This window comes from Antechinus flavipes, chromosome 5 (assembly GCF_016432865.1).
Source record: "Antechinus flavipes isolate AdamAnt ecotype Samford, QLD, Australia chromosome 5, AdamAnt_v2, whole genome shotgun sequence".
NCBI classification, from domain to species: domain Eukaryota; kingdom Metazoa; phylum Chordata; class Mammalia; order Dasyuromorphia; family Dasyuridae; genus Antechinus; species Antechinus flavipes.
This window is the reverse complement of record NC_067402.1, coordinates 280,743,029-280,870,107: the sequence shown is the minus strand read 5'-3', so window position 1 is coordinate 280,870,107 and position 127,079 is coordinate 280,743,029. Positions and strand designations below refer to the sequence as shown.

The window sequence follows — 127,079 nt, the reverse complement described above, 5'->3', positions numbered from 1 at the left end:
TTTAAATAAGGAGGGAATTTTGGAGAGAATTTAGAACTCAAAAAAAAAAAAAAGTTAATTGTTTTTACACATAATTGGAAAAAAATTGAAATAAAAAATACTTATATATTTAAATAAAAATATAATGTAACATGTTAATGAAATCATAGGCCCTATCCTTAGCCCTCCTAACCACTCAAGATCTTTTCATGGTTACGGTTTTTTTCCTCTCCTCTTCTTTTACTATATTCATGATTAGTTTTATAATGTGAAATTTCTATTTGATGTTCTAGGTTTGGGGAAAAAAACCTATACATTTTGAAATCCTCAGAGGAAAGAGGGAATAAAGGGAAAGGGACAAGATTTATCAAATACCTACTATGTGTCAGGTAGTGTGCTAAATAAACATTTCACAAATACTCTTATTTGATCTTATTTGCTATGTAAATATATAAGACCAAGAATACTTACCCAGTAAGAAAGTCAATATGACCAAACACTTCTCAGAGAATTGTCAAACTATTAACAGACATTTTAAAGACTTCTCTAAATCCTTAATAATAAGAAGATTGAAATAAAAACTTTGAGATTTCACTTCATATTTTAGCAAACAGGCCAAGATGACAAAAAATGGAAATAGTCAATATTGATTGGAAAGACCGTGGAAAGACAGACACACTGATACATAATTGGTGGAGTTGTGAATTGTTCCAACTATTCTGGAATGCAATTTGTAACTGTGCTTAGGATCCTACTTCTTAGGAGGTAAAGAACAAAGAGGTCCCACCTACAGCAGATTTCTTTGTGGTAGCAAAGAATTAGAAATAAACCAGTTACCCATCAACTAAGGACAGTTAAACAGATTGTGGTATATAAATGCCACAGAAAAAAATGATGGTGCATAAGAAACAACCAAAATGAGGAATTCAAAGAAATATAGGAGGAATTGTATTAGCTAATGTAGAGCAAAGCAAATGGAATCAGGAGAACAATGGCTAACAATATTGTAATTAAAAACAACATTTCGGGAAAGTTGAACTAGATAATCTTCATTTATTCTGGATATATCCTGTCTGAAAACATAGACGTGTTGTCTCCCACATTAGACTGCGAGCTCTTTGAGAGGAGGGACTATCTTTTGCCTTTCTTTGTATCCCCATGCTTAGCATTGTGCCTGGCACATGACAAGTACTTAATCAATGCTTGTGGCAGTTTGGTTACGCAGTGATGCAGTGCCAGGAGCAGAAGCAAGAAGATTCATCTTTTTGAGTTCAAATTCTGTTTTAAATACTTCCTAGCTATGTGACTCTGACTTAACCCTGTTTGCCTCGGGGCTGGAGGAGAAAATGGCAAACCACTCTAGTATCTTTGCCAAAAAAACTCCAAATGGGGTCAGACACGACTGAAAACTGACAATGTTTGTTGACTTGACTTGACTTGACAAGAAAGGGCCAGTTGGGAGTGGGCAGTATACTGGGAAATGAATGAGTTGTGAAAACAAAAAGAAAAGTTGACAATAAAACTTTAAAAAATTTTTAAATTGTATTACAATCCTTGATGGGTGCTGCTGATAGATTTTCCTAATTACTATGCAGCATAACAATCATGTATATTTAGATGTGTTGAATATATCTTGTTGAACAAGATTTTGCAAGGGTTAATGGTGAAAAACCCTTGCATATGTTTTGAAAATAAAAAGCTTCAATAAAAAATAACTTTAGAAAATATTTATAGTTGAAAAAAATCATTTAAGTGCTCTGGAAACTTACATTTGAAAATTAAATAGTAGTCAAGAAGTCCAGGGAACATTCCCTTGGCTACCTATGAGTTATAAGGTTGGAAAGGTCCTCTGTGACCATCTCTCCTACTTAGAAAACAAAGCCATCTTCAGTTTGCCCAAAAGTGTTCATCCAGCCTTTGATAACAGACCTCCAGGAAAGGGGAGCCCTTTGTCTCCCAAGAAAAACCATTTAATTTAACTGTTAGGGTGCTCATGCTACTATTAAGCCTAAATTTGTCTCTTTGAAACAAGTGGTCCTAGTTCTGTTCTCAAGGGTCTAATCTTTCTCCCACAGGATGGCTATTCAAAGATTTGAAAATAGCAACTTTGTCTGTGATGAATATTCTCTTACCAGGTTAAACATTCCAGTTTCTTTTACTGCTCCTTGTTGGCAAGGAACTCATGGCCCTTGCCCACTCTGGTCGCCATATTGTAGATATTCTCCACATATGGTTGAATGACCATTTCTTGGGTTTCCGACACAACACATAAGGGCTACTCACTCTCTAGTTCTAGAAGCCATTCCTTTCTCAATTCATCCTAAGACTGCATTTACTTTATAGTCATCTCATGCTCCTGACACGTACTGAACCTTCAGGCCTTAAAGGATTTAATTTCTCTAATTGACTTTCCCCTTGAAAAATAGGAATAAGAGTAGCTATTTTATAATTCTGTTGTAAAGCTCAAATAAGGTATTTTATAGAAAGCATCTTTCAAATGATTCCTTTGCAAAAATGCTGGATAAATCTCAGCTACTGATAATCATCTTTCTAGCCTTTTGCCTGAGAAAAATGGGGTCCAGACATTCAAGGATGACATGATCACCAGTTTTGGAGAAATTCAATTGGAATCTTTTTGTAGGAACCATTTATAGGGAAATTTTGACAAAAAGAATGATGTCATGCCCTTAGACCTGGATTTCTTTTACAAATGTATGTATATTTACATATGTAATAAATGTTTATTGCCCACTACTTTCCTGGGACATACATTATGAAACATAGCTTTTCAGGCAATTCCAATGTGTTTTTTTTTTGTTTTTGTTTTTATTTCTTTTTGCTTAATGATTTTTATTTGTATTTATAAGAGAAGGTTTCTATGGGGAGAGGGTAGATGTTGGTGGGTGATGATAAAAATGCAAAAAAAAAAAGAATATCAATAAAACAAAAAAATTCAGAGAAGCTTAGAAAACACAGACAAGTTGGGCAGTTTGGTTTTCAGTGATGTTAAATTTAATACAGATTTTAAAAAACATATAATACAAGTTCACAAATATATATACAATCCTTTCTTTGCTTTGCATTTTTAAGCTGATATGACTTTACATTGCATTGAAAAAATATATATAGTCAAGAATGAGGGGAGTGTTATTTACTCTTGGTCAGGTCAGATGACATCTGAACTTTGGCACCAAGTTTAGGACACTTCATTTTAAGATGGATCTTGAAATCTGGAGACAATCTGGAATTCATCCCAAGTCAGAGGATCCAGGTGGTAAGATAGATGACTTGGAATATTGTCATGTGTGCACTGATTTAATAATGTGGGAATGTTTAATAGTTAACATTTATGTCATGCTTTAAGATTTGCAAAGTATTTTTCATATTTTATCTTATTTTATATTTAACTTCTATTCTCATGTACCCAAGCTGCTGGACACTGTTGGAGGATAGGCATTTATATAGTACCTACTATGTGCTGGACATTGTGCTAAGTGCATTATAAATAATATCTCATTTGATCTTTACAACAACCCTGAAATATAGATGCTGGTATCCCCATTTTACAGTTGAGAAAAAGAAAGCAAATAGGATTAAATGACTTGCCCAGGGTCACACAGCTAGTAAGTGTCTGAAACTGGATTTAAACTCAAGGCATCCTGAGTCCAGGCCCAACTTTCTATCTACCGAACCATTGTCACATTATTGTATTGACTGGGTCCATTACAAATTCATGTTAATTTCAACCTAAGACAATGTCAATTACAGCTATTAAACTACCAAATTTTTATTTTTCCTTTCCTTCTTCTTTATCCTACCCCCTTTTAGTGATCATTCCATCCCTCCCTTACCTTCATCGAGATCTCAATGCCTCTCTCACTTCACTCAACATATATCCTTGTCTCTTACTATATATGGAGAATATAGAAGCCATATTCTCTCTCCCCCATTCTAAGTTTTCAAACTCCTCTGTATTTTCATCTCTCCTCTTATTTTATTCCTGTCTTTGAAGGAGAGGAAAAAACCAATCTGCATTTTCAATCCCATCACTTATAGTTCAGCTTCTTAAATTGTGATTCATGACCCCATATGAAGACTCGTAACTGAATGTGGGGGTCACAGAATTATAATTTATTATCAGTAAATAGTTGATTTGTATATCTATTTTATATTTTATATTCCTATATACCCAGGATCTCAGGCAAAAGGGATTGTGAAAAGTTTAAAACTCGACAGGAGCTTTCTCACCCAATACTCCCTCTCAGTTTTAGTCTCTTTCTTTCTACTGGCTCTCTCTAAGGGAGCTATCAACACAATCAGTTATATTTATGTCATCCTTTAAAAACTTTCTTTGACTCTGCCATCCCCTCCAGCTATTGTCCTATGAAGGATATAGGAATTAATTGCTGCCAAGTTCCAAGAACAACTGCCCAAACTCACACCTACTTGCTGCTAAATCCCTTGAAATCTGGCTTCCTGATCCACTCTTCTACTGGCCCAGTTCCTGATATGGCTACTGTTGATTTCTTTTCAGTAGATCTTTCTTTCTCGGTTGTTGCTCTTCCCAATTTGTGCAGTTTGGTATACTTTTGGTGACGCCGTAGCTCAGATTATTTCTAAAACACACTTCAATCACAGAGAATGATTATTTGGGTCTCGATCCTATTTGAGGAGTAGAATGGGTCCACATTTCTTCAGGGAAAGGCCCTTAGAGAGAAAGAGAGACTTCAGGAAGAATACAACCCGAGATGTGTTATTTCCTCCACCATATCCCTATTCCCAATTTATCATGCCAGAGACTTATATTTTCTTGAGTAAAATCAGCAATACTCTAACAGTTGAGTTGAGATCTCTCACTTCCCATAGGAGAACATTCACCATGTGTTGTCAACATAGTCTAATCTGTATAATAACTTCTCTGATTTCAGTTTTCCCATCAGTGTGGATAAATGGGTAGCATTTGTGGGGAGGGAGTCAGGCCTTTGGATATACAACTTGGTGCATTCCTTCCCCATTAAGAACTAATGGTCAGGAGAGGAGCTTGAATCTAAAACTCATTTTTCTTAGGACTATATTTGATGGGCAGGGGTAGATAAGAGTTCTAGCCCAGTGACCCTCTTTGAGGATACCAGAGTAGCTAGCTTTGTGGCCACAGTCTCCTACTCCCCTCAAAAATGAAAGTTTCCCTTGAAGAAGAGTGGGCAGAGGTGTATTTGAGTCAAATCTAGAAAAATACACGTGCAACACACATACACATAGCCCATGCTTTTGATGATCTTAGCTCCTCAAAGTTAACACCTGACTTTCCTCGATCCTGGTCAGACCCTCTCTGCAAGACTGGATTCAGTTTGGAGCAACACGTTCGGGAGATATTGATAATGGCGCTGTCCTGAGGAGAGGAATGAGTGTGGTAAAGAGCCTGAAGATCACACCCCGTGAAGCTCATTTGGGAAGACAAGTGGAGATAAGGCACATGGAAGGGTGCCTCCATTTGTGCTAGTTGGCCCAAGAAGGCAGGACTAGGAGTCATGAGTGGAAGATGTGAAGAGGCAAACTTGGGTCCGTCCAAAGAGACCCTTCCTCACAAACAGAGCTGTCCAAAAGTGTATGAGGCTGCCTTGGAAGGAGGAGGCGAAGTGCCACTTCTGGGGTCTTCTGGCAGGAGCCGAATGACTGGCCAGAGATCTTCCATCTCTGAAGGCCTGAAAGGCTGCTCTCTGTTCTGGCTCTCCTTCCACCCATCAGATTGCACCTTCTCAGTTTCCTCAATGAGGTCATTCTCATCTCCGGCTCCCTTAGCAGGGGTCTTCTCGTTGATTTATCCTTAGGCCTCTTATTTCTCTCTCCCTTATCTCTCTTCATGTATATGCATTGATATATAAATAAATATACACATATACACTGTCTTTCTTAGATATTGCATCAGTTCTCAGGGTGTGAAAGTATCTTCAGAACAGGAGCTGCTCCCACCTGTGTTCCTCCAGGCCCTAGTACTGTGGGCCTGTACTTAGCAGCCACACTGTTAATGCAGGTTGAGGTTTTTGAGTGGGCTCCAGACTCCCAGCAGAGAGTCCCACTCTCCCATGCTCCAAAAGTCCTACACTGTCAGTGCTGGCTGGGATCTCTTCCAGGATGTCCCAGAGGCATCTCCACTTAAAACACGTTCAAGCGAAGCATCACCTTCCCCTCCAAAGCGCCTCCTGTTCTCCCAGTCACTGAGATCTTGGAGCCCTTATCAGCCTTGCTCTTCCACCCCTCTCATCCTCGCATCCAATCAGCTGCCAAGTCCTTCCACAGGATCCCACGCTAATCAAGGCCGCTATTCCTCCTGGGAAGGAGTTTCTTTCCCTTCCCAATCCCTCCATGCTCCACACTGCGGTCAGAGTCCGCTTGCTGTTGGCTGTGGCCACGGCCAGGCCCTGCCTCCCAACCTCACTGGTTCTCTCTCTCGACGGGCCCTCAAAGCCCCCCACGCGCCTCCTGCCCTCCCCAACGCTGCGCCCGGGATCCTTCAGGATCTAGCTCCTGCGCCCCTTCTTCCTGCAGAAAACCCTCTGTGGATCGAGGTGCGAATCCTCGCTCTGCCCGCGTCGCCGTCCACGCCAACTTCACCATCCTCGCCGGTGTTCCCCTGTGAGTTCCGCTCCTGGTTAGGGGTCTTGCCTTAGATTAGCTTGTACACACTCAGCTGTGCCCACGCTGTCAGCCCGTCCCCAGCTCCCAGAGAGCCCGGGCGGCCTCCCTGTTACAGGGATACAGCAGAGAAATGGGGTGGGTGTCACAGAACCCATTTTACAGGTGTAGAATAGCAGCCTATCAGACTCAAGGTCTGGCACTGTATCTTCCAAACCAACCTATATTTTAATAAGATATATAATAATAATTATATCACCTCATATTATAAGATTTTAAGAGAGTACCTTCTGCTTTGGCCACTTTTAGTCTCCAGAACCATTAACTACTGAGGCCGAGAGCTGAAAGGGCTTCCATAAGGTCACACAGGTAATAAGTTGAAGAGATAAGTTCACATTCAAAGCCACATCCTCCAACTCCAAAGGTACCATTCTACATTCTAACATCCTCCGCTCTAAGCTCCCTCCCGCCCCGACATCCCCTGTTCTAAGCTCCCTCCCAGCTCTGATATCCCCTGTTCTAAGCTCCCTCCCAGCTCTGACATCCCCTGTTCTAAGCTCCCTCCCGGCTCTGACATCCCCTGTTCTAAGCTCCCTCCCGGCCCTGACATCCCCTGTTCTAAGCTCCCATCCAGCTCTGACATCCCCTGTTCTAAGCTCCCTCCCAGCTCTGACATCCCCTGTTCTAAGCTCCCTCCCAGCTCTGACATCCCCTGTTCTAAGCTCCCATCCAGCTCTGACATCCCCTGTTCTAAGCTCCCTCCCAGCTCTGACATCCCCTGTTCTAAGCTCCCTCCCGGCTCTGACACCCCCTGTTCTAAGCTCCCTCCCGGCTCTGACATCCCCTGTTCTAGGCTCCCTCCCGGCCGTGACATCCCCTGTTCTAAGCTCCCTCCCGGCTCTGACATCCCCTGTTCTAAGCTCCCTCCCGGCCGTGACATCCCCTGTTCTAAGCTCCCTCCCGGCCGTGACATCCCCTGTTCTAAGCTCCCTCCCGGCCGTGACATCCCCTGTTCCAAGCTCCCTCCCGGCCCTGACATCCCCTGTTCTAGGCTCCCTCCCGGCCGTGACATCCCCTGTTCTAAGCTCCCTCCCGGCCCCGACATCGCCTGTTCTAAGCTCCCTCCCGGCCCCGACATCCCCTGTTCTAGGCTCCCTCCCGGCCCCGACATCCCCTGTTCTAAGCTCCCTCCCGGCCCCGACATCGCCTGTTCTAAACTCCCTCCCGGCCCCGACATCCCCTGTTCTAGGCTCCCTCCCGGCCGTGACATCCCCTGTTCTAAGCTCCCTCCCGGCCCCGACATCGCCTGTTCTAAGCTCCCTCCCGGCCCCGACATCCCCTGTTCTAGGCTCCCTCCCGGCCGTGACATCCCCTGTTCTAGGCTCCCTCCCGGCCGTGACATCCCCTGTTCTAAGCTCCCTCCCGGCCCTGACATCCCCTGTTCTAGGCTCCCTCCCGGCCCCGACATCCCCTGTTCTAGGCTCCCTCCCGGCCGTGACATCCCCTGTTCTAAGCTCCCTCCCGGCCCCGACATCCCCTGTTCTAGGCTCCCTCCCGGCCGTGACATCCCCTGTTCTAGGCTCCCTCCCGGCCGTGACATCCCCTGTTCTAGGCTCCCTCCCGGCCCCGACATCCCCTGTTCTAGGCTCCCTCCCGGCCGTGACATCCCCTGTTCTAAGCCCCCTCCCGGCCCCGACATCCCCCGTTCTAAGCTCCCTCCCGGCCCCGACATCCCCTGTTCTAAGCTCCCTCCCGGCCCCGACATCCCCTGTTCTAAGCTCCCTCCCGGCCCTGACATCCCCTGTTCTAAGCTCCCTCCCGGCCCTGACATCCTCTGTTCCAAGTTCTGCCCAGCTTTGCCTTTCCCAGTCCTAGGTTCTAAGGTCCCTCGTGGCGGGAACACCACAAACGTGGTTTGACGCGCACTAGGACATACACTGCGCATGCGGGGAGGGCCCCCCCATCCCCGGTTTGAAGTGACTTATACAAGAGGGAGAATGCAGCACTTCTGTGGGACCAACCATCTCAAGTTCCTGACCCTTACACCCGCCTCCGTTGCCCTAGCAACCGCAGTTCGATCACTCGGTGCTCGATTTCTCCACGCTGTCTATTCTTGCCCCGGGGTCCCTTGCTGCGCGTCGCTCCCCCAGCCCTTCGGTGCGCATGCGCAGGAATGAGTTGGGGAGGGCGGTAGACAGTAGAAGACCGTTTGGGGGTGGGGAGGGAAACTGTGGGAGGGGGTAAGGAGGAAGTCTGAGAGAAGCAGAGACGGAGGAAGCGGTGATAGAAAGGCGCTTTAGCGGGTGCGGCCTAGGGGAGGGTGAGGGAGGGGGCCTTGGGGTTAGGAGGTGTCGGGCTCGCGGGGGGAGGGGAGGTGCCTGCTCGCCATGGGTTGGGGGAGGGGCGGCACCCAGTGCGCGTGTGCCCACAGACCGGGAGCGGGTTCGGGGAGGGGGCGGGGTTTTCACCAGCGGTCCGCTGCCCGAGGAACAAAGCGGAACTGGCGCTCGCACGCCTCCCCGGCCGTTCGTCTGCGCGTGCGTGGCGGGTGTGTCGGGCGCGGGGAGGACCCGCAGAGTATTGGCTCTATGGGCAGCCTCGTTGCGCATGTGCTCCCGCGGCCCCTCCCCACGACAGATGCCCGAGAAGGCACTAGCAAAGTTAGCTTTAAAAAAAAGAGGTGTGTCCAGGGGAGGGGCAAAGGTCAGTGGGGGCGTGCCTGGCGCCACTCAACCTCACTGTCTTGTCTCGCGCGCAGGATTCTGTCCCAGGCTTCCCCGCGGAGGTCTGGGATGAGCTGCCGGGCTCCACCGCAGGACTGAACGGTCCCGCCTGTGGGGGCTGGAGGGCCGGAGGCCCCAGAGAGCCACGCCGAGGGACCCGGGGCCCTGACCCTTCCCCCCGCCCGCGGCGCTGACACCTGGCGCAGAATCCATGCATCCCAGGTGAGCCGTGGCCCCGCCCCCAAGGGCCCCTCCCCCAGGCCCCGAGGATGCTGAGGTCGGGCGCGGGCGGCCCCTCGAGCCTTTGTTTGCGCCGCAGGTGGGGGCGTCCCCGGAGAGCCGCCGGCCTCGGGCTCCCCCTCCCCTCGCAGCCCCTCTGGGAGCTGGTGAGAGCTCGAACACAGCTGGCGGGGGAGGGGCACAGCGGGCTGGGGTCCGGCCTAGCGTCTGCCCCCGGCCCAGACCCTGCCGCGGGGAGCTGACAGTTTTAACCCTTTCCTCCGAAAGCCACAGAATTTCCTCCCCAGATCTTGTCCCCATGGCCCAACCCTTCCTAGGACACTTTTCCAACTACATTTAGGTGTCGGTGCTTCCATCTTGCTTGTACGCATATGGCAGGATCCGTGGGCTCAGGCAGGACTGGCGGCACAGAAAGCCCGGGGTGGACACTGCCCTAGGCTTTCGGCGCCGTGGCAGGGAATGGGTGCAGGTGGCAGGTGAGTGGGGCCTGTGCTGGGCCAGGGAAGCGGCTCGGGAGAGCTCCAGACCGCGCAGAAGAGACGCGCTTGACCTTGGGTTCCTTGCAGACTTCGTTAAATATGGTCCAGTTCCTCGGTAACGTGCTGGGCTTGTCATCTCCGCTTTAGCCGCGAGAGTCCTGGGCTTGGGGCTAGGCAGAGCCGGGGTCAAGTTCTGTCATTTACTGTTGGGGACTGGACAAGCCAGTGCCGCTCTGTGCGCCTCAGTCTCCCTGTCTGCGGTAATCTGTGACACCCTAAAGGTTTGCATTGGGAAAGATGCTTGTGGACTAAACTTCCTGCTTAGTTGATCTTAGCTCCCGGCGAGGGAACTCCCTTTGCCAAAGTAGATCAGCCCCTGCCGTACAGCGCCAAAGCTGCGTAGTCAGGGAAGGGTCAGAGGAGGTACTAGTCTTCCATTCTGAGGCTGTGCAACAAAATAACAGCGTTTCTATAGTACCTATTTTGTGTCAGGCACTGAGTCCTATGCTAAGCTCTAGGGTGATTATCAAAATGACTAGCACATGGTCTCTGGTCTCATAGAGCCTGTAAACTGGTAATGGGCCTATACTACAACATGACGAAAAATAATATAAAATGGAATTCTAATGGAGTCCTATTTGAGGTCCTTAGGATAGAAGAACATTTCTGAGCAGGAGGAGATGGTGTTTGAACTGGGTCTGGAAGGATAAGTGAGATGTCAGAAGGCAGAGGTGAGAAGAAGAAGGGTACAACAAGAGCTGGAACTAAATAGTGGGAAGGGGATAGGGAAAATGTGGGACAGATAGAGGGAGTATTCACTTTTCCTGAAGTAAATGCTACATAGTAGGTAATGATTAGTGTGATATGAGAGAAAACTAGAAAGATATTGGCCACTCCAGATAGGAGAGTCCCTTGAACAGCAGGTTAAGTAGGGAGTGTGGGTTTAATTGGAGAATTAAACTTTGATCATTTCCATAGGACTTTAGGTCAGCCTCCCAAAAAGATTAAAGGAAAAGGACCTTTAGGTACAAAAATGTTTATAGCAATTCTTTTAGTGATAAAAGAATTGGAAATTGAGAGGACGTCCACCAATTGAGGTGGACCCCTGAAGGTTGTTGTGGACTAAGATCAGTGTACAAGGAACATTCATCTTGCCTGGAGGCTGGTTTAAAGAAAGTGAGACTAGATCTTTAGGTGAGGAGCAGGTGACTTAGAGCCTGTGACAATGATCTGGGAATAGAAGTAGAAGGAGGAATGTCATTCTATTGTGGACATAGATAGCCAGGTGCCTGACAGGATGGGGCAGATAATAAGATAATAGGAAATGTAGATCTCTGGAAGTCCTGGAATTTGTTGGGGATAAGATTGCCCTGATTTTTTGCCCACTTTATTGCCTAGTACAGGGGCATTTTTAAAATTTTTATTTACAAATTTTTAAAAAAATATTTTTTCCTCACTTATATGTAAATAACAATTTTTAATTTTTTTTAACATTCTGAGTTCCAAATTCTCTCCCTCCCTTCTCTTCTTGAGAAGGCAAGCAATTTGATATACACATCTAATCATGCAAAATGTTTTCATATTAGCTATATTGCAAAAAAGAACACAGACCAAACACTCCACCCTCCAAGAATAATGAAGAAATTTAAAGACAAAAAGTATGTTTCAAAATGCATTCATACTCCAGTTCTTTCTCTGGAGATGGATAAGATTTTTCATCACAAGTCCTATGTAATTTTCTCGAATCATTGTATTGCAGAAAATAGCTAAGTCATTCATAGTTGATCATCATACATTATTATTGTTACTGTGTACATTATTCTCCTGGTTGTACTCACTTTACTTTTCATCAATTTGTATAAGTTTTTACAGGTTTTCCTGAGAGCATCCTGCTCTTCATTTCTTATAACACAATATTTCTCCATCACAACCATATACAGTAATTTGTTGATACATTCCTCAATTGGTGGACATCCTCTCAATTTCCAATTCTTTTATCACTAAAAGAACTGCTATAAACATTTTTGTACCTAAAGGTCCTTTTCCTTTGATCTTTTTGGGAGGCCAACCTAAAGTCCTATGGAAATGATCAAAGTTTAAGCACCTAAAGTCACATATTTATGTCTGGACAAAGTTTATGACTTGGGAATGTCATGAAGTTAACTGAGCTTTGAATATTTAAATGGCCCACTTACCACAATAGATTATACCATCCCTTTCTTTGGCTAACTTAGGTACTGTGAGCTGTGTTAGGGGGGAAAGTTCATATGAGAGAGGTTTTGTTGAGATTAATTTCTAGAACTCAATCCCCTTTGGGACTCCCTTTCGCTCTTGGGCACCAAGTTTTGTGTGAACTTAGATAAAGAGTCAGGATCCCACGGCTTGGAGAATTCCTTGTGCTAGCAACGCTCTCTTGGGATCTGCTTCCTGGTCTCTGGTGCGGATGCTGATAAGGGATGGGCTAGAGGTTGGGTTCTGATCTGAACTGGTGAGTGAATGATGGTGCCTTTTTCTTGTGATTTCATCCATAGCTGCCCCACCGTTAATGCCAGTGGCCATGGAATGGATGGGCTAGATTGTCCGCAGTGCCTGAGGTCTCTCCAAAGAAATGTTTGAAACGTTCTTATGTTAGAGAAAAGTATCCAGTGCTTTTGTTTTTAGTTAAGTTACGGTTCTGAGGACAGACTAGTGCCTGACATTAAAGATCAGAAAGTGCCTCAAGGTGCCTCTGACAGGCAGGTAGGACAGGTGCTGCTGTCACTCTGCCCATTTTACAGATGAAAAAGAGGGTGAGTGCCTCTCCCATGGTGGTCCAGAGATGGAAGCCCAGGCTCGGGGTTCAGCACCCTCCCCTGCTTAAGCCAGGTCTCAGAGCTGGTCCTCGGACAGGGGCTATTCACTTGTCAGCCACATCGAGGCTCCCGATTTCCTGTGTCATGCGGTTTTGTTCTTATTGGGAAAAGCAGGGGTACAGGCCTTGGGGCAGGATTAAAAACGAGGCGGCTTGGTAGTTTGGTTGCTTATTTTTGTTTTAAGCCTAACTGTAGAATTGGATGTTGGGCAGAGCGCAGAGGCCGTTTTCAGAGATGAGCCGTGGATGACTTTTCCCCTTGTCCGGTGGGCGTCCGAGTGCATTGGAGCCGTGGGCTGCTGCAGCGTACCCTGGACTTCAGTGCTTCAGCTGCCAACCTGCTGTGTTCTTTTCTAGGATGAATGAGATGAACCTGAGTCCCGTGGGGATGGAGCAGCTCGCTTCATCCTCCGTGAGCAACTCCTTGCCCGTCTCAGGAAGCCACCTCGGCCTGGCCGCCTCACCTACTCACAATGCCATCCCTGCCCCAGGTGAGTGACGAAGCCCTGCCGGGGCCGCGGGGCGTCTGTGCTAACATGGGGCTGTTCTCCTTCAGCTTCCTTGAGTGAGAAGGGGTGTGGGTGGCAAACCCAGCAGCGTGCTGTGCCCTGATAGCCCGGGGATCGTGGGAACGCTTCCGCGAAGTGGGGGAGGGATCCCCCTGCCTAGGACAAGGGCATCCTCAGGAGGGAGCTCCCTTCCCGCCCTTCCCCGAGAGCCTGTTCCTGATGCAGCTTTGTGGGGAGAGCCGCTTCCGCTTCTTCCTCCTGCCCAGCCCTTCTGCCTCTTTTGTAATTCCAGACTCTGACTTTCCAATTTCTTTGGAACATGTTGGATCTGGGTGAAGATCTGGTGACAGAGAGAAACCAATTTTTAAAAATCGGCCTACTTAGATAATGAGTTTATGGTCCTAAGTTGTCCCACTTCTTAGATTTTGTTGCTTAAAATCTCTTACACACGTTATAGTGATTGTAGGGTCTTCAATTTAGAAAGTACCCATGCAGAGAGTGGCCCCACGTAGGGGGAAGTGCCTTGCTTGAAGTCTCACTGGAAGTGAGTGGCTGAGCTGGGGTCCCATGACTGCATTCTTTTTCGCATGTGTTCTGGAACATGGGAACTCTAAGGAACGTTTGAGGACGTCTGTGCAATCTGAGCTTCCTCCTTCCCCTGGCCTCTGTCCATTCGGACGTCGGCTCTGGCCATTTTCACTTCTACAGCAATTTGTGCCTCCGTCCCTTTGCACCCCAACCATCCCCTGCCCTGCTCTCACCCAGATCAGTCACTCCCTTCCGCCAGCTACCAAAGCACAGCTGAGCTTGCTTTACAAACCTTACTCTCTTTGGGCTTCCCAACAGGCCTGGGAAGCAGGTGTGACTGGTTCCTTTTTAGAAACGGCCTCAGGGAGCTTCTGTGACAGGGCTGAAGTCACCTCCCTAAGGCCTCACTCTGGATTTGAACTTGGGTTTTCCTTATTCTCCATGCAGCTGCCTTGGATCTTCCCAAAGGCCACGTCTGACCATGCTCCCCCAACTCCAATGGCTTCAAGAGCTCCTTTGGCCACTAGAATAAATGCAGACCCGCCAGCCTGGCATTTAAGGCCCTGCAGAGCTGGGCTGTGTCTCCCTTTCCCAGATGCAGTTCCAGAAACTTGGCATTCCCTTCCCCCCTTTGTTCCCCTCCCCCCCCCCCCATGCCTTTGAAGGGCTCTTCCCAGGCTTGCCCTTTCAGCTCAGACAACCCCGGTCCTCCCAGCGCCCAGGCCACCTCCTCCACGATGCCTTTCCTGCCTCCCAAGTGCTTCTTGCTCTCCAGCTTCTCTGCTGCGGGCCATGTCGCTAAGAGGTGTAAATCCGGGGGCGGGGGCAAGGATTTTGTCCTTTCCTGTTTCCCCAGGCCCTGGCACAGCCCCTGGCACATGGTAGGGCCGTAATGTTGGCTAATTCACTTTGGGGCAGAGCACTCGGCCAGGCTGCCCACTCTGGGATGTCTGGGACAGGAAGAAGAGATGGGCAGTGCCCTGGAGGGGTCTCTGCTATCTGCCCACGGCACCCTGCGGAGCCCCCTCCAGAAGAGCTCCTGTGTGCCCGGCCTTGGATAAACCCTTCTCTCTCCTGAAAACTTTGATCTCAGCCAAACTCCTCCAGAATTAGGGGAGCTCAGTCCATGTCGGGCAGAGCAGCAGAACTTAGGAGGGGGCTGGCTGCCAGCTGAGCTGCCGGGGTGGGGGGTGCTCTGCTCCTGAAGCCCACATTGGGCAGAGCCACAGAAACAAGGAGGGGCCACAAGCTACACTATGTCTACACTCTCTCAGAGGTCCCGGGTTCAAATCCTCTTCTTTTCACCTGTGAGATGATGGGCAAGTCACATCCTCTCCTAGGCTTTAGCTTCTCCTTGTTGTGAAATGAGGGGCTTGGGATTACATGGTCTTCTAGGCCTTAAATATATCAAGTTTCAATTTAAGATTTTTAATCACGTTGTATGGCTTTTCACCATTTATTCACGTCTGAATCATCTCTGAATAAGCAGTTTATTGGGCCTTAAAATCGTCAGGATCATTTTGACTCTTAACTGGTTATTGTATAACCATTATTAAAATCTAGGAAAGTGAAGTTGTGGAGTTGGGGTCTGGGCCTGTATCTCTCACTGTAGCACTGGTTGTGGGATCCACTCTAGAGACAAAAGACTAGGCATTTTTCCTTTCCTTTCTTTTCTTTTTAATAATGGCTTTTATATACATGTAAACATAATTTTCAACATTCATGCTTGCAAAATCTTGTGTTCCAAATTTTTCTACTTCCCTTCTCCCTACCCCCACTCCCCTAGATGGCAGATAATCCAATATATGTTAAACATATGCAGTTCGGAACATATTTCCACAATTACCACACTGTACAAGAAGAATCAGATCAAAAGAAAAAAATAGCAAGCAAAAAACAAAAAGTGAAAATGCTGTGTTGTGATCCACATTCAGACCTCAGAGTCCCCTCTCTGGGTGCAGATGGCTCTCCACCACAAGATCATCGGACTGGCTTGAATCACCTCATTGTTGAAAAGAGCCTTGTCTGTCAGAATTGATCATGGTATAGTCTTGCTGTTGCCATGTACTGTGATCTCCTGGTTCTGCTCATTTTACTCAGCATCAGTTCCTGTGAATCTCTCCAGGTCCCTCTGAAATCATCCTGCTGATCGTTTCTTACAGAACAATGATACTCATAACATTCATCGTCATAACTCATTCAGCCATTCCCCATGTGATGAGCATCCACTTCGTTTCCAATTAAAACCAGCCATTTTTCAAAGAAAAACTCTGGGTGGGATAGTTATTGTTTAGTAGTGTCTGAAGGAGCCTCCCTTCTAGGTGATGGGGAGCTGACCTCCGAGCCAGGACAGCCGGGGTCCCAGCCCCTCCTGAGGTCACGGGCAGGTTCCCTGACCCTGCCAAGTCATGTCAGTCCCTGCTACCTGAGAGGACTCTCTGGGCCTCTAAAAGTCTGCTTTAGGACAGGGTCTTCCTGACATCGCCACCATTTCTCTTGTCCTCCACACCCAACTCTACCTTATTTGAAGAAAAATGGTTGTGCCAAAGCATCAGATACAAACACCTGGTCTGGTCACGTATGCAGGGTTCTGTCCCAGGAGTCCCCACCTCTCTCTTACACAGGAGCTTTTGTTATTTCTTCTCCAGGTAACTGCGACTTTTCTGGGTGGAAAGAAGTTTCTGAGGTTTCCACCAGTGTTTTCCAAGAAGCTATTTGGAAGTTTTAACGTAAAAGGAACTTCTCTGTTTTTCCAGGACTGCCCGTTGCAATCCCCAACCTTGGTCCCTCCTTAAGCTCTCTGCCTTCTGCCTTGTCTCTGATGCTCCCGATGGGCATTGGCGATCGGGGGGTGATGTGTGGGATACCGGAGAGGAACTACCCTCTCCCTCCCCCGCCGTACCCGCACCTGGAGAGCAGCTACTTCAGGCACATCCTACCTGGTGAGTCCTCCGGCCTCTTCAGAAAGGCCGCCTTGTGCGTAGCTGACCCCCTCTGACGCTCCTTTTGTTCAGGGCGGCCATCCACGACCCTGCTTTTAAATGTCCGTCACTCTATTTCAGTCTGATGGGTTTCCTTTGTGATGCTCTGAATCTTATTTTTTTCACTGACAAATGAGAAGGGGGTGGCCTACAGGCTCCCCACACTGACCGTCCGAGGGTCCAGGACGTCCCGGTGCCAAAGAGCCCCCGCTTTCAGGCAGAGCGCCTGTACCTTCAGGTGCCCAGGTGCCGGCCTGCGTGTTCCTGACCACAGTTGGGGGGGGGCAGCCCCTTGGTGGGTGGTCCCAAGCCCCTCTCCTCCCTGCCCGCCCCCTGCCAGCCTAGGGCCGCCTGTATAAGTCGGGAATGTGTTTTGCCCAGCCCACTGAGGGGCAGGGGGTGTTTCCAGGGAGACTGAAGGAGGCCCGGCCACTTGTGAGCTTGGAAATGTCCTTCTCTGGACGGTCTGTCCTTGTTTCAGGTGCTCAGCCAACAAGCGCTCGGTCTGTGGGGGTCCCTCTGCCGGACACCGGTCCGCCCCTGAGCGTCTCTCCCTTGGGGGCAACCCCTTGGGTCGCAGGCCCGTGCAGGATTGTCAGGACACCCGGCCGGGCCAGTCCCTTGTCCTCCTCCTCCTTAATTCTCACCTCCAGCAAAGGGTCCCCAGGAACAGGCTCGTGCTTACATTTGTGTGGATGCGACAAAACAAGCGTGTTTGTGTTAAAGTGGAAAGCAGCCTTGAGGACAGTGCGGCTTTTTGCTAGCTCAGAGTCTTGGTGAGTCCGGCGTGTGCCCCGCGCGCCTGCTGCGCCCAGACCCTCATTTCCTCTCTCTCCTCCCACAGGCATCTTGTCTTACTTGGCCGACAGGCCCCCTCCTCAGTACATCCACCCGAACTCCATCAGCGTGGACAACAACCCCGCGCTGGCCGTCCCCAACAACCCCTCGGCCTTAGATCCCTACCAGCCCGGCGGCAGCGTCGGCCTGGAGCCGGGCATCGTGCCCATGGATGCGCGCGCGGTCGGTGCCCACGGGGCGCAGGGTCTCCATCCTGGGGACGGCCACGAGGTGGCCCTGGACACCGCCATCAGCATGGAGAGCGTCTCCAGGGTGACCAGCCCCATCTCCACAGACGGCATGGCGGCCGAGGAGCTGACCATGGAGGGGGTGGCCGGGGAGCACTCCCAGATGCCCAACGGCTCCAGGAGCCACGAACCTTTGTCCGTGGACTCGGTGGGGAACAATTTGGCGGCGGAGGCCGTGGGGCACGGGGGCGTCATCCCTCTGCACGGGAACGGCCTGGAGCTCCCCGTGGTCATGGAGACGGACCACATCGCCGGCCGCGTCGGGGGGATGCCCGAGGGCGCCCTCGCCGACTCCATCCACACGGTGGCCATGAGCACCAACTCTGTCAGCGTGGCCCTCTCTACCTCACACAGCCTCGCCTCCCTGGAGTCCGTTTCCCTGCACGAGGTGGGCCTCAGCCTCGAACCCGTGGCCGTGTCCTCCATCAGCCAGGAGGTCGCCATGGGCTCAGGCCACGTCGACGTCGCCTCGGACAACCTCTCCTTCGTGCCGCCGTCCCTGCAGATGGAAGACTCCAACTCCAACAAGGAGAACATGGCCACCTTGTTTACCATCTGTGAGTGGGCCCGGTGGGGGCGGGGGGGAGCGGCGACATCACCCCCGCCATCTTGAGCCAGCAGTTCAGCTTGGGGGATGGGGAACGTGATCTTGAGCTCAGATTGGCTGTTGTGATCAAGTAATGTCCCCCTTTCCCCCCTTTACGTGACTGAAAGATTATTTCAGACGTTTCACTTCTCCTAAGAATGTTTTCCTAAGGTTGTGAATGGCAGTCTGCCCTTTGTGCACATAAGCAAAGACCTTGGACTGTTTGTCATAAATTCCAGCAGCTCATGTCAGGGCCCGTGGTCTTTGTGTGAAGGCACATCACTCTTTGGCAAAAAAAGGAGCGTCAGTCAGTATGTTGAAGTTATTTGTATTTTGACACTTTAGTGAGAAGAAATGTATTCCCCAGGACACTGTTAGTGGAGTCTCTTACACAAGAGGGTAGATTCTCCCTCAGGAGCCTTCAGGGGGGCCAGGGCATCCCCATTCAGTGGCCCTGCCCCCCAGGAGCCAGCCAGGGAAGACCACAGGAATGATTAAGAGAAGGAGAAAGATCCAGGAAAAGCCAGATTGTGATGGCAGAACTGCTGAATCTAGTGGCTTCTTGGCATTGGGGAAAGTGGGTACTGGAACGTGAGAGAGGAGCTTAGCTAGGCCCATGAAAGCATCATGACAGCTCGTGCTTGATGGAGGAGGAGAAAAGAAACTGTCCATTTTTTGACATAAATCCTGGTCTTTTCTGAGTAGGCAGGCTCAGTAACTATATGCCATGAAATAGTTTCAAAATTCTACTTCCAGAATCTTGTTTGAGAAGAGGCTTTAGGCTCCCATGATTTCAGTGCCACGAATCCCCTTCGGACTGTAGACTGCTGGGAGGGACCTCAGAGACTGTCAATACCACGTTGTCTGAGGAGACCCCCCAATTTATAACTAAGACAGGCAGAGGGGCAGGGTCACTCCTCTAGTGAGGGTCTGAAATAGAACTTGAACTTGGAATTACCTGATTCCAAGTCCGCATTAACAATTCTAGGGAGAAACAGCTGAGTTATAATAAATGTAAAGAGGAGAAGCCCAAAAACTCAAAAGCATTCACTTTGAGAAGCCCTGCTGCCATCAGCTAGACCAGGTTCTAGAGTGGGTGGGAGCGACAGGAGGGAGAGAGCCTGGCAGGTGCTCAGCCCCTCAGTTATTATCTCCTTCTTAGAACACTCCTGGGAGGGTCTGATAATCCCCATTTTAACTGGAGTCAGGCAGAGTAAAAATAGCATCTGAAGCTGGATTTGAACTTGGGTCTTCTGACTCCAGGTCCACTGCTCTGTGCAATAAGGTTCTGAGACTGAAATTAGGAAGACCCAAGTTCAATTGCTTCCCTTGACACTCAGGCTTTCTGTTCCTAGGCATTGAACTGCCTCAATATTCTCTTCTCTAATATGGGGATTATCTTAGTATCTACCTTTCAGGGGTAATGCTTGTATAACAGCTTTGTATTATTATAAAGAGCTGTCTTATCATTTACAGTTTGGTCCTGATGAGTGTGAATGAGTCCCCAGGAGTAGTTGCATTACATGAAACCACCTATTTCCTTTGGATTGGAACCAAGAACCATATTTTATAATTATGAGTTCAGGTAGTATGAAGTCAAATACTTGCCACCTCACTAATGGGACCTGGCTATAAGTACTTTGCAAACTGTAAGTCCCATGATGATTAGTATTAGCATCATCTGAACCATTGGGTTGCAGAGTTTTAACTCAAATTCATCATCAAAATCTGGTTCCTTCTTTGTTGATAGTGAAGAAAGGATAAATGTGACCCTGGAGACACTAAGTGAGTCATGCTGGGTTGACCAGGATCATGGGGAACCTCCCAGAGCTACTTCCAGCATACCTTCCAGAGGTAAAGCTTTTTCGGAGGTCCTGGTAGGGCAGTGACGTCAGACCCCCTCCCTGGCCTCAAGGTGTACAGAACTGCCCCACTTCAGGGAACACCGTGCATCCTCAAGTCCAGAGGATGTGTCCATTTGAGGAGAGTGAGCAGGGTCAGGATGAGGAAAGCTGCCGTGCAGGAGAAGCACCCGAGTAGAGGATTGGAGGGAGCAGAGGTTAGAATGTTAGGGAGTCCATCGCACAACGGAGAGAGGAGACTGATAATGGGGGTGATATAATTCAGTTTGACTCAAACATCCATAAATGAAGTAAGTGTAGTCAGGCAGTGGAGAGCCTCGAGTGATGGCATAGAGCAGCTTATATTTAATATGGTACACAGGAGGGAGCCACTGAAGGGACTAGGGGGAGGTTGTTAATGAGTAAAGGATGATCTCAAGTCATATGTTCAATCAGGTAATTTTTGTATTCGGCTCAGATTTTATGAAAGTGTTGCTTAAAGAAAAGCCGGCCGAGTTCCAGGATCCATTCGGGCCTCATTGAAATTGCCTCATCTTCTCATCTCCAGGGTGCACACTCTGTGACCGAGCCTACCCCTCAGATTGCCCTGACCACGGACCGGTGACTTTTGTTCCAGACAGCCCAATCGAGAGCCGAGCCAGGCTGTCTCTGCCAAAGCAGCTGGTCCTCCGCCAGTCTCTCCTGGTGCCAGATGTGGGTAAGAGCCATATAACCTGCCTGCTCCTGCCCCTGCCCTGCTGCTAGTTGTAAGGACAGGTGCCGCAGGGAGATCACAGCTGGCCAGGAGTAATATTTATGGGATTTAGGGATGGTGGCAGGAGCTGTTAAGTGTAACTCAGATTTAAGTCATTGAGAGAAAACTCCCTTTCTCAGAACCATCTCATAAGTTGGTAGAAGACAGCCCTGGTCCGGCTGGGTCTTCTTGATTCCCCACAGACAGGTCAGGGGCAAGTTTATCCTTCAGGCTTAGCCTTCTTGATGGCAACATGGAAATAACATCAGGAATATCCTTGCTCACAAGGAGTGTTTTGTCAGTCAGAAGAGTGTTTGGGCAGTGACTGGAGTGTCACAGAAGAAGAGAATGGCTGGCTGGAATACATTTCCCCAAGTTTCACTTAAACTAGGGAGTACAACAAGTAGATTTGTCCCCTTCTCAGGTTCTCCCCAAACCTGCTAAACTTTCTGGAAAACCACAGATAAACCTAAATTATCCACCCAAGGTGTTGGAAGTTTCCTTTGATTTTATGATAATTTGGAGCAGAAGAAGCACTTATAGCATGACATCCTTAGATTCTTTTCTGAATGTTAGCTCCAGAACAGCAGGTTTTGAAGAATAGACAAGCTTCCCGACTGCCAGAATAGAAGCCAAGGATGAATCCGATCCCTTACCCTACATCATCTCCATATCACATCTTCACTATTTGTCAAGAGGGGCTAACAGTTAGGCCTAGGCACCTGGCAGGTGTGGGGGAGGAGGCTCCAAAGTTCCCTGCCGATGGGACTCGGTACACGTGCCCTGCTCTTCTTTCCCTGAACCTCCGGAACTGGCTTCAGTCCCTTTGATTGTTGGATTCTTCTGCCGCTAGGTGTGTGGACTGGAGAAACCATTCCTGTTCGGACTTGCTTTGGGCCCCTGATTGGCCAGCAGAGTCACTCTATGGAAGTAGCAGATTGGACAGACAAGGCAGCTAATCATATCTGGAAGGTTGGTGTTGGTGTGTGTGTGAGTTTTCTATTAGAACTGTGGTTAGAGCACCTGGAGGCAGGGAGGTGCCTTCCCATGTTCAAATCTGGCCTCAATCCTTCCTAACTCTGTGACCCTGGATAGGTGGCTTTACCATGTCTGCCTCAGTGTCCTCATCTGTAAAATGAGCGGAGAAGGACATGGCAAAATCCCCCAGTATCTTTGCCTGGAAAATCCCAAATGGGGTCAGGGAGAGTCAGACAAAACTGAGGACTGAAGAGCCAAACAGCAACAATCCTGCCTTGAAAAGGAAGGGAACTGTGCCTATGAGCATTACATCTGCAGTCAGGCTCAGCTGATTTCTTGTCTAGTGTAACTGAATTGCTTTCTCTCATCCAAGTCCCTCTCCATTTTTTGCCTTGATGAGTAGGGAAAAGGAAAACTACCTGGAAATGAAAGTTATATCATCACAAGAGATAATCCATAAAAGTTAAGATTTATTTTTTTAAAAGGGATTTTTAAAGCCTTGTATTAAAGGTAGAAAGAAAGACAAGTAGCCAAAATGTTTACATTTATACAGTTCTCTTATGTAAAATATTGGATTGCTTCTTGTATTCTCTTTGCTGCTGGAGCCCTGGCTACCAAGTGAATATTTCAGAGTGAAATCCAGGCAAAGAGATTCTGAAAGTAAATGATTTTCGCAGCCCCTCTATGAGGTGTATTTGATTTCAGGATCTGAATGTGATGTTGTGGGAAATAAAAAGATCATATTGATAAATATTATTTCCCACCATGACCTTGTATTGGAGTCAGTGAATATCCTATGTCCGCAGAGCCTGAACCGACTTCTCACAGACGAGTAAGTTTCTGAATCAAACAGGGTCACTTACTTGCCTTTTCTCGTGGCCCTTCTGGCTCTGTTACAAACCCTGCCGTGAGATTCCCCCCATCTCCTGCCTCCTTCCCTGCCTGCTTTTCCACCTCCTGACACTGACACTGTTGCCTGTGAGTCCTAGCTCTAGCGCTAGTACAAGTGGGTAGTAGTAGCCGAGTAATGAAAGCCGAGAAGTCTTTGGGGAGAAGCATCCTTGGACCTCCCTTTCATCACTGTCCCCCGTGGTTCTCTGTAACCTTATGGAAGGGAGAGAGAGTTGACGGGCTTGGCAGAGAATTCCCTGTGTGAAAGGGTCTGCTGATGGATCGGTCACTGGGAACATGTTCACAGGTAGGGCTCCTCTCCCTTGGCTCCCAGTATCAGCCCCAGGAACGCGTGTGTACACATGCAGCTTCTGGGGAGCTGGGCCAGGCTGGAGCTGGGGCTGCGCTCCTCAGGGACGTGGCGAGTCCCCCTCGACTTTGACGCCAGCTGGATGGGGAGGAAAAGCTCAGCCTGCATTTGTCCCTGTACAGTCCCGGGGCAGCCTTGCTTGGAGCTTTATTGTTGCAGCCAAATGTGTTTCACCAGGGAATTCCTCCCAAATATGTTGATTTGTAGACAATAAAATTGGGATCCGAGGCTCTTCCCTCTTCCTAATTCATGATATTATCTGGTTGGAAAATTTGAAAACCCCCAAAGGTCTGATGAGGCAGCCAAGCCAGTGCCCAGGGTTTGCTCCTCCATTCAGACCATGGGCCAGGCGGGTCCTGGTGAAGTGTCAGGCCTTTGTGTGCCCTGGGGAGACCAGCTGGACAGCAGGCACTGGGGTTTTGCATCCTAATATTCTGGCTGTGCTTGAGATGCAGCTGAAGTTACCGGGGGTTCTTGGGCAGCCCTGGTCAGTGATGATCCTTCCTACCCATAACCACTTCTCACTTCCTTTTTTGGTGTTCTGCTGGCAGATATACCACAACGGTGTCCTCGAATTCTGTATCATTACAACAGACGAAAACGAATGTAACTGGATGATGTTTGTGCGCAAAGCCAGGTGAGACATCTTGGGGTGAAGAGCACTGGGGCCGCCGAGGTGCTTCCCTTGGGCAGCCCTGAAGGCTCTTTCCTTGCCACAACACACTGAGGTCTACAGGCTCTCACCCCTATTCCTTAGATGGGGGGGCAGAGAATTTGGGGGGAGGTGACAAGCCCTTGCCTCCTCACTCCAGATGCAGGTTTTTTCTTTCCTTCCACTATTGCGTTTTACTTGAATGGTAGTTTTAGGGGAAATACACAGAAAATTCCAGGTTCACGCATACTTCCAGACAAAAGAGCTATCTTTAAAGTTTTTAAAACTGACCACAAGATGAGTAACAAGTAAAAATAATGCTGAGGCAGTTTTCTCAAGGTCAAGATCCCATTTTATAAATAGTAACACATATATTGTTAGTAAAATGATCCCACTGGCCCCTCAGCCAAAAGCCAGGATGTGAGCCTGGGCATTTAATAGTTAGGCCAATGGGGTCCCATAAGCTGGGTCAGTGGCCTCTCTGGGTGAACCAAGACTCTGAGTGAGGCCCACAGGGGCTTTTAAACCCAAGGGGATCTTTCTTCTGATTGGCCAGAAGAGTCATCATTTGGCCCTCCCCTGGCAAAGGTAAGACCAGCCCAGTTGGGAGTTGGGCCCACTTTCAGGTGGGGATGTTTATGCTCCTCTCTGCCAGTTAAGGACTGGCCATAGTTACCTTGGCTAGAAAATGAGAATCATCCCAAATGGGGAACCCCCCCCCATTTTGTCTTCCTTGTGGATCAAGTCACCCCACCTTTCAACAAGGAGGCAGAAGGACAGAATAGTTCCCTGAGGAAGGGCCCAGTCCATGCCATTGCTCTGTTTGCTGGTAAGCAGAAGCCGGGGTCCCACTTGGGAGGGGCCCAGGCCAAGCTGCTTAAAGATGTGACATTCACTAAAGCAGACATGTAAGCTGAGGTTAGAGCTTTCTAAATTGGCATTGACTCCACTGTCAGTTAATCTTTTTGGACTGGCATTCATCTGTTTCATTTCTGAGCCCAGATTCAAGCTCCATAGACAGAAAAGCTTCAGTGTTATTAGCTATGACTGCCCTGTGAAGAGAGTTAGCAAACTGTGATGTTGATATATTTAGGAAACGCAAATAACAACTGACAATCATAATTGACCTCCTTAAAGTTGCATGTGTAAAAATCTAAACCCAATTTTTAGAACTACTTAATAGACTATGATCAGATGTTGGTATCCCATTAAAATCATTTACATTTAAAATATATAATCATCTGATCTTGTTGCTTTCTCACAAAAAATTTTTTTTAGCTTCAGCTATTCCCTCCAATTGCCCATTCCCCCTTAGGAGGATGAGGTACTGCTAAGGATCTAGTCCTATAACGAGCAAATAGGTAACCAGACTCTTTTTAAGTAGATCCCTTCAGTGCCTAAACTTAGTGGCCACACAAATGAATTTACCTAAGAGATGCTTATTTTACTCCCATTGTAACAGAAGACCTAGGAAGGAAACATATATTTACACTAGACCAAGTAATTAATTCTAGATTGTATCATACTGGATGTCTATAGTAAAACACGTTCAGTTATTAACCATGTTCAAAAGAAAATAGATATCTCACCCACATTGACCATTTTTCTTGAATCCTCTCTATGCATAAGGACACATTTAAGGTAATGCTTGTATAGTTTGCTTGCATTTCAAAGCACGGCCCAAATCCAAGTTCATGCCAAAGACTTAGCTTTATACCTGAATATGGAACCATTAGTAGTCACATGGGAAACCCAAGTACTTCTTTACCTAGTTGTTTAAGTTGTAGAAAGGACAGCTTCAAGTTAAATAACATAGATCTTATGCACCTCCATCTTATCGTAGTAACTTAGATATATTCTAGTATTAGTCCTAGTATTAAAGATTTAATATTGTGTTCTTATCTTCTGTTGTCCTCCTGCCATGATTATTGGCGTTTGTCATAAAGTGAAAAAAGGACATAGCTATAATAAGGGAATCATGCTACCCCTAACTCAGTGTCAGTTCTAAGCAAAAGTCATCGATGCTGTTGCTTGTATTAACAGAATGGAACAGCCAGAGTCACATTTAGCCAGAGAGGGAAATGTTTTGCTCGAAAGGGAGAATATCACAGGGGTGGTAAGTCAGGAGAGTCCTGCCTCAGCCCCTGCCAAAAGTCCATCTCCCAACTCTTCCCTGAGGCAGAAATCCACCTGGAGCAGTTCACACATTCATCACTCCCATTGGATGCTGGTATTATGGGCCATTGGGTAGGTGACATTTCCCAGCAATCCCACCTGGAATCAGACTCAGAATAAGACCAGAATCAATCCTGTTAGACTTAACTTTCAATAGCAAGTTTCATTAATCATAGCTTGGGGCTGGATGTTGTAACTCTCATATTTTTGAGAATAAAGTTTATTTTTCATATATATGTATATATATACATATATATGTACATACTATATATATATATATATATATATATACACACACATACATACATACATATACATGCTGTATATAATACACACATGTAAACATAATGCCTGGAATCTGTTAAGACTAGGTAGATTTAGGATATTATTGAGCTGGGACCCCTAGCTCCCTCCCTTCTCACCACTGGAGTACAGACAAACTGCTGATGTCTCCTTTAACCAGTACACTCCTCCATCTGTATCATGGGTTCAGGACAACCTGATCCTCACAGGATTTCCTCACTTACTCCTTGTTTAGAATAAGCACCCCTTGAAACTGCTGGCTTTTGGCTTCTGTACCTTCTTGCTTGCATAATTAACGATCCTCTAGTTTGTGGTTTTAGCCTTTCTAAACCCTTACCTCCTGCTGTTTGGGGCTGCTTGATTTGGCTGTTGCTACTCCCCTTGCAGCAAAATAAACTCCACTTAAAATTTACCAAGTCTCACTTGCTGTTTGTCTTGGTACAACAATATAACTCCAATTTATAGAATTCCAGGTATAACTCCAATCGGTTTCATAATCCCAAATCATCCTTTTTACTGCTACTATAATATAAACTTTTTAAAAGACTATCAGTCATAGAAGAGGTGATCTCCTTTTCTTCATGGCCATATTCTAAAGTTTCCAAGCTGTGGGGGGATCCCTGAAGCAGCAACAGTCATTCCAGGCAGATCAGTAAGTTACCAGATGGAGGAAGTAAAGGACCTGGTTATATCACCTGGAGCTATTTTTCTTCTCTCTTCTAAGATGAAAAGCTAGATCAGGCCAGTGTTGGTCAGGACTCTTGTTTAAGTTCTGGGGATGGTTACAGTTCATACCTCCAGAAAATGAGATTTTGCTACCAGGTTAAGATGTGGCTTTAAATGTAGGTAGAACTTACTTTCTTAATATGAGCTGATGTGTAAGCTTTCCCAGTACAGCTGGATGTGAAGGTTTCCACCTCTGAGTTTTGAAGCTCTCAGGTTTTGGCCTCATAAAACCTTATACTATAACACCAAACTAAAATAAACTGATCACTATGCCTAAATATCAAGGCTCAAATAAAATAAACATATCTTTGAAATCATTATTAAATTTTAATGAAATAGTTAATAGCAATTGAGTTTACAATCTAACAGTGTCCAGATTGTAAGTGAAACCACTTTCTCTTAAATTTCCCCCCTATCTCTAATAGACTAAAAAAAAAATTATTTAATTCTTAGTATTTTATTTTTCTCTAGTTTTATGTATACAAAACAAATGTTAACATTTTTTAGAACTTTGAGTTCCAAATTTTCTCCCTCCCCATGCCCTCATTGAAAAGGCAAACAATTTGATATAGGTCATACGTGTGTAGTCATGCAAAATATATTTCCTAATATATTAGTAATGGTGTGGAAGAAAATAAGACCAAAAATATCAAGAAAAATCAAGCAAATTAAAAATATATATATTTATACTTTAATCTGTGTTCAGACACCATCAGTTCTTTGTCTGACAATGAATAATAGCATTTTTCATCATAAGTCCTTTAGCAGTGGAAGATCATTGTATTGCTGAGAATGTCATTCACAGCTGATCACTTTACAATATTGTTGTATTACTTTGTATGTAGTACATTTCATTTTCTATCAGTTCATGGAAGTCTTTCCAGGTTTTTCTGAGAACATCCTCTTCATTTCTTATAACATATTAGTATTACATCACAGAGAACAATTTGTTCTGTCATTTCCCATTTGATGGGGAGCCCCCCACCCCCAGCTTCCAATTTCTTGCCACCAGAAAAGTTACCATAAATATTTCTGTATGTACAGGTCTTTTCCCCTTTATCTCTTTTTTTTGAAACAGACCTATCTCTTCATCTCTTTGGCACTCTTCAGTCAAAGTTTATATACAGTTCCATAGTTCATAGAGTATAGTTTTCTGTTCACTCTTCCACCAACATTGCATTAATGTCTCATTTTTCCCCACATCTCTTCTAACATTTGTCATTATTATTTTCTGTCCTAATTTTATTGGTATGAAGTATTCTGCAGAGTTGTTTTAATTTGCATTCCTCTAATCAATAGAGATTTAGAATAATTCATATAACTATAGGTAGCTTTGATTACTTTTATCTGAAAACTTATTTTCTCATGATCATTCATTAATTGGCTCCTATTTTTATAAATTTAACTTAATTTTTCTGATAAAGGCCTCAAATATATGGAGAGTTTTCTTCAAAAGGTTTTTTTCAGCTGTGATTACTCAATGTATTTCCTTCCATCCTGTTTTCCCCCTTATTCTATTTATTCTGTTCTTCCTTTCCTTTTACCTAGTACCTCCCCAAAAGGGTTTTGCTTCTGACTCTCTATGTCAATCTACTTTCTCCTCAATCTACTTTCTCTATCACTGGCACTTCTCCCTAACTTTCTCTTATCACATAGATTTCTATACCAAACTGAGTGTTTGTTATTCCCTCTTTGAGCCAGTTCTGATGAGAATAAGGTTCACTCCCTTCCCCTTCACCTCCCCTTCTTCCTCTCTATTGTAAAAGCTTTTTCTTGCATTTTTTATGTGAGTTTATTCCATCCTACTTCCTTTCTCTTTTTCCCAGTGTATTTTCTTTCTAATCTCTTAATTTTTTTTAGATACTGTCTCTTCATATTCTACCTCTGTATTATTTCTAGCTGTCCCAATAAAGAGAACTTTTTAGATGAGTTACAAGTGTTGTCATCCCATGCCAGAATATAAACAGTTTAACCTGATTAAGTCCCTTAGGATTTCTCCTTTCGGGTTTACCCTTTTATAATTCTCTGTAGTGTTGTATTTGAAAGTCAGATTTTCTATTCAGCTCTGGTCTTTTCATTAGGAAGGATTGAAAGTCCTCTATTTCATTTAATATATATTTTTTTCCTTTGAAGGATTATACTCTATTTTTCTGAGCAAGTGATTCTTGACCTTAAATTCTTTGCTTTCTGGAAGATCATATTCCAAACCCTCCAATCCTTTGATGTAGAAATTACTAAATCTTATATTATCTTGACTGTGTTTTCATGATAATTTGAATTGTTTCTTTTTGGCTGCTTGCAATATTTTTTCCTCGACCTGAAAGGTCTAGAATTTGGTTATAGTATTTCTGAGATTTTCATTTTGGGAATCTCCTTCAGGAGGTAATCACTGGATTCTTTCCATTTGTGTCTTACCCTCTGGTTCTAGAATATCAGGGAAGTTTTCTTTGAAAATTTCTTGAAAGATGATTTCTAGGTTCTTTTTGATCCAAGTAGCTTTCAGGTAGCCCATTTAAGTTCTCTCCTGGATCTATTTTCCAGGTCAGTTGTTTTTCTAGTGAGATCTCACATTGTCGTCTTTTTTTTTTTTTTTTTTCATTCTTTTGGGTTTGTTTTATTGTTTCTTGATTTTTTGTAAAGCCCATTAGCTTCCATTTTTGGAATGTGTAATTTTAAATTACAATTTTTAAGGATTTTTTTCTTCAGTTAACTTCTGTACCTCTTTTTCCATTTGACCAATTCTACTTTTTTTAGAGAATGTTTTCTTCAGTACAATCTTACCTCTTTCCCCCCCATTTGGCCAGTTCAGCTTTTCAAGGATTCTCATTGGCTTTTTGTACCTCAACATTTGCCTTACTTGTTTTTTTTTTTTTTTTTTAATTTTATTTTATTTAATAATAACTTTGTATTGACAGAATCCATGCCAGGATAATTTTTACACGACATTATCCCTTGCAATCACTTATGTTTCGTTTTTCCCCTCCCTCCCTCCTCCCCCCCCCCTCCCCGGATGGCAAGCAGGCCTATATATGTTAAATATGTTGCAGTATATCCTAGATACAATACATATTTGCAGAACCGAACAGTTCTCTTGTTGCACAGGGAGAATTGGATTCAGAAGGTAAAAATAACTCGGGAAGAAAATCAAAAATGCAAATAGTTCACATTCATTTCCCAGTATTCCTTCTTTGGGTGTAGCTGTTTCTGTCCATCATTTCTCCAATGAAACTCAGTTAAGTCTCTTTGTCAGAGAAATCCACTTCCATCAGAATACATCCTCATACAATATCGTTGTCGAAGTGTATAATGATCTCCTGGTTCTGCTCATCTCACTTAGCATCAGTCCATGTAGGTCTCTCCACGCCTCTCTGTATTCATCCTGCTGGTCATTCCTTACAGAACAATAATATTCCATAACATTCATATACCACAATTTACCCAGCCATTCTCCAATTGATGGGCATCCATTCATTTTCCAGTTTCTAGCCACTACAAACAGGGCTGCTACAAACATTTTGGCACATACAGGTCCCCTTCCCTTTTTTAGTATCTCTTTGGGGTATAAGCCCAATAGAAACACTGCTGGATCAAAGGGTATGCACAGTTTGATAACTTTTTGGGCATAATTCCAGATCGCTCTCCAGAATGGCTGGATTCGTTCACAACTCCACCAACAATGCATCAGTGTCCCCATTTTCCCGCATCCCCTCCAACATTCATCATTATTTTTTCCTGTCATCTTAGCCAATCTGATAGGTGTGTAGTGATATCTCAGAGTTGTCTTAATTTGCATTTCTCTGATCAATAGTGATTTGGAACACTCTTTCATGTGAGTGGTAATAGTTTCAATTTCTTCATCTGAAAATTGTCTGTTCATATCCTTTGACCATTTATCAATTGGAGAATGGCTTGATTTTTTATAAATTTGAGTCAGTTCTCTATATATTTTGGAAATGAGGCCTTTATCAGAACCTTTAATTGTAAAGATGTTTTCCCAGTTTGTTACTTCCCTACTAATCTTGTTTGCATTCGTTCTGTTTGTACAAAGGCTTTTTAATTTGATATAATCAAAATTTTCTATTTTGTGATTGGTACTTGTTTTTTTTTAAACTTATTTTCTTCAGTATTTTTTGTGTGTCTTTTACCAAAATTTGTTTTTCATGATTTTCTCACATCACTTATTTCTCTTCCCAGTTTTTCTTCTATCTCTCTTATTTGATTTTCAGAAATCTTTTTTGAACTTTTCTATAGCCTGCAATCGATTTATACTTTTTTTTGGAAGCTCTGGATGTTTGGAGCTTTGACTTTGTTTTCTTCTTCTGAGATGGTGTTTTGATCTTTCTTGTCACCTCAGCACCTTTGTATGGTCAGAATTTTTTTTCTGTTTGCTCATTTTCCCAGCCTATTATTTGATTTTTAATTCTTTATTAAAGTAAGGTTCTGCTTCTAGGATGAAGAGTGTCCTGTCCTAAGCTTCAGGGGTTTTGTGCAGCTGTTTTCAGAGATACTTCTAGGGATTTATAAGGTTTCAGTTCTTCCAAGGTAGTATGCCAAGTGTGTTTACTACCCTCCTGACCTGGGCTCTGATCTCTTGAGTGATCACAAGTACTTTTTTCTCTCCTGGAATTGTGAGAAAGGCCCCAATCCACTGTGGCCATAAGCTCTGACGTGCTGGTATTCCTCCTCGCCCTGGGACTAACACCTAGAATTGTAACCCAGTTCCAGGTATGGGCAGTGAAATAGTCTTGCCTCAGCACTAGCAAAGAGACCCTTTTGATCTGACCCTTTCCTATCTATGGCTGAGAGCTCTGGAAGCTGCTGCTTCAGTGGCTCCCAAGGCCTGCTGGTCTGCTGGGCCTTCATCTGTGCTTGTGCAGTCTGCACTGGACTGTGCTTCTCCCTCACCCAAGTGCCACAGCCCTTTCCTGCTGGTCTAAATTGTCATTTGCTAGAAAATTATTTCCCCCTGTCCTTCTGTGGGGTTCTGCTACTCCAGGAGTTGTTTTATGGCCTTATGGAAAGGTGTTCAGAGTAGTTGGGAGGGCTCAGGAGAGTCACTGCTTCTTCTCTACCATCTTGGTTCCATCTCTTGAAAACACTTTTTCCAAAACTGTTGCCGTAACCAGCGTTCACAATACATAGTTCTATCAGTTTAGATTTGTAATTATTAGGTTAGCTCAAAGTAAGCCAGGCTAAACACTAAAAGTCATTGTTATTAAAAATGTCTTTCTTTACCATTCTAAGTAGAAGGGAAGGCTAATAGGGAGATAGAACTTTTTTGGCCCAAGCAAAAGGCTCTAAAGAGTCAAGCCAAACTCTTTTGGGAAGTGATCGTTTTTCCCCCTCAAGCCAAAATCCTTGAGAATTTTTATACAGAGTTAATATAGTTATTCTTACTTTGCTCGATATCAGGAAATCAAGATATTATATAAGTTACAACTAACATAGAACCCCGAGAATCATAGTAACCAACATTTTACATAGTGCTTGTTGTATGCCAGGGGAGACCCCTGCTAACTACCCACAAGAGTTTCTTATAAAGAACCCTGAAAGGTGAATGGGTTGACCACCTATTTCATGTATTGTAGCCTAATCAGTTAAGGTTTCATAATGTTTAGGGCAGTATTGTATAATGAGTAGGCATATGAATTGAATCTCTTTTTGTTATCTCTAGTTCTTAGCTAATGTTAAAATTCTGTACTTTAAATTGTTAACAGAGCTGGTAAGATCTTAAGGCTCTGCTTTTCCACAGATGATGGGGTTACCTTGAGAACTTTGCTTAACAACTCCACAGAAGACCTTTCCCTTTTCTAACAAGCTTTCTAATATAATGAATCATCAAATTTGTTAGGCACTATAGATTAATAAACTGAAGTAATAGTTTATTTTAATAGCTGTCAGATTTCTTCAGTAACTCAGATTTTTCTGGCTCATACATTTTCTCACATTTTGTTTTAATGCCAAATGGTAAATTCTGATTTATCACCATTTTTCTACCAAGAAGACAAAATTCCTTTAAAAATGAGATTAGAATAGAGTCAGTCACATCTGGATCTGTTTTTACAAATGGTATCAAGTTGAATCTTCGTGTATTTATTTTTGTTTGCCCCCTAATCTACTGCCAAAGATTTAAAAGTATTAGGCTTCTTTTGAGTTCAGATCTACCACAATGATCCTAATAAGAAAACACATTTAGACCACAAACTAATTTAATTTCAGGACATAGGTCAATCAAACCTAGGTTTTATAACTACTGATGACAAGATTTAAAAATTCAAAATTTCTGGCAGCCTTCAAGATTGAGAACTCAGTGTAATCACTTAGTTCATTCTTAGACACAAGGTGGCACTCCTAGCTCTATAACATTTTTCTCTATTTTGAAATCACTCAAAAAGTCTGGCCAAGTCCTTGTCCCCACCCAATTTTGCCAGACTGTGAGAGACAGGTTGGAGGCCGCAGAGAATAGCTTTTCCTTCCTCTATCCCTCATTTCATGGAGGCCAGAAACCTTCCTTAAATTTTTTAACTTTGATTTTTTTTTTCTAAAACTTTCTTTGCTAGATTCCTAAAATCTCTATATTTCAATAATATCCCAGGCTATCTGCAGAATTAAAATTTTCCTTTAGCACAAAGAGTTTAATCCAAACTAATGGCTTACTAAATTTACTTCCTCAGTGATTTGGGACATTTCAGCTCAGGTGACTTTTTCCATTAGTTTACCTGTGTAACAACTAAATTCTATTGAATTATTGCTTGGTTAGTTACAGCTTCTACTTGGAGGAATTTAAAAGGTGGAGTTGTTTTTTTATTGGTTCATTTTCCAGCTCAGCTTTTTGGTGGCCAACAGAGATGTTTTCCAATAGTGCCTTTGTAAGGTTCCAGTTGTATTTCAGCAATCCCTCCCCACAGGCCATATGGTTTAGGTGAATGGCCTAGTCACATGTCTAGTGCTTAGTTTATGAATCTGGTTTACAACTTTAATGGGAACTTGGGAGTCCCTAGCAGGGCTCCATTCCTGACTGTTTAGATATCTCCCCTTCCTAAACCCCATCCCCCAATTTTTTAGCACCAAAATTAGCAGTCAGTTAACAGCTAAGGAAAAACTTGTTCCCACATTTGATACAAAGAGAAATCCTGTGTCTCTTCTAAGGAGAAACAGTATATCCCCACTGACCCTTGTTTTCCACCACTGCTTTCCTAGTGCCATGTTCGCCCAGCATACGTGCAGATGCCAGTGGTGTCCATCCTTTGGGGAAATGGTTTAAAAGCTAATAGAGGAGTCTCCAAGTGAATTAAAGAGGCATTATCACTCAGTAACATTAATGAAACTACAGCCAGAACAAAAAATAAGTTGTCTGCCATAACCATACTCCACAGGCTGATCCAACCATGAGGGAAAGGGGTTTGTTACACACACACACACACACACACACACACACACACACACACACACACACACACACACCTCTCCAATTTGCTCCATTCCCCTAGGAGCTCTATTGGGAGGCCAGATAGGAATAGTTCCATAGGTCCTCCCAGTTCCCCAAATGAAAAACAAACAAACAAAAAAACCCCAAATCCATTACTAGGATACTTGGTGATTCTCTGGCTAGAAACATCAGGAACTTCTCAGTTCTCAAAAAAATCTTGGAGATCACTATAGAAGCAAAGTAGTTTCCACTTTTCTGGTGGAAATATGGGGTTCTCAGTTGTGTAAGCTTGGAAGAATGCTGAAAATTGGTGCACACCCAAATCAGCCCCCTGATTCTCTCTCAGTTCTACTTGGAGAGATCTTTGAAGGAAACAATTGCCTTTAAACCCAGGGAATTTAACTGGCTTTTTATTGCCAATTATTTCAAACATATACACAGAATTGCAATTTTTAATACAAAAATATCCCCAAGATGGTCCTTACCTCCTTGCCGAGAGATCTTGGGTTTCAGGGGGAGAGTCAGGTCACAGCCCCAAGTTCCTAGAAGAAAAACACTCCTGAGAGGTGGAAAGTATCCACTAGAGCCCAAAGAAATGAGAGATTATTTTAAGAGACCTAGGGGACCAGCCTTCACCCTAAAATTCCCCGTGAATCCCAAAACAATAACAAGTAAAAATGATGCTTTGTCCCAGTTTTCTCCAGGGCAAGAGAACATTTTACTAACAGTGACACATGGACTGTGAGTAAACTGGTCCCACTGGCACCTCAGCCAAAAGCCAGGATGTGAGCAGTATCCAGCAGTAACTCAACTGGGTCAGTGGCCTTTCTGGACGACCCCAGACCCTGAGTAAGGCCCATAGGGCCTTTTAAAGCCAAGGGTGTCTTCCCTCTGATTGGCCAGATGGGTTATCACGTGACCCTCACGTGTCCCTTAAAGGCAAGACTGGCCCACTGGGTAGGTAGGAGGCCTTCAGGTGGGAATGCTCAAGCTCCTCTCCTGGCAATTAAGGAGTTTTAATTGCTTGATGGGCTTCAGCTGGCTGGAGTAACCTTGGCTAGGAAACCAAAACCATCCCAAACAGATCCCCTGGGTTCTATCTTCCTCGTGGAGACTGAGTCACCCTAGTTTCAGCAAGGAGGCAGCTCTCGGCCCAGATGCCCTGGGAGGTGGGAGGTGATGATGTTGCTGGGATGCCTCTGCTCTGGAGAAGTGGGAGCTGACAAAATGGGGGAAAGCGTGAGGGGCTGGCTACACTCACTGTTACCTAAGCATTCCCTCGGGCTGTGAACAATGTAGCCACTTTCTGAAGTTAGGAAGGAAACCCCTAGTTATCCCGGAGCGTGTTTTCCTAAGTGGGGGTTCCCTAAGTGTTCCAGAGTCACAGACTTGGGAGAGTTGGCAGGGAGCCCCAGCCCGGCCCTGCCCTCAGTCTGCTTGAAGGCTCCTGGGCCCAGCTCCCAGTTTATACCTTTTCAGTCCCTTTGCTTCGGTTTCTTCCCTCTGGGTCAAAAAGAACAGCTGTGATCCCTCCTCCAGGGACGGCCCTTCTAATAGTGGGAAGGTCCCCATGTCCCATTTGGGGGGGGCAGCTCTTCCCCAGCCTTCCCTCCCCCAAGTCTTCAGCCCATCCTCAGATGATACAGACCTAGATGTGGGGTTGCCCACCTTCCCGCTTGTCTGTGCCTGCCCCTCTCGGGGAGGAGGGGGACAGAGTCCTGGACCCGCCTCCCTCTTCCTGGGAGCTGGGTCTCCTCATGCTGCCGGGGCTGGTCTGGGCCTGGGGATCTCAGGAGCGGTCCTCTCTGTGGCTAAATGCCGGGGAGCCGTCGCAGAAGGGCCTGAGGGGCGCGGCTTCTTGGGCCTGTCAGAGCGGCGCTTTTGAGGCCCCGACCCCGAGCTTGACGGGCTGTCAAACGTGTGGTGTTTCAGGAACCGGGAGGAGCAGAATCTGGTGGCTTATCCTCACGACGGGAAGATCTACTTCTGCACCTCCCAGGATATCCCTCCGGAGAACGAGCTGCTTTTTTATTACAGCCGGGACTACGCCCAGCAGATGGGTAAGCTGAGCGCAGGTCCCTTTCCTTCATCAGTGCCGGCGTAGGAGTAACGGGAGCAGCAGGAACAGCCTCGGTGCGGCGGGGACGCGGGCTCCTGGGGGACGCAGCTGCTTGTCCCGGGCCCGGCCCGGGCCTGACCCCTTGCTTTTGCCCGCAGGGGTTCCTGAGCACCCGGACGTGCACGTGTGTACCTGCGGCAAGGAGTGTAACTCCTACGCCGAGTTCAAGGCCCACCTGAGCAGCCACATCCAGCAGCACCTCCCGAGCCAGAGCCACGGAGGCGGCGGCCACGGGCCCAACCACAGCAAGGAGAGGAAGTGGAAGTGCTCCATGTGCCCGCAGGCCTTCACCTCGCCCTCCAAGCTCCACGTGCACTTCATGGGCCACATGGGAATGAAGCCCCACAAGTGTGACTTCTGCAGCAAGGCTTTCAGCGACCCCAGCAACCTGCGCACGCACCTGAAGATACACACGGGTAAGGGGCGGGGCGGGGGCGGGGCCGGGGCGGGGCGCGGTGAGGGCCGCCCCCTCCTCCCTCCGGGGGAGCCCTCGGGGAGTCCGGGCCCGGGGCAGGGAGGCTCACGGGCCCTTCCCTCGTGCCTCTGCGCAGGCCAGAAGAACTACAGGTGCGCCTTGTGTGACAAGTCCTTCACCCAGAAGGCTCACCTGGAGTGTCACATGGTCATCCACACTGGGGAGAAGAACCTGAAGTGCGATTACTGTGACAAGCTCTTCATGAGGCGGCAGGACCTCAAGCAGCACGTGCTCACTCACACGCAGTACGTGGCAGGCCCGCCCTCTGGTTTCCTGGCACTGGGGGGGGGCTAGATCTTTGGGGCTTGCTGGGGGGGGGGTCAAGGGGAAGGAAGGGAGGGGAGTGGGTGGCAGGGAAGAGTCGGGGCCCTGGGTGGGAGGGACCTCAGGCGGCCAGAGTCAAGCTCTTCATGAGGGGCAGGAACTCAAGTAGCACGTGCTCACTCACACGCAGTACATAGGCCCGCCTCCTTACTTCTGGTTGGTAACTATTGGGGGCTGGACTCAACTTCCCCCTTGAGGTCTGCTTCTGGGGCAGGGGCAGGAAGGGGGGGGGGAGAGAGGGAGGGGAGAGAAGAGGGAAGAGGGGAGAAGTGGGGAATGGGCAGCCGGGTAAAGCGGCCCGGCAGTGGGAGGATCCTCAGGCGGCCAGAGTCAAGCTCTGACCTTTGGCTTCCCAGGGAAAGACATTTCAAGTGCCCCAAGTGCGAGAAGCTCTTCTTGAGAACCAATCATTTGACAAAGCATCTCAACTCCCACGAGGGAAAGCGGGATTACATCTGTGAAAAGTGTTCCAAGGCCTACCTGACCAAGTACCACCTGACCCGCCACCTGAAGATCTGCAAAGGCCCCGCCTCCAGCTCCTCGGCCCAGGAGGAGGAAGAGGAGGAGGAGTCTGAGGAAGAGGAGCCGGGAGAGGCCGCGGGGGCCGAGGGCTGTCGGCTGGGCGGGGCCGTGTACCCCACCGAGGAGGTCCTCCCCGGACGCAAGTGAGGCCGGACCGGGCGGGCGGGCGTGGGGAGAAGAGGGGACCCAGCCAGCGGCCGAGACAGACTGAAGGACAACGGGCGAAGCACTTAGAGAAGCCTGGATCCTCCGGCCCGCTCCGGGAGGGAAGACCGGACCACAGGCCCAGAGCTTGCAGAGGGCCCCGTCCGGGCCACGCGGAGCCTCCGGGCCCAGCGGCCAGCGGGGAATCGGATCCTCTGTAGTGTCTCTCCCGCCTCGTGGCTCCCCCTTTTCTGGTCAGCGCATCATCGCTCCCCCAACCAGGAGGCCCATCGGGGCTGCAGCCCGAACCTCGGCTGCCACGTGGGCGCCAAAAAGGAGTCACCCGTGACACCCACCGCCAGGGGTCGTAGGGGAGGCCAAGGGAGAGAGGCTGGGAGCCACGGAAGGGGGCTCTGCCAAAAGTGGGGGTGCCAGAGGCTAAAGAGGGGAACCACCGGGCTGTCACGGCCTAAAGAGGGGAACCACCGGGCTGTCACAGGCTAAAGAGGGGAACCACCGGGCTGTCACGGGCTAAAGAGGGGAACCACCGGGCTGTCACGGCCTAAAGAGGGGAACCACCGGGCTGTCACGGCCTAAAGAGGGGAACCACCGGGCTGTCACGGGCTAAAGGGGGGAACCACCGGGCTGTCACGGGCTAAAGAGGGGAACCACCGGGCTGTCACGGCCTAAAGAGGGGAACCACCGGGCTGTCCCGGGCTAAAGAGGGGAACCACCGGGCTGTCACGGGCTAAAGAGGGGAACCACCGGGCTGTCACGGGCTAAAGAGGGGAACCACCGGTCTGTCACGGGCTAAAGAGGGGAACCACCGGGCTGTCACAGGCTAAAGAGGGGAACCACCGGGCTGTCACAGGCTAAAGAGGGGAACCACCGGGCTGTCACAGGCTAAAGGGGGGAACCACCGGGCTGTCACGGGCTAAAGAGGGGAACCACCGGGCTGTCACAGGCTAAAGGGGGGAACCACCGGGCTGTCACGGGCTAAAGAGGGGAACCACCGGTCTGTCACAGCCTAAAGAGGGGAACCACCGGGCTGTCACGGGCTAAAGAGGGGAACCACCGGGCTGTCACGGGCTAAAGAGGGGAACCACCGGTCTGTCACAGCCTAAAGAGGGGAACCACCGGGCTGTCACGGGCTAAAGAGGGGAACCACCGGGCTGTCACAGCCTAAAGAGGGGAACCACCGGTCTGTCACAGCCTAAAGAGGGGAACCACCGGGCTGTCACGGGCTAAAGAGGGGAACCACCGGTCTGTCACAGCCTAAAGAGGGGAACCACCGGGCTGTCACGGGCTAAAGAGGGGAACCACCGGTCTGTCACAGGCTAAAGAGGGGAACCACCAGGCTGTCACGGGCTAAAGAGGGGAACCACCGGTCTGTCACAGCCTAAAGAGGGGAACCACCGGGCTGTCACGGGCTAAAGAGGGGAACCACCGGTCTGTCACGGGCTAAAGAGGGGAACCACCGGTCTGTCACGGGCTAAAGAGGGGAACCACCGGGCTGTCACGGGCTAAAGAGGGGAACCACCGGGCTGTCACGGGCTAAAGAGGGGAACCACCGGGCTGTCACGGGCTAAAGGGGGGAACCACCGGGCTGTCACGGGCTAAAGAGGGGAACCACCGGTCTGTCACAGGCTAAAGAGGGGAACCACCAGGCTGTCACGGGCTAAAGAGGGGAACCACCGGTCTGTCACAGCCTAAAGAGGGGAACCACCGGGCTGTCACGGGCTAAAGAGGGGAACCACCGGGCTGTCACGGGCTAAAGAGGGGAACCACCGGGCTGTCACGGGCTAAAGAGGGGAACCACCGGGCTGTCCCAGGCTAAAGAGGGGAACCACCGGTCTGTCCCAGGCTAAAGAGGGGAACCACCGGGCTGTCACAGGCTAAAGGGGGGAACCACCGGGCTGTCACGGGCTAAAGAGGGGAACCACCGGTCTGTCACAGCCTAAAGAGGGGAACCACCAGGCTGTCACGGGCTAAAGAGGGGAACCACGGGCTGTCCCGGGCTAAAGAGGGGAACCACGGGCTGTCACGGGCTAAAGAGGGGAACCACCGGGCTGTCACGGGCTAAAGGGGGGAACCACCGGTCTGTCACGGGCTAAAGAGGGGAACCACCGGTCTGTCACAGCCTAAAGAGGGGAACCACCGGTCTGTCACAGCCTAAAGAGGGGAACCACCGGGCTGTCACGGGCTAAAGAGGGGAACCACCGGGCTGTCCCAGGCTAAAGAGGGGAGCCACCGGGCTGTCACGGGCTAAAGAGGGGAGCCACCGGGCTGTCACGGGCTAAAGAGGGGAACCACCGGGCTGTCACGGGCTAATGAGGGGTACCACCGGGCTGTCACGGGCTAAAGGGGGGAACCACCGGGCTGTCCCGGGCTAAAGAGGGGAACCACCGGTCTGTCACAGCCTAAAGAGGGGAACCACCGGGCTGTCACAGGCTAAAGGGGGGAACCACCGGTCTGTCACGGGCTAAAGAGGGGAACCACCGGGCTGTCACATTTTGGGCAGACTTGAGGTTTTATCATCCACACAGCATTGTCTTCCAAGTGGGGGCTCTGGAGCTCTGAGGGTGTTGGGGTCTGTGAGAAATCAGCACCCTCCGGGGCCCTAGAACCGCTTCCAGGCGGACCACAGGCCCCTTCAAGCATGAGGGGCCCTGCACCCCGGGTCTGTAGCGCCTCTTTGGACTTTGGGGGGGTGACACTGTCTGGTACAGATTGCCTGTTAGAGATGGCATCCTCTGGGCTGGGCGCGGAGGTGACCGGGAAGGTGTTGCTGCTAAACTATTTATTGAATGAATGTTTTTCATTCAAACCTGTACTCTAGGAAAAAATTAAATCAAACCAATTTTTAAAGAAGAGGCCCTTTTGCAGTGTGTGCGAGGGTATGTGCACGTGTGTGCATCATGTGTGCATTGTGTGTGTGTGAATCCCAGCTGAGGAAGAAGGTCCATCAGCATCGAACAGGGTCCCAGGTGGGCAGCATCCTTCCCACCCCCACCCCCACTGCTGCCTCCTTTTTCTCCTGTCTCTGCTCCTCCACTCCTGAGCTTCTCTGAATGAAGGAAGGTGGTGAGAACACCAAACTCGGGGCGCCGGAGTGAAATCCAACAAAGGTAAACTGAGGCAGCTTTTCTCCAAGCAAGACACTAAGGGGCGCTGCCAGCAGTAGAAAGGATCGGTGGCTTGCCCCAATTTAGCCAAACTTAATTTTAGAGGCATTGATTATAAGGTGAGCAGCATCGAGGTGGGGAAAGCGGACGTGAGGAGCAGCCCTCCCTCTCTGTGGCTGGGGGGGATCCTGGGCTAGGGGCGGTGGGCCAGGGATCTAGGCTTTGTGGCTCCTAACAGAATGAGCTAAGACGGCCCCTACTGGGCAAGGAGTAGCAGAGGTAGGGGCAGGTGAGATGGGGTGCTCCCAGAGGTAACTTGCACATGGCATGGAGTTTCTCAGAAACCGAGATTGGAAGAACACACTTCCTTGGCACAAAGTGGTTTACACGTGATGCTAGGATAACAATTCCCTTAGAATTGGAGATTTTTATGAGAGTATTAAACCTTGAAACTTGGCTCAGAATTTTTTTTTTTTAATTAAAAGTGATAGGGAGTATAAACTTTGGGATCTGACGGCTTTTGAACTCAGGAGCTTCTCAAAGGGAGAAAGAAACGGCTTCGGTTATAAAATACAAAATAAATTTAACAGAATTCAACCAATTGCAGAAGGAAATAAAAATGTGGAATAGGGATCACTAATTTTCACAATCCCAGGATATCTGGCTGAAGGAGACCAGGCACCAATGATGACAGGGCGGGCACATCCTATTCTTACTCGAATCTTGTTAAAACCTCGTGAGATAGGCACCATGATGATCCCCATTTTACAGAGGAGGAAACTGAGTTTGATATGCCCAGAGTCCCATAGCTAGTAAGTACCTGAGGCTGGATTTGAAGTCGGGTCTTTCAGCCTGTGTCCCTCGCCGCTCACTACACTGTCCGGCTGCAATACTGGTACCTTTAAACAGAGGCTGACATACATGTGCTCAAGGTCTAAGTAAATGTAGTAAAAGTGGCATCTGTACACTCCTTTTCTCCTCTGATCTCACTGCCAGAGCCTCCGCCAGGAAAGCATTCTGAAACCTTGCCTAGATCTGGCTTGGTTGTGACACTCTCGACACCTTGGAGGGCAGAAGAAGGCCCCTAGTCTCAGCATGCTGGCAGGAAAGAGAGGCGGCCTTTATCCTGCCAACCAGGAGGCCGAGGCTCAGCCTTTCTAAACGCCCACGATCAGATATCAAAAAGAAGGCGAACACTGGGGAGTTAAGACTTCCCATCTCTTCTGCATGGAGCTTAGGGGTTCCATGTTCATCTGGGGACTTCAAGGCTCCTGGGGATGAGCTAGTACTTAGCTCAGTGGGAGGCCCCAAGGAAAGAGAGTCCAGGACCAAGCCCTTAAGGGTTGCCAGGGACCACCGTGGCAGGGCTGCCCAGTGACCAGAGGAGAGCGCAGCTTCCACTTTCATCTCTCCTCCAGTCGTACCCACAGGAGCAGCGTCCAAGGTACATGTGATCCGGGGGACAAATCCTTATCAAGACTTGGAAGAGAATTAGAAATCCAGGGTTGGTACCTGGGCTTCTGGAACTTCCTTTTTATTTTTGTTGACCACTATTTCTATAGAATTGGTTTCCTTTGTGATACAGTATATTTTGTTTTATGTATTTAAAGACATGCTGGGAAAGGGTCCATCCATAAGCTTAGATAGAAGGCGGTCATGGCACAAAGGAAGTTAAACCCTTGATCTAGAGCTAAATGAGATCTTACAAAACATCAAGTCCAACCCCGACATTTAACAGATAAGGAAACTGAGGCAGAGAGAGATTGTGAATAGGTTAATATCCATCTACACACTGTTTTTCAAACATGTGAATTAATTTGGGAGAAGGGAGTATTTTGACAGAAGGAAATCAATTTTGAAATAATAAACTTTGAGAATTTCAGAATATCCAACTTAATTTATGACTGATTATTATTTTTTCTCTGAAGGTTGATTTAAGCCCCTCCTCTGTATAAGGTGAGCAGGTAAACTGGCAGGGACACGGGTTTGCTCCAGAAAAGTCATGTGAAGGATGTTAAAGACAACTTGGATCCCGGGTTCCCTCCATGGGTAAGCCACGGGAAATCCAGAGCGTGGGAAGGAGGCGCCTGGGACATATTCTGAGCAGAATGCAGACAGCCGTCTCCCAGGCCATCTCCGGGCGACTTGGCTGCCGGCCACCTCGGGGAGATGAGACGCCCATTAGTAGGAAGTTCGAGGTGCTCATTGGGAATACCGAGACAAAAAAGGGAAGACTTCCTGTCCTTCACAAGCATATACTCCTTCGAGGGCATCATGTATTCATTCCTTCCGTCAAGCATACGTTCTATCTAGATCCTCATTCATTCATTCAACAAAACATTTGTGATGCACCTACTATATGCCAGGCACTGTATATGCAAAGAAAAAAAATGAAATCATTCTGTATTCAAGGAGTTTTCATTGTGGCCAGACCCTCATTCATTCATTCCAAGAAATATTTATTTATATTATATATATACCCTCATTCATTCATTCCAAGAAACATTTATTTATATTATATATATATATATCATATATATATATATACATATATATATATAATATACATATATATATATATAATCATATAACCTATTAGGGACAAGAAGACGACTAAAAATAAACATTTTAACAATGGAACAGCTCCTGCCCTTGAGGAATTTATATTCTCCCCAGTCCCTAGAAAGGACCGCGTATTCTATCTAAACGCATTCATTCCTTCAACAAATCATTAATATGTTCTTAGGGGATGGCACCATGGTGCCCAGAGCACTGGGCTTGGGTCAGGAAGATTCACCTTCCCGAGTCTAAGTCCAGCCTCAGCACTTACTAGCTGAGTGATCCTAGGCAGGTCACTTAATCCTCTGCCTTAGTTTCCTCATCTATAAAATGAGCTGTAGTGGAAAATCACTCTGGTATTTTTGCCAAGACCCAAAATGAGTCAGATAAAAGTGCAACAACTGAACCCCACCATCAGCATCTTCGTGAACATATACCAGGCACTGGGCTAGGCCCCCCTGAAGAAAGGGGTGGGGATAGTTTTTAAGCTGAAAGAGTAAAAATGTTCTTTTTACTTGGAAAATAGACCTAAAGAAGACATGTAAAGGAAGTTACAGTTTTTTTTTCCCCTATAGAAACAAGCATCTTCAGATAGAATAATTTGGGAGCACAGGAAACATTCTTTAGACTAAATTGCCCTGGTTTGGTCTTTTTTTTTTTTTTTTTGCTTAATCTAAAAACTTATACCATCATTCAAAATTTTCTTTTTGAGGGATATTAAGGCAATGGGGTTAAGTGACTTATCCAGGGTCACACAGCTCAGGGTTAAGCACATAATAGTGCCTACCTCCCAAAGTGGTTGTGAGAATTAAATGAGATAACATTTTTCAATTGCTTTATAAACCATAAATGCATTAGTTTTATTATTAGTAAAATGTCCTATATTTTGTTATTGTTTTGTTGTTTTAGTCATGTCCAACTCTTCCTGATCTCATTTTGTGTATTTTTGTTTTCAGCAAAGGTACTGGAGCGGTTGGCCATTTCCTTCTCCAACTCCTTTTACAGATAAGAAAACTGAGGCAGACAGAGTTAAATGACTTGCCCAGAGTGACAGTAAGTGTCTGAGGCTGGATTTGAACTTGGGAAGATGAATGTTTCTTATTCCAAGGCCAGTGCTCAACCACTATGGCGCCCCCTAGCCGCCTGTAAAGGACCCTACGCAAATGTTAGCTATCGTTATTATTAATGGGATCCTGGTCTCCTTCCACTCCCGGTTCTCCTGCTGTTTCTGACCTCTGGCTCACTCCATTTGGGAGAAACATCTTTGCTTGCTTTTTTTGCAGGAGCGTGCTAAGAGCCAGCTCACACCAGAGAGCCAATTGTCAAATGTTCAGTGTGAGCATTTATTTCCACCTTGGAAATCCGTAGACACAAGAAATCGGGACTGAAGGATTATTTTATTCATGATCTAGACTTAAGTAAGTGATGGAGAAAATGTTAATGGTGCAAGTTAACCCTAAAAATGGGTCACACAGATATTTTCCTCACCCTCTTCCTGGAAAGCTGGTTGTTAAACATTTACCAACACACACCTCCTCTTTTGTAAATAAAGAAAACGTGCTGAAAGATGCAGCTTCTCTAATTCTGGACAACTTGACTGGAAAACCAGGATGGCTAAAACAAGCTCATCTTTGGCCTCCTCCTATATGGAGAGTTGTCACAAGGGCTCGCATTTAATATTGCCGGGGCCCCTTTTGACGTTTGTATTTGGCTTCTCATATTTCCCAAGGTTCAGGGCCAAGGGCTGGTTTCTTTCCCCAGCCCATAGTCGTTATTAAACAGTTCTCCACTTGGAGAGCCATCTGCAGAAATGGAATCCCTGTGAAGCTGGATTATGGGCTGGTGAGGGAGGATTAATGGTACTAGGGGGACACAGGTTGACCATCACATGGAAAAGTGCTGACTCTGGCACATCTCATTAGTAGTGAGATACTACAGCTCTCAGCCTCAGTTTCCATCTCTGTAAAGTAGAAAAGATAATAACTGCACAGTCGATCTCATTGGGTGGTAGTTAAAGAGACATTTTGTCCAAAATATTCTGCTGCCGTAAGAACTACATAAAGGGGGAGGTTTTTTCCATTGACAATGAATAAGACTTGGCTTTGAAGGAGAGAGACAGAAAGACAGAGACAGATAGACAGAGACAGAGAGACAGACTGAGAGAAATAGGGAGGGAGGAGGAAAGAGAAGGAGAAGACATAGAGAGAGACAAAGAGAGAGAGCATGCCTCATGAGGCAATAGCTGCTGGTTGGTTTCCCTGCCTCAAGTCTCTCCCTATCATAGCCCATCCTTTCTCCACTTGTCAGAGTGATCTTCCTAAAGCACAGCTCTGATCAGATCATCCCTGTATTCATTAAATTCCAGTGGCTCCCCATTACCTCCCAGTTGAAATAAAGGGTGTCCCTAAAGTCTTGGATTATCCCTCTTTCAGCTTTCTAATCCTGTTCTTCTTAGAATTTAGAATACCTTTTGTAAATGTTAAAAGACAGATAAGACAGAAAGACAAGAGAGAAAGAAACAAAAAAGAAAGATGGAAGAAAAAAGAGAAAGAAAGGATGGAAGAGAGAAGGGAGAGAGAGGGAAAAAGAGAAACAAGGAAAGAAGGAAGGAGAGAAGGAGAGAAAGAAAAAGAAAAAAAAGGACTGATCAAAACCCAGAAAGAAATAGAAAGATACACAATAGGTAGATATGTAGATAGATTTGTGAGTGAAAAGAGAAAGAGAAAGGGGAGAGAGTGGTAGGGAGGGCAGGATTTTTTCTAAAGTCTGATATCAGCTTGCTTAGTTGTCATTTGAGCTGAGCAAAAAAAAAAAAAAAAATGAAATAGTTCTCCCTTCCCTCAGGTCCCAACTAGAGGATCATCATAGGGTCATCCCCAACGCTTTCTCCAGGCCTCTGGTTATTGAGTTCCATAATCCTCCAGTTCGTTAAGGACCCCAGGTAGAGAGCTTCCAGCTGACTGGGGATTCAGCTTTGCTCTGGATTGGGGAATGAAGGAATTTTTTTTAGAGCAGTGGATGGGCCTAAAAATGAGTCATAAGATGAGAGGATCGTAGACTTAGAGTGGGAAAGGACCTTTAGAAACCTCTTAGTCTAACTACTGTGTATTACAGGGGAGGAAACTGAGATCCAGACAGAAGGGATCTGTGCAAGGTCACCTCATAGGGAGGGAAAGAGACCTCAGAGATGTTATTCACAGAGATGTTATGGGATGGTTAAGGTCTCACAGCTAGCAACTGCGGGGACCTAGGACCCCACTTCCTCCCCCAGATGGCAGGTTGACCAATACATATTAAACATGTTAAAGTATAAATTAAATACAATATACGTATACATGTCCAAACATGTACAAAAAGAGTCGGACTTTGAAATAGTGTACTATTAACCTGTGAAGGAAATCAAAAATGCAGGCAGATAAAAATAGAGGGATTGGGAATTCTATGTAGTGGTTCATAGTCATCTCCCAGAGTTCTTTCTCTGGGTGTAGCTGGTTCAGTTCATTACTGCTCCATTGGAACTGATTTGGTTCATCTCATTGTTGAAGAGGGCTACGTCCATCAGAATTGATCATCATATTGTCTTGTTGTTGAAGTATGTAATGATCTCCTGGTCCTGCTCATTTCACTCAGCATCAGTTCGTGTAAGTCTCTCCAGGCCTTTCTGAAATCCTCCTGCTGGTCATTTCTTACAGAACAATAATATTCCATAACATTCATATACCACAATTTATTCAGCCATTCTCCAATTGATGAGCATCCACTCAGTTTCCGTTTCTGGCCACTATAAAAGGGGTTTCCACAAACATTTTGGCACATACAGGTCCCTTTCCCTTCTTTAGTATCTCTTTGGGGTATAAGCCCAGTAGAAACACTGCGGGATCAAAGGGGATGCACAGATAACTTTTTGAGCATAGTTCCAAATTGCTCTCCAGAATGGCTGGCTGTGTTCACAATTCCACCAACAATGCACCAGTGTCCCTGTTTTCCCACATCCCCTCCAACATTCCGCATTGTCTTTCCCTGTCACTCTAGCCAATCTGACAGGTGTGTAGTGGTGTCTCAGAGTTGTCTTAATTTGCATTTCTCTGATTAATAATGATTTGGAGCATCTTTTCATATGGCTAGAAATAGTTTCAATTTCTTCTTTTGAGAATTGTCTGTTCATATCCTTTGAGATGGTACATGTTTCTAATGGTTTTTTATAAAATCCTGGGGAGATATTCACAATAATCTTCATCTCATTGAAAGACCAGTCCCTATACTGTCTTGGGAAATGGATGCACTGCCAGAAAGAGAGTCTTCTAGAACCATGTATCTTTAGTTTGAGGGGGATTGGGTGAGGAACATTTTCATCCCCATCTCACAGAAAGGAAACTAGAATCCCAGGAATATCAAAATAGATTGTTACAGGTTCAGTAATAGCTTTGCACATAAGCTTAACAAGTGACCCCGGATAAGTCACTGCTTTAAGTGTTTTATCAGGGGCTTGGGACTTGATGTGGGGAGCTTGAAGAGAGACCTCTTCAGGCCATCTGGTCCAGCCATCTTATTTTACAGATGAGGGAATTGAGGTCTAGAACAGTGAAGTGACATAGTATAATAAGATTATTGCTATATAGGTCATTTACTCCAGCCTCTGCGTTTTCTGATGATGAAATGAGACTCAGAGGGGGAAGTAACTTGTCCCAAAATACCGAACAGAGAAGTGTAAGAGGTAGAATTTGAACCCAGATCCTGTGACTCTAGAGCCAGTGATCTCTCCTCCAAACAAACTGAAAATCCAAGATTTCGATCTTTAGCTCTATGTACTATGAACTATGGTAATGATTCTGCATTTTGAGTCTGAGGTCATACAATAGTGAACTTGCTGGGTGACTTTAAGCAAATCATTAAGAACTGTACTAGCGTACACCAAGATAAGGTCAAAATGGGTTCATGACCTAGGCATAAAGAATGAGCTTACAAATAAATTAGAGGAATACAGGACAGTTTACCTCTCAGACCTATGGAAGAGGAAGGAATTTATGACCGAAGAAGAACCAGAGTTCATTATGGATCACAAAATAGAAAATTTTGATTATATCAAATTGAAAAGTTTTTATACAAACAAAACTAATGCAGACAAAATTAGAAGGGAAACAATAAACTGGGAAAACATTTTTGCAGTCAAAGGTTCTGATAAAGGCCTCATTTCCAAAATATATAGAGAATTGACTCTAATTTATAAGAAATCAAGCCATTCTCCAATTGATAATGGTCAAAGGATAGATGCTCCAAATCATTATTAATCAAAGAAATGCAAATTAAGACAATTCTGAGATACCACTACACACCTGTCAGGTTGGCTAGAATGACAGGGAAAGATAATGGGGAATGTTGGAGGGGATGTGGGAAAACAGGGACACTGATACATTGGTGGTGGAATTGTGAACACATCCAGCCATTCTGGAGAGCAATTTGGAACTATGCTCAAAAAGTTATCAAACTGTGCATACCCTTTGATCCAGCAGTGTTTCTACTGGGCTTATACCCCAAAGAGATACTAAAGAAGGGAAAGGGACCTGTATGTGCCAAAATGTTTGTGGCAGCCCTGTTTGTAGTGGCTAGAAACTGGAACCTGAGTGGATGCCCAGCAGTTGGAGAATGGCTGAATAAATTGTGGTATATGAACATTATGGAATATGATTGTTTGGTAAGAAACGACCAACAGGAGGATTTCAGAAAGGCCTGGAGAGACTTACACGAACTGATGCTGAGTGAGATGAGCAGGACCAGGAGATCATTACATACTTCAACAACAATATGATGATCAATTCTGATGGACGTAGCCCTCTTCAGCAATGAGATGAACCAAATCAGTTCCAATGGAGCAGTAATGAACTGAACCAGCTACACCCAGAGAAAGAACTATGGGAAATGAGTATGAATCACTACATAGAATTTCCAATCCCTCTATTTTTGCCTGCCTGCATTTTGGATTTCCTTCACAGGCTAACTGTACCATATTTCGGAGTCCAATTCTTTTTGTACAGCAAAATAACGGTTTGGTCATGTATACTTATTGTGTATTTAATTTATACTCTAATATATTTAACACCTACTGGTCATCCTGCCATCTGGGAGAGGGGATGGGGAGAAGGAGGGGAAAAAGTGGAACAAAAGGTTTGGCCATTTGCCAATGCTGTAAAATTACTTCTGCATATAATTTGTAAATAAGAAGCTATTAAAATTAAAAAAAAAAAAAGAACTGTACTAGCAAATCATGCAAGTCTTGTCTAGCTCCAACAGTTCATGTTTTCAGGACCTTCCCAGCTTTGGTGCCCTGTGTCCTACTGTCCTTTATGGCATTCACATTCTTAATTCTAAAATTCTCTGTGTTCCGAAGTCTGACATTCTATGTTCTAGAGTTCTTCATGACTCTTAACATTTCTAAAATCGAACCTGGATGTGACATTCTTGTTCTAAGTGCCTTGTTCTCAGTTCTGACATCCCGTTCTCAGGCCCCTCCCAGCTCTGACATCCCCTGTTCTAAGCCCCCTCCCAGCTGTGACATCCCCTGTTCTAAGCTCCCTCCCAGCTCTGACATCCCGTTCTCAGGCCCCTCCCAGCCCTGACATCCCCTGTTCTAAGCCCCCTCCCAGCTCTGACATCCCCTGTTCTAGGCTCCCTCCCAGCTCTGACATCCCCTGTTCTAGGCTCCCTCCCAGCTCTGACATCCCCTGTTCTAGGTTCCCTCCAGCTCTGACATCCCGTTCTCAGGCCCCTCCCAGCTGTGACATCCCCTGTTCTAAGCTCCCTCCCAGCCCTGACATCCCCTGTTCTAAGCTCCCTCCCAGCTCTGACATCCCCTGTTCTAAGCCCCCTCCCAGCTGTGACATCCCCTGTTCTAAGCTCCCTCCCAGCTCTGACATCCCGTTCTCAGGCCCCTCCCAGCCCTGACATCCCCTGTTCTAAGCCCCCTCCCAGCTCTGACATCCCCTGTTCTAGGCTCCCTCCCAGCTCTGACATCCCGTTCTCAGGCCCCTCCCAGCCCTGACATCCCCTGTTCTAAGCCCCCTCCCAGCTCTGACATCCCCTGTTCTAAGCTCCCTCCCAGCCCTGACATCCCCTGTTCTAAGCTCCCTGCCAGCTCTGACATCCCCTGTTCTAAGCTCCCTCCCAGCCCTGACATCCCCTGTTCTAAGCTCCCTCCCAGCCCTGACATCCCCTGTTCTAGGCTCCCTCCTGGCCCTGACATCCCCTGTTCCAAGTTCTGCCCAGCTTTGCCTTTTCTAGTCCGAGGTTCTAAGGTCCCTCTTGGTGGGAACACCAGAAACGTGGTCTTGCACGCATCTAGGACATACACTGCGCATGCGGGGGAGGTGGGACGCTTTGAAGAGACTGTACTATAGGAAGGGAGAATGCTACTCTTCTGTGAGAACCACCATCTCAAGTTCCTGACCCTTACACCCGCCTCCGTTGCCCTAGCAACCGCAGTTCGATGACTCGGTGGTCGATTTCTCCACGCTCTCCTTGCCCCGGGGTCTCTTGCTGCTCTTAACTCCCCTGTGCCTTTCCGTGCGCACGCGCAGGAGAGAGTTAGGGGGGCAGTAGAGAGCAGAACGACCGTATGGGGGTGGGGGGGGGAACTCTGGGAGGGGATAAAGGGGAAGTCTGAGAGAAGCGGAGGCGGAGGAGGCGGTGATAGAAAGGCGCTTTAGCGGGTGCGGCTGATGGGAGTGTAGATGTGGTGTCGGGGGCCTTGGGGCTGGGAGGTGTCGGGCTCACGGGGAGGGGGAGGGGGGGAGGGGAGGAGTCTGCCCGCGATGGGTTGGGGAGGGGCGGCACCCGGCGCGCATATGCGCAAAGGCAGGGAGCGAGTGAAGAGAGGGGGCGGGGTTTTCAGAAGTGGTCCACGGCCAGGAAACAAAGCTCGCACTCTTTCCCTGCCATTCGTCTGCGCGTGTGCGGCGGGTTTGTCAGACGCGGGGAGCACCCGCAGAATATTGGCTTTATCGGCGCCTTCGTTGCGCATGCGTCCCCACGGCCCCTCTCTTCGGCGGGGCGGGAGGGATGCGCTTGCAAAGTTACCTTTAAAAAAGAGGTGTGTCCAGGGGAGGGGCAGGGGCCGGTGGGGGCGTGGCCGACGCCTCAGCCTCGCCGTCTGCTCTCGCGCGCAGGATTCGGTCCCAGGCTCCGCTGCGGAGGCCGGGGATGCGCTGCCGGGGCTCCCCGCAGGACTGAGCGCCCCCCGCTTCGGGGGGCTGGAGGTCCGGAGCCCCCGAGGGTCACGCCGAGGGTCCTGGGGTCCTGACCCTCCATTCCCGCCCACGGCGCTGACATCTCTAGCGCCAAGTCGATGCATCCCAGGTGAGCCGTGGCCCCGCCCCCAAGGGCCCCTCCCCCAGGCCCCGAGGATGCTGAGGTCGGGCGCGGGCGGCCCCTCGAGCCTTTGTTTGCGCCGCAGGTGGGGGCGTCCCCGGAGAGCCGCCGGGCTCGGGCTCCCCCTCCCCTCGCAGCCCCTCTGGGAGCTGGTGAGAGCTCGAACACAGCTGGCGGGGGAGGGGCATAGCCGGGCTGGGGTCCGGCCTAGCGTCTGCCCCCGGCCCAGACCCTGCCGCGGGGAGCTGACAGTTTTAACCCTTTCCTCCGAAAGCCACAGAATTTCCTCCCCAGATCTTGTCCCCGTGGCCCAACCCTTCCTAGGACACTTTTCCAACTACATTTAGGTGTTGGTGCTTCCATATTGCTTGTACGCATATGGCAGGATCCGTGGGCTCAGGCTGGACTGGCGGCACAGAAAGCCCGGGGTGGACACTGCCCTAGGCTTTCGGCGCGTGGCAGGGAATGGGTGCAGGTGGCAGGTGAGTGGGGCCTGTGCTGGGCCAGGGAAGCGGCTCGGGAGAGCTCCAGACCGCGCAGAAGAGACGCGCTTGACCTTGGGTTCCTTGCAGACTTCGTTAAATATTGTCCAGTTCCTCGGTAACGTGCTGGGCTTGTCATCTCCGCTTTAGCCGCGAGAGTCCTGGGCTTGGGGCTAGGCAGAGCCGGGGTCAGGTTCTGTCAGTCATTTACTGTTGGGGGACTGGACAAGCCAGTGCCGCTCTGTGCGCCTCAGTCTCCCTGTCTGCGGTAATCTGTGACACCCTAAAGGTTTGCATTGGGAAAGATGCTTGTGGACTAAACTTCCTGCTTAGTTGATCTTAGCTCCCGGCGAGGGAACTCCCTTTGCCAAAGCAGGTCGGCACCTGCAGTACAGAGCCAAAGCTGTGTAGTCAGGGAAGGGTCAGAGGAGGTACTAGTCTTCCATTCTGAGGCTGACTCAGGTAACTGTAGCCTCTCTTGGAAGAAGACAGAGCAAATTACTTCTTCACAGATGTGTTTATTCAGAACTATATTTCACCAGGTAGGTAGCGATGAGATCAGTTTGGTAACTGACAATCTCTTTGTGAAGGGAAAGGTGCGGGTTTAAGGACCAGACTCCCTGGCTTCTGCACACCTGTTGGGGTCAGACTTAGCACTGTGCAAGGGGAAAGCACGAGCTTATTTAAAAATGTTTGGCCTAGGTCCTGCCTTCTGTCTGAGGCAGCCATTGGGCAGGCTGGGTAACGGTGGAAGGCTGGTGGGCAAACGTGGACTCCACGGTCTTCATTTCATAAACAAAGAGACCAAGATCCCTTCTGCGTGTAAAGTACTTGCTGCCCTTGGTTTCTGTCTCCCCAAGAAAAGGTTGGGTGAGTCACTCCCAGACACCATCTGCTGAGCCTTCCCAGCTTCCTCTTTGCACTGTGGATGTCCTGGAGGCCACACCCCATTTTGGTTTTCTTGCTTGAAGGCTGCCCACCATGCTTTAATTCATTCCTCCTTCTGGAGACTGTTTTCTTGATGGGAATAGGAGCTGAGGGCTTTTACCAGTTGGGATAATAGTAGCAAAGAGGCCACAGCAATATTTATGGCAGAAGTCTGCATTAATTACATTAGCTTTTTCTTGGCATTCTTGTAATGTTGCTTCTGTTATATCCTCCAGAAAAAAACTTGAAAGTGAAAAAATGATGTGACTGGTCTATAATTTCACAGAATACCCAAAAGTTAAAAGTTAGGGCAGGTTTTTTGGGGGGAGAGGGATGGGGGAGAGGTGAGAGAGATTTTTTATTCTAGCATGGGATACATTGAATCATGGAAAGCTGAGCAGTTCCACAAAATGATAGCATTTCTATAGCACCTATTTTGTGTCAGTCATTGAATCCTATGCTAAGCTCTAGGGTGATTATAAAAATGACTAGCACATGGTCTCTGGTCTCATAGAGCCTGTAAACTGGTAATGGGCCTATACTACAACATGACGAAAAATAATATAAAATGAAATTCTAATGGAGTCCTATTTGAGGACTTTAGAATAGAAGAACATTTCTGAGCAGGGAATAGGGAGGAGATGGTGTTTGAACTGGGTCTGGAAGGATAAATGAGATTTCAGAAGGCAGAGGTGAGAAGAGGAAGGGTACAACAAGAGCTGGAACTAAATAGTGGGAAGGGGATAGGGAAAATGTGGGACAGACAGAGGGAGTATTCACTTTTCCTGAAGTATATGCTACATAGTAGGTAATGATTAGTATAATATGAGAGAAAACTAGAAAGATATTGGCCACTCCAGATAGGAGAGTCCCTTGAACATCAAGTTAAGTATGGAGTGTGGGTTTGATTGGAGACAGAAGCCCCTGAAGGTTGTTGTGGATTCTAAGATCTATGTACAAGGAACATTCAGCTTGCCTGGAGGCTGGTTTAAGGGAAGAGAGATCTGAAGCTGTTGAAGTCTTCTAAGTAAGGAGCAGGACAGTGATCTGGGAATAGAAGTGGAAGGAGGGATGACATCCTACTGTGGACATAGGGTAGCCAGGTGCCTGACAGGATGGGGCAGATAATAATAAGATATTGGAAGCTTTGGGATTTGTTTCCTTTTCATTAGGGGGATAGGGTTTACACTGATTTTTACATAGTTTATTTACATAGTAAATTATGATTTACATAGTTATTTTTACATAGTTTACATAAATTATTACATAGTTATTTTACATAGTTTATAGTTTTTTCTGAAGGATATAACATTAGCAACATTACAAGAACCCAGTACCCCTGGGTACTTGTCTTGAATCACTGTATTGCTAAGTCATTCATTATTGCTGTTACTGTATACAATGTTCTCCTAGTTCCACTCCACATTTCATCACTTTGTGTAAGTCTTTGTAGGTTTTTCTGAGAGTACCCTGCTCTTCATTTCTTTTTTTTTTAATTAAAGCTTTTACTTTTCAAAATATATACATGGATAATTTTCAACATTCACCCTTATAAAACCTTGCATTCTAAAATTTTTTCCTTCTCTTTCCCCCCCCCCCCCATCCCCTAGATGGCAAGTACTCCAATATATGGTGAACATGTACAGTTCTTCTATACATGTTTCCATAAATACTGTGCTGCACAAGAAAAATCAGATCAAAAAGGGAAAAAATGACAAACAAAATCCAAGCAAACAACTACAAAAGGAATCAAAATACTATGTTGTGACACAGTCCTCTCTCTGGATGTAAATGGCTCTCTCCATCACAAGACTATTGGAACTGGCCTGAATCATCTCATTGTTGAACATTCATCAGAACTGATCATTGTATAATTTTGCTGTTGCCGTGTACAATGATCTCCTCTTTCTGCTCATTTCACTCAGTATCAGTTTATGCAAGTCTCTCCAGGCCTTTCTGAAACTTATTTCTCCATCACAATCATATCCTATCATTTGTTGAGCTATTCCTCAATTGGTGGACATCCTCTCAATTTCCAGTTGTTTGCTATCACTAAAAGAATTACTAAATATTTTTGTACCTAAAGGTCCTTTTCCTTTGATCTTTTTGGGAGGCCGACCTATAGTCCTATGGAAATGATCAAAGTTTAAGCACCTAAAGTCACATATTTATGTCTGGATAAAGTTTATGACTTGAGAATGTCATGAAGTTAACTGAGCTTTGAATATTTAAATAGTCCACTTAGCACAATAGATTATACCATCCCTTTCTTTGGCTAACTTAGATAATATGAGCTGTGTTTGGGGGGGGGGGGGAAGTTCATATGAGAGAGGTTTTGTTGAGATTAATTTCTAGAACTCAATCCCCTTTGGGACTCCCTTTCGCTCTTGGGCACCAAGTTTTGTGTGCACTTAGACAAGGAGTCAGGATCCCACGGCTTGGAGATCTCTTGGGATCTGCTTCCTGGTCTCTGGTGCGGATGCTGATAAGGTATGAGCTAGAGGTTGGGTTCTGATCTGAACTGGTGAGTGAGTGATGGTGCCTTTTTCTTGTGATTTCACCCATAGCTGCCCCACCGTTAATGCCAGTGGCCGTGGAATGGATGGCTTGATTGTCCGCAGTGCCTGAGGTCTCTCCAAAGAAATGTTTGAAACATTCTTATGTTAGAGAAAAGTATCCAGTGCTTTCGTTTTTAGTTAAGTTACGGTTCTGAGGACAGACTAGTGCCTGACATTAAGGATCAGAAAGTGCCTCAAGGTACCTCTGACAGGCAGGTAGGACAGGTGCTGCTGTCACTCTGCCCATTTTACAGATGAAAAAGAGGGTGAGTGCCTCTCCCATGGTGGTCCAGAGATGGAAGCCCAGGCTCGGGGTTCAGCACCCTCCCCTGCTTAAGCCAGGTCTCAGAGCTGGTCCTCGGACAGGGGCTATTCACTTGTCAGCCACATCGAGGCTCCCGATTTCCTGTGTCATGCGGTTTTGTTCTTATTGGGAAAAGCAGGGGTGCAGGCCTTGGGGCAGGATTAAAAACGAGGCGGCTTGGTAGTTTGGTTGCTTATTTTTGTTTTAAGCCTAACTGTAGAATTGGATGTTGGGCAGAGCGCAGAGGCCGTTTTCAGAGATGAGCCGTGGATGACTTTTCCCCTTGTCCGGTGGGCGTCCGAGTGCATTGGAGCCGTGGGCTGCTGCAGCGTACCCTGGACTTCAGTGCTTCGGCTGCCAACCTGCTGTGTTCTTTTCTAGGATGAATGAGATGAACCTGAGTCCCGTGGGGATGGAGCAGCTCGCTTCATCCTCCGTGAGCAACGCCTTGCCCGTCTCAGGAAGCCACCTCGGCCTGGCCGCCTCACCTACTCACAATGCCATCCCTGCCCCAGGTGAGTGACGAAGCCCTGCCGGGGCCGCGGGGCGTCTGTGCTAACATGGGGCTGTTCTCCTTCAGCTTCCTTGAGTGAGAAGGGGTGTGGGTGGCAAACCCAGCAGCGTGCTGTGCCCTGATAGCCCGGGGATCGTGGGAACGCTTCCGCGAAGTGGGGGAGGGATCCCCCTGCCTAGGACAAGGGCATCCTCAGGAGGGAGCTCCCTTCCCGCCCTTCCCCGAGAGCCTGTTCCTGATGCAGCTTTGTGGGGAGAGCCGCTTCCGCTTCTTCCTCCTGCCCAGCCCTTCTGCCTCTTTTGTAATTCCAGACTCTGACTTTCCAATTTCTTTGGAACATGTTGGATCTGGGTGAAGATCTGGTGACAGAGAGAAACCAATTTTTAAAAATCGGCCTACTTAGATAATGAGTTTATGGTCCTAAGTTGTCCCACTTCTTAGATTTAGGTGCTTAAAATCTCTTACACACGTTATAGTGATTGTAGGGTCTTCAATTTAGAAAGTACCGATGCAGAGAGTGGCCCCACGTAGGGGGAAGTGCCTTGCTTGAAGTCTCACTGGAAGTGAGTGGCTGAGCTGGGGTCCCATGACTGCATTCTTTTTCGCATGTGTCCGAGAACATGGGAGCTCTAAGGAACGTTTGAGGACGTCTGTGCAATCTGAGCTTCCTCCGTCCCTTTGCACCCCAACCATCCCCTGCCCTGCTCTCACCCAGATCAGTCACTCCCTTCCGCCAGCTACCAAAGCACAGCTGGGCTTGCTTTGCAAACCTTACTCTCTTTGGGCTTCCCAACAGGCCTGGGAAGCAGGTGTGACTGGTTCCTTTTTAGAAACAGCCTCAGGGAGCTTCTGTGACAGGGCTGAAGTCACCTCCCTAAGGCCTCACTCTGGATTTGAACTTGGGTTTTCCTTATTCCCCATGCAGCTGCCTTGGATCTTCCCAAAGGCCACGTCTGACCATGTTCCCCCCACTCCGAAGGCCTCAGGAGCTCCTTTGGCCACTAGAATAAACGCAGACCCGCCAGCCTGGCATTTAAGGCCCTGCAGAGCTGGGCTGCGTCTCCCTTTCCCAGATGCAGTTCCAGAAACTTGGCATTCCCTTCCCCCCTTTGTTCCCCTCCCCCCATGCTTTTGAAGGGCTCTTCCCAGGCTTGCCCTTTCAGCTCAGACAACCCCAGTCCTCCCAGCGCCCAGGCCACCTCCTCCACGATGCCTTTCCTGCCTCCCAAGTGCTTCTTGCTCTCCAGCTTCTCTGCTGCAAGCCATGTCCCTAAGAGTTGTAAATCCGGGGGCAGGGGCAAGGATTTTGTCCTTTCCTGTTTCCCCAGGCCCTGGCACAGCCCCTGGCACAGGGCCGTAATGTTGGCTAATTCACTTTGGGGCAGAGCACTCGGCCAGGCTGCCCACTCTGGGATGTCTGGGACAGGAAGAAGAGATGGGCAGTGCCCTGGAGGGGTCTCTGCTATCTGCCCACGGCACCCTGCGGAGCCCCCTCCAGAAGAGCTCCTGTGTGCCCGGCCTTGGATAAACCCTTCTCTCTCCTGAAAACTTTGTTCTCAGCCAAACTCCTCCAGAATTAGGGGAGCTCAGTCCATGTCAGGCAGAGCAGCAGAACCAAGGAGGGAGCTGGCTGCCAGCTGAGCTGCCGGGCTGGGGGGTGCTCTGCTCCTGAAGCCCACATTGGGCAGAGCCACAGAAACAAGGAGGGGCCACAAGCTACACTATGTCTACACTCTCTCAGAGGGCCCGGGTTCAAATCCTCTTCTTTTCACCTGTGAGATGATGGGCAAGTCACATCCTCTCCTAGGCTTTAGCTTCTCCTTGTTGTGAAATGAGGGGCTTGGGATTACATGGTCTTCTAGGCCTTAAACATATCAAATTTAAATTTAAGATTTTTAATCCCATTGTATGGCTTTTCACCATTTATTCACGTCTGAATCATCTCTGAATAAGCAGTTTATTGGGCCTTAAAATCGTCAGGATCATTTTGACTCTTAACTGGTTATTGTATAACCATTATTAAAATCTAGGAAAGTGAAGTTGTGGAGTTGGCGTCTGGGCCTGTACTCGATCTCACTGTAGCACTGGTTGTGGGATCCACTCTAGAGACAAAAGACTAGGCATTTTTCCTTTCCTTTCTTTTCTTTTTAATAATGGCTTTTATATACATGTAAACATAATTTTCAACATTCACGCTTGCAAAATCTTGTGTTCCAAATTTTTCTACTTCCCTTCTCCCTACCCCCACTCCCCTAGATGGCAGATAATCCAATATATGTTAAACATATGCAGTTTGGAACATATTTCCACAATTACCACACTGTACAAGAAGAATCAGATCAAAAGAAAAAATAGCAAGCAAAAAACAAAAAGTGAAAATGCTGTGTTGTGATCCACATTCAGACCTCAGAGTCCCCTCTCTGGGTGCAGATGGCTCTTCTCCACAAGATCATCGGACTGGCTTGAATCACCTCATTGTTGAAAAGAGCCTTGTCTGTCAGAATTGATCATGGTATAGTTTTGCTGTTGCCATGTACTATGATCTCCTGGTTCTGCTCATTTTACTCAGCATCAGTTCCTGTGAATCTCTCCAGGTCCCTCTGAAATCATCCTGCTGATCGTTTCTTACAGAACAATGATATTCATAACATTCATCGTCATAACTCATTCAGCCATTCCCCATGTGATGAGCATCCACTCCGTTTCCAATTAAAACCAGCCATTTTTCAAAGAAAAACTCTGGGTGGGATAGTTATTGTTTAGTAGTGTCTGAAGGAGCCTCCCTTCTAGGTGAGGGGGAGCTGACCTCCGAACCAGGACAGCCGGGGTCCCAGCCCCTCCTGGGGTCACGGGCAGGTTCCCTGACCCTGCCAAGTCATGTTAGTCCCTGCTACCTGAGAGGACTCTCTGGGCCTCTAAAAGTCTGCTTTAGGACAGGGTCTTCCTGACATCGCCACCATTTCCCTTGTCCTCCACACCCAACTCTACCTTATTTGAAGAAAAATGGTTGTGCCAAAGCATCAGATACAAACACCTGGTCTGGTCACGTATGTGGGGTTCTGTCCCAGGAGTCCCCACCTCTCTCTTACACAGGAGCTTTTGTTATTTCTTGTCCAGGTAACTGCGACTTTTCTGGGTGGAAAGAAGTTTCTGAGGTTTCCACCAGTGTTTTCCAAGAAGCTATTTGGAAGTTTTAACGTAAAAGGAACTTCTCTGTTTTTCCAGGACTGCCCGTTGCAATCCCCAACCTTGGTCCCTCCTTAAGCTCTCTGCCTTCTGCCTTGTCTCTGATGCTCCCGATGGGCATTGGCGATCGGGGGGTGATGTGTGGGATACCGGAGAGGAACTACCCTCTCCCTCCCCCGCCGTACCCGCACCTGGAGAGCAGCTACTTCAGGCACATCCTACCTGGTGAGTCCTCCGGCCTCTTCAGAAAGGCCGCCTTGTGCGTAGCTGACCCCCTCTGACGCTCCTTTTGTTCAGGGCGGCCATCCACGACCCTGCTTTTAAATGTCCGTCACTCTATTTCAGTCTGATGGGTTTCCTTTGTGATGCTCTGAATCTTATTTTTTTCACTGACAAATGAGAAGGGGATGGCCTACAGGCTCCCCACACTGACCGTCTGAGGGTCCAGGACGTCCCGGTGCCAAAGAGCCCCCGCTTTCAGGCAGAGCGCCTGTACCTTCAGGTGCCCAGGTGCCGGCCTGCTTGTTCATGACCACAGTTGGCGGGGGGCAGCCCCTTGCTGGGTGGTCCCAAGCCCCTCTCCTCCCTGCCCGCCCCCTGCCAGCCTAGGGCCGCCTGTATAAGTCGGGAATGTGTTTTGCCCAGTGCCCAGCCCACTGAGGGGCAGGGGATGTTTCCAGGGAGACTGAAGGAGGCCCGGCCACTTGTGAGCTTGGAAATGTCCTTCTCTGGACGGTCTGTCCTTGTTTCAGGTGTTCAGCCAACAAGCGCTCGGTCTGTGGGGGTCCCTCTGCCGGACACCGGTCCGCCCCTGAGCGTCTCTCCCTTGGGGGCAACCCCTTGGGTCGCAGGCCCGCGCAGGATTGTCAGGACACCCGGCCGGGCCAGTCCCTTGTCCTCCTCCTCCTTAATTCTCACCTCCAGCAAAGGGTCCCCAGGAACAGGCTCGTGTTTATGTTTGTGTGGATGCGACAAAACAAGCGTGTTTGTGTTAAAGTGGAAAGCAGCCTTGAGGACAGTGCGGCTTTTTGCTAGCTCAGAGTCTTGGTGAGTCTGGCGTGTGCCCCGCGCGCCTGCTGCGCCCAGACCCTCATTTCCTCTCTCTCCTCCCACAGGCATCTTGTCTTACTTGGCCGACAGGCCCCCTCCTCAATACATCCACCCGAACTCCATCAGCGTGGACAACAACCCCGCGCTGGCCGTCCCCAACAACCCCTCGGCCTTAGACCCCTACCAGCCCGGCGGCAGCGTCGGCCTGGAGCCGGGCATCGTGCCCATGGATGCGCGCGCGGTCGGTGCCCACGGGGCGCAGGGTCTCCATCCTGGGGACGGCCACGAGGTGGCCCTGGACACCGCCATCAGCATGGAGAGCGTCTCCAGGGTGACCAGCCCCATCTCCACAGACGGCATGGCGGCCGAGGAGCTGACCATGGAGGGGGTGGCCGGGGAGCACTCCCAGATGCCCAACGGCTCCAGGAGCCACGAACCTTTGTCCGTGGACTCGGTGGGGAACAATTTGGCGGCGGAGGCCGTGGGGCACGGGGGCGTCATCCCTCTGCACGGGAACGGCCTGGAGCTCCCCGTGGTCATGGAGACGGACCACATCGCCGGCCGCGTCGGGGGGATGCCCGAGGGCGCCCTCGCCGACTCCATCCACACGGTGGCCATGAGCACCAACTCTGTCAGCGTGGCCCTCTCTACCTCACACAGCCTCGCCTCCCTGGAGTCCGTTTCCCTGCACGAGGTGGGACTCAGCCTCGAACCCGTGGCCGTGTCCTCCATCAGCCAGGAGGTCGCCATGGGCTCAGGCCACGTCGACGTTGCCTCGGACAACCTCTCCTTCGTGCCGCCGTCCCTGCAGATGGAAGACTCCAACTCCAACAAGGAGAACATGGCCACCTTGTTTACCATCTGTGAGTGGGTCCGGTGGGGAGAGCGGGGACATCACTCCCGCCATCTTGGGCAAGCAGCTCAGCTTGGGGGATGGGGAACATGATCTTGAGCTCAGATTGGCTGTTGTGATCAAGTAATGTCCCCCCTTTCCCCCTTTACATGACTGAAAGATTATTTCAGATGTTTCACTTCTCCTAAGAATGTTTTCCTAAGGTTGTGAATGGCAGTCTGCCCTTTGTGCACATAAGCAAAAACCTTGGACAGTTTCCAGACTTGGGATCCTTGGTTTCCCCCTCGTCACCCATAGAGAAACCTCTCTTTTATTTATTTTAACATTCTAAAAATGATTGTGCTTTTTTTTTCTCAGCAAAAACTATTTTTAACATTTCTTTCTTTTTTATCAATGATCAACAGTTGATCACTGTACAATAGTGCTTTTACTCTGTACAGTATTGTATTGCTTCTGTTTAATTCACTTTGTATCTGTTCATGGAAGTTTTCGCAGGTTTTTATTTCACCAGCAATATATTAGTGTCCCAATTTTTCCACATCCCTCCAGTATCTGTTGTCTTCCTTCTTTATCATATTAGCCAATCTGATAGGTACTTCAGAGTTGTTTAATTTGCATTTCTCTAAACAGTTTTGATGTAGGGCAGTTTTTCATGTGAGTATAAATGGTTTTTATTTGGAACTGCCTGTTCCAATCCATTGACTGTCATTTGGGGAATGACTCATGTTTGTATAAATTTGACTCAGTTCTCTATTCATTTGAGAATGAGACCTTTGGCAGGAAAATATACTGTAAAAAATATTTCCCAGTTTCCTATTTTCCTTCTAATCTTGGCTGTATCAGCTTTGTTTGGGCAAACCCTTTTTAATTTGATGTTAATCAAAATCATCCATTTTATTCCCATCATCCTCTCTCTCTTATTTGGTCATAAATTTTTTTTTCTTAATCATAGATATGACAGGTAAAGTATTCTGTGTTCCCCTAATTTGCTTATAGTATCATTCTTTATTTCTAAATCATGGTATAAGATGTTGGTGTATATCTAATTTCTGCCAAATTGCTTTTCAGTTTTCCTAGCAGTTTGTCAAATAGTAAATTTTTTTCCTAAGGACTTGGGTCTTCGGGTTTACCAAATACTAGATTACAGTGGTCATTTCCCATTTTTTATCTGGCTGATCCACTGTGCCATTCTTGGACAGTATTAGAGTATTTTGATGAATAACATTTGGTAATACAGTTTGGAGATCTGGTATGGCTAGGCCACCTTCCCTTTTCATATTTTCATTGATTCTCTTGATATTCTTGAACTTTTGCTCTTCTGAATGTTTTTAAACCATTTTTTCTAGCTAGATAAATATTTTTGGTAGTTAGGTTGGTATGGCATTGAATAAGTAAATTAATTTGCAGTCCCCAATTGTTAAGAATATAAAGGGAGAACTATTGGTCTCAAGATTGAATAAGGGTCTTGTCTGTTGAATCAGAAGGAAATTAAAGATATCAGGCCTTGGAGAAGGATATGCTATGGTGATGGGGTATGATGGGAGTGTGAATTCTTGATGTAGTAATTCAGATGACTCATTTTTGTACTCGGCTCAGATTTTATGAAAGTGTCGCTTAAAGAAAAGCCGGCCGAGTTCCAGGATCCATTCGGGCCTCATTGAAATTGCCTCATCTTCTCATCTCCAGGGTGCACACTCTGTGACCGAGCCTACCCCTCAGATTGCCCTGACCACGGACCGGTGACTTTTGTTCCAGACAGCCCAATCGAGAGCCGAGCCAGGCTGTCTCTGCCAAAGCAGCTGGTCCTCCGCCAGTCTCTCCTGGTGCCAGATGTGGGTAAGAGCCATATAACCTGCCTGCTCCTGCCCCCGCCCTGCTGCTAGTTGTAAGGACAGGTGCCGCAGGGAGATCACAGCTGGCCAGGAGTAATATTTATGGGATTTAGGGATGGTGGCAGGAGCTGTTAAGTGTAACTCAGATTTAAGTCATTGAGAGAAAACTCCCTTTCTCAGAACCATCTCATAAGTTGGTAGAAGACAACCCGGGTCCGGCTGGGTCTTCTTGATTCCCCACAGACAGGTCAGGGGCAAGTTTATCCTTCAGGCTTAGCCTTCTTGATGGCAACATGGAAATAACATCAGGAATATCCTTGCTCACAAGGAGTGTTTTGTCAGTCAGAAGAGTGTTTGAGCAGTGACTGGAGTGTCACAGAAGAAGAGAATGGCTGGCTGGAATACATTTCCCCAAGTTTCTCTTAAACTAGGGAGTATAACAAGTAGATTTGTCCCCTTCTCAGGTTCTCCCAAAACCTGCTAAACTTTCTGGAAAACCACAGATAAACCTAAATTATCCACCCAAGGTGTTGGAAGTTTCCTTTGATTTTATGATAATTTGGAGCAGAAGAAGCACTTATAGCATGACATCCTTAGATTCTTTTCTGAATGTTAGCTCCAGAACAGCAGGTTTTGAAGAATAGACAAGCTTCCCGACTGCCAGAATAGAAGCCAAGGATGAATCCGATCCCTTACCCTACATCATCTCCATATCACATCTTCACTATTTGTCAAGAGGGGCTAACAGTTAGGCCCAGGCACCTGGCAGGTGTGGGGGAGGAGGCTCCAAAGTTCCCTGCCGATGGGACTCGGTACACGTGCCCTGCTCTTCTTTCCCTGAACCTACCGGAACTGGCTTCAGTCCCTTTGATTGTTGGATTCTTCTGCCGCTAGGTGTGTGGACTGGAGAAACCATTCCTGTTCGGACTTGCTTTGGGCCCCTGATTGGCCAGCAGAGTCACTCTATGGAAGTAGCAGATTGGACAGACAAGGCAGCTAATCATATCTGGAAGGTTGGTGTTGGTGTGTGTGTGAGTTTTCTATTAGAACTGTGGTTAGAGCACCTGGAGGCAGGGAGGTGCCTTCCCATGTTCAAATCTGGCCTCAATCCTTCCTAACTCTGTGACCCTGGATAGGTGGCTTTACCATGTCTGCCTCAGTGTCCTCATCTGTAAAATGAGCAGAAAAGGACATGGCAAAATCCCTCAGTAGCTTTGCCTGGAAAATCCCAAATGGGGTCAGGAAGAGTCAGACAAAACTGAGGACTGAAGAGCCAAACAGCAACAATCCTGCCTTGAAAAGGAAGGGGACTGTGCCTATGAGCATTACATCTGCAGTCAGGCTCAGCTGATGTCTTGTCTAGTGTAACTGAATTGCTTTCTCTCATCCAAGTCCCCCTCCATGTTTTTGGTTACATTTCATGGCTTAATGAGTAGGGAAAAGGAAAACTACCTGGAAATGAAAATGATGTAATCACAAGAGATAATCCATAAAAGTTAAGGTTTATTTTTTTAAAAGGAATTTTTTAAACCTTGTATTAAAGGTAGAAAGAAAGAGAAGTAGCCAAAATGTTTACATTTATACAGTTCTCTTATGTAAAATATTGGATTGCTTCTTGTATTCTCTTTGCTGCTGGAGCCCTGGCTACCAAGTGAATATTTCAGAGTGAAACCCAGGCAAAGAGATTCTGAAAGTAAATGATTTTCGCAGCCCCTCTATGAGGTGTATTTGATTTCAGGATCTGAATGTGATGTTGTGGGAAATAAAAAGGTCATATTGATAAATATTATTTCCCACCATGACCTTGTATTGGAGTCAGTGAATATCCTACGTCCGCAGAGTCTGAACCGACTTCTCACAGACGAGTAAGTTTCTGAATCAAACAGGGTCGCTCACTTGCCTCTTCTCGTGGCCCTCCTGGCCCTGTTACAAACCCTGCCGTGAGATTCCCCCCATCTCCTGCCTCCTTCCCTGCCTGCTTTTCCACCTCCTGACACTGACACTGTTGCCTGTGAGTCCTAGCTCTAGCGCTAGTACAAGTGGGTAGTAGTAGCCGAGTAATGAAAGCCGAGAAGTCTTTGGGGAGAAGCATCCTTGGACCTCTCTTTCATCACTGTCCCCCGTGGTTCTCTGTAACCTTATGGAAGGGAGAGAGAGTTGATGGGCTTGGCAGAGAATTCCCTGTGTGAAAGGGTCTGCTGATGGATCGGTCACTGGGAACATGTTCACAGGTAGGGCTCCTCTCCCTTGGCTCCCAGTATCAGCCCCAGGAACGCGTGTGTACACATGCAGCTTCTGGGGAGCTGGGCCAGGCTGGAGCTGGGGCTGCGCTCCTCAGGGACGTGGCGAGTCCCCCTCGACTTTGACACCAGCGTTTGTCCCTGTACAGTCCCGGAGTAGCCCTGCTTGGAGTCTTTATTGTTGCAGCCAAATGTGTTTCACCAGGGAATTCCTCCCAAATATGTTGATTTGTAGACAATAAAATTGGGATCCGAGGCTCTTCCCTCTTCCTAATTCATGATATTATCTGGTGGGAAAATTTGAAAACCCCCAAAGGTCTGATGAGGCAGCCAAGCCAGTGCCCAGGGTTTGCTCCTCCATTCAGACCATGGGCCAGGCGGGTCCTGGTGAAGTGTCAGGCCTTTGTGTGCCCTGGGGAGACCAGCTGGACAGCAGGCACTGGGGTTTTGCATCCTAATATTCTGGCTGTGCTTGAGATGCAGCTGAAGTTACCGGGGGTTCTTGGGCAGCCCTGGTCAGTGATGATCCTTCCTACCCATAACCACTTCTCACTTCCTTTTTTGGTGTTCTGCTGGCAGATATACCACAACGGTGTCCTCGAATTCTGTATCATTACAACAGACGAAAACGAATGTAACTGGATGATGTTTGTGCGCAAAGCCAGGTGAGACATCTTGGGGTGAAGAGCACTGGGGCCGCCGAGGTGCTTCCCTTGGGCAACCCTGAAGGCTCTTTCCTTGCCACAACACACTGAGGTCTACAGGCTCTCACCCCTATTCCTTAGATGGGGGGGGCAGAGAATTTGGGGGGAGGTGACAAGCCCTTGCCTCCTCACTCCAGATGCAGGTTTTTTCTTTCCTTCCACTATTGCGTTTTACTTGAATGGTAGTTTTAGGGGAAATACACAGAAAATTCCAAGTTCACGCATACTTCCAGACAAAAGGGCTATCTTTAAAGTTTTTAAAACTGGCCACAAGATGTGTAATAAGTAAAAATAATGCTGAGGCAGTTTTCTCAAGGTCAAGATCCCATTTTATAAATAGTAACACATATATTGTTAGTAAAATGATCCCACTGGCCCCTCAGCCAAAAGCCAGGATGTGAGCCTGGGCATTTAATAGTTAGGCCAATGGGGTCCCATAAGCTGGGTCAGTGGCCTCTCTGGATGAGCCAAGACCCTGAGTGAGGTCCACAGGGGCTTTTAAACCCAAGGGGATCTTTCTTCTGATTGGCCAGAAGAGTCATCATTTGGCTCTCCCCTGGCAAAGGTAAGACCAGCCCAGTTGGGAGGTGGCCTGGCTTTCAGGTGGGGATGTTTATGCTCCTCTCTGCCAGTTAAGGACTGGCCATAGTTACCTTGGCTAAAAAATGAGAATCATCCCAAATGGGGAAACCCTCCCCAATTTTGTCTTCCTTGTGGATCAAGTCACCCCGCCTTTCAACAAGGAGGCAGAAGGACAAAATAATTCCCTGAGGAAGGGCCTGGTCCATGCCATTGCTCTGTTTGCTGGTAAGCAGAAGCCGGGGTCCCACTTGGGAGGGGCCCAGGCCAAGCTGCTTAAAGATGTGACATTCACTAAAGCAGACATGTAAGCTGAGGTTAGAGCTTTCTGAATTGGCATTGACTCCACTGTCAGTTAATCTTTTTGGACTGGCATTCATCTGTTTCATTCTTGAGTCCAGATTCAAGCTCCATAGACAGAAAAGCTTCAGTGTTATTAGCTATGACTGCCCTGTGAAGAGAGTTAGCAAACTGTGATGTTGATATATTTAGGAAACGCAAATAACAACTGACAATCATAATTGACCTCCTTAAAGTTGCATGTGTAAAAATCTGAACCCAGTTTTTAGAACTACTTATTAGACTATGCTCAAGATGTTGGTATCCCATTAAAATAATTTACATTAGAAATATATAATCATCCAATCTTGTTGCTTTCTCACAAAAATTTTTTTTAGCTTCAGCTATTCCCTCCAACTGCCCATTCCCCCTTAGGAGGATGAGGTACTGCTAAGGATCTAGTCCTATAATGAGCAAATAGGTAACCAGACTCTTTGTAAGTAGATCCCTTCAGTGCCTAAACTTAGTGGCCACACAAATGAATTTACCTAAGAGATGCTTATTTTACTCCCATTGTAACAGAAGACCTAGGAAGGAAACGTATATTTACACTAGACCAAGTAATTAATTCTAGATTGTATCATACTAGATGTCTATAGTAAAACACGTTCAGTTATTAACCATGTTCAAAGGAAAATAGATATCTCACCCACATTGATCATTTTTCTTGAATCCTTTCTATGCATAAGGACACATTTAAGGTAATGCTTGTATAGTTTGCTTGCATTTCAAAGCACGGCCCAAATCCAAGTTCATGCCAAAGACTTAGCTTTATACCTGAACATGGAACCATTAGTAGTCACATGGGAAACCCAAGTACTTCTTTACCTAGTTGTTTAAGTTGTGGAAAGGACAGCTTCATGTTAAATAACGTAGATCTTACGTACCTCCATCTTATAGTAGTAACTTAGATATATCCTAGTATTAGTCCTAGTATTAAAGATTTAATATTGTGTTCTTATCTTCTATTGACCACCTGCCATGATTATTGGCATTTGTCATAAAGTGAAAAAAGGACATAGCTATAATAAGGGAATCATGCTCCCCCTAACTCAGTGTCAGTTCTAAGCAGAATTCATTGATGCTGTTGCTTGTATGAACAGAATGGAACAGCCAGAGTCACATTTAGCCAGAGGGGGAAATGTTCTGCTCGAAAGGGAGAATCACAAGGGTGGTAAGTCAGGAGAGTCCTGCCAAAAGTCCATCTCCCAACTCTTCCCTGAGGCAGAAATCCACCTGGAGCAGTTCACAGATTAGTCACTCCTGTTTGATGCTGGTATTATGGCCATTGGCTGGGTGACATTTCCCAGAAATCCCACCTGGAATCAGACTCAGGATAAAACCAGTATCAGTCCTGTCAGACTGGGTTTAAGATATAACTTCAATATACATGATTGCAGATATAACTCCAATAAGTTTCATAATTCCAAATCATCCTTTTTACTGCTACTATAATATAAACTTTGTAAAAGCTTATAAAAACTTTATAAAAGTTATAGAAGAGGTGATCTCCTTTTCTTCATGACCATATTCTAAAGTTTCCAAGCTGTGGGGGGAGCCTTGAGACAGCAGCAGTCATTCTAGGCAGAGCAGTAAGTCACCAGATGGAGGAAGTAAAGGAGCAGGTCATAACGCCTGGGGCCATTTTTCTTCTCTCTTCTTAGATGAAAGGCTCCATATAGCCAGTGTTGGTCAGGACTCTTGTTTAAATTCTGGGGATGGTTACACTTCATACCTCCAGAAGATGAGATTTTGCTACTAAGATGTGCCTTTAATACAGTTAAATGTAGGTAGAACTTACTTTGTTAATATGACCCGATGTGTAAACTTTCCCAGTCTAGCTGGATGTGAAGGCTTCCACTCTGAATGTTGAAGCTCTCAGGTGAACCTCATACTTATACCATTTCACCAGCCAAACTAAAATAAACTGATTACTGTACCTAAATAGCAAGGCTCAAACATCTTATAAAATAAATATCTTTGAAATCATTATTAAATCCTAATGAAATAGTTAATAGCAACTGAGTTTACAACCTAACAGTGTCCAGATTGTAAGTGAAACCGCTTTTTCTTTTTTTTTTTTAATTAAAGCTTTTTATTTTCAAAACATATGCCTGGATAATTTTTTCATTATTGACCTTTGCAAAAATCTTGTATTCCAAATTTCTTCTCCTTTTTCCCCCATCCCCCTCCCAAGTGGCAAGTAATCCAATATATGTTAAACATGTTTAAAATATAAATTAAATCCAATTTGTGTATACATATTTATATAATTGTCTTGCTGCACAAGAAAAATTTAAAAGGAAACAAATGAGAAGAAAAACCAAAATGCAAGAAAACAACAAAAGAATGAAAATACTATGTTATTATCCACACTCAGTTCCCACAGTCCTTTCTCTGAGTGTAAATGGCTCTCTTCATCACAAGATCATTGGAACTGGCCTCAATCATGTCATTGTTGAAAAGAGACACATCCATCAGAATTGATCATCATATAATCTTGCTGTTGCTGTGTGATGTCCTCTTGGTTCTTCTACTCATTTCACTTAGCATCAGTTCATGTAAGTTTCTCCAGACCCTTCTGAAATCATCTTGCTGGTCATTTCTTACAGAACAATAATATTCCATAACATTCATATACCACAATTTATTCAGCCATTCTCCAATTGATGGGCATCCACCCAGTTTCCAATTTCTTGCCACTACAAAAATGGCTGCCACAAAACATTTTTGCACACGTAGGTCCCTTTCCCTCCAAGATCTCTTTGGGAATATAAGCCCAATAGAAATACTGCTGGATCAAAGGGTTATAGAAACATTGCTGGATCAATTTGATAGTCCTTTGGGCATAGTTTCATATTGTTCTTTACAATGGTTGGATCAGTTCATAACTCCACCAGCAATGTATTAGTGTCCCAGTTTTCCCATATCCCCTCCAACATTATTATCTTTTCCTGTCATCTTAGCCAATCTGAGAGGTGTGTAGTGGTACCTCAAAGTTGTCTTAAATTGAATTTCTCTGATCAAGAGTGATTTAGAGTACCTTTTCATAAGGCTAGAAATGATTTCCGTTTCTTCACCTGAAAATTGTCTGTTCATATTCTTTGTATCTATTGGACAATAGCTTGAATTCTTAAAATTTGAGTCAATTCTCTATATATTTTAGAAATGAGGCCTTTATTAGAACCCTTGAATTTAATTTTTTTCCCCTAGTTTATTGCTTCCCTTCTAATCTTGTCTACATTGGTTTTGTTTGTACAAAACCTTTTTAACTTAATATAATCAAATTATCTATTTTGTGTTCAGTAATGAACTCCAATTCTTCTTTGGCCATAAATTCCTTCCTTCTCCACAGATCTGAGAGGTAAACTATCCTATGTTCTTCTAATTTGTTTATAATATCACTATGTCTAAATCATGAACCCATTTCGACCTTATCTTTGTATATGGGGTTAGGTATGGGTCAATGCCTAGGTTCTGCTATCCTAATTTCCAATTTTCCCAGCAGTTTTTGTCAAATAGTGAGTTTTTATCCCAAAAGCTGGGATCTTTGGGTTTGTCAAATACTAGATTACTATAGCCATGGACTATTTTGGCCTGTGAACCCAATTTATATCACCAATTGAACACTATTTCTTAGCCAGTACCAAATTGTTTTGATGACTACCACTTTGTAGTATATTTTTAGGCACAGCTAGGCCACCTTCATTGGCATTTTTTTCATTAATTCTCTTGAGATTCTTAATCTTTTGTTCTTCCAGATGAACTTTGTTATTATTTTTTCTAGATTTGTAAAGCAATTTCCTGAGAATTTGATTGGTATGGCACTAAATAAGTAGATTAATTTAGGTAGTATTGTCATTTTTATTATATTCACTCTGCCTACCTGTGAGCTTATATGTACACATAAAGAGACACAGACATATCATGGATATTTTTCCAGTTGATTAGATCTGACTTTATGTGGAAAGTGTTTTGTAGTTGTGTTCATATAGTTCCTGACTTTGCCCTGGCAGGTAGACTCCCAAATATTTTATATTATCTAGTTATTTTAAATGGAATTTCTCTTTGTATCTCTTGCTGTTGGACTTTGTTGACAACATAAAATTGCTGATGGTTTCTGTGGATTTGTATCCTGCAACTTTGCTAAAGTTGTGTGAATTGTTTCTAGTTGTTTTTAAATTGATTTTCTAGGATCTGCATATCATCTGCAAAAAAGTAATAATTTGGTTTCCTTATTACCTACTATAATTCCTTAATCTCTTTTTCTTCCCTTATTGCCAAAACTGACATCTCTAATACAATACTGAATATTAATGGTGATAGTGGGCAATCTCGTTTCACCCCTGATCTTATTGGGAATGGTTCTAGTATTTCCCCATTACATATGATGCTTGCTGATGGTTTTAAATAGATGCTACTGATCATTTTAAGGAAAAATCCATTTATTCCTATATTCTCAAGTGTTTTTAATAGAAATGAGTGCTGGAATTTGTCAAATTTTTTTTTCTGCATCTATGGAGATAATCATATGATTTTTGTTAGTTTGGTTATTGACATAGTCAGTTACACTAATAGTTTTCTTAATATTGAACCAGTCCTGCATTCCTGGTATAAATTCTTCTTGGTTATGGTGAATTCTCCTAGGGATGACTTGCTGTAATCTTTTTGCTAACATTTTATTTAAGATTTTTCTGTCAGTATTCAGTAAGGAAATTGTTCTATAATTTTCTTTCTCTATTTTGACCCTATGTCGTTTTGGTATCAACACCATATGTTGGTTTTTCATGATTTTCTTACATTATTCATTTTTCTTTCCAGTTTTTCCTCTGCTTTTCTTACTTGATTTTCAGAATTCTTTTTTGAGCTCTTTCATGGCCTGACACCAATACATACCAAAGTTCTTGGAAACTTTGGGTGTTTGGAGTTTTGACTTTGTTATTTTTGATGGCATTTTGATCTTCAAAAGTTTTTTTCAGTTATGATTACTAAATGTATTTCCTCCATTCTATTTTTCCCCTCACTCTATTTAGTTGGTTCTCCCTTTCTTTTCACCTAGTACCTCCTCAAAAGTGTTTTGCTTTTGACTACTCCCGCCTTCAATCTACCTTCCCTATCACTGGCACCCCCAGCCCAAACTTCTTATTAGATAGATTTCTATACCCAATTGAATATGTATGTTATTCCCTCTTTGGGACAATTCTGATGAGAGTTAAGGTTCACTCACTCCTCCTTACCCCCCCCTTTTCTATAAAAACTTTTCTTTCATTGTTTAATGTGATAGTTTACCCCATTCTACTTTTCTTTCTTTTTCTCCCAGCGCATTTTCTTTCTCGTTCCTTAATTTTTTTTTTAGGTACTGTCCCTTCATATTCAGCTCACATCTGTACCTTCTGTACTATTCCTAGCTGCTCTAATAAAGAGAACTTTTAAAAATGAGTTACAAGTGTTGTTTTCCCATGTCAGAATATAAACAGTTTAACCTTATCAAGTCCCTTATGATTTCTCCTTTCTGGTTTACCTTTTTTATAATTCTCTGTAGTCTTGTATTTGAAAGTCAGATTTCCTATTCAGCTCTGGTCTTTTCATCAGGAATGCTTGAAAGCCTTTTTTTCTTTTAATATATATCTTTTTCTTTAAAAGATTATACTCAATTTTTCTGGGCAAATTATTCTTGATCTTAAATCCTTTACCTTTTCTTAGATCATATACCAAACCCTCCAATCCTCTGATGTAGAAGCTACTAAGTCATATATTATCCTCTTTCCTTTTGGCAGCTTGCAATATTCTTCCCTTGACCTGAAAGGTCTGGAATTTGGCTGCAATATTCCTGGGATTTTCATTTTGGGATCTCTTTCAGGAGGTAATCACTGGATTCTTTCCATTTCTATCTTAGCCTTTGGTTTTAGAATATCAGGAAAGTTTTTCTTTGATATTTTCTTGAAAGATAATCTCTAGGTTCTTTTTGATCTTGGCTTTCAGGTTGCCCATTAATTTTTAAATTATCTGTCTGGGATCTATTTTCCAAGTCAGTTGTTTTCTAGTGAGATCTCACATTGTCTTCTATTTTTTCCATTCTTCTGAATTATTGTTTCTTGGGTTTTTTTGTTGTTGTTATTTTGTTTTGTTTTGTTTTGTAAAGCTTCCATTTGTGCTCAATTACAATTTTTAAGGGGTTCTTTTCTTCACTTAACTTCTGTACCTCTTTTTCCATTTGGCCAATTCTCCTGTTTAGAGAGTTTTTTCTTCAGTGAATCTTTGTATCTCCCCTTTTTTTCCTTTTGACCAATTCAACTTTTCAAGGCATTCTCATTGGCTTTTTGTACCTCAACTTTTGGCTTACTTTGTTTTTTAAGGCGTTATTTTCTTCATCATTTTTTGTGTCTCCTTTACCAAGCTGTTGACTTGTTTTTCATGATTTTTTAATATGCATTTCTCTTTCCCAGCTTAGTCACATGTCTAATGCTCAGTTTATGAATCTGGTTTATAACTCTAATGGGAGCTTGGAAGTCCCTAGCAAGAATCCATTCCTGACTATTTAAGATCTCTACCTTGCCTAAACACACACACACACACACACACACACACACACACACACACACACACAGCCAATTTTTTAGCACCAAAATTATTAGTCAGTCACTTAACAGCTAAGGAAAAATCTGTTCCCATTTTTGATACAAAGACAAATCCTGTGTCTCTCCTAAAGAGACATAGGATTTCCCCACTGACCCTTGTTTTCCACCACTGCTTTCCCAGTGCCATGCTTGCCCAGTGTATGTGCAGCTGCCAATGGGTTCCATCCTTTGGGAACATGGTTTAAAAGCTAATAGAGAAGTCTTCAAAGTGAATTAAAGAGGTAATATCACTCAGTAACATTAATGAAATTACAGCCAGAACAACAACAAAAAAAAGTGGTCTGCCATAACCACACTCCACAGGCTGATCCAACCATAAGAGAAAGAGGTTTTCTTTACACTCACACACATATACTCACTCACAGAAGTTAAAAAAAAAAATCATCATCATCATCTCTATGCCATTAGTGGGATATAAACCAATTTTCTCCATTTCCATAGGAACCCTACTGGGATACCAGGTGGGAATAGTTCCATTGGCACTCCCTATTCCCCAAACTAAAAAAACAAAACAAAAACAAAAACCCAAAATCCATCACTAGGATACTTTATGATTCTCTGGCTAGAATCAGGAAATTTTCAGTTCTCCAAAACGTCTTGGAGATCACCAGGGAAGCAAAATAGTTCCCACTTTTCTGATAGAAATATGGGGTTCTCAGTTGTGTAAGTTTGGAAGTATGCTGAAAATTGGTGCACACTCAAAGCAGCTCCTGATTCTCTCTCAGTTCTACTTGGAGAGATCTTTGAAGGTAACAATCCCCTTCAAAGGCAGTCCAGGGAATTTAACTGGCTTTTTATTGCCAATTATTTCAAATATATACACGGAATGGCAATTTTTAATACAAAAATATCCCCAAGATGGTCCTTACCTCCTTGCCAAGAGATCTTGGGTTTCAGGGGGAGAGTCAGGTCACAGCCACAGTTTCCTAGAAGAAAAACACTCCTGAGAGGTGGAAAGTGTCCACTAAGGCCCAAAGAAGTGAGAGATTGTTTTTAAGAGACCTAGGGGACCAGCCTTCACCCTAAAATTCCCCGTGAATCCCAAAACAATAACAAGTAAAAATGATGCTTTGTCCCAGTTTTCTCCAGGGCAAAAGAACATTTTACTAACAGTGACACATGGACTGTGAGTAAACTGGTCCCACTGGCACCTCAGCCAAAAGCCAGGATGTGAGTAGCATCCAGCAGTAACTCAACTGGGTCAGTAGCCTTTCTGGACGACCCCAGACCCTGAGTAAGGCCCACAGGGCCTTTTAAAGCCAAGGGTGTCTTCCCTCTGATTGGCCAGATGGGTTATCACGTGACCCTCACGTGGCCCTCAAAGGCAAGACCAGCCCACTGGGTAGGTAGGAGGCCTTCAGGTGGGAATGCTCAAGCTCCTCTCCTGGCAATTAAGGAGTTTTAATTGCTTGATGGGCTTCAGCTGGCTGGAGTAACCCCCTGGTTCTGTCTTCCTCGTGGAGACCGAGTCACCCCTAGTTTCAGCAAGGAGGCAGCTTCGTTCCTGGCAGCCCGGCCCAGATGCTCTGGGAGGCGGGAGGTGATGATGTTGCTGGGAGGCCTCCATGAGGAACTGCCTCTGTGAGGAGAAGTGGGAGCTGACAAAATGGGGGAAAGCGAGAGGGGCTGGCTACACTCACTGTTACCTAAGCATTCCCTCGGGCTGTGAACAATGTAGCCACTTTCTGAGGTTAGGAAGGAAACCCCTAGTTATCCCGGAGCATGTTTTCCTAAGTGGGGGTTCCCTAAGTGTTCCAGAGTCACAGACTTGGGAGAGTTGGCAGGGGGCCCCAGCCCGGCCCTGCCCTCAGTCTGCTTGAAGGCTCCTGGGCCCAGCTCCCAGTTTATACCTTTTCAGTCCCTTTGCTTCGGTTTCTTCCCTCTGGGTCAAAAAGAACAGCTGTGATCCCTCCTCCAGGGACGGCCCTTCTAATAGTGGGAAGGTCCCCATGTCCCATTTTGGGGGGGCAGCTCTTCCCCAGCCTTCCCTCCCCCAAGTCTTCAGCCCATCCTCAGGTGATACAGACCTAGATGTGGGGTTGCCCACCTTCCCGCTTGTCTGTGCCTGCCCCTCTCGGGGAGGAGGGGGACAGAGTCCTGGACCCGCCTCCCTCTTCCTGGGAGCTGGGTCTCCTCATGCTGCCGGGGCTGGTCTGGGCCTGGGGATCTCAGGAGCGGTCCTCTCTGTGGCTAAATGCCGGGGAGCCATCGCAGAAGGGCCTGAGGGGGGCGGCTTCTTGAGCCTGTCAGAGCGGCGCTTTTGAGGCCCCGACCCCGAGCTTGACGGGTTGTCAAACGTGTGGTGTTTCAGGAACCGGGAGGAGCAGAATCTGGTGGCTTATCCTCACGACGGGAAGATCTACTTCTGCACCTCCCAGGATATCCCTCCGGAGAACGAGCTGCTTTTTTATTACAGCCGGGACTACGCCCAGCAGATGGGTAAGCTGAGCGCAGGTCCCTTTCCTTCATCAGTGCCGGCGCAGGAGTAACGGGAGCAGCAGGAACAGCCTCGGTGCGGCGGGGACGTGGGCTCCTGGGGGACGCAGCTGCTTGTCCCGGGCCCGGCCCGGCCCGGGCCTGACCCCTTGCTTTTGCCCGCAGGGGTTCCTGAGCACCCGGACGTGCACGTGTGTACCTGCGGCAAGGAGTGTAACTCCTACGCCGAGTTCAAGGCCCACCTGAGCAGCCACATCCAGCAGCACCTCCCGAGCCAGAGCCACGGAGGCGGCGGCCACGGGCCCAACCACAGCAAGGAGAGGAAGTGGAAGTGCTCCATGTGCCCGCAGGCCTTCACCTCGCCCTCCAAGCTCCATGTGCACTTCATGGGCCACATGGGAATGAAGCCCCACAAGTGTGACTTCTGCAGCAAGGCTTTCAGCGACCCCAGCAACCTGCGCACGCACCTGAAGATACACACGGGTAAGGGGCGGGGGCGGGGGCGGGGCCGGGGCGGGGCGCGGTGAGGGCGGGGCCAGGGCAGGGCGGGGCCGGGGTGGGGCGGGGCCGGGGCGGGGCGCGGTGAGGGCCGCCCGCTCCTCCCTCCGGGGGAGCCCTCGGGGAGTCCGGGCCCGGGGCAGGGAGGCTCACGGGCCCTTCCCTCGTGCCTCTGCGCAGGCCAGAAGAACTACAGGTGCGCCTTGTGTGACAAGTCCTTCACCCAGAAGGCTCACCTGGAGTGTCACATGGTCATCCACACTGGGGAGAAGAACCTGAAGTGCGATTACTGTGACAAGCTCTTCATGAGGCGGCAGGACCTCAAGCAGCACGTGCTCACTCACACGCAGTACGTAGCAGGCCCGCCCTCTGGTTTCCTGTCACTGGGGGGGGGGGGGGACTAGATCTTTGGGGCTTGCTGGGGGGGGGGGGTCAAGGGGAAGGAAGGGAGGGGAGTGGGTGGCAGGGAAGAGTCGGGCCCTGGGTGGGAGGGACCTCAGGCGGCCAGAGTCAAGCTCTGACCTTTGGCTTCCCAGGGAAAGGCAGATCAAGTGCCCCAAGTGCGAGAAGCTCTTCTTGAGAACCAATCACTTGACGAATCATCTCAACTCCCACGAGGGAAAGCGGGATTACATCTGTGAAAAGTGTTCCAAGGCCTACCTGACCAAGTACCACCTGACCCGCCACCTCAAGATCTGCAAAGGCCCCGCCTCCAGCTCCTCGGCCCAGGAGGAGGAAGAGGAGGAGGAGTCTGAGGAAGAGGAGCCGGGAGAGGCCGCGGGGGCCGAGGGCTGTCGGCTGGGCGGGGCCGTGTACCCCACCGAGGAGGTCCTCCCCGGACGCAAGTGAGGCCGGACCGGGCGGGCGGGCGTGGGGAGAAGAGGGGACCCAGCCAGCGGCCGAGACAGACTGAAGGACAACGGGCGAAGCACTTAGAGAAGCCTGGATCCTCCGGCCCGCTCCGGGAGGGAAGACGGGACCACAGGCCCAGAGCTTGCAGAGGGCCCAGCGACCAGCGGGGAATGGGATCCTCGGTAGTGTCTCTCCCGCCTCGTGGCTCCCCCCTTTCTGGTCAGCGCATCATCGCTCCCCCAACCAGGAGGCCCATCAGGGCTGCAGCCCGAACCTCGGCTGCCACGTGGGCGCCAAAAAGGAGTCACCCGTGACACCCACCGCCAGGGGCTCGTAGGGGAGGCCAAGGGAGAGAGGCTGGGAGCCACGGAAGGGGGCTCTGCCAAAAGTGGGGGTGCCAGAGGCTAAAGAGGGGAACCACCGGTCTGTCACAGCCTAAAGAGGGGAACCACCGGTCTGTCACGGGCTAAAGAGGGGAACCACCGGGCTGTCCCAGGCTAAAGAGGGGAACCACCGGTCTGTCACAGCCTAAAGAGGGGTACCACCGGGCTGTCACAGGCTAAAGAGGGGAACCACGGGCTGTCACGGGCTAAAGAGGGGAACCACCGGTCTGTCACGGGCTAAAGAGGGGAACCACCGGGCTGTCCCGGGCTAAAGAGGGGAACCACCGGGCTGTCCCGGGCTAAAGAGGGGAACCACCGGGCTGTCCCGGGCTAAAGAGGGGAACCACCGGGCTGTCCCGGGCTAAAGAGGGGAACCACCGGGCTGTCCCGGGCTAACGAGGGGAACCACCGGGCTGTCCCGGCTAAAGAGGGGAACCACCGGGCTGTCCCGGGCTAAAGAGGGGAACCACCGGGCTGTCCCGGGCTAAAGAGGGGAACCACCGGCTGTCCCGGGCTAAAGAGGGGAACCACCGGGCTGTCCCGGGCTAAAGAGGGGAACCACCGGGCTGTCCCGGGCTAAAGAGGGGAACCACCGGTCTGTCACGGGCTAAAGAGGGGAACCACCGGGCTGTCCCGGGCTAAAGAGGGGAACCACCGGGCTGTCACGGGCTAAAGAGGGGAACCACCAGGCTGTCACGGGCTAAAGAGGGGAACCACTGGTCTGTCACGGGCTAAAGAGGGGAACCACCGGGCTGTCACAGGCTAAAGAGGGGAACCACCGGGCTGTCACATTTTGGGCAGACTTGAGGTTTTATCATCCACACAGCATTGCCTTCCAAGTGGGGGCTCTGGAGCTCTGGGGGTGGGGGGGGCCTGTGAGAAACCAGCACCCTCTGGGGCCCTAGAACCGCTTCCAGGCCGACCACAGGCCCCTTCAAGCATGAGGGGCCCTGCACCCCGGGTCTGTAGCGCCTCTTTGGACTTTGGGGGGGTGACACTGTCTGGTACAGATTGCCTGTTAGAGATGGCATCCTCTGGGCTGGGCGCGGAGGTGACCGGGAAGGTGTTGCTGCTAAACTATTTATTGAATGAATGTTTTTCATTCAAACCTGTACTCTAGGAAGAAATTAAATGAAACCAATTTTTAAAGAAGAGGCCCTTTTGCAGTGTGTGCGAGGGTATGTGCACGTGTGTGCATCATGTGTGCATTGTGTGTGTGTGAATCCCAGCTGAGGAAGAAGGTCCATCAGCATCGAACAGGGTCCCAGGCGGGCAGCATCCTTCCCACCCCCACCCCCACTGCTGCCTCCTTTTTCTCCTGTCTCTGCTCCTCCACTCCTGAGCTTCTCTGAATGAAGGAAGGTGGTGAGAACACCAAACTCGGGGCGCCGGAGTGAAATCCAAGAAAGGTAAACTGAGGCAGCTTTTCTCCAAGCAAGCAAGACACTAAGGGGCGCTGCCAGCCTGTAGACAGGGTCGGTGGCTTGCCCCAATTTAGCCAAACAATTTTAGAGGCATTGGTTATAAGGTGAGCGGCATCGAGGTGGGGAAAGCGGACGTGAGGAGCAGCCCTCCCTCTCTGTGGCTGGGGGGGATCCTGGGCTAGGGGCGGTGGGCCAGAGATCTAGGCTCAGTGGCTCCCAGGGATGAGTTCAGTACTTAGCTCAGTGGGAGGCCCCAGGGAAAGAGTCCAGGACCAAGCCCCTAAGGGTTGCCAGGGACCACCGTGGCAGGGCTGCCCCGTGACCAGAGGAGAGCGCAGCTTCCACTTTCATCTCTCCTCCAGTCATACCCACATGAGCAGCATCCAAGGTGCATGTGATCCAGGGGACAAATCCTTATCAAGACTTGGAAGAGAATCAGAGATCCAGGCGGGGTTGGTACCTGGGCTTCTGGAACTTCCTTTTTATTTTTGTTGACCACTGTTTCTATAGAATTGGTTTCCTTTGTGATAACAGTACATTTTATTTTATGTATTTAAAGACATGCTGGCAAAGGGTCCATCCATAAGCTTAGATAGAAGGCGGTCATGGCACAAAGGAAGTTAAACCCTTGATCTAGAGCTAAATGAGATCTTACAAAACATCAAGTCCAACTCCCACATTTAACAGATAAGGAAACTGAGGCAGAGAGAGATTGTGAATAGGTTAATATCCATCTACACACTGTTTTTCAAACATGTTAATTAATTTGGGAGAAGGGAATATTTTGACAGAAGGAAATCAATTTTGAAATAACAGACTTTGAGAATTTCAGAGTATCCGACTTAATTTACAACTAGTTATTGCTTTTCTTTGAAGGTTGATTTAAGCCCCTCCTCTGTATAAGGTGAGCTGGTAATCTGGCAGGGACATGGGATTGCTCCAGAAAAGTCATGTGAAGGATGTTAAAGACGACTTGGATCCCAGGTTCCCTCCGTGGATAAGCCACGGGAAATCCAGAGCGTGGGAAGGAGGCGCCTGGGACATATTCTGAGCAGAATGCAGACGGCCGTCTCCCAGGCCATCTCCAGGCGACTTGGCTGCCGGCCACCTCGGGGAGATGAGACACCCATTAGTAGGAGGTTCGAGGCACTCACTGGGGATACTGAGACAAAAAAGGGAAGACTTCCTGTCCTCCACAAGCATATACTCCTTCGAGGGCATCATGCATTCATTTCTTCCTTCAAGCATACGTTCTATCTAGATCCTCATTCATTCATTCAACAAAACATTTATGATGCACCTACTATATGCCAGGCACTGGATATGCAAAGAAAAAAATGAAATCATTCTGTATTCAAGTTTTCATTGTGGCCAGACCCTCATTCATTCATTCCAAGAAACATTTATTTTATATATATATATATATATATATATATATATATATATATATATATATATATATATATATATATATACACACACATATAACATATTAGGGACAAGAAGATGACTAAAAATAAACATTTTAACAATGGAACAGCTCCTGCCCTTGAAGAGTTTATATTCTCCCTGGTCCCTAGAAAGGACCGAGTATTCTATCCAAATGCATTCATTTCTTCAACAAAACAGTTCTCTGGCGCCGTGGTGCCCAGAGTGCTGGGCTTGGGGTCAGGAAGACTCACCTTCCAGAATCCAAGTCCAGCCTCAGCACTTACTAGCTGAGTGACCCTAGGCAGGTCACGTAATCCTCTGCCTTAGTTTCCTCATGTGTAAAACGAGCTGTAGTGGAAAATCACTCTGGTATTTTCTTTCCTTTTTTTTTTTTTTTTTTCACTTTGATATTTTTGCCAAGACCCGAAATTATCTAATAAAAGTGCAACAACTGAACCTCACCATCAGCATCTTCATGAACATGTGCCAGGCACTGAGTTAGGCCCCCCTGAAGGAAGGGGGGGTGGTATTTTTTTTCCCCCTGAGGCAATTGGGGTTAAATGATTTGCCCAGGGTCACACAGCTAGGCAGTGTCAAGTCTCTGAGGTCAAATTTGAACTCAGGTCCAGTGACTTCAGGGCTGGTGCTCTATCCACTGCACCACCTAGCTGCTCTTTGGGGATAGTTCTTAAGCTGAAAGAGTAAAAATGTTCTTCTTACTTGGAAAATAGGCTTGAAGAAAATATGTAAAGGAAGTTATAGTTCTGGGTTCTTTTTCTATAGAAACAAGCATCTTCAGATATTCTATCTGAATTATTCTAATTTGGGAGTACAGGAAACATTCTTTAGACTCAATTCCCCTGGTTTGGTCTTTTTCTGCTTAATCTGGAAACTTATACCATCATTCTATTTCTTTTTTTTTGAGGTAATGGGGTTAAGTGACTTACCCATGGTCACACAGCTCACTATTAAATGTCTGTGATTGTATTTGAATTTAGGTCCTCCTGACTCGGGCCAGTGCTTTGTGTTCTGCCCTATGGAACTGCCTGCTACCCCATAATCTAGCTGTTTACACAGCTCCGGCTCTGCATCTATGGCTATAGGGCCTGCTAAGCCTTTGGCCAATCAGCATGGGCCCCTTTTATATGGGCCATATCTAAGCAGCCACATGGCATCTTTTTCTAACTAGCAGGGTCCCCTCCCCCCCCCCCCCACACATTTTAGAAATGAATTAAAATACGCTAATGCGGACTCTACTAGGACACCTTCCTGAGGCCTCATAGCTCTACTACAGGCACAGGTTTAAGAAGAAATCCCAGAGAGTCAGGAGTGAGGCAGGGCCCAGCTTCCATCCAAGCTTTCATCTCTATTTGCTTGTAAATTAATCTCGCTAGGTCTTACTTCCTTACCAACTATATTAAGTTAATTATTTACTTACTGTCAACCATATAAGGATGAGATTTTTTTAAATGGCCCCAAGGTGGTGTAACGACCTCAAAGATGTAATAAAAATGTCTATTCATAACCAAAAAGTTATCATTATTTCCCAGCTACTCCTTTTTTCCTTTTCAATTTTTAATAATAGCTTTTAATTTTCAAAACACATGCAAAGATAGTCTTCCACATTCACCCCTGCAAAAGCCTGTGTTCCAAGTGTTTCTCCTTCCGTTTGCCCCAGCTCCCTTCCCCTAGACAGCAAGTAATTCAACATATATTAAACATGTACAGTTCTTCTATACCTATTTCCACATTTATCATGCTCCCAGCCATTCATTTTCATTTAATAGCTTTTTATTTTTCCAAATATATGTAAAAGTTTTCAACATTCACCCTGGCAAAACCTTGTGTCCCAAATTTTTCTCCCTCTCTTCCTCCCTCCCCTAGACTGCAAACTACAAAAAACATTTTTGTGTTTTTTGTTAAATTGTTCATTGATAAACATATATTTCCATACTTGTCAACCAGCCATTCATTTTAAGCAGTGCTCTATCCTACAGATAAAAGCCAGCAATCTCTGAAGGGGCAGTTGGGTGGTACCGTGGAGCACTAGACCTGAAGAGCTGAATTCAAATTTGACCTCAGACAGTTAATTAGCTGGCGGACCCAGGTCAAGACACTCCTTTTTACCTCAGTTTCCTCATCTGTAAAGTGACCTGGAGAAGGCAATGGCAAACCTTTGGCAAAAACAAAGGCAAACATTTTTGTAAATGGCAAAAACAAAGACCAAAAAAATGGCGATTATCTCTGTCAAGAAAACCCCATAATGGGATTACCAAGAATCAGACAGGACTGAACAACGATAACAATAGTCTTTGAAGTTTGCTGTCATGAGATCTGGATCTGTATTTCTTTGCAGACAAACATAGCTAGTCATCTTCTAAGCTTCTTGATAAACCGATTCTACGCTCAGACACAATCTCATCCAAAGCAACTTAATTACCCATTTTCATTTGCTTCCATAGTGCCTGGCACATAATAGGCGATTTGCTCGACGATATTAAAGAATTCTGATAGGACATGCTGACATGCTGGCTAAAGGACATGGGGTAACTCACTTAACTACTATATCTGGCGACTTCCGTGGATAAGAGAGGGTTTTCCTTCTCTGAGAGTTCCCTATTTTACTGAAATTGCAGATCTGCTCCCTAATTAAGAGGAAACAGAATGAAAGCGTGTCACATCTACTACAGTTATCCTTGCCACATATTGATTTTCTCTATTGCAGTTTAGATATATCGTGGATCAACAACAACAAAAAAAAAATTGGGAGTTTTGTGTAAGCTGCATCTTATGTGAGGGCCGGCAGAAAACACAAAAAGTTTAGAAACTCAGAAATGAATAACATCTCTATAGTATTGTATCATATCAATATGTTTTACCTTGAGTAACATAATAATTGATTTATTTGGTATAAAGGGCCAAAAAATTATAGATGCATTTTCCCTATCACAGGGGAACCATGTCCCTGGCCCCCCAATGTGGAAGGGATGGCTATACTATCCTGGGAGATGATGTGAGGGCTAGATGAGAGGAGAAAAATATTCCTGGAAAAGAAGTTAGACACAAAACATTTATCTCAATATTCCTTTACAGAGAGGACAGAACTAGTGTGTGGACACAATGCTTTGAAGAAGAGATCACCTTCCCTATGTTAAATATTTCCATGGCTTGCCTACCTTGGTTAGTCAATGCAGGGGTTCCTCACATTTTTGGGATCACAGACCCTTTCAGCAGTGCATGGATCCCCTTTTCTGAATTTTCTTTAGATGTGTTAAAAGAGGATTACAAAGAAAACTAAGTACATTGAAATATAATTATAGAAAAATTTGTAATTATATATAACTTTATAAATCTACATTCTGTGAAACTATATTTCTCTATTTGTCCATCTGTCCATTTGTCTATCCATCCATCCATCTGCCTGGGTATCCAGCTATCTTTGTCTGTCTCTGTCTATCCATCCATCCATCTTTGCCTATTACTCTTTATTTATCCATCCATCCATCCATCCATTTGTGTGTATGTTTATAAATCCTTGTATAATAACCCCTCAGTTAGAGTCAAATCTGGTGAGCAGTACAAAGACCAACTTCTCCAATAATATTAGGGAATATTTGATCTAGGCAAAGAACCTTTAGTACATCCCACACTTAAAATCAACAGTTAACCTTTGGGAGCAAAGAGAGAGAATGGTGGGTTGATGACTTAACACAACTGTTGAAGACTCAGAGCTAATGTGTGTTTCAGATGATTCATCTGGTCCCAAAATCATAACCCATATTTCTATGATGCTTCAAAGTTGCTAACACCCCTCACCTCATACCCCTGCGAGGCAGAAATAGCTTGTTATCCTCATTGCACAAAAGAAATTGGGGTCCATGGAAGTTGTCCCTTACACAGGGTGGAACAAGTGCCCAGGAACAGATTAGGAATCCCCCTCCCTCTTTTTTTCTACTCATCTATACGCCCGTGCATCTCTGAATCTTAGCATTCACAGCAGGGAAAGAGAATTAGACTGTCACTCTACTTATATTTCTACTATTAAGAACAATCGTTTCCTTCTAACTCCCAAATGACCTTGAATTTGACTCCTTTATATTTGCATTTATTCCCTTTATGTTTATTATTCTGTATATAGTGTCCCAAATGTCTCAGTATAGTCAAGCCATTAAGGCTTCGGTTTTTCTCTTAAGATAGATTTCTTTTAGCTATTAAGGCTTAAAACATCGCTGAGACACGTGGGAAATCCTGTAGATGCCATGTAGGGGCAGTGACAGAGGCATGAAGACCCGGGTTCGAGTGCCTCCTTCCCCGTCTTGTCTGTGTGACCCGCAGCAAAGCATTGAAACTCTCATCCCTTCAGGTAAGTCTCTAAAATCATACTGTGCTCCCTTGTGTTGGTGGAGGAGTTCCCTCTCCTGAAGAAATCTCAGATCGAGTTCCATCCCCCTCTACTTATTTGGGTTTGCTGGCCCCTTTTCCTCCCCCATCAGAATGTCAGCTCCTTGGAAGTAGGAGCTGTTTCAGTCTTTGAATTGTGTGCCCAGCACCCAGCACAGTACCTGGCATTAATAAATGCTTGTTGACGCATTCCCAGGTGGCCATCTTGATTTACATTTTCAGAATACGGTCCAGTCAACTAAACAGAATCATACTTGCCGTCGGGCACAGGCCCTACGGAAATGAACAAAAGCTTACGTGTCACACGACAGGATTAAGAAGCAAACCTCAGTTCATAAAGCTGTCGCCTTAGCTTTTTTTTTCCATTAAGGGACCACTCGTCACCGTTGATCGCGCAGACCAAAAAAAAAAAAAAAAAAAACAGGTTGACACATACCCCTTTCTTATTTACTGAGATCACAAACCTTAAGTTAATTCTGCTGTCCAGGAATCTTGGTTTTGTCGGGCAGATTTCCTCTCCAGTCCTGGTTGCGGCTAATATTAAAATGGGATTCATCTTTTGTGTTGGTTATGTGCACAGACTCTGCTATCTCTGTGGTATCGTGAGCCTTATTATATTTTAAGATGCGCTCATCTCTCCTCCAGGGTTCTCTTCCGATTTAATCGACACCATGCGGATCCTTTATTGCCCCGCTAACCCACCCGTTCCCTACCTTCCGCTGTGGACCACACGGTGGGTTCCAGGATCTGTGTGTTTGCAGGGGGATTGTGGGCATTGCGTTGATAAGCAGAGAACACTTTTGTGGCCCATTGTCTTTAATTGGTTAGGGCACACGGGCACTCGACTGTGAGATATAAATTATTCAAAAGCCCCGAAGATGATCGAGGAATATGCTGTTAGGGACTTTTCAGGAACTGGCTCAGATAGAAGAAAATGCAGAAAACAAATAACCACAAGAAAACCAAATAATTTTGCTGCTGGAATTTCTAAAGAAGAAAGTTTTGCGTTTTATGGGAAGGGGATCGGTAACTGATTAATTCACTGAGTTTGTACTTTGTGAGCACTTGCAATAGGTTCACATATTATACAGGTACATACACATGTGCCAACTTAAGTCCTGAGGCTTTAAATCCCCCAGTTGGGGAAAAACAAAGTGAAGGTCGAGGCTTTTGCCATCAAAGATACTCAGGGGCCACGAAACACAACTGATACTGTTTAGTTGGTGGGACCATGCACAGGTTAACCCTCCGTAACTCAGTATTCCCATCAATGTTCCCTAAGCCTTCCATTTGAATACTTGAGAGGATTTCAGAGTTGTGAAGCACCTTAGAAACCATCTAGTCCAACCTCTTCTTTGACAGCTGAGGAAACTGAGGCACAGGAAAGTGACCCGGCCATGTCCCAGACCTAATGACGTTACTTAATAACACCACCAGGCCTGGAGTCAGAACAACACTCGTTGCATAATCAGGACTCAAATTATTGTTGCCTGATCACTCATGCTGGCTGGAACTGTTCTAGATACTGCTCATTACCTCCTCGAAATAAATGCAAAGTAGTTTATGTGACAAGCTCCAATGGCCTGAATTTGTTTTTAATACACGAAGAACCCCCTTAACAAAGAACAGTAAAATCCCATTAATTTAACCCATTAAAAAAGTCACATCTGAATTAATGGAGTTTTCTAGTAGATAAGTGTAATTAGATTAATCACTAGCAAATGTTCTCTTCTTTGCTTTAACAGATGGATGGCGTTGGAGACAAAAAAGCTCGTGTGCCTCCCAGCAAAAAGTGCGTGAATACGTCCTTTACAGTACTGGAAGAATGAGGCAGAGCCAGAGAAGCAAATAGAACCAAGGGCCAAGGGGTAGTGGCTGGAAGGATCACGGAGAGACAGCCTAAGTCCAGCCAGCGATGGAGAAAGCCATGAAGGAACCAGAAAAAGAGGTGGCAGAGTGGGGGATGACGAGTCCTCTGTTCAGGATTGGACGCAGTCTTGCTATTAGTTTTGTTTAACTGGTTTTTCTTTGAAGGTAGAAAGGGAGAGAGGGAAGGAGAGAAGGAAGGAAGGAAAGAAGGGAGGGCAAGGAGGAGGAAGAAGGAAGGAAGGGAGGAGGGAGAGAGGGAGAAGAGAAGAGAGGGACGAAGGGGCCTTTCACAAACGGGAGGCTCTGGAGCAGGCCTTTCTCCGGGGGGAACCTTTCTTGGAGGCAGGTGCAGGCGAGGGCGAGCTCCTAGCTGGGCCCGACCGCCTCCGGCTGCTGGTGCGCTGTAAGCTGGTGGTTCTGTCTGGCCCGTGTAGCTGTGCCCTGGGTGGAAGGCTCCCAGGCCCGCCTCAGAGGAAGTCGCCAGGACAGATGAGGTGGGCCTTATGGGAGGGGCTGCCCATGTCTGCAAGGCTACAGGGGTGGCTCTGGGGAGGGGAGGCACCAAGAATGATGGGGAGGGGGTGAGCCGAGGAAGGGCAGGAACAAGGAGGGATTCTGGAGTCAGCGGTGCTGCGTTTGAATGCCTCCTCAGAGACTTGGTCCAGTCTCTTCCTAGTCCTGAGCCCAGTGGGTCTGCAGCTCTGAGTCTGTGTATGCTTTCTTTCCCCCCCTCTCCCCCCCACCTTGGGCCTCGGTTTCTCCTGTAAAGTGGGGGCATTGGAGGAGCTCAGGTCTTCTCAAACTCGCCTTCAGACCAGCAGCAGCTGACACTTCCATCTCAGGACTGCTGACCTCCCTGGCTGTCCCTGCCAACCTGGTGCCCTCAGGGGTAACGACATCCCTACCTTCCTGCCACAGGCTTTACAGAGGGTTCTCATCTGACCCTCACCCTGGGAGGAAGGGGTTGCTATTAGGCCCCCCTCTTACAGATGAGGAAACCGAGCCAGGCCGCAGGGATGTGACTCACCAGGTCCCGCAGCTACAAGTCTGAGGCTGTCCCTGACCATGAGTCTCCCCCAATCCCGGCCAGCAGCACCCTGGGCAGTGTCCTGTTGTGGACTGCCAGCTCCGCGAGGGCAGGGATTGTTTGCCTTTTGTCTTTTTATTCTGTGGGGAGTGTGGGACCTTGTGCACAGACAAAGAAACTATTCGCTGACTCAAAGCCAGGGTGGAAATGCCAACTGATGAACTGCTGCCCCAGAGGAGCTTGGGAGGGACGGCAGGGACCCCGGGAAGCACAGATGGGCGGCAGAAACCTTTTTTAAAAGCCACAACCAGGGCCCCGGCTGTACAGAGTTTCTGATAATGGGAGGATGGAGAGGGGATAAAGGGAACCCGCTTTTCAGACTGGGCTTTGGCCCAGGGCAGATGGCAGGTGTAGGTGTGCCCACCCCCTTCCCACAGTCACCCCCAGACCACCCCATATCTCCAACGACACACAAACCTCCCCTCACACTACCCACCCCCTGACTCCCACTCCCAGTCCCTCCAGAAAGGGAGGATTTTAGCCGGTGGGCAAAGCTTCCCTGCCCCATCAGCCTGCGTGGCAGCCTCGGCAGCGAGTGAATGGGCACCCCCGAGAGAGCGTGAGGTAAAAAATTTATTAAGATTCCATGGCCGTGTCCACGTCCCCGCTGTCTCTCCCCGGGAGTGTGAGGGAGCCGCTGACCCCTGACTGGGACTGGCTGGTGACCATCAGCCGCTCTCGATGCCCAAAAACTTCATTCACTGAAAAGGAAACAAGAGCCCGAGGGTCACGACCTCCCACAGAACCAGTGACCAGGAGGGAAGCAAGTCCTGAAACCCAAAATGCTCCTTTTGCAATCAGGGCCAAGACACCCCTGGAGGCCGGGAACCATCCCTCCCCCTCCAGCTGTTCCCTGAGCCTGGCACTGTGCTGGGACAGCTCCTGGTGGAAGGACCAAAACGGGAGCCCTCCGAGCCGAGACCTGCTATGAGCAGAGGGGCTGTGTGTGTGTGTGTGTGTGTGTGTGTGTGTGTGTGTTGGGGAGAGGCGTCTGGAGGGGTCTACAACTTTCCTAAGGAAGGGGCTGGGCCCGCCCACTTGCTGAGAGACCCTGACTTCCGGCTAGCCGCTCACACAGCATGCTGCAACCCCCGAGGAGCCAGGATTTGCTAGGTTTCTTTTTCACTAAGTGTTCCGAGTGCTTTCATCAGACCCCATAGAGTCATTCACAAGGCGGCAATGGCCTGGGCGGCACCTGGGCTCTCTCCGAGGCCGCCGCCACGAGGCTGCCCATCGGGGTGGGGGGGGGAGCTGCCCCTCCGGGAGTGCCCGGCGTGGTGAAACCACAGGCCTTGTCACCAAAGGGGGGGAACCGAGCGGAGGGTGAGAGAGACGGGGGCGGGCCGGCCCGAGGCTGCCTGTGCTCGCACCCGGCGGAGGGAGCCTTACCTGAAGAGATGGTGCTGATGTCCCAGACCCGGAGCCCCTCTCTCTGCCCCCCAAACGCGTATATGAAAGGCAGGTCCGGGCAGCACGAGGCACAAAAGAGAACACCCTGAGGGAGAACAAGCGGGCACCGTTGGTGCAGGGTCTGCTTCCGCTCCCTGCCCATCTCCTGCCACCCTCTGAAGACCCCGGCCACGGACAGACAGAGGCGGAGCGACGATAGCCGAGCCCTCGCTGTGCCCTCTCCCTGTTCCCCACCTGCTTTGGGCCGGCTCCCTGCTCTCCGAGATGGGGACAAGGAGGCCCAATGGGCTCCGAGGACCCGCGCTTTCAGGGAGTGCAGGACCCCCGGGGCCCCCGGCAGGGAGGACGCCTTCCCCGGGGCCCGAGGGCCAGCAAGCCTCTTACCATTTTCATGTCCCGGGAGTGCACCAGACTCGGCTTGTCTCCCAACACGTCCCAGATCTTCACGTATTTGTCGGAGGAGGAGGTCACGAGGCAGCCCTTAATCTGGCTGCTCAGCTCGAGTCCTGGAAAGGGCGGCCCCACGGGCACCCAAGGGGAGAGACTTTCAGCAGCCGCCCCGAAGCCCCCGCCCAATCCCGGGGACCGAAGGGGTCCGTCACACACTCACCGGAGACCTCCTCATCGTGCGCCTTGAGCGTAAAGACGGGCTTGTTTGAGCGGGCATCCAGGTTGTACACAAAGCCGTCCTCCGTGCTGGCCTGGGGGGGGCAAGGAGGCGCCCGTCAGCAGAGGGCCCGGGAGGCCCAGGGGCCGCGGGGCTCAGCGGCCCCTCCTGTCAGCCGACAAGCCCTCGCCACACGGCTGCCGTGACAGACTCGCTCCCTACGGAGGTGTCCAGGCGGGCAGGAGGGGAAAGCCCAGGGAACCCTGGGCCGCGAGGAGACTCTTGTCGGGGTCACAGCGGAGGAGCCCTGCCCCGGACAGAGCTCAAGGCCCAAAGTCGGAGAGCCGAGTTCGGCCCGATAGCTTGGCCCGCCTGTTTCCTCCTCCTCCCTCCCAGCGTGCTTCCGAGGATCGCGTTACGGCGTGACGTGGCTCTCACCGCGTCACTGCCACCAGGGGCTGGGCAGCAAGCCTGCCCTCGCCACGCACCTTCCAACAGGGGTGCCCTGCGGGAACAGCCAAGGGCACGGCGGGGGGGAGGGCAGGCGCCCGGCGGGGCCAGTCCAGACTGGAAGAGCTCGGGCTCCTCTCCCTCCCCCTGCCCAGCCTCAGCCGCCCCAATGCCCTGGGTGCCAGACTGGCCCCGCTGCCAGATGGAGGCTCCTTGCCTGGGCAGCCGCAGGGCCAGGCCGTGGCCCTGAGTAGGTTCTTACCAAAAAGTGGCAAGGAGAGAAGTGATTCCACGTGACCCTCTCCACCTGCCCGCTAAACTTCCAGAGGCGGTGACTCTCCTGGGGACTGCGGCAGTCGTACAAGGCCACGGACCTGGAGGGCCGAGCACAGGGAGGTGAGGGGCGCCGAGCACCCAGACCCTTCCTCGGGCTCTCCCCCACGGGGAGGGCACCCAGCGGCCTTCCCAGCTGAAGCAGAGGCGGTCCGGGCTCCCCTTGGACTGTCTCAGCCTCAGCCTCTCCCCTTCCTCCCCCAGCCTCTCCTCTCTGCCCTGGGCATCAGGGTTGTGTGGGCACTGTCCTGGACTTGGCTTCCTTGGTTCAAGCCCTTACTAATGTTCTTAGTAAAATGACACTGAGCAAGTCACTCTGACTAAATGAACATCATTTGTAAAGTGTAATTAAGACTGTTGGAAGCATGAGATGAGACAATAGATCAGTATTTAGTCACTGCAAAATGCTGCTCCCAGGGGGGAGTGGGACACACATGCTTGGCTCCTGGGCAGTCATTTCACCTATGCCTGCCTCAATTTCCTCATCTGTAAAATGGGGACCCCCCCCCCGAGGGTGATTGTGGAGATCAAAGGACATAAATATACATAAATATATCTGCTCCCTGAAAACTGCACTGCTAGCTACTCTGGAGTTCCAAGTTCTGGGTGCAAATCTCCCCTCTGCTGCTTGCCAAGCTCCCGGGCCTCAGTTTCTCCAATGGTGCTTCATTCCTTTCTGGCTCCAGGCTGATGACCCTTTGACCTCTGATCTCTCAGTCTTATAGACCTGTAGCAGTTTCTTAAAACCAAATATCACTTGGTGATTCAGACCCAATTAACTTGCACTGAAAAATCCACTAGAATCTAGAGGGAAGGTAACATGCTTCCCACAACTAAGTCTGCCAGAGGGTCTGGTCCAGAAGGGTGGCAGGGGCGGACCCTCCTCTGTTCCGATCACCTTTGTTGTTTCACCGAGTCTCAGGTGGACTTTCCCAAGAGCACCAACTTGTGTGACAGGCATGCACTGACCCAGGCCCTAGAACACCATGACCCAACCAGAACCGTTCCCAAGGTGCCGCTGCGCCAGGGAGGACACTCACTTGTCGTAGGACCCAGAAATCAAGGTCTGTGCTTCAAACGGATGGAACTGCAGCGTCTGGACCTGAAGGAGTCAAACAACAACAGACAACTGTGGGATCCCGCTTGAGAAAGGAGAGGATTCAAAACGAGCCCCTGGCATTAGAATGACCAAGCAGGGCCCTGAACAAGGGGTGAAAAGCGGTGTATTCCATCTAACTTGGGCGATGTACTGATTTTGCTCATTCAACTTTTCCCTTGAATCTGGAAAAGAACTGAAAACAAAATCAATAAAAACGAAACCTTTAACAAAGAGGAGACAACGGTCTCATCCTAAGGAGGGTGAGACTAGACACACACAGTCTGTGCAGCGATATCCCTGTCTCGGATGGGTGAGAACGCTTCCTAAAACACGCGTGTCTGTGCCCCGATGCCAGGACAGACTCCAGCCGGCCCTCGGGGTGACCACCTGTGATCAGGGGACGAGTACCCCTGGAGCCTCTCGGGGCACGCTACAGCAGCTGAAGGACACCGGGCTTGGAATCTCGGGGTGTGTGAGAGGGAGGCAGTCTGTCTTACTGGGGGGTAGTGTGGCTTTCTCCCTAGAAAGAAAATACCTAATCAAGTACCTTGTCTGTGTGTAAAGTCAGGTTAGCCGCGGGCTTCCCCAAAGACATGTCCCACAGGATCACCGAGCTGTCGGCGGATGCGCTGGCCAGCACATTTCTGGAAAAGGAGACGAGAAAACTTAGCAAGTCACCTTCACGAAAACCCAGAGACATTACCCTGGACTAACACATGAAAAAGAAAAATGGCTTCTCTCTGTGCATTAAATAGAGAGCCATCTTTAATATATTCTCCTGAAAACTGAGCCCTAAATCTTCAGCTGGGAACATTAAAAGAACCTAATGAAGAGAAAAACGAGATGGAACCAAACCATCTCTGCGAGTGCTGCTGTGGGAAAGAAAATCAGTTACTGGAAAGCAACGTGACCACGTGTGGGAAATGCAGCAGACGCGGGGGGTCCAGTCTCCAGGGGAAGGAGCCCTGCAAAGCCTCCACAATCGACTTCAGGAACCAAGAGAAACCTCTCATGTCCTAGGCTCACACTCAGAGATTTTGTTTACAGTAGCGATTCCTGAATAAGCTGTAGAGATTTGAGTGTTCTGATGTTTCGATGATAAGTATTTGGAACCACTGACACTGTCATGGATCCCGTGGGCGCTCACGCCAGTACAACATACGTCAGTGGTTTCACTGTTGGATGGCAAAACTTCTCCAACCCAATCACTACAGATGCTTTTCTAGCTTTCTTAAATATCAGAATTCCCCCCGTCCACTCTCAAGGAAGACCTTCAAAGGAAGTTTAAGATAGGAGTAAAGAGATGGTGAGAGTTTTATTAAAAATCAATGCCTTTCTCATTTCCAAAATATATAGAGAACTGACTCAAATTTATAAGAAATCAAGCCATTCTCCAATTGATAAATGGTCAAAGGATATGAACAGACAATTCTCAGATGAAGAAATTGAAACTATTTATAGACATATGAAAATATGCTCCAAATCATTATTAATCAGAGAAATGCAAATTAAGACAACTCTGAGATACCACTACACACCTGTCAGATTGGCTAAGATGACAGGAAAAAATAATGATGAATGTTGGAGGGGATGCGGGAAAACTGGGACACTGATGCATTGTTGGTGGAGTTGTGAACGGATCCAACCATTCTGGAGACTGATTTGGAACTATGTCCAAAGAGTTATCAAACTGTGCATACCCTTTGACCCAGCAGTGTTTCTACTGGGCCTGTATCCCAAAGGGATCTTAAAGGAGAGAAAGGGACCCTCATGTGCAAAAATGTCTGTGGCAGCCCTGTTTGTAGTGGCAAGAAACTAGAAACTGAGTGAATGCCCATTAGTTGGAGAATGGCTGAAAAAATTATGGTATATGAATGTTATGGAATATTATTGTTCTGTAAAGAATGACCAGCAGGATGAATACAGAGAGGCTTGAAGAGACTGACATGAACTGATACTGAGTGAAATGAGCAGAACCAGATCATTATATGTTATGAGTTCAAATGTTGGAATTCTTGTTCTTCTCAAAACACAGCCGGTTTAGAGGCTTAGAGCCCTCCGAATGTCTCCAAATCCAAAGGTTCTGTCCTTCAGCCTCTGCCTCTGCTTTCTTCAGCCTCCAACCAACACAGAGATGGAATTGTTTCCTTCTGGGGAGCACAGTCACCAACTACAGTGGTGTGAGATGAAGATGAATCTGGTTGTCCACTGAACTCTCCACTCGTAGCTTTATCCTCTGAAAACTCTTCGTCTGCCACCAGCCAGCCAAGAGGAAAAATGTATTCTGGAATAGCTCTCTCTCCTTATATGCGAATCTTCTGAGAGAATGGGATTATGGGTTTTCTCCCATAGTGCTCTCTGGCCCAAAGAGCTTTAAGGGAGGTGTGAACTCCCTTGAAGTTAGAAAGTTTACTTTGTGAAGCTGGCATACTTGTGAACTCCAATGAGTAAAGGTGTGAACACAAGCCTTGTATTAATTAGTTCTACTTAGTACCTTGTTTCAGGTTCTGGCCAAAATCTTCTTGTAAGATTAGATCAACTCTAATTAGTTAGCAGTTTGTAAGGATTCCAATAATTATACACTTCGACAATGATATTGTATGAGGATGTATTCTGATGGAAGTGGATTTCTTCAACAAAGAGAAGATCTAATTCAGTTTCAATTGATCGAGGATGGACAGAAGCAGCTACACTCAAAGAAAGAACACTGGGAAATGAATGCAAACTGTTTGCATTTTTGTTTTTCTTCCCGGGTTATTTCTACCTTCTGTATCTAGGATATATTGTGATATATTCAACATATATAGGACTACTTGCCATCTGGGGGAGGGGAAAAGTCGGAACAGAAGTGAGTGCAAGGGATAATGTTGTAAAAAATTACCCAGGCATGGGTTCTGTCAATAAACAGTTATATTAACAAAAAAACAAAAAACAATGCCTTTGCTCTAGAACCCATAAACCATTCAGTCATCCAATAATTATTACTGCCACTTGGTTATCAGGGGGCCCCGGCAAGGACCCAAACCAAGGTGGGCAGATGCAGAGATCCTGCCGAGGACCACATCTCCTCTTTCAGGTCCTTTTAACAAAGAAAAGGAGATTAACTCTGATGGCAAAGGAAAACCTCAGAGCTACAGGGAGTGGAATCGGAACAGAATGAAGAAAAATGTAAATAAATAACAGTTAGTGGAGGTCAGGAACAAGGACATGTGTGGAATTAGGTAAAAGTGTACACAACAAGCCACCTCCAGGGTAAATGGGCAGAGGATGTGAACAAGCAGAATCCCAAAGAAGAGATACCAACAAATCAACAACCATCTGAAAAAAAGTTGTTCAAAATCACTGGTTTTCAGATCAAAACAAAACAATCCTGAGGGACTGCCTCCCATCTATTGATATAGCAAAGGAGGAAACAGATAGGAAATCTCCCTGTTGCAGGAGCTCTGGGCAGACAGATCCCCATGTGCCGTGGTCTTATGGCTTGGGAAAAGAAGCCGAGAGTGATATAGGGAGTTACCGACTTGTTTATATCTTGGGATCCCAGGATTGTCTCTCTGGGACTGTGTGTCTGGGACAGACCCACGTATAGGAAACTACCCCTGGGGATGGTAGGGAAGGGAACAGGCACCTCCTGTGGGTCAGGTGCTCAGTGCTTTACGACTATCTCACTGGGTCCCCACAACCACCTGGGAAGATGAGACCTTCGATTATCTCAATTTTCCATCTGAGGCAAGTAGTGAAGTAACTCGCCCAAGATCACACAGCCGGTGTTTGAGGCTAGACTCGGGTTCGGGTCTCCCTGGCTCCAGACCCACTGCTCTATGTCCTGGGCTAGCAGGTGCAGCACAGTGCCAACACAAAGCAAACAAGAGATGCCGAGTGCTGCCTGTGGCCTTGGGATGTGAAGAAGGGCTCCCTGGGGAAGGCAGGTGGTGAAAAGCTCAGAGGACGGGAAGATCTGAGAACCTCCTGGGAAAAACACCAGGGCCCATCATGGCCAGGTGGGCACTCACATCGCGGGGGAAGGAGAATGCAGGAGATACCCAAGCCCCCATCAGCAGTGAGCATGGGTGCTTGGGATGCTCAGCGAAGCTTGGGAGTCTGATGTTGAGAGGTACTTGAGATTTAGCATTTCCTTTAGTTAGTTAAGAATGTTCTAAGAAGGGCCATTATCATTCTGGAGAGGCTGCCAGGGGTCCATGACCCAGAGGTGAGGAACCCTTGTTGTATGCAGAGAGAGAGATGGAGATGGCAGGCAGCGGGGTGTCATTAACAGGGAAAATGAATTGTGAAAGGTGTATTATTTAAAATATTTTTACCTGATTAGTTTATTCCACGAGAGATCGAGAACAGCATCAGTGTGTCCTTCTGGGGCCTCCTCGGCTGTTCGGCTCTGTAACAGGTAGCGACCCTCAATTACTTTATTCCTTATGAAAAGGAAGTCTTTGGGTAGTGAATAAGAACGTGGGCTTTACAGACTAAAGGCAGCAAGGGCCCAAGGCTTGGTCTATGCCCTGGACTGGGGTCAGAGGGCCTGGGGTGGAGTCCCAGCAGTTGTGTGTCTCCAGGCAGGTCGCTGCGCCCTGTAAAATGGGGATGAGACCTGTGACCCTCTCCTCTCACAGAGCCGCAAGAAGTTCCAATGGGACTAGGTGCATAAAGTGCTCATAGGTCTACAGGATACACAGAGGGGTCAGCTGGGGGACCTCCCTCAGGTCACTGAACTTCCAGGCCTCAGTTTGCTATTCTGTAAGATGGAGGCAGTGACAATAACCGATATCCAAGGTCCTCTCTGGCCCTGACTCCAGGGGGAGGCCACGTCTCATAACCAAGATGCAAGATTTCATTCTAGTCTTTGACCCGAGCAAGCTCAGGTAACCGCCAGACACACTTAACATCTACTGTCCGGCACAGGAGTGAGGGGCCTTGCCAGCCGAGGCGGTGCCGACCCTGAGCATTCACTCTGAAGGCCGAGAAAGGATTAAGAACACCAATGGGCCCGTGCCCACCCGAGCAGCTGTTGGGGGTGGAGGCCGCCGGCCAGCCCCTGCCAGAAGGGAGGCATTCAGAGCGAAGGAGCTGCCCCCAAGTCTGCCCTGTGATGATGCCGGCCCCGTGGGGCTTTCAACGTTCCCTTTACCTTTTTCCCTTTCTTCTTTTTCTTCTTCCTCCCATCTTTGCTTCCAAGTGAGAACACCGGCTCCAAAGAGTCCACAATATCGAGGTCCCACACTTCGATCACAGGGGACATTGTGCCCACAGCCACGTAGTTTCCTGAAAGAGGCAGAGTGGGTTCCAGCTAAAATCCTCGGGCTGGCTTGGGAGGCCGTGACGCCTCAGAACCGCGTCCGTTACTGACGTCTCTGAACTGACGGGCGCGTGGCACTCGCCGCCCATGCACGGGCGAAGCCGACGTCGGCCTCGTGCAGCTTTTTCCTACATCGTGGACATCCCCAGGTTTGCAGCCGGATCTGCACCCAGCGCCCAGCTCTGTGGGCAGCTCTGCCCGGGCGCATAAGCTTCTGCTAGAGCCCGCTCACTCGGGGTCACCGGATGCTGCTGCTTTGGCCGCAGTCCGGTTTGTTTGGGGGCTTCCCACTGAGGCTGCCTCGAGCCCCTCACCGTCCCCCCAAGCCCTGCTCCCGGCCACCCCTCCAGTGCCCACAATCTGACCCCGCACCATCACCCTCCCCCAAACGCAGGACGCGGGCCAGCTGAGAACCGGGAGCGCCCGTGTCTGCGAGGGCTGGAGCGCAGCAAAGGTAGATGCCCGCACACAGGGGCCCTCAGCCAGCATCGTTCCCAACCACAGGGACCCCCCTGCCCATGAGTGGGACGCGCTCTATTTACCAGGGGCTTCGTCGGGGTTGGGATCAAAATTCAGCCACTCCACACTCAGAGGGTACGCAGACAGGATGATGTCATGGTGCACGTAAAACGAGTCTTCTTCCTGGTTGTAAACTGAAAGGAGAAGAGGAAACCGACTTTAGCACAAAGAGGCGGAGAACTGGAAAGCCAGGAGGCCCCGGCCCCTCAGCCAAGCTGGGCCAGGCTCCCTGAGGCCCGAGGCCGGGCTGCCCGAGGCCCAGAGGCCCTGCCTCTTTCTGGCTGGGTGACCCAGGGTAAGGCAGGAACTTCGGAGCCTCAGGCTGAGAGTGGGGACACACCCGCTTGCACCGCCGGGCTCTGAGGGAAAGCAGCCTGTAAACCTTAGTTGTGAACTAGCATTCCCAGCAGCAGCCCAAGGGAAGCCTGGGGGCAGCGTGCCTGGGCCCTGAGGGCCCTTCTCCCCAGGCCCCGTCCCGGGGGGGCTCTGGAGCGACGGCCCCCGCTAAGGCTGCCCCTTCTTCCCAAAGTCAGCCTAACGGTGCTTTCAGATAGAAACCAGCAGCTGGGTTTGCTGAGTGATGTGGGCTCCCCCCCCCGCCCTCCCAGCCAGCGCCTCGGAGGGGCCTTCGCTGGGCACGCTTCGTAGCAGGGGCCCGGAGACCTCGGTGGCCCGGGCACCCCTACGGCATTTAATGACGTGTCTGAGCAGGCCGGGGGCCGGCTACAAGCAGCAAGAAGAGTTCCTGCTGGGGGGGGGGGGAGGTTGGGGGAGGGATATCGGCGGGGGAATGACAGGCCGGGCACTGAGTGTCCCGAGGGAGGAGGAAGGGAATGCAGGCGAGGCCGTTCTGGGGTGGCAGGAGAGAAAAAAAGGGAGCTCCCCCGGGAGGGCAGGGAGCTGACGGGCGGAGGCCCAAGCCACAGTCCCAGGGACAGGCAGCGACTCGCACGGCCACTATGGCTCACACCCCAGAGGCTGGTGCTGGCTGGGAGCTCCACTGCTCACAGCAAACACAAAACTAGGAAAGGTCTCTCTTGTCACAAAAACTCGACTCCGGGACTAGAAAGAGGGGAGTCTAAAGAAATTCTGTTTTTGAGAAGTCCAAGGCAGCCCGGGTTAGGGGAGAGGTGCCGGGTTCCAGGCCCGCCCTTCCTCATGGCTGTACCCTGCCACAGACCATCTCCCTGGGCCCGTTTCCCCAGCTAGGGATGACATGAGGGTCATTCCCAGCTCCTGCAGGAAAGCAGAGAAGGGCAGCGCCTTCCTGACCAAGTCCAGCCTTGTCACCCCCGGGCCTCCGGAAGCCTAATGCCCACGGTGCCGACAGCGGACCGGACAGGGGGTGCCCAGAGAGGCCGGGGCCCGGGGGAGCCGCGATCGGCTCAGGGGTCCCACTGGACCTGACTCTGCCGCTTGGTCACTTTTCAGTGATGGGGCTCCCCACCCCCCGGCCTCGTCCGCTCACTCACTGTGGACCTCCAAATTGCACTGGTCATCTTCAGCCCGGCCGCACACGATAAGGTTGTCGCTGGGCTTGATCAGGAAATCTTCATGTTCATACTGCTCCTGAGAGTTGGGAAACAGAAGAAAAATGACTCGGAGAAGTGAACATCAAGGAGGCCGTCCTGGGGGGGGGGGGCAGGAGTGTTCACCAGGGGCGGGGGGCCTGGCTCAGCACTCACCGTGTTTTTGAGGGTGACGTAAGGGTCCTCGTCGTTATTCCCATAGACTGTGAGCCCCATGAGTGACTCCTGGAGAGTCTCGGTGTCTGGAGGAGGGAAAGCACAGGCCCAAGATCAGCCATTTAAGATGTGCCGGCCTCAAATGGCAAACCCCAACCTCTCGCACCCGCGTCCAGCTCCCAGCAAGTAGGAGGAGAATGCTTGTTCTACCCTTTCCATTTCTCCCTGGATGTGTCTCTTTCTCTCCCTCCCTGGATCTCTCTCTTTTATCTCTGTGTCTTTTCCCCGCCCTCTCTTATCTGTCTCTATATCTTTTTTTCCCCTCCCTCTATTTCTCTCTCTGTGCATCCACGAACCCAGCCAAGCCCTCATCAGCTCCTGTAGCTGCCATTTCTGTGCAGCGCGCTTCCACTGTAGGAGGGCGGCAGCAGCAGCAGCAGCGAGAACCCAGTGTCACTAATAAATAGCAAGCTCTCCTCTGTGCTGGCCGGGGCTGGGGGCCAGAAATGCCAACTTAGACTGTGGCCTTTGGAGGGAGCAAGGAGCCACTGGGGGTTTCTGAGGGGGACGGGCATTCCCACATTGGAGCTGGGAGGACATTCCGAGAGCATCTGAAGGGGCCGGGGAGCTGCCCGGGGTATGCACTAAGGTTGGCATCAGTGTGATCCTTGTGAGGGCAGAGCTGCTGCTTGTCCCTGGCACGGACTTAGCCAAGGCCCAGGGGGCCGAGTCCTTCTCACTGCTGCGTGCCCCCAAATGCTGCTTCCTTGAGTGCAGGGCACAGATAACGTCCATGTTCCCCAAATGGTGAATCTGGAGCTAGAAGCTTGGGCTCAAATTCTCCCCCTAATGCTTACAGCATGGGGCTCGGACGCCTCCCTGTACAATGGGCAGGCCCTTCCACCTCTTCCTAGAGGAGCCCAGGCCCTGGGCCAGTAGATGAGAAGTTTATGTTTACAAGCCAGCGCGGGGAGAACCTTCCGGGGCGTGACAGAACAGACTCTCACCCGCATCTTCGTCATCGTACTTGTCCAGCTCATACTCGGCTAGCTCGTCGTCCTCCGGGCCGTCCTCTCCCTCAGGGACGCCCTCCGACGGGGGCTCCGCCGCCGGTGCCTGAACACGGACGCAGTCCGGGTCCTCCTCTGCGGCGTCTTCTCCATCACTGTCTATTTCTCTGCGTAGAGAACCGAGAGTCAGGAAGTGACCGACCTCTGGGGCTCTCAGACGCAGTGTTACGCTGGGGAGTCCTGTGGGCCAAAACTCCTGCCTTCATGGGCTTAGAGACGTGAGGTCCTCAAGGGGAGGCTGGGACTGACAGGGAGAAAAGACATCCCACGGAGGAGCGGTCGTTGGAGGGACAGAGGCAGACCAGGTTAGAGAGGAGGCAACGTGGGCAGGGGGCTGGCACCTAAGGCAGTGAGCGCTGGGAAGGGCCTAGGAGGAGGTGGTTTGGGCACGGGGCTGGCACCTAAGGCAGTGAGTGCTGGGAAGAAGGCCGGGAGGGGGTGGTTTGGGCACGGGGCTGGCACCTAAGGCAGTGAGCACAGAGAGGAGGTGGTACGAGCACGGGGCTGGCACCTAAGGCAGTGAGCACTGAGAGGAGGTGGTACGGGCATGGGGCTGGCACCTAAGGCAGTGAGTGCTGGGAAGAGGGCCGGGAGGGGGTGGTTTGGGCACAGGGCTGGCACCTAAGGCAGTGAGCACTGAGAGGAGGTGGTACGGGCACAGGGCTGGCACCTAAGGCAGTGAGCGCTGAGAAGGGCCTAGGAGGAGGTGGTTTGGGCAGAGGGCTGGCACCTAAGGCAGTGACCTGGAAGGCCAACAGATGCTCCAGCCCTTGTGTCCACGCCCCTTCAACAACTCACCTTATTTTCTCCTTGGCTTCATCAATGAGACGCTTGACCTCATCCTTGCTTAGCTCTACCTACAAAGACATTTTCAGGTATTTCAAAGAACAATGCAATAAATATCAATGGAAACTGAAACTGAGAACTTCTAAAGCTCCTCTTATTTCCCCTCTGAAAGCCGAGGAGCCTTTGTGCACCCCAGCACTCCTCTGAAAGGGCCCCTCTGCAGAACCTGGTTCGAATCCTGCCTCTGCCTCAAGGCTGAATCAGATAATCCCTTAAGGTGGCTCAGTGACAAGAATCAGAAGATCTGGGTTTAAATCCACCTTGGCTTTGGGCAAGTGACTTTCCTTCATGGTGCCGCCTCAGTTTCCTCATCTGCAAAATGGGAATAATGCAGCAGCTTCTCCAAAGAGCCACTGTGGGGATATCATTTGGTGAACCTTACGGTTATATAAATGTGACCACTGTTACTGTTATTCCTTTGTGATGTCTGTCCCATCCATTTTTTCGGGGGGGAGAGGAGTACTGCAGTGAATAGAGCACCAGGCCAGAAGTCAGTATGACCTGAGTTCGAATTCTGCCTCAGATACCTATTAGCTGTATGACCCCAGGTAAGTCACTTTATCCTGTTTGCCTCGTTTTCCTCATTCTAGAGAAGGAAATCACTTTAGTATCCCTGCCAGGGGGTCATCAAGAGTCAGGCACAACTGAAAAAGACTGAACAACAATAGCAGACAACCGAGGCAGAGCAGGAAAGGAGATGATAGCTGACCCGAGCCTTAAATAGAGCTAAGAGAAGGCTGCTTTCTTCTCTTCCTGACATCCCAGCCTCTGGCCCTGCACGTTAGGACTGGGGATACTGGCTAACTCCCCCTCCCGAGCTTTCAATGTCTTACATTGGACTAGAGGTCTCTGAGGGAGGCCCAGAAGCCTTCTCCCCCACCCCCCAGGAACTGGGCAAGGATCTCCCTGCGCATCCTAGCTGGGAAACTGAGCTCCCTCTTCCCCCCCAATTCTCCAGCTTATCCCCCCATCAGCATTCTCCTCCTTCCCTCCTCCCTTGTTGGAATCCTTACTAACTGCTAACTAATTAGAGTTGATCTAATCTTACAAGAAGATGTTTTGGGCAGAACCTGAAACAAGGTACTAAGTAGAACTAATTAATACAAGGCTTGTGTTCACACCTTTACTCATTGGAGTTCAATGAGTTCACACCTCCCTTGAAGCTCTTTGGGCCAGAGAGCACTATGGGAGAAAACCCACAATCCCTCTCTTGAGCATAAATAGAGCTTCAATGGGCCAGTCGAGAAAGTTCTTCAGAGGAAGACGCTACAAGTTGAGATTTCTCCGGGAATGACATGAAGAGTGGAGCTGGCTGGAGGCTGAAGAAAGCAGAGGCAGAGGCTGAAGGACCAGACCTTTGGATTTGGCGACATTCGGAGAGAGCTCTTGGAACCAAGCAGAGAGATAGGCCTCTAAGCTAACCGGGCTATATTGGAGATAATAAAAGATCTGAACTTTTATCACCTGGCTGTGTTTTGAGAAGAAAAAGATCACAACATTTTGGCGCCCAACGTGGGGCTGACAGACCCCTCAGTGGATTTCAGTGGAAAAGCTCCGATCCTGATTCAAGTGGAAAAGCTTCTGATCCTGATCCAGTGGAAAAGACTCTTCAACCCAGAAATTAGGGTGAGTGCAATAAAGAAATTTTGCTAAAAGAGTTAAAGTAGAATTTCAGCTAAGATGGGACAGATATTTAGAAAACAGCCTTCTGTTTCTGTTCAAGGAAAATGTTTAGAGAGCATTGTCAAAATTATGGAAAGCCAAGGTTTAATTATAAGTTTACAGCAAATCACTGCACTTTTACAAACTGTAAAGGACATATGTCCTTGTTTCTCTCTTGATAAGGAATTAGATCTAAATGAATGGAAATTGGTTGGAGAGGATCTTTGTCAATTCTATGATAAAAATGGGCCTAACTCAATAATTAATACATATAATGTAATACAATTGGCTATAAGAAGTTATTTAAGTGATAGAATGATGAAAAGGAAAGTACAGGAGGAAGAATTGCCAACTTTACTAGGTGAAAAGGAGGACGAATCAGATGAGAATGGAGTTAATTACAATTCTGAGTATGATACTTCACAGCAGGAGGAATTAGGTGATTCCACATCTCATGACCCTCCCCCCGCAATTAACCCTTCATGGGTGGAACAAGGGGGAGGGAGAGAGACAGAAACACAGTCAGCTTCTCCTGTAAAGCAGAATTTGACAAGATTAGAAAAAGCATTAATTAAAGCAAAAAATGAAGGAGAAGATATATCTGATTTTATAAATGCATATCCTGTGATTGAAGAGCTCAACTCCTCAGATCAAAAAGAGAGAAAATACACTCCTTTTAATTTGGGAAAAATTAAAGATTTGAAAAAGGGTTGCACTCTTTATGGGGCTACATCATCTTATGTGAAGATGTTACTGGATAATTTGTCTTATGAAATCTTAACCCCGAATGACTGGAAATCCATCGCTAAAACATGTCTAGAACCGGGACAAAATTTATTGTGGCTTTCAGAGTTTCATGAATTATGTAGGATTCAAGCCCAACATAATAGGCAAACAGGACAAATCACTTTTGACCAACTAGCTGGTCAAGGTCAGTATGCAGAGAGCTCAGAACAGATTTATTATCCCATAACAGTGTATGAGCAAATTTCTAAGGCTGCAATAAAAGCTTGGAATTCTCTCCCTGGACAGAAAGATGGAAATAATGCTTTCACAAAAATAGAGCAAGGTCCCAATGAACCTTTTGCAGATTTTGTGGGACGTTTACAAACAGCTGTAATAAGAACCATTGGAGATAATGCTGCCGCAGAAATAATGACTAAACATTTGGCTAAGGAAAATGCCAATGAGGTTTGCAAGAGAATTATATGGGGGCTAGACAAAAATGCTTCTTTAGAGGAGATCATTAGACGCTGTGCCACAGTGGGCACAAATGCTTATTATGCCCAGACTATGATGAACATGGAAAGACAAGGTCCTTCTTGGCAGAGGAATTCTAGAGAAACTCGTCGATGTTTTCATTGCGGAAAAGTTGGACATTTGAGAGCTCATTGTAGATACAGAGATACAATGAGAAGACAGGGTGAGAGAAAACCCAAAACCCCATGTCCAAAATGTAATCGAGGCTTTCAATGGGCCTCTGAATGTAGGATGACCCAGAGAAATGAGAGGCAGGGCCCAGCTCCAAGGTATCAATCAAAGGACAGGTGGGGCATGATAGCAGCTGAGGTTACACCCAGAGAGACTTTAGAAATTCAGGATTCTGATGTCATCAACCAACAGAAAAGCAATCAGGATTACAGTTGGGAAGAATACAGGCCTTTTAAGACCACAAGGCAGTATCCAGTGCAAACAGCTCCAATGTAATTACCAGATGATGAGGAGAAATCCCAAATTTGGTAAATAGAAGGGAATTAGGTTAACTGCTTGGGGAAGAGGATCTGCTTATATTTCCACAGATGAAGAAAGAATCAGATGGCTGACAATGAGACTGTCAAAAGGACTCTTAAAATCTTCAGAAATCATTGGATTTCCTAACACAAGATGAAACTATTTCAGTTCCTGAAAAACCAGCAAGAATCATTGGGTTCCCTGAGATGAAAAATTGTTGATGAGACTTTTTGCAGTACTTCAGAGCTTACAGGAATTATTAGATTCCTGGCACATGAACTAATGGACAATGGGTTGCTTATGGACTATTTCTAGGACTTATGGACATGTGTAAATTTTCAGGTTGATTCATGTTGTTACATTACTACTAGCCTGTGTTATATTGCTATGTGCTTATGTAAATTATGTATAATGCCTCCCATATTGATGGATTTATGTGTACCCCTTCTGAAACCCACTAATCTGATTAGATTTCCTATTTCCTTTGGTGTTTTCATCTAACAAAAGAAAGGGGGAGATGTTGGAATCCTTACTAACTGCTAACTAATTAGAGTTGATCTAATCTCACAAGATGTTTTGGGCAGAACCTGAAACAAGGTACTAAGTAGAACTAATTAGTACAAGGCTTGTGTTCACACCTTTACTCATTGGAGTTCAATGAGTTCACACCTCCCTTGAAGCTCTTTGGGCCAGAGAGCACTATGGGAGAAAACCCACAATCCTTCTCTTGAGCATAAATAGAGCTTCAATGGGCGAGTCAAGGAAGTTCTTCAGAGTGAAGAAGCTACAAGTCGAGATTTCTCTGGGAATGACATGAAGACTGGAGCTGGCTGGAGGCTGAAGAAAGCAGAGGCAGAGGCTGAAGGACCAGACCTTTGGATTTGGCGACATTCGGAGAGAGCTCTTGGAACCAAGCAGAGAGATAGGCCTCTAAGCTAACCGGGCTATATTGGAAATAATAAAAGATCTGAACTTTTATCACCTGGCTGCGTTTTGAGAAGAAAAAGATCACAACACTCCCTCACTCCAGCAGCAGAGAAAGAGGTCCCCCCTCCTCCTGGGGAGCTTGGGCCCTCCCCACCCCCCAAGCCTTTGCTCGGTGTCCCTTCCAAACACTTCTGTCTCTCCTCCTCCTCCTCTCCCTTTTTACCTTCTCTTTCCCTCTTATCTCTCTCCTTTTCCTTTTCTCCTTTCTCCCTCTACCTTCTCTCCCATCTCCCTTTTGCCTCCCTCCTTTTCCTTCTCTCCCATCTCCCTTCTCTCTCCCTCCTTTTCCTTCTCTCCCATCTCCCTTTTCCCTCCCTCCTTTTCCTTCTCTCCCATCTCCCTTCTCTCTCCCTCCTTTTCCTTCTCTCCCCTCTCCCTTTTCCCTCCCTCCTTTTCCTTCTCTCCCCTCTCCCTTTTCCCTCCCTCCTTTTCCTTCTCTCTCCCTCCTTTTCCTTCTCTCCCATCTCCCTTTTCCCTCCCTCCTTTTCCTTCTCTCCCATCTCCCTTTTCCCTCCCTCCTTTTCCTTCTCTCCCATCTCCCTTTTCCCTCCCTCCTTTTCCTTCTCTCCCATGTCCCTTTTCCCTCCCTCCTCTCTCCCTCCCCTGTCCTTCCCCGCTGCTTTCTCTCCCTTTTCCCAAGGCCACGCCCCCGGAGCAGCTGTGCCCCCCGCACCGCTCTGGCTCCCCTTTCTCACCGCCCCGTACGCCTTCCCCACCGCGAGCTCCAGCCCGACCTGACCACGGGGCCCCCTCTGGGGGGCTCCTCTCGCGGGCACACGCCGCGCACAGCCCCGGAGCCTGGGGCGCCGGCTCCGCGGGCACTTTGTATCACTTTCAGATAGAGACTAACTCCGGGGGGCGCCGCCAAGGGGCCAGCGAGGGCTCCGGGGAAGCTTCGGGCTCTCGAAGAGGCTGCGGACGAGGGAGGGCATTCCGAGCGCCCGACCCCGTCCGGGCAAAGGTTCGGAGGGAGGCAATGGAACTTCACCGAAGTTTCCTCCCCGCGCCCCCTCCCCTGCGAGCCCCTGAGGGACTAGCGGCCGCGGCTCACCTTGTCCGGAGTCTCCTTGGCGACGCCCCTGCGGACCCACGCCACGCACGTCACTTGCCGGCTGCGCCTCATGGAGCTGGTGGGAACCTCGGTGCCGCACTCAGGGGGAGGGAGGGAGCTGAAGCTTCCTGGCGCGGATCTGATGATGTCACGGCTGGGAGAGAATCCCCTTCTGAAGGGCGGAGCACGGAAGTCACGGGGCGGCCGCTCCCCCAATAGAATCAGATATCTTCCACCTCCCCTCTAAATACGTCATCATCAGGCGTCGTACAGGGAAGCGGAGATGGAAGAAGCTGAAGTGGGCACCACGTGGAGCCTGCGCAAGCGCGGGGAGGCGGAGCCTGTGTGTGCTGGGCGGGTCCAAGGGTGGGACGTTGAGTCCTGGGGTGGGGCCATCTGCTCCGACCCGGTCATTTTACAGGGAGAGAAACTGAGTCTCAGGGAGGACATAGCTTTAGAGCAGGAAAGGGCTTGAGGTAACTTTTCATCCACCCCAAGTTCAGCGCCAACCCGTGGCCATGTCGGTGCCCCCGAGGTAGCTGGAGACAGGCCCAGATCACTGAAGAGAACCGAGGTCCGGACTGACGCCGGAAATTAGGGGCAAGGGTCAGAGGAGTGGCGGGGCTGAATCTGAAACCCAGAAAGAGGCCGAGCACCCGGAAATGGCGTCAACGAAGAGTTGAAACCTTCCGCGGGGGCACCCAAACCGTGCACAGTGTCCCATCCTACAGAGTTAGAGCCTTCGAGTTTCTTGTCATGGGGATCCGTGGGCAGAGCCGGGCGCCTGCCTTCCCCCAGCGCGATGTTGTGTGTCCCCTTCTCCTTCCTCCATCACTCCCGCCCTCTGACAGACTTTGGTGGGGAAGCCATGTCCCCGGCCACTCCAGGCTTGCGACAGCCAGACTAGCCGTCACGTGCTCTATCTTACACACCTGAGGGGCACCCAAGGAAGGCTGATGGAGAGAGGAAGCGAGGCCTAGTACGGGATTGCTGGGCTTGGAGTCGAAAAGGGCTGGCTTCAAATGTCTTCCCTGCCACGGTTACGGCTCTTTAGTGAGAGACCCAGAGTATCTTCCAAGGTTCCTCCCTGTACTAAAGGAATCACACCGATCGGTTCTGATTGGACGAGGTTCTTTAAAACAATGACGGGATTCAGGCCAGTTCCGATAGACTTGTGCTGGAGAGAGCCGTCTGCCCCCAGAGAGAGGACTATGGGGACTGAATCTGGACCACAGCATAATAATTATAAAAAACCTCAAGCTTTCTGCTGTTCCTTTTTTCACTTTTTCCCTCATTTTCCCTCCTTTTTGATCTGATTTTTCTTGTGTAGCTTGATAAATGTGGAAATACGTTGAGCAGAATTGCACATGTTTAATCCATATTGGGTTACTTGCTTTCTGGGGTAGCAGGGAGGGAGAGAGAAAACTGTGGAACAAAGATTTTGCTGAAAACTATCTTTGTATTTTGAAAGATCAAGTTAGTGCAGAAAACAAACAAACAAACAAGAAATCGCAAGTCTGAACCCCTTCTTCATCATGATCACTTCTTTGTGAAGCCATTTGGGATCATCTTTGCAGAGATACTGGGATTTGCCTGTTTACTTCTCCAGCTCATTTTGCAGATGAAGAAAATGAGATTAGTGATTTTACTCAATGTCTCTAGGTTGTTGCTCTAACCACTGCACCACTTAACTGCCCAGAAGGGACTTTCGAAGTCATCAAAGCTAACTTTTTAGATGAGGAAACTGAAGCCCTGAGAATTAAAATTATTTCCCTGCCCAAAGTCCAGTTTCAAATTCGCTTCTGTAAGTTTCAAGTTTGACATTCTTTCAAATAGCAGTTGATGATGATTAAAAATAAACAACTTTGTTAGGAAGAAGATTAAACAGGGTGGGTATAATCATTCACATCGTTATGCCAATCACCAGAGAAAAGGGTGATCTCAAAGCATCCTTTTGTGCTGGGAGACTGGAAGTTGAGAAATCGCCCATGGGGAATTGTTGAATATGGAATGAGGAGCGCCACCTGCTGTACCTAGACCTATGTTGCAGTCCTAAATTGTTTCTGAAACCCTAGAAAAGGGAAAAAAGCACCTACTATGTGCCAGGCACAGTGCTGAGACCAAGGTTCACAAAGAAAACAAAAAGACAATATATGTCCTCCGGGAGCTCAAGCTAACAATAAATGTGTTAGCATATGTTAATGACTATGTACAAACAAGATAAAAGGGGAGAAATTGAAGGCATTCAGTATAGGGGAAACTCAAGACTTAAGGGGGATGGGGAAAGGTGGGATTTTAGTTGAAGCACAAGAAAGCCAGGGAAATTGGAAGCTGGGAATGAGGATGGAGAGCGTTCCAGACTTGGGGAGAAATCATTAAAACAGCATGAGTCGGGAGACGGAGGGACTTGTGGGTGGAACAGCCAGGATTCTAGTATCAGTGGCTTATGGAAAAGGGAATAAGATGGAAGAAGCCTGGAAAGGCAGGAGGGGTCATGTTGGGCTTTGAATACCAAACTAAGACTTTTATGTTGGATCCTGGAGGCGATAGGGAGCCACTGCAAGTTCAGTGAATAGGAAAGTGATGTGATCTGACCCATGCCTTAGGAAATGAGCGGAGCTTTGGATCAGGGCCAGGAAACATGGAATTTTTTAAAATGCCTGAAATAAAAATCCATGGTTTTATATTGTTTTCTCTCTATGTTCTGCTGTGTACATGGCATTTTTTTCTCATTTTGTATTGGTTTAAAATGAATACTTTTTTTAAGTTAAAAAAAAAAGAAACATGGAGTTTTGGTATTGAGGCTATTCTCTGTCAGAGGAAATTCACTTTTCCCCCTGATTCTCAGTTACCTCCTGTTTCCAGTGAAATCCCTTCCAGCCCTAAAAGTCGTCTATTAGTTTGCTTTCCCCATGATCTGGGTTCAGCTCCTGTCTATGCCACTTATGTCAGCATAGGAATGAGAGCCAGCAGGAGCCTTAGAGATGTTTTAGTCCAACCCTCTAATTAAAAAAGAAATAAAGTATTGATATGTTTTATTTTTTTTTAACGACCTTAATTTCCAAGTATATCCTGCAGGGGGCAGGTTGGTACAGTGGTAAGCGAATTCTATTGGGACTGGGAGGACTGAGTTTGAATTTAAACTGTGCTTCCTGGGTGACCTTGGGAAGGCTTTTCCCTTTCTAGGTCTCAATCTGCCTTTCTGTTAAGGGGGAGAGTTGGACAAGACGACTCGAAAGCTTCAGCCCCAAATCTAGGCTCTGTGATTGTCATTTCCATGGGCCTCCGTTTCCTTATCTATAAATAAGGGATTGGCTCTTGCCAGAGAGGCTTCTGGGTTTAAAATCCAGAAGAAGACACACATTTCTGGCCATGGCCAATTTGTGTTGGACCATGCTTGTTTGTGTTGAAGGTTGTTGCTAAAAACTGTTCAATGAGGGGTGGATAAATTATTTCTTTAGCATGATGGTGGTTGGATCAGATGGCCTCTAAGATCACTTTCATTTTTAAATCTAGTATACTGTGATCCTAAATCTCCTCACCTTTCCAGGTCTCAGTTTCTTCAATCTGTAAACTAAGGGAGTTATACTTTTTTAACCACCAAGGTCCCTTTCAGCTCTTACTTGTAATCCCATGAACCCAAGTCATTTGCCTCAGTTTCCCTCATTTGTAAAAAGAAAGGTTTTGCCTAAATGGCCTCTAAGGTCCCCTTCAGCCCTCAACCTATGAACTTCTTTGATTTCCTCAGAGCTCAGACAAAAGCAACTTCAGGGACTTCTGCCTTCACGGACCCACAGACCTTGTTTACATAGTATCTGATGTCATTGTCTTTCCAGGTTTATATAGGTCTTCATCTCCCTATCCCAGAACTCCAACCCGTGGCAGATACTCAATAAATGTGTTGCTTGATAGCTGACCTATAGGAAGAAAGGGGCCTGAGGGAGCACTGTGGGAAAGGGGATCTTGCTGACATCTCCAACCAGAAGACTTAGTTATGATAGGAGGCTCCCCTGGGAAACTCTCCTTGGTGCCGCCGGGTGCCGACGATCCACACACTGTGAAGAGCTGGCTTACTTAAACTGATCCCCAACAGCCAAGGAAGAGACATCCCAATGTCATGTAGAGGGACAGAAGGACCCCCCTGGCATCCATGGGCACACACGCACATGATTGTGCCATCCATATTGATGTTTCCTACCTGGTTCTCAGGACTTCTGGCCTCTTGTTTGGCAACAGGGGAGGGAGTGAGGGGGGGATGGAGGCTGTGGCTCTACACCAGCATTCCAGTTTGAAGCTAAGACAGAACAGAACCTCGAAGGGCCAACAGGGTCACGGGCAGCTGGAGGGACAAATAAAAGCCATTTCCTATTTATTTGCTGGATTTCGTGCGTAAAGAGAAAAATAAATTACTCATAGCTCCTGGAAATATTTATCAGGGATGGACAGGGTAGTGGTTGGATATAGAAATGTAATGAAATCAGCTGATAACAGCTCTCTGAGGATAACAAGCTGATTGGGTTAGCTTCTGGGTCTACTATATACACTGACCTCTGGGACAAGAGGGCAATTCCAGGTATGTCCTAGAAGGGAAAAGGAGAAAATGGCCTCGTTAGAGAGGGGGTCTAAGAATCGGGTATTGAAGGATCCCTTCCTGAAGCATTCGGGTTATGTGACCTTTCTTTAGGCCTCAAGGCCTAGGACAACTGTTTAAAAATATAAACTGCAAGGCAGGTACCTACCTGCTTTGATGGATAGAGTTTTCTTATCAAGAGTTTCTTATACTAAAGAAATCATGGGTCCAGTCATATAGTAAGGTCCAACTTTTCAAGACCTCATTTGTATTTGTATTTTCTTGGCAAATATACTGCAGTGGTTGGCTATTGCCTTTTCTAGCTCATTTGACAGATGAGGAAACTGAGGTAAACAGGCTAAAGTGACTTCCCCAGGATCATATAGCTAGTAAATTCAGATTTGAACTCAGAAACATGAATCTTCCTGATTCTGGACACAGTATTCCTTCTACTGTGCCACCTAGCTGAACCCATTCTACATCCCTTGCCTCCCCAACCGCCCCCCCCAAAAAAGATAAGTTATTCAATCCCCATGTTGTATGTTTACCTCAGTCAGGGGTTCTTAACTTGGAAGCTACAAGTCACCAAAGATTCTGTGAATAAGGGGATCCAGGGAGAGTCTGTGAACTTTGATTGGGGAAAAATTACATCTTTGTAAAAAAAACCCTTTGGTTTCTTTTATAAACCTATGGATTCTGTGCCTTTAACAACATTATTCTGATATTTCCACCCACCTGCCTGAGGGGTCCATGGCACAGAAAAAAGGATAGAAATCCCTGATCTAGGTCAAGTAACAAATCCAGATATTTGGACCACTATGCATTAGGCAACACTGCCTATGTACCACCCCATTCCTAGCTCCTTTAAAGCATAAAGAAAGAGGACATTTGACTGCATTTTTATTAATGCAATTAGGTAGCATAGTGGTTAGAATGCCAGGTCTGGAATTAGGAAGATCTGTAAAATGAGCTGGAGAAGAAAATGGCAAACTCTAATCTCTCTGCCAAGAAAACCTCAAATGGAGACAACACCAATGTCCTTTTTAATCCTTTACTGGAACTTGTTCTCCTTCATTTCCAGCTGGTGCAATCCTCTTCTGCTTCCAGGTTCAGTTCAGAAATCACTTCTTCCTCCTGATATCTGAAGACAAATTCTCAGAATTTCCCAGAGCACTTTGGGCTCTTCTTTCATCAATCTGCTACACAAGCTGCTTGTTGTATTCATGGCAGCACGGAAGGGTGGGATTGGGAGACGTAGATTTGTATCCCCTTCTCTTCCACTTAATAACTGTATGACCTTGAGTAAGTAATTCTCCCTTTTGGCCAAATAATTTGCCAAATAATGAGTCTGAATGTTAAAGTCAAATCCAAATGGATCTGATGATCCTACCCAATTAGACTATATGTAAGCTCTTCCTGGGAAGTAACTGTGCTGGCTTTCCATCACCGTGTCCTTAACCTAGGAGCCTGCATCCAGCAGGTGTTTAATAAATGGGTTTGATGGATTGCCGCGTTGACCTGACCAGATAAAATGGAAGCTCCTAAGGGACAGAGGTTCTTTTATTCTTTGTATTTGTGTTCCCAGGGTCAGGGCAGAATAGGGGCTTAATAAATACCTGTGGATTGATTGATTGCAGAACTGAATTGACTCAACAGGTTTGGTTAGTTGCTGAGAATCAACAATTGGGCCTTTGGCTATGGCCTCACCCAAATGAAAACAAAACCGCCTCCCCAAAGTCTAATATTCCTTCTCCACCCATCCCCAATCCTGCCAGGGACTCATGTTATTGCCATAGCAACAACGTGTATTTTCAATGGATGTAAAATACCTGGAGATAAGTAGCAGCGCCCAGGTAGACTGGGCGTATGTCTTGTCCTTGTTAATTTTTTTTTGGGGGGGGGACTGGACTGAACCCTAAACTCCTCACATTCATGCCCAAACATCTCCCGAATGATTCCACAGCCAATCAGTAAAAACACATTTTAATGCATTGACTAATAAAAGTTTATACTCTAATATTGCTCACAAGAATAAACAATTTCCAGGAAACGTGGCTGTCCATGAAAATTTTCAGCTATGATATGACTATGATATATCAGAGAAGCTTGGGTTTTAAAGATTTTCTCCTTTAAGGAATTATATTCAGAATTCATGCAAGCATAATTCATAGCAATAATGGTCAGGAACAATCAGCATTATTTACGATTGCTTCTAGAAACACAAAGCTATTGGGAGATGGACACCGGATTTTTTTTTTTCCTTCTCTGTCTCCATCAGTTTCCAAAGGTCAGGATTGGAAGGTCAGGTCTAAGAGCGTGGGACGAAGGATGTCCACGCCACCATGTGGCCCACTTTTTATTTTAGACCTTCCTTGTCATCCAGATATACAGGGAGAGGATCCTACCGATTTGGACCGAAAATGGGCAGGCAGCCTTCTCTCCTAGCCATAGTACGTCTTGATGCCTGCTACTTTTTCTCTTCTGATCCTGAGGCTCAAATTTAGAGGGAAGGATCACCCACAGACTGGTGGCAGGTAGAAAGACCTGCTCCCTTTTTTCTAGCTTCTTTGATGCCAGCCAGAAGGGAAAACAAAGGGAGGGGAGGGCAGGGAGCAGGAAGGCTGGCTCCTAGCAGCTTCAAAAGGGAGGATGCGTTCAAGAGGATTTGACTCAGTGCTTCTGAGTTCCACTAAAGAAAATAAAACAAACAATCCAGATTTTGTGAGTCCAGATTTGTCAGGCTGCTCATGTCAGCGGTGGGGAATGTTGGGAGCATCACACGTTCCTGGTGCATCGACATGGCCACTGAATAACATCAGAGCTGTTATCTGTCAGAGCTTCAGTGCAGGGGATAAAAGCGTGGCCCCCGGAGGTATCCCTGAGTAGCAAAGCCCAACTCTGTGGGGCAGCTGCAGCCGATCCATTGCTCTTCCCCTGCTCCTGTATTCTGAAAAGGCACAGCAGAGACCTTCGGGGTTGAGTTTTATAGCAAACTTCTTGCAAAATCTCAGTCACAGCTCCAGAGCTGAAAGAGACCTTAGAGGCTGTTTGTTCATTATACAGATGAGAAAACAGACCCAGAAAAGGCTTAAGGCTCATAAGATTAGCAATCTATAGCTGGGAAGGTCTAGTCCCCCCTCATTTAATAGACAGAACATACAAGATAAGCATCTTTTATTGCTATCATGGTGCAATACAAGGTAAACATTGTTATCAGTTCCATATTAGAGTGTAAGCTCCTTGCAGGCAGGATCTAGATTATAGCTCTCTTGGAACTCCTCAATGGAGAGGATTTTTGCATGTTATAGGTCCTTAAATACATAATGGTCTGGGCAGTTAGGTGGTGCAGTGGATAGAGCACCAGCCCTGAAGTCAAGAAGACCTGAGTTCAAATCTGGCCTCAGACACTTAAACACTTCCTCACTGTGCGACCCTGGGCAAGTCACTTAACCCCAAGTACCTCAGCAAAAAAAAAAAAAAAAAAAATACATAATGGTTCAATGAAAGTAAATGTAATTCTGTAGCATGTTTTCTCCCTATTGTAGAAAGCTACCCTCAACAGGATCCGGATTGCCACACAAAGACAAATGGAGAATGGAGAGAGGCCCCAAATGAAACAACATAATGAAACAAAGTTAAACAGATTTTTCTGGCAATGTTGGGCTGTTTATTCCTTGGTTTTGAATCCCTATATCTTAGTACAGCACCTGGGACATGGTTAGCCATGAACAAATGTTTGTTAATTGAAGGAGCTATTGCCAATCACATCCTCTCCCTCTATGGAGTAGAAACTCCTTGAGGGCAGGGACTGCTTCACTTTTGCCTCTGTATCCCCCGTGCTCTAGAGGGTGTCTGTCCATATAGTAAGTACTTAAGAAAAAATAGATGATATTGTGAGCAATAAATAATAATTGCAAACCATTTATTGTAAATAACAAATATCTTTGCTATTGTAACCAATGAATAATAATGGTAAACAATATTTATTGCAAACAATAAATAAATATACTATTATAAATAATAAATAATAGCTGTAAACAAAAATCATAACATAGAGGTAATAATTGATGGTGGATTGAAATGAATATACTGTCTTCTATCTCACTTATTACTTTCAGCTAAGTGGTGTAATGAATAGAGCACTGAGCCTGGAGTCGGGAAGATTTGAACAGGAGTTCAAATCTAGTCTCAGGTACTTATTAGCTATGTGACCCTGAGGAAGTGCTTTCATCTTGTTTGCCTCAGTTTCCTTATCTGTCAAATGAGCCAGAGAAAGAAATGGCAAACCACTCCAGTATCTTTACCAAGAAAACCTGGACAACAACATTTGTATCTGTCTAACACAAGGCATGGTATGCAGTAGGTGCTTAATAAAAGCTTTTAACAAAAATTTTTGAGAATTAGGGGGTCAACAGAGAGTTGAGGCTCTTTCTTTGTGATGATGTAAACAGAGGTGGAGATATGGCCACACTCCTTGGGAACAGATGGTTGCTTTTCTCTAGGAAGAAAAGGATTCTGTTGAGATTGGTCAAGCTTGGAGCTTTTAATATCACCTTGTTTTTACTCTTCCACTTTCTGCTAGAATAAGAAGCATATTCTCCTAGGTTTGTTTTTATTTTTTTTTTTAGGGGGGAACTTTAACAAGCATAGATACTTTAATGTGTATACCTTTCAGATTCATTGATATTATTGCCCATTGGCTTATAAGCACATGACTAGGGAGGAGCTATATTCTGTCTCGCATACATAGTATGAGGGTGTTAGCCTTGGGGACATGAAAACCCAGTTCAAATCTGGCCTCAAACCCTTATTAGCTAGATGATTCTGGGCAAGTCACTTAAAAAGCAACTTTCTCTGTCTCAGTTTCCCTAAATGTAAAAAGGGCATCACAACAGCACCAACCTCTTGGGGTTATTGCACCAAAGGAGATTTTTGTAAAGTACTTAGCACAGTGCCTGGCAGTTGTTGTTATTGTTTACTTATCCTATCCCCACCCAATTTTTTGGAAGCCAATGAGGTTTTCTTGGCAAGGAAACTTGAGGACTTTGCCATTTCCTTTTCCGGTAGATGAAGGCACACAGAAGCACATAGTAGGTGCTTAAGGCAGATTTCCTCCCTTACCCATAGTGAGTACTTAATAAAATCATGGATTTCTAGCTGGAAGAGACTTCACCCCAGCTCTCTCATTTTGTAGATGAGAAAATGAAGGCCAAGAGGTCATAGGATGGTAGATCCGGAGCTGGAAGGCAGAGGAGGACCATCTATTCCCAACTCCTTATTGCACAGATGAGCAAATTTCAATAAATGCTTGTTCCATTAACTGCCCATTTCTTCCGATGTTCGTGTCCCTGTTTATACCGCCTCACATGGAAGCTTGGATAACAGGTGTGGTGGGACACATTTCCCCCCTTTACCAGTGTGGAGATGTTCTGACACAGCTTCATTGCTCCCGGGGGCTGGTGTGCATGGCAAACATCTGCCAGCGGCTGGAGGGAGCTGCATCAGGCACCGAAGACAAAGGGCCAAATAAAGCCATGGCAGAATATTAGTGTAATGGCACTGGGGCTAGAGGCTTCCCCTAGAGGCTTCCCTATCCCATTACACTTATTTTTAGCAAACTCTACCCAATAATGTGCCAGTTCATTAACCTACCTTCAACCATAAACTTTTTCTGCTTTCGATTTTCTTTCCAAGAAGGAATAATTTTCATCTAATGTTTGGAAAATAAACTCATTAACAACAGCAGTAACAACATTTCTAAGAGGCTTTCAGGTTTACAAAGTACTTTCCTCCCAACAACCCTGTGAAATAGGTAGTATATACGTGGGGAAGCTGGTTGAGCTCTTTACCTGAATCCCAAAAGGGGCTTGAGCACTGGCTAAGAAATGATCACTCAGGTCCTTCTAACTCCAGGCCCAGGGCTCTATCTACTGCACCACTTAGCTTTCCCAAATTAAGGGAAGCAGATGTCAAATATTTAATCCCTGACACTGAAAAATCTACTATTCGTTGGCTTGGGTATCATTTGTCTCCCACCTTATATAAATTACTATGGCTGAGAAATTTGTTTCTTAATGACCAGCCTCGGCAGAAAGGGATTATGGGTATAGAGAAGCTGTGTCATTTTCTCCTGGCAGCAAAATCAAAATGTAATTGGGAGATGTTTAACAAAATCAATAAAAACACAATAGTTCATAGATAGCGTTAATTTGTGGTTTTCCAAGTCAATCTACTGCCCACAGAGTTTTAACACCACTGGTGAAAAGAGCATTGAGTTAGAAAAACTGATTCTGGGCAAGTGATTTAGGATTTTGATTCTGTGATCTCTCAGGGGCCTTAGTCTTTAATTCCATGGTCCTATGATAAGTCTACTTGAATTGAGCAGGTCTAGTCCAGTCTGTGATGGGCACAGTGCCCACCAGGACTGCTGCTGCTCCTCCAGGAACTCTACATCAATTCTTCTAGGAAAGGAGAGGTGTCACGGAGGGACACTCAAGACACTTACGTAAGTGTTCTTGCCTGTTGTTTATGTTATTGTTGGTTTGTTTTCCAACAGGCCATTAGAGCTGAAACTGTTTTTTTCCCTGTTGTGCTCAAACATCATTGTATCAGATGATGTGTTTGAACATCATCGTCGGAGAGACCCCTATGTTCTGGAAAACAAGGGAACAGGGTGAATTTCACACACACACACACACACACACATACACACACACACATTAGTACATGTGGTACTTTAGTCAAAGACAGAAACTAGAACAAAGCCCTGTTATGGACATCGGTGATGAGATGATTAGAAGTCAAAACATCAAGAAAAATAAAATCATATTCACGGCATCTCATGCTGGAGCTCAGAGGGCAGCAGAAGCCCCAGGATTATGCAAAACTAGGCTTGAATTAGAAATTGACAGCTTCTTTCAGACTGTGGCTATGGATTTATCACTCTCTCACCAAGATTTGCAGACTGGATTTTGTCCTAGACGTACTGGAACCTGTTCAGCATGGCAGATTGAGAGGAGAGAAGCTTAGATCCACAGCAAACCCTATTTGGGGCCAGAGTTTCCTGAAGGGAGTCAGAGGGCTTCACAAAACCAGTTTTATGTCCTTAAGTCCTTTGGAAGTTACCCTGGGCAAGCCTGCTGACACCTCAAAATCATGATTTAAATGTATAAAATAAAATACGATGTATTTTATGTTCCCAAGATTATCAAGCTCCAGAAGTAAAATTTAAAGAAAAAGTGATGACTTTCTTTCTTTCCCCATCCTTCTCTTGATACCAAAGGTTCACCCAAAAGGTAGATGGGCTGCTATCTTTCCTTAATGTCCCAGGAGGAGAGAGCAGGACCTGAGATACAAATCTACTATCTGACTGCTTATCTTTACATCAATGCCAGACACAAGTAAGATCAGTGAGCCTGGGAACGGGCGTCCTATGCATGGAATTATTGCTCCCGGGTTTGGTCAAACTCTACGGAGATTCTTTGAGGGCGGGGATTGCTTTATTTTTTCTCCAGTATCTCCAGGGCTTAGTAAAGAAAAATTTAAGGGAAGAGGGAGATTGAAGCTGAGATTTCAACTTTCCATTGAGAAAATTTCCTCTACCAGTGTAGATTATTAGCATTTGCATTGTTGGTCTTATAGAGTTGACTGGACACATGGAGAGTGATTGGCCCATAGACTGGCACAGGCCTTCCTGGCACTAAGACTGACTTCTTACCTTCTATACTATGGTTTCCTGGCACATTGTTGGCACTTAATATATATTTAATATATAATATATATTTATTATATTTATTTATACATATATAATATTTTCATGCTATATATTATATTATTATGATTCATATTATGTAATTATAGATAAAATTATATTATACAATGTATTAAATATTATATATTTATTATAAATTATATAATCTATAATATGTATTTATTATATATTTACTATATAATATTGAATTCAATTGAATTGAATCCCTTACTGCTTAAAGAAAATGAAATTTCAGGGATGGTGGAATTGGGAGAGAAAATGACGGAGCTTCTTCATCTGTACAATGAGGGGTTAACCTAATGACCTCTATATATGATCCCTAAATTGAAGACCCTAGGATGTCAATGGTATTTTTTTTTTAGCTGAGGCAACTGGGGTTAAATGACTTGCCCAGCTAGGAAGTGGTAAGTGTCTGAGAATAGATTTGAACTCAGGTCTTCCTGACTTCAGGGCTGCTGCCCTATCCACTGCACCACCTAATTACCCTCCTCCCCGCCCCCAATGGGATCTTTATATTTTCTCACATCTGTGCTTTTGGGGGCTGGGTTAGAAAGAAAAATCTCCCTGTGGCTCTCAGAAGTAAATTCATAAAAATAACTGTTATTTGGATCGCATTTTGAGCTTTTCAAAAAGCTTTCCTTATAATATTTCATGTAATGCTTACTTGACTCTAGGAGGTAAGTGTTATTATGAGTCTCATTTTTATAGATGATAAAATGATTCCTTTCATGTATAGGATGATGTCCCTTCCAGTTCTCACATTTTGTGATTCTGTGAAATATGTGTTCAAAGAGAAGGTGAGTGACTTCGCTGTTAAGAGTTGAAAGTGACTTAAATAAGTCAGAACTCTACCCACTACCCCATCCCATTTCTGCTGACGGACAGGAAGGCTATGGATTTGGCCCAGTTATAGGTTTTGAGATTAATGTGTCCCCTAAATCACTTTGCATTGTAGGGGAATTTGATAAGTTACATGGCTTTGATGCTATAATCCCAGAGTGACGCTCTCATCATTTATTTATTATAAACAATGGGCTTATTAGCTACAACATGGGTATAGAAAAATAAGCAAGGTGGCTGGGCAGTGCAGTAGATAGAACATTGGGCTTTTTTTTTTTTTTTAATAGACCTCTTGAAATTATCCATGGGCTCCAGGATGAAAAGTCCTGTTTTAATAAATAAGTATTTATCAAGCACCTACTATGTGCCAGGCTCTGTGCTAGATGCTAGAGGTTCAAATATAAAGAATGAAACAATGTCTACTCTTATGGAGCTTTCAGGACCTTTTCTTCATACAGCCCAATTCAGCAAACATTAACAGAACACTTCCTATGGGCTAGGTACCACAGTAGTCACTATTGTGACAAAAAGGAGGCAGTCCCTCTAGGAACTTCATCTTCCTGAGTTCAAATCTGACCTCAGATGCCTATTACCTCTGTGATTGGGCAAAAAAACCATCATTTTAACCTTTTGACTCTGTTTCCCCATATGTAAAATGAGCTGGGGAAAAATGGTAAATCACTGCGGTATCTTTGCCAAGAAAACCTCAAACGGGGTCACAAAGAGTTGGATCTGACTGAACAACAACAAAATTGAAAGAAAAATCTTTTCGACTTTTCACTGGACTTATCTCTAATCTTAAGCTGCCCCAGGAGGGAAGTCTGGGTAGATTTAATGAGTCCTTATCATATTCTATCAGCAGTAGCAGGAAGTGCTGTGATTTGGTCTAAATTTCTTGCCTGTAATAAAACATCAATGTCTGTCCATACCCTGAAGCTTTGCTCAAAGACTTTCCTCTGAAGTCATGCTGGGGCCTGTCTTCCAGGTAAGACCATCTCTTAATGAGCTGTTTTCAATCCTTTGGCAACAAACCCTCTTGGACGGGGTCCAAGGTGGACCCATCCATCTTAAACTCTGCTGCAGAGAGAATGAAATAGAGGATTTAGGGCCAGGAGGAACAATTGCATCATAAGATTCAGAAGTGGGTGAGGTCTTTAGAGCTCACCCGGGCCAGCTATCCCACATCCTGGTACCCAGGGAGGGAGAGGGAGCGCAGCTCACCAGCAGCATGGACTCAGCCTCGAGCTGGGCCCTGGGGGTTAAAGATGGCGGAGTCACAGAGGAGCCAGCTGGTCGCCTTCTAGGGCCAGAGAATGCTTGCATTGGGAAGCCAATCGAGATGAGGAGTAGAAGCAGGGTGGGGCTGAATAGGACGAGGGTCGAGGGAACCACAGATTTGGCCCTGGAAGGGTCCTCAGATTTAACAGATGAGGAATCTGAGGTCCGGAGGGGTGAGTGACCTGGTCAGGGACACATAGGTAATACACACCAGAGGCCAGGCCCTAAGAGATGATCTAATCTGACCCTTTCATTTACACAAGAGGACCTGAGGTCTATGAAGCCCTTCTGGGTGGGACTGTAACTCCCCTCTGCTAACAGGTGATTGAGGTTACTCTGTAATTAGTAGCCTTGGAGAGCTGTCCAGACACCCAGGTCAAGGCCCTCCCGCAGTTAGGGACATGGGTTCACCGATGGGAATTCTTGCCAGGACACGGAGTGCCTCTGAGTCAGGACTTACCATGGGTGCTCTGGGATCCCAGGAGGCAAGGAGGGGCTTGGCACATAGTAGGTAAATACTGATTAAAACAAGACTTTTCATCCTGGAGTCCATGGATAATTTCAAGAGGTCTATGAAAAAAAATAACATTTTCTTTGTTTCTTTTTTTCTTCCTTCCCTCCTTCCTATCTTCCTCTTTTTTCTTTTGATCTTTTTTTTCCTCTTCCTTCCTCTCTCTTTTTCTCTCTCTCTCTCTTTCTTTCTTTCTTTCTTTCCTTCCTTCCTTCTTTCCTTCCCTCCTTCCCTTCCCCTTTTCCTTTCTTCCTTCTCCTTCCTTCCTTCCTTCCTTCCTTCCTTCCTTCCTTCCTTCCTTCCTTCCTTCCTTCCTTCCTTTCTCCTTTCCTTCCTTCCTCCCTTCCTTCCCCTTTTCCCTCCTTCCCTCCCTCCCTCCTTCCTTCCTTCTCTCCTTTCCTTCTTCCTTCCTTCCTTTCTTCTTTTCTTCCTTCCTTCCTTCCTTCCTTCTTTCCTTCCTTCCTTCCTTCCTTCCTTCCTTCCTTCCTTCCTTCCTTCCTTCCTTCCTTCCTTCCTTCCTTCCTTCCTTCCTTCCTTCCTTCTTTCCTTCTATCCTTTCCTTCTTCCCTCCTTCTTTCCTTCCTTCTTTTCTTCTTTCCTTCCTTCTCTTCTTCCTTCCTTCCTTCTTCCTTCCTTCCTTCCTTCCTTCCTTCTTTCCTTCTCTCCTTTCCTTCTTCCCTCCTTCTTTCCTTCCTTCCTTCCTTCCTTCCTTCCTTCCTTCCTTCCTTCCTTCCTTCCCAGAAATAAGAAATCATCTGCCCAAGATCACATAGATAGGATTATAGAATCGAATGGATAATAGAGGCTTTTGAGTCTGTTTGACAGATGAGTAAACTGAGGCCCAGAGAGGTTCAATGATTTGTCCTACATCACCCAGGGTAGAAAGCAGTAGAACTGAGATTCAAATCAGGATCCTCAGACTCTCAGGGCTATCTGCTTTCCTTTGCCTCAGCTTTCCATCTCTTCCTTGGGAAATCTGCCATAAACTCCAGGAACCAATGAAAGGTAAACTTGTTTCCAAATAAACAGCCCAGGCACTGTGAGCCAGCCTCAGGCACCTCTGTTAATTCTCTATTCATGCTGGCTGATTGACTTTTCAAATTCAGAGCTAAACTTAGAGACTTGTCCTTCCTGGGGGTACTAATAATATGATTGCCTGTTCAGTAATGAGAGATTCCGTTCTGTATGATTGCAGGGTGGGTGTGTATGCACTTCTTTTTATCTGCAGGAAGTTGAAAATTGACTCTGTTATTATTATTATTTTTAAGGGTTGACAAGCCAGGCCTTCGCACCCGCTTCTGCTTGGGGAGATTGGCTTCCAAGGCACTGGGGGATGGAATGGGGTGAGGGCGTGGAAAGCTGTCAGTGATTCTCCATCCTGTTTCCCAGAAAAGATTTTTTGAATTTGGGTTCATGGGGGGTGGGGTTGGAGTGGGGAACTGCATGTTCTTGAGCTCTCTTGTTCCAAGGAGCAAATGGAGTGATGGTGGAACTTTCCACTTTGTGTCTGATGGGGATGTTTGGCAAATACTTCTCAGTGGCTTTGTGTTTCAGATACCCTGTCTCTTGGTCTTTCTTTCTGGACCATTTATCCATTTTATTAATTAGGCCAGCAGATTATTAATAAAAGAATGGTTATTATAAAAATAAAAATTAAAAGTTTTTTTTTTTTGGACTTCTCTCTTAGACCCAAGACCCCTAATGTCAGGGGTCAGAGTTTATATGCTCTTAGAAGAGGAAGTGTTTTTTGAGGGGTGGCAATCAGCTAATATTGGTTAATACAGAGATGCGTGGGAGATAGTAAAAGGAAGGTCTTGGGGTATGTGACTTGGCCAAAGCCACATCGATTTCCATATCATCTGTCTTAATGTCACCTTTCCCCAGACCTGTCTGAGCCAACACAATGGATCTCTTGATCTTAAGACCCAACTGCAGTGACCCGGAGGAGAGAGCGAGGTTGATGACTTTGCACAGCCCTGCTCAATTAAAACCAATTGACTGGCAAGTTGAGACATCAGCAGGTTAAAACATCACTCTGATGATGTCATTGGCTCAGCAAAGACCCTTCTGTGTGGGAGAAGGTAGGAGGCAGCCCTGTGGAAGGGAAACAGTCTGGGGTTTGGAAAGGAACTGGATTCAAATCCTGTCTCACACGCTTACCATCTTTGTGGCAAGTTTCTGACTCAGTTTCCTTATTTGTAAAAAGAAGGGGTTGGAACGGAGGACCTAGAAAGGAGATCCTGGCTGTGAATTAGTAGTGTGGAGAGTCTTGGGCCAGATGCCAGAAAGTCTGGTTCCTCGGCATGGCTCGGGCGCTGATTGTCTGGGTCACTCAGCCTGGGTTTCCTCATCTGACCTGGTCCAGTTCCAGAACTGAAGAAATCCCTCTTCCTCTCTCTGTTCCTATCCTTTCCTATCAAACACAGTTCCTTGGAACAATAGCATGGAACAACACAAAAAAACCCTTCTCTCTTGAGACCCTTAAGTGGCAACTTGGTTGGTCCTCCAGAATGGACCAGATGTCAGACTCTGAATATTGGGGGGACCTAGGGTCACAGACCCAGAGCTAGAAGGGAACTTGGGACATATCTAGTCTCCATTTGGGGAATTGGGGCGCAGGAAGGAAGTGACTTGTTTAAGGTTACACAGATAGGGAGGACAAGAGGCAGGATTTGTTCCTTTCACTGTTCCCAGCCTTCTAAGCCTTAATGCTCTACATCTGTGTCAATGGGGATAGAGCAGGAAGGGCAGAGGTTACAGAAGCCCCACTTGGAACGTTGTGCTTTTTAATTATGGATAGTTATCAGGGAGGTTCATGGCCATCCATACCATCCACCCCCTACATCCCTCAGTAAAGTGTAAGCTCCTTGAGGATGGGGATTGTTTTATTCGTTTATATTGCCAGCTCATAGTCACGGCCTTGCATGTCTTGCCATTTTCTTTTTGGTGGTGGCCACGGTAGGTCTGGATCTGTAATGTCATCCGTGTAAGAAACTTCCAGTTTGGAAACTCTCTCCGTTGTCTGCAACCTTCAGATTCAGAGAATAGAGGCCTTTCCCCCAATCCCAGAGGTCCCATGACTCGATTAAGGTCCTTTAATCTTATTCCCATTATTTGACAAATAAGGCAACTGAGGCCCAGTGAGACGAAGTGACTTTCAAATTTTGTTAGGTAGCAGGGTTAGAGTTTAAACTAAAGTTTCAGGAATTGCCCTGAGGGGTCAAATTCAAGGTTATCAAACTAGAATGAATGAAATTGAACCTAAGTACTCTTGGGTCCTGGGACCATAGAACTGAAAGGGCCCTCAGTGGACATTTAGTCTGGTCCTCCTTCTTTGACAAATAAGGCAACTGAGGCCCAGTGAAATGAAGTAGCTTATTTAAAGTTTGTTAGGTAGAAGGATCAGAATTAGACATGTTTGTAGAAGCAAAGATTTAGAGCTGGAATGAGGAGCCATCTTCAGTGTCATCATTGTGTGAAATGAAGCTGAGGTCTTCTTGGGCCTTGGAAGCATTGGAAGGGACCTCGCAGGCCTTCATTGGCAGATGAGCAAACTGAGACCCAGAAAAGAGATCAGCCTTGCTCATGGGCATCCAAGTACCAAGCAGAAGAGCCAAAATTCAAATTCATCTTCCCCTCGAAAGGCAGCTCTGCCCACTCTACCACTCGGTCCCAATGTCAAGGCTGGTCTCTCTCCTGCACACAGTAAGCATCCAATGGATGTTTGTTGAGTTGAATTGGAATTAATTACAAATGAATTGGAACATAACAGGGATCAGGGTTAGCCCATGACACTAGGGGGCCCTGTCATACAGATTATAGAACTCGGTGACTTAAGCTTGGAGAAACTGGTAATCAAAAAGTTTAAATACCACCTCTCTACTCCAGCCATTGCTCTCCTTTCATGTGGAAGGGATTGACAATTTATCTTTGAAAAATAAACAAAGCAGCTCCTTTTCCCAAGAGATTTTTAGAGAAATAAATCACCTCCCTTGTTTTTTCCTGGGGCCCAATCTAAACTGTCCCGGTTCAGCTCACCCACATTTCCCTAGAGTTCTTTGTCTGGGAGCAGTTGGGATGTTCCCAAAGGCCCCGCATCTACCACCTCCCCATGCTTGCCTTTCTGTTGATGCTCATTTCTTTTGTAGCTCCTTGAAGGCAAGGAAAATTTTGACTTTTTTGTAGTTTTTTTTTTTTTTGGGGGGGGAGGGATATCCCTACTAGCATTTAGCAGAGTTCATATCACATGGCACAGAACAGTAAGCTCTTGATTAAAATTTGCTGATTGGTTGACCGTGTAATCAAATCAATGTGGCCATCTGTTACAGAAAAGATGGATCAATAATTCCCCTACTCTCCAACTTAAAGCTCCCTTCCTCGGCTACTTCTTCCTTTCTGTGCTTTCTTTCTGTATACTCAAGG

General features: G+C 47.1%; 3 protein-coding genes across 6 annotated transcripts; 2 read left to right on the top strand and 1 right to left on the bottom strand.

Annotated features, from left to right (window-relative positions):
- The first annotated feature begins 9,463 nt into the window (after positions 1–9,463).
- Positions 9,464–41,168, top strand: LOC127538042 (PR domain zinc finger protein 4-like). Of its 2 annotated transcripts, XR_007947664.1 has the most exons (12): positions 9,464–9,557; positions 13,263–13,396; positions 16,699–16,884; positions 17,768–18,565; positions 21,004–21,153; positions 22,043–22,161; positions 23,980–24,065; positions 36,646–36,773; positions 36,931–37,248; positions 37,384–37,552; positions 37,988–40,149; positions 40,275–41,168. XR_007947664.1 is itself a non-coding variant. In XM_051961521.1 (11 exons), the coding sequence occupies exons 1-11, from the start codon at positions 9,547–9,549 to the stop codon at positions 38,298–38,300; spliced, it is 2,412 nt and encodes an 803-aa protein (XP_051817481.1). In that variant the 5' UTR covers positions 9,464–9,546; the 3' UTR covers positions 38,301–41,168. The 2 variants fall into 2 exon arrangements, 1 of the variants encoding a protein (XP_051817481.1); XM_051961521.1 differs by having other exon boundaries at positions 37,988–41,168.
- On the top strand, positions 9,464–78,615 carry PRDM4 (PR/SET domain 4). Of its 3 annotated transcripts, none has more exons than XM_051961523.1 (11): positions 9,464–9,557; positions 56,995–57,128; positions 60,353–60,538; positions 61,429–62,226; positions 63,903–64,052; positions 64,943–65,061; positions 66,868–66,953; positions 76,860–76,987; positions 77,150–77,467; positions 77,663–77,831; positions 78,019–78,615. In XM_051961523.1, exons 1-11 carry the CDS (start codon positions 9,547–9,549, stop codon positions 78,329–78,331), a joined length of 2,412 nt encoding a protein of 803 aa, XP_051817483.1. In that variant the 5' UTR covers positions 9,464–9,546; the 3' UTR covers positions 78,332–78,615. The 3 variants fall into 3 exon arrangements, with proteins under 3 accessions (XP_051817483.1, XP_051817484.1, XP_051817482.1); XM_051961524.1 differs by lacking the exon at positions 9,464–9,557 and adding an exon at positions 51,624–51,684; XM_051961522.1 differs by lacking the exon at positions 9,464–9,557 and adding an exon at positions 52,111–52,330.
- Positions 78,616–89,489: 10,874 nt separating this feature from the next.
- PWP1 (PWP1 homolog, endonuclein) lies at positions 89,490–107,837 on the bottom strand. The gene is made up of 15 exons (XM_051961526.1): positions 107,688–107,837; positions 102,209–102,267; positions 101,348–101,517; positions 100,341–100,426; positions 100,128–100,224; positions 98,679–98,789; positions 97,969–98,102; positions 97,148–97,221; positions 93,376–93,472; positions 92,770–92,831; positions 91,659–91,770; positions 90,950–91,040; positions 90,724–90,845; positions 90,319–90,424; positions 89,490–89,630 (listed from the first exon to the last, which is right to left on the bottom strand). The coding sequence occupies exons 1-15, from the start codon at positions 107,757–107,759 to the stop codon at positions 89,506–89,508; spliced, it is 1,518 nt and encodes a 505-aa protein (XP_051817486.1). The 5' UTR covers positions 107,760–107,837; the 3' UTR covers positions 89,490–89,505.
- Between the last annotated feature and the right edge of the window lie 19,242 nt (positions 107,838–127,079).

What these genes read in the sequence shown, in the direction of transcription:
- LOC127538042 (XM_051961521.1), top strand. An exon ending in TCTCCTGGTGCCAGATGTGG is followed by an intron (nt 21,154 to 22,042) that starts GTAAGAGCCATA and finishes TTCTGCCGCTAG; the next exon opens with GTGTGTGGACTGGAGAAACC. An exon ending in CAGCTAATCATATCTGGAAG is followed by an intron (nt 22,162 to 23,979) that starts GTTGGTGTTGGT and finishes TTCTGCTGGCAG; the next exon opens with ATATACCACAACGGTGTCCT.
- PRDM4 (XM_051961523.1), top strand. An exon ending in CAATGCCATCCCTGCCCCAG is followed by an intron (nt 57,129 to 60,352) that starts GTGAGTGACGAA and finishes CTGTTTTTCCAG; the next exon opens with GACTGCCCGTTGCAATCCCC. An exon ending in ATGTTTGTGCGCAAAGCCAG is followed by an intron (nt 66,954 to 76,859) that starts GTGAGACATCTT and finishes GTGGTGTTTCAG; the next exon opens with GAACCGGGAGGAGCAGAATC.
- PWP1 (XM_051961526.1), bottom strand. Translation starts at nt 107,759, where the DNA reads ATGAGGCGCAGCCGGCAAGTGACGTGCGTGGCGTGGGTCCGCAGGGGC. An exon ending in GAAGCCAAGGAGAAAATAAG is followed by an intron (nt 101,518 to 102,208) that starts GTGAGTTGTTGA and finishes TTCTCTACGCAG; the next exon opens with AGAAATAGACAGTGATGGAG. An exon ending in TGACTTTACACACAGACAAG is followed by an intron (nt 92,832 to 93,375) that starts GTACTTGATTAG and finishes TGACTCCTTCAG; the next exon opens with GTCCAGACGCTGCAGTTCCA.